Genomic DNA, 127,846 nt, shown 5'->3' with positions numbered 1-127,846 from the left:
TATCACTGTTGTCTTTCCTTTGTGGTGGGAGATTATGCCTGTAAATGTTGGGCTTTATTGTTCTTTAGAGCTGATTCCTTCAATTTATAAAGGGCTTCGGGATTTTGTATGCATATAGTGGTTTGTTTTTTGTTCTTAGACTTTAGGTTAGGTGCTATGCAGGTATAAGGGTTAATATGTCTAGGCTACTTTAGAAGATTGTTCTACTGAAGGGGGTACTAACCGTCGATTGGATCAGGGTGTTGGTAGTAGCTAGGCGTTTAGGAGCACTATAGACGTCCTCGAAACATTCACCTATTTGCATTTAGACAGTTACACGAAATAGAGGACGTAATGCTTGGGATGAAAGTTGGGGGGAAGGGGAAGGAAGGTGCTCTTGAAAAGAATGAAGAGGGAGATAGATAGCATAGAGGAGAATGGCAGGAAGAATAAAACTTGGAAGGGGAGAGAAAGCGGGAAAAAGGGAGAGAAAAAAAAATGAAATAAGAAATAAAATTAGGTCTTAGAGATCCATTTTCTTCTCTCCCCGTAGGCAAAGCTGTGCCCTCCGGGCTGAGATTTGCCCTCCGTGTGTCAACAGCAATCCCTGTAAGGCGGCTCCTGGGAGTCTCTCAATCCTGTTGGTCCAGAGCCGTTTCACTTCTACAGCCCCTCCTCCCCTTCCTCCTGCCAGCCAGCCAGGTCCTGGTCACTGGAGGCAGTTCCCCAGGGATTTGGTTACACTTTCAGCCCCACCGAGTGCTCTATTTCCCTAACGACTGAGCACTCTCTCTGTCATTCATCTAAGCCCCAGTGCTGTGGAGCTGTGGTCTGGGAATCAATAGTTTAATTTTTCCGGACCCCTTTGGTGAGCACTCCTTCGGAATCTGGCGGCTAAGACCATTGGTGTCGCCGCTGGTGGTAATGGGAGTTGGGGGTTGAGGATCCCCTCTGCTTCCCTCAGCCCCTACAATCAAGACCGCTCCGCTGGCGGTAGGAGGAGTTGGGGGTCTGGGGTGTCCTCTGTTTCCCTCCGCTCCTACCGTCAAGCCCTCTCAGTTGGCAGTTGGGGGAGTTGGGGGTGGAGAGTCCTTTGGCCCTTACTGTCACGCCCACAAAAAGATTATGAAGTTTCCCGGTTGTTTGTATCTGATGTGCGTGGGAACCACACACCTGCTAAAGTAGAATCCGCTGGGAAGGAATCTCTTTGGCCGATCTTTGGTGACTTCCCCTCTCTGCTACGGCGGGCCCCTGGCTCCTTGCAGGAGTGACGGAAGGGAGAGGTGGAACTGGCTTGTCTCTGGTCTGACACAATCTCTGGTTTTAGATCCCAGTTCGCTAATTCATAGAGGCTTGGTTAGATTTCCTTCCTGTCCTCTCAAGTGGGGGAGCCCTTTCCCGGGTGGGCAGGGCCGTTAGCAGAGCCGGAAGGGCACGGGCCTTCTGTCGGGCCAGGCAGGGGACCCTTCTGGCTGCGCTGGGCCACCGGGGGCGCCTGCAGAGCCGGGCAGACGGCGCCCGCGTGGCTAAGAGCCGGGCAGGGTGACCCTTCGCAGAGCGGGCGGGCCGCCAGGAGTGCCAGGATGGCGGGAGCTGTCTGCTGGCCGGGCAGGGACCCTTTTCGCCGAGCAGGGCCGCCGGGGGCGCTTGTAAAGCCGGGCGGCTGCAGCCGTGTGGCTAAGAACCAGGCGGGCGGGGTGGCTGTTTGCAGGGCAAGAGCGGGGCCGCCAGGGTAGCCGGGATGGCAGAAGCTGTCTGTCGGCCGGGCAGGGACCCTTCTGCCGCGCTGCTCTGGGCCGCCTGCCGCTTGCAGAAGCGGCCGGTGGCCGCGGGATTGGACTCTGTGCCCACGCTGCCGGTCAAGTTTCACTTGTCTGGGGCAAACTGACACGTCTAATAAACTTACTAATTCTCGGCAGGTCTCCTTTCAACGGAGTTTTGCTAGAAGATCCTCAGTAGGTAGAATGTAGCTGTTTTAATGGGTGTTTCTGATCCCGTTAATGTGGAGATATTGAAAGTGCTGCTTCCTCGCCGGCTGCCATGTTGGATCCCCCGTTTTTTTTTTTTGTTTTTTAATTTGTGTACGCACAAAGAGTTTTGTTAGATTTCATGGAATTTTAATGAGATATGTTTTTCTCTGATTATGATAATTTTGTTATGACCAATTTTGTTTAATTAAAATCCCCTACTTTTTGCCCTGAATTATTTTTTAAATATATATGTATATTTTTAGTTGTAAGTGGACACAATACATTTATTTTATTTATTTATTTTTATTTGGTGCTGAGGATCCAATCCATTGCCTCACATGGACTAGGCAAGTGCTCTACCACTAAGTTACAACTCCAGCTCTGCCTTGAATCATTTTAAAAAATTATTTATTTAAAATAATCCGTTTTATATTTTAGGCAGGTTAGATTTACAGCAAAATTTAGTGGAGGCAGAGAGCGTTCCCATTTGTACCCTTTCCTGTCTACCCACTACCACACTAGAGCAATATATTTTTTACACTTGATAAGCCTATATTGTCTCATCATTATCATCCAAAATCCATAGACTGTATTGAAGTTACCTGGAAAATCCTCAAATACTTCAAATACTTGGTGATTAATCAGTGCAGTTCTAAGTATTACATAGATCAAAAAGGAATTCTCAAGAGAAATTTTAAAATACTTAAAATACTTAATACTAAATGAAAATGAAAATACAACTTATCAAAATTTGAGGAATGCTGCAAAAGTAGTGTTTAGGGGGAAAGTTTATAGCAAAATTCAGATTTTGTTATGTAATTAATTTTAATGCTATGATGGCTGGGCCCCTCCCTCAGAATTGGAAATCTCTTTGTATGTGTTTTTTTATTTTTTATTTATTTATTTTTTGTTTTTTAGATTTGTGTAAACCATGTATGCATGGAATCAAGAATGATTAAGTGCAAAGACTTGTGTACAACAGTGCTCTGGACATGGAGTAAGTAATAAGTAAGCCCATGTTTCCTTGAATCACATCTCTCTTGGAAGCTTTTCAATGTCACTCATTAATTTATGTTCAACAGGTTCTAACTATATGCCAGGCCCTTGTGTATCTAGATTCATTTAGGAGCTAAATTGAGTAAACTTAGCAGCTATAATTAGTGTTAAAAAACACTTTGATTTGAATTAAATTGCTGGTGACCCTACAAAAGTATATTATTATAGTTGTGTACTTTTCAAAAGATGTTAAATATTTCAGTAAATACATAAACTTGTTCTCAAAAGGAAGATAATTCCTGTGTCTTGTGAATATAAGTGGTCATGGGAAATTTGATTTTATCTCCTTTAAAAAATATGCTTGCTTTTGTAGAGCTTTAGTTTCATAGCAAAATTTAGTAGAAAGTGCAGAGATTTTTGCATAGACCCTCTTGACTCCAATTGTATACAACCTATTACAATTTCAACATCACAAACCACTGTGTAACGTTTGTACAATTGATTATGTACACTGATATATAATTATTACCAAGAGTACATAGCTTACATTAGAGTTGTTTCTCAGTGTTATATTATCTCTGAGTTTTTGATTAATATATAATTATGTGTGTCCACTCATATGATCAGAGTATTTTTACTCCCCTAAAAAGCTTCTGAGCTCCATATATTCAATCTTCTCTTTCCTCTAACCCCAGGAAACCACGGATCTTTTTACTCTCTCTGTTATTTTTTTTTTGAGTATCAAGTTATTGGAATCATAAATTATTTAGGCTTTTCAGATCACTTCTTTCACTTAGTAATATGCATTTGGTATGCATTCTGCACGTTTTTTTCTTTTCTGGAGGTCTTTTGTTTTTTTAGTAACTTAAAAAACGAATTACTTTAAGATTAGTTTCAGGTTCACATCAAAATTGGATTAAGATACAGGTAGTTCCCATATAGTTCGTCCCTCAAACATGTGTAGCTCTCTTCATTTTCAGCATGCCTCATCAGAGTTGTACAATTCTTATAATGTATGAACCTACATGGATACACCATCATCACCCAAAGTCCGGAGTGTATATTAGGGTTCACTTTTTATTTTGTATTTCTTATGGATTTTGACAAGTGCATAATGACACTTGTCTCTACCATTATATGATACAGAGTATTTTTACTACCTTAGAAGTCCTCTGAGTTTTCTCTTAATCCTTCCCTCCCACATAGCTCCTGGAACCCAGTGAATTTTTTTCTCCATAGCTTTTCCATAATATCATATTCCTGGAGTCATACATTGTGTAGACTTTTTAGATTGACTTATTTAGTAATATGCATTTAAGATTCCTCTATATATTTTAATGCCTTGATAGCTCATTTCTTTTTAATGTGAAATAATATTATTTAATGTGAAATAATGTTACATTGTCTTGATATACTGCAATTATTTATTCATTTACCTGCTGAAAAACATTCTGGTTGCTTCTAAGTTTTAGCAATTATGAATAAAGCTGTCATAACCATTCTTGTTCAGGTTTTTGCAAGAAGAATATACATTTTCAACTCCTTTGTGTAAAGGATTGCAATCAGAGAATCCTATGGTGGGAAGACGCCTAATATTGGAAGAAACTGTCAAAATGTCTTCCAACACAACTGCATAATTTCATGTTGCCCCACAACCTAGGCAGTATTTGATGTCAATGTTTTATAATTGGTCATTCTAGTGGTGTGCAGTGATACCCTATTACTATTTGAATTTACATTTCACTGAGGGCATGTGGTATAGATCATCTTTTCATATAATTATTTGCCATCTGAATATCTTTTTTGTGAGGTATCTGGTACAGTCTTTTGCCCATTTGAAAATCAAGCTGTTTAGTTTCTTTTTATAGAGTGTTAAATGTCTTTTGTTTATTTTGAATACTAGTCCTGTATCTGAATATGTCCTTGAACATGTTTTATCCCCATTAGTGGCTTATCTTCTTGTTTCACTAACAGCATTTTTCAAAGAGGATAAAAATTAATTTTTATTAATATTAATTCTTAGATATTTCTTTCATATATTCCCTAAGATATGGAACAAGACAAAGATGTTCAGTTTTGTTATTCTTATTCATTACAGTACTGAAAGTCTTATCCAGAGAAAGTAGTCAGGAGAAAAATACATGATACATAAAAAATACTTAAAAGTTAGGAAGGGAGAAAGTCAAATTATCCTGGTTTTCAAATGATATGATTCTCCTTATAGAAAAACTAAATATTTTACCAAAAGACTACCAGCATTGATAAATGAATTTTGTAAAGTTTTAGGATACCGTATTAATATAAAAAATCAGTTGTATTTCTTATATACCAATAATAAACTTGCTGAGAAAGAAATTATGAAAAAATTCCATTTACAATGGCTACAAAAAATAAAATACCTGGGGATAAATTTAATTAAGGAAGTGAAAGACCTCTACACTGAAATTTATAAAATACCCATGATAGAAATTGAGGAAGACACACTCAAATAAACACAAATGAAAAGACCTCCCATGGAGCAATTAATATTGTTAAAATGTCCATATTATTCAAAGCAATTTATACAAAATACCAATAACAAATCATAAAATTCATATGGAAGCCCAAAAGATCCCAAATAGAAAAATCAATCTTGAGCAAAAGGAGCAAAGCTTCAGGGCATTCTGATGTCTGTTTTCCAGATATACTAAAGCACTTTAGTAATGCAAAACAAAAGGGTACTGGGATAAAAATATTCACATAGACCATTGCATCTAAATAGAATTCCATGAGGTAACCCCATGCAGTTATAGTCAACTGATTCTTGACAAAGGTGTGAAGAAATACACTGAAGAAAAGACAACCTCTTCAATCAATGGTGGTGGGAGAACTGGATATACATAAAGCAGAAGTTTGAAACTTGGTCCCTGTCTCTTAGCCCATATGAAAGTAAACTCAAAATGGATCATAGACCTAAATGTAAGACTGCTATTTTTGTTTTGTGTTTGTTGTTGTTTTTGCCTCCATTCTCTTCTCCATAATTGCTGTACTAATTTACATTCTTATTAACAACATACAAGACTTCCTTTTTTTCTACACTGTTACCAATGTGTGTGTGTGTGTGTGTGTGTGTGTGTGTGTGTGTGTGTTTTCAATAATAACCATTCTGCTTGGGATGAGATATTATGGTTCCAATTTGCATTTCTAAGATAACTAATGATATTGTGCATTTTGTTTTATATTAGTTAGTTATTTGCATTCCTTCTCTTGAGAAGTATCTATTAAGATCATGCAACCATTTAAAAGTTGTTTTATATTTTGTAGTTGATTTTTTTAGTTTCCTATATATTCTGAATATTAATCCTTGGTCAGTTGAGTAATTAACAAATATTTTCTCCATTTTTTTCACTCCATTTATTACTACCTTTGTTTTGAAAATGCTACTTAGTTTTACATAATCTCACTGGATGTTTTTTGGCTTTCCTTGCCTGTGCTTTTGGATCTTATGAAAAAATCCTTACCTACATGGATGTTATTAAATGTTTACCCTATGTTTTCTTCTAGTAGTTTCATGATTTTAGGTCTTAAATTTAGGTCTATTTATAACCTATGCAATTTTTGGCATGGTGGGCTCACCATGGCTGAGGCTCACATTCCAGACCACCTGGGGCCACCACTCTGCCTCCCTGGGACAAGAATTTAGCTTTAGAATCAACCTAAATGCCCATGATTAGATGAATAAAGAAAGTGTGGTATATACACAAAATGGAGTATTATTTAGCCATACAAAGAATGAAATTCTGTACTTTGCAGCAAAATGGATGGAACTTTAGGACATGCTGAGAGAAATAAGGTAGGCACTAAAAGACATATAACCCATGTTCTCTCTCATGTAGATCTTTCAAAAAGTTGATCTGAATGTAGAATATGGATTAATAGTGACTGAGTAGAGTAGGGGGAAGGGAGAAGGGAATGGGGGAAGGGAGTGGGGTAGGGAGAATCAGATAATGGGAAGAAAATCAAAATTGCATAGGTTATAAATTTAAGTGTTCCAAAGCACAGTAGGGTGAATATAATCCACAATCACCTATTATATATTTTATGAAGAACTAGAAGAAAGGAACTTGAAGTCTCCAAGCATAAAGAAGTGATAAGGGTATGGAAATTCTAATTTTCTTTATTCAATATGTAAATACTATAAGCATTATTGAAATATCACCTCTATGAATATATATATATATATATATATATATATATATATATATATATATATAATTGTTACATGTTAATAGAAAAAATTATAAAAGGGCTTCCACTGACAAAATATGAGGCAATTTGGGCATTGTTATAAATAATGATATTAATAGATTTTTGCTCATTGAATAAAGTAAAATAAATATGATTTTGTTTTAATAAAAAGTAAAAATTTAATAAGTAAATGTATTACGTGGTATTTACAATAATATCGTTTACTATTATTGATTATTGTTAATGACAATAACTGCATAAATGAATGGGGAGGAAGGAAAAATTTTCCTTACATTGCAAGCAATATATAAAGAATGAGGGGGTTAAAGAATTATCAGTGGATTCTAAAACTAGTGGGTGGAAATTTTATAAGGAGTGATATATTTACATAATCTTAAATTATTTCCTTATGTGTTAGTCAGCTTTTCATTGCTGTGACCCAAGTACCTGACAACAACAACTTAGAGAAGGAAAAGTTGGGCTTCATAACTTCAAAGATTCAGTCCAAGATCAGCCAACTCCATTCTTCTGGACCTGACCTAAGGCAGAACATCTTGATGGAAGGGTGGTGGAGGAGAAAAGCTGCTCAACTTATGACAGCCAGAAAGCAGAGAGGGAGAAAAGGGGCGGGGGACGGGAGGGAATGAATGTGTGTGCATGAGAGAGTCAGAGAAAGAGAAAGTTCATGCATGAAGATATAACCCCAGGGGCAAAATAACCTCATAATTTGAAGAAACTATTGTATGGAAATTGTAGACAGCCATGCCCCATCAGCTATAAGTCCTTCATTATATGTATTATCTGCAAATATGCTCTCCCAATTTAAGGCTGGTCTTTAATTCTTTTAACAAGATGTCAAAGAGTAATAGTTTAAATTTTGATGGTGAAATATAACCTATCATTTTCTTGTTTTAAAGATCATGATTTTGATATGGTAACTAAGAAGTAATTGCCTTCTGAGTAATTCTACAACTCTGTGTATGTATGAATTATAGTTCAGCTCAGTTAGTGGGAAAACAACTCTTCCTGTATCCATTTGAGCACAGAAGATTATTTCCCTTATTTATTTTGGAATAATGTTTTTACTCTGGCTGAGGTAATTTCTTCATTTGCTTGCACTGATTTGTATGACACACAGATCTCAGTGCCCCTCCATCCCCTTTCTACTCTAATATTCTTTCCCTGTGGTCTTCAGCTTTCTTGGCCTTCATATACTCAGCATTCTGTCACTTTAACCTAGTGAGACTGATGGGAACTTGCCTGGGAATGTCCCTTGAACTGCACTATGACATGGATATTGCCCAGCAGTAGAAGGGTCATTAGTAGGGCTCATTTTCTTTTCTTCCCTCAAGGTTCACCATACTGCATTGTATAATATCTAATGTCTGAAAACCCTTCTTTCATATGTTTTGTATGAATTTTCAGTTGTTTCAGGCAGGAAGGTAAATATAGTCTTTTTCTTCATCTTGGCCATAGATGGAAGTGTCTGCCTTTATGGTTTGTAAGTTCACTTTAACAGGTTATTTAAAATCTCTGTCTCATAAAGATTTTCTCAGATCACTTTTATTTTTCCAAATCTTCCATCTCTACACTGTGCTAGACTTAAGGATTCTATTCCTACAAAGATCTCTATGGAGATTACATATGCATTTGTAGCTCCTAGTATATGAATTCATTGTTTTTCTCTGGTGTTATTAACTCCCAAGTGGTATATAAATCATATAGTAGTATGAAATTATATAGTTGTGTTGTAGAAAAATAGATGTAGGTTATTTTATTTTTGCTTTCCTTAAGGCAAAAATATTTAAAATAATTGCTATGCCCAGGGTTTAAGAATTTGTAAGATTTTGATCTGGGGGCCCGGAATTGTACTTTTTGGAGGTTTGAGAGTCCCATTTCTCACTGTGGTATATATACACAGTGTAATATTACTTAGCCATAAAGAAGAATGACTTTGTGATATTTGCCAGCAAGTGGAAGGATCCAGAGACTATCATGCTAAGTGAAGTAAGCTGGTACCAAAATACCAAAGGTAAAATGTTTTTTTTTTCTGATAGATGGAAGCTAACCCACAATAAGGGGATGGAGAGGGGAGGATGAGAAGTACAGTAGATTAGACAATGGAGAATAGAGGGAAGGGAGGCAGGATAAGCAAAGGAAAGATAGTGGAATGAATCTTACATGGTTTTCCCAATCACATATATGAAAGCAACACAGTGAATCCCACCACCATGTACTTCTATAATGGGAGTTCATAACCCACTTGAATCAAAGTGTGAAATATGATATATCAAGAACTATGTAATGTTTTGAACAACCAACAATAAAAGTTAAAAAAAAAAGAATGGGACTCAAACTAGAATAAGATATATTCTGTGCTTGCATAATTATATCAAAATGGATTCTTCTATCATATATAACTAAACAAGAACCAATAAAAAAAAAGCAAATTTGAAAAAAAAAGAAAAGAAAAAGAGATTCCCATTTCTCTTATTGGTGCATTTTTCCATTGTATCGAAAATTTCCATTGTATGCACATTTTCCTGTTACATTCCCAAGGCCACTGGTCAGAATTTTTATTATTTATATTTCATGAATGACTTGGTCTTTCCTGGCTGTCAGGAGAAATTAAAGGGTTTAAATAACAGCTTCTCCACCTTACAAAGGCCTGGGACCTCAACTTCTCAACAGGGCCATCAAATCTCTAGTCCTAAAATTTATAACTGGATTAGATATTTCTGCAATCATTCAACCTTAGCTAGTAGTTACTTGTAAGCTCTGTTTTATCATTTTTATTGACACAGGCGAAGTCTTGCTCTGTTGTTAACCTCAGTTATGTATTAAATTTGTATGTATATATGTGTGCACTTTCTCAACACTTCTGTATATGAGGAATGGAAAGGGGGAATGGCTTTGCCAACCAACTCTACCAGATTGTCCAGAAATCAGTATAGGCTTTAATTTTAAAAATGTCATCAATTCTTTAAAAATGAATAAAAGATTAAAGTTGAGAGATTAAGGTCAGAATCAAACATTCAGGATAGAATGTATAGGATGTATTTAAAGTGATAAGGAAAAGTGCCTGGGGTGTGCTTGGTTAGCATCCTCCAGGCCCTGGGTTAGATTTCCTGCTCTGCTGGAAACAAAACAAAACAAAATATGAGAGAAAGCATACCTTTGGTTTCTTGGTGCTTTCCTCATTGCAAGACTTGAAATTTGCACTCTTTGTGGATGAATATATGCACAAATAAAAATGTTATTTGCATCTTGTTTTCAGTGATCTTTGGACATCATTTTATTTATTGGTAACTAGTCTTGTAAAAGACAAAATACTGATTATAAAATAGTCTAACTTTTATTCACAAAGTTGGTGAGCTTTCTTAGTAGTAAGATATTATTTCCATTTTTTTTTTTAGATTCAAACCAGAGGAAGCACTCATACATATCTCAGTAGGTACGTGAGTTAAAAGATACATGTTGAAAAGCAAGAATGAATTGATAATTCAAAATTCCTAAATATTTTCTAACCACATTGGTAAAGTAAGGCACTGAAAACTAGACTACAAATACATAGTAATTTAGTTTCTAATACATTTGTCCCTTAGTTAATAAATGTTCATTGAAAGTCTACTCTGTACAAACAAGGAATAAAATGGCTGATGAGCTGGGTGCGGTGGAACACACGTGTAATCCCAGCAGCTTGGTGGCTGAGACAGAAGAATCACGAATTCAAAGCCAGACCCAGCAAAAGAGAGGTGCTAAGCAACTCATTGAGACCCTGTCTCTAAATAAAATACAAAATAGGGCTGGGGATGTGGTTCAGTGGTCAAGTGTCCCTGAGTTCAATTCATAGTACAAAAAAAAAGGCTGGTTGAACAGGAGATATGATATGTGCAATGAATAAATTAAAATAATATATAGTGTCCAGAAGTCACCCAATGTGTATGATATTAGTATAATCCTTAGGTAAATAAACCAATGCCTAAAATTCCATAGACCATGAGGGAACTCATGAATCTTGATGTATAAATATCTATGACTAATTATATTGACTTAGCCCTTTTATTCTTTTTTTTTAAAAAAATCATCAAAAAATAGCATTTTAAATGCCTATTAATATTTTTAACCATAAATTAATTTCTAATTGTTCTATGATAGCCCATGAACTGGGCTTAGTATTCTCTAAGACTCATGCATTTCTTCAAATTCAAAAAAGCCTTAGATTTTATCTTTTCAAATGCTAACTCTGCTTTTTTTCAATCTCCTGTGTCAAGTCCTTTTGTTTTTTAAACTGTGTGTGTGTGTGTGTGTGTGTGTGTGTGTGAGCGCGGGCGGGGTGGGGGATGCAGGTACCTCCCTAACTAATTTAATAATCAGGTTTTTTAAAAAAATTTTCATCTCTGTTATTTCTTGTTTAATGGATTTTGGTTTCTTTTAAAATTTATATGGAAATCCCAAATGGGAAGTATTAATTAGTATCTGGTATCTAAACATGACAAAAGCCCTGAATGTTCCTTCTTCATCCAGATGTCCAAAGCAATTTCCCTGATGCATCTCAATGTTTAGTGATGACAGCTTTTACTATCCCCATTTCATGAATGATGTGACCTTCCGTGGTGCCCAGGGTTAGAGAAGGAGGTCAGCCCCAGCTTTCCAGGCAGCCTCAACTTCTGATAAGTTGATGTGGTTCACATAGCTTATAAGTGTTTCACATAAATAGTTTACATATTCTGTATAAGCAAAAGTAACCAACACAGTTTTGGCACCATTATCAATGCACAAATAACTGGGTTGGATGCAGAACCCAAATGGATCAGCAAGCTTTCCTTTATTCTGCAGAAGAGTCAATCAATCAGGCACTGGAGGGGCTCATTTTCTGATAGGAAAATGGACACCGTTATAGAGGGGCTCTGATTTTTATAGTTTACAATGAGGGTGGTTTAATTGTTGATGACTAAAGCAGGACATGTTAGTTTGGACAGTCAGAAAGGAAGTTGTAAAAAGCCCCAAACTCATTGTCACCTGGAAAAGCTCAGAACTCTGTGTTCACTGTTTGTCCTCCTCCTCCAGGATTCATTGTTTCCCAGAGCTTCACTGTTTGCTTTTCTCCTTCTAGGACTCATTGGCAATGGAAAGGGTAAAAGTGCAGGGCGTAGCATTTCAGGGTCCACCTCCTCCCTTCAGACCCATTGTGGATGGGAAGGGATGAATGTTTGCTTTTGGTGGAGATGTTGGGGGTGAACCTGGGAAGGGATGTGTAAGCAAAAATAACCAACAGTTTCAGCACCACTATGATTGCATAAATAACTGCTCTTTTTCCTTGGGGCCTTTTGTTACTGGGAAAGGATTTACTGGCAGAGGATTAATGATTGCAATGATGGCCTTTCTCTTCCCTATTCCTCCAGGTCAGACAGTTTTGGGGGGTTGTCATTTCTCCATCCTGGGGGTTGTCATTTTCCATATCCTTCACTCTGAAGGCATTCAGCTTTAGTGTCTATTTGCTTTACATTTTCAATATTCTCCAACAACTATCATTAGAGATATCCCTTTTTAAATTTTAGTTAGAACTTTGTATGTTTTTTTTTAAAGTCTTTATTTTTTTTTTACTATTTCTCATTTGTAATATAGGAGGGGAATTTGTCTGCCCTGTCTGGTTGATTGTAAATATAGGGTAAAATATCAGGTTGGAACCTGAAGGTTATAACCAGATGTTCAAAATCAAGCATATACCCTATGTTGGAAGTTACAGGATACTGTTTTTCTTGCTCTTCTCCCTAGTTGGGGATTTTAATTTATATTCTTTATAGACATGTTATATGGGTAAACAAGAATTTTACTTATTTGTATATCCTAATTTAATAACCCTTGAAAATTCTTCATTAATGGTGTTTAGTGGTGTCCTGTAGGTTAATGCAGATTACAAAATGGTCTGACATTCATTCATTATGGAGGTGTTTTTTTAAAGCATTAATTTGGAATCATTGTTTTCTCTCTCATTTAGATCCAGAACAGAAAGCAGCAGCCAAATGGATACTAGCAAGTAAATAAATTAAGAGGTATCTCTTACAATAAGTTTGTGTTAAAAATCAAGATTAACAAATTGATGATCAACAGTTAATTTATAGGTAATGACAATTAATTGAAGAGGCATGATTAACCAAGTACCACATCCAAAAGCAACCTTCTGGTATTTGCCAATCTGGTAACTAGAAAGTGTTTGTTTAAATAAATAAATTCCTTCTTTCTTCTGGTTTAATGTGTGTTGGAAATTCATTCTTTGGAACTAGGAGAATAAATGTTTGGTGAAATCTTTAAGGAACTAACATATAATAAACAAAATTTTAAAAAGTTGTTATCTTGGAGTATGCAAAGGGGAAAATTGCTTATTTATTTGGAGACTGTACAGCTAGAAACTCTACACATAGGCTAATGAACAACTGGGGTGAATGCCTGTCCAGGTCATTTGCTATTAATTTGCTGAAGAAAAACATAATAAAGCAACAAGACAACTATTACAAAGTAGTTTTAACTAGACCCCCACCATTCCCTGGAAGGTAGATGTTTTTGTATAATAATGCAATATGTGTTGTGGGTTTTTGGGTCTTTCTTCATGTATAAGATGTTTTGGAATTTTCACTCCTTTCACTTGTTGTCTTTCTTTATACATACAGGATGTTGGTGTTATTCTTTCTAGTTCTTTGAAGCCTAGTACTATTCCAAAACACACCCAAGTCCACAGGGTCAACTTTCTAGGATACATAGAAAGATTATGATTCTGTTTATTCCAGAAGAAGTTTCCCTCTTCAATAAGAAGAAAACTTCTGCTTTTCTTATTCTTAATCTTTTGTTATTATGATCTTTTCCTTTGGAGCTATGAATTAGTCTCATCCAAATGAAAAAGTTGATTTTGTGTATGATGTTTTCTTTTGCTATTGTGACCAAGGGAGTTATCATATAGTACTCAAACAAAGCAAGTCTTAATTACCTTTTACTTACCTGAGGATATATGTCTTTTTATGTTCTGTAATTTCAGACAATAAAGGTCAGATTTATCTTGCTAAGTACTACATAACCAACATGTAGCAGAAAACTTGACATATAGTAAATTATCAATAAAACAAAAACATAGAAATAAGTTTTATAAACCGATCTGTATACACATGTGCACATACACCCATCCATATATATATGTCTGTAGTGTTGTACCTTTCCCAGTTTCTCTCTTTATATTACTTCTTTTCCTGAAATCTTTTTTGGGACCAGGGATTGAACTCAGGGACATGAGACTACCAAGCCACATCTCCATCCCTAATTGTGTGTTTTATTTTGAGACAGGGCCTCACTGAGTTGCTTAGTGCCCCTTTTGCTGAGGCTGGCTTTGAACTCGCTATCCCCCGGCCTCAGCCTCCCAAACCTCTGGGATTACAGGCATAAGTCACCACAGCCCAGCTCCTCCTGAAATCTTGTTAACATAATCTTTCTTAGAATCATCATTCATCTGTATTGAATGAGGGATGATTGCATCACCTACAGGAAAATGCATGTTTCAATTCAAATAGCTTAATTTTGTAATGTTAATCCTCTGGTTTACCCTTCTGGCATAATGTGCATTCGGGTGACACTTTTAGGATGAGTATTCATTGAAATTTTAGGTCACTTATGTTTGGAATAATCTTCTACAGGCAGAAAGTTAGTGGGAAAGGATACTGCAGCCAAAGACAACAGAGAGACAGGATGAATCTCATTATGAGTGCCACTTTAGTATAACTAAGTTTTAAATGCCTACATTCCATCAATATATCCAGTCTTTCCCTAAACAACAGAAGGATCTTAGACTATTTAACAGCAAATTCTAATTATTAACCTTCCCATATTATTGTCATTTAGTTTTTTTTCAGATTTTTAACCTATAGAATTCCACACTCCATTAGTCCCTGTTGTCATTATCATATTTTATGTTAAATGAATGTTTAGAAGAGTTTTAAAACACATTTATCAACTCTTTTGCTCATTATTCATTCTTGAATCTCTTTATTTTTCTTTCTGGCTTCAATGTCCTTTTTCTTGAAGTACTACTCTTTTAGTTTGAGCTAATCGACCCCATCTTTCTCTTCTCTATCTAAAATGTTTATGTTCAGGAGGTCTTCTCAACTTAGCTTCCATGTTTCTTAATTGGACTGTTCATAACTATGCTCTTATACTTCTGTATCTGACAGTGTTTGTTTTCCAAGCAGTTTCCTGATCACCCATTCTTTTAAGAGCTATCATTTTCTTGCCTTATTCCTGCCTTTATCTCTGGAGATATTGAACCCATTTTAAAAAAAGGATTTTATATTATATGTTGATCTTGATGAATGAAACTTTTGTTTTATTGCACTGTGGCTGTGGTAATTTTACAGTAGTTTATAATTTAGGTTTGTAAGTTCATCCTCAGGGCAATGATTATTCTGGTGGGAATTCTGCTTGCCCTGAGTTGTAGAGACCTACATTGGGAGGAGGAGGGTGTTCTAGGGCCGTTTCTCCTATGACATGACATAAATGTTAAAATATTTTCTATGCTTGCAGTTCCAATTTGTGAGTGGTGGCATGGAGCAATCAAGGCCCTGCCCTATGGAGTTCTTGCATCCCTAGCTGATCCTTTCCATCCATATTGCTGAAACAGTTGGCCTGATTCATTTTCAAGTCCAGTGGTCATAGCTTGTTATTTCCATTTAAGACTCAGGCTTGGACAGCTCTCTAACAAATTAAAAAAAACACACATATCCTCAACTCCTTTATTAAAACCATATACCATAAGGTATGTGTACTTCAGCTTTAGCTCCTGTTTTTCCTATGAGTTTCTAGTTTCTTCATTTTTCACTGAGCGATAGGAAAGCCTTTTGTGGCTCTCAATCTCAGATGTAGATTAGATTTTTGTGCTTTTTTTTTTTTTTTTTTTTTTTTTTTAGGTATGGGATAGGAAGGAGAGGTTTTTGTTAGTTCAGTATGCCAGACTGCAAATATAAGTTTTAAATTACAAAATATAGCAATTTATATATCTAACAAATAAAAAAAACTAACTTAGAACCTAAAGACCAGATTTAGGAATTTAGAGTCAAATTTATATTCTGTGCTTAGAATTCACAAGAAAAAAAAGTTCTCTGCTGCCTTGATACTATTCTCTATTGGAGAATTTAAATTTTGTATTATACATTGCTGTTGGTGTTTAGGTAAACAAGAATGGTTTTTATTTGCATGTCCTTTGTTTAAAGAATTAGTATTGGTGTAAAATGGCTTGTTCTTTATTCTAAAAATAGGCAAAATTTTTAGTGTTAATTTTTAGACATTATTTTTTAAAATTTATATTTAGGTCCACATAGGAAGAGAGGACTCAAGCATATACCGGCAGTTAAGCAACTTAGGAAGTATTTCTTATAAATAAATATGTTGAAAACTTAAGAATGAAAAAGTTGATAATTCACAAATAATTATTCCATATTTTTTGATTGATCACAATTGATAAAGTACTTTGCCAAACTCAATATTAATATTTCCCATTCTAGAAACAATTATTTATTATTTAATAAAGATTACTGATCTTTATTTATCTGACTAAATTTTTATTGATTGCCCCTCTTATGATATGTAGGTGAATTACTAATAAAATCTATTAAGAGACAGATATTTATAATTAAGTTTGCAAAACTAACGTATAAGCTGAACATTTTTTGTTTCCTTTTTTCTGGGGTCCACAAAGGAAAATGTCACTTTGTTTGGATTGTATTTATACACACAAACTCAACATAAACAACGCAGTGAATGATTACTCCACTTAGGAGGAGTTAACTTAAGAGACTATAACATGAACACACTGAAACCTACTTTCCTTATATAACCTTAACATCCCATAATTGTGTTAACAAGTTCTTTCTGAATTCTTTCTAAGTTTTAGTTTCCCATGGTCCACAGGCATGATTTGTGATCTTTTGGAAGTTTTCAGATATTTTTATGTCTGTTTATATTCCTTTCTCTCTTGTAGAATTTTCTTTTCTTGTATTGTCTAGTATTTTTCCTTACAGTGATCTCTTTTAGTTACATTTATTTACTGCTCTCCCAGAGCATTCTTTATAACTGCAGGTTAAGTTTTTTAGGTTACACCTCAAACTTTACATAGTTTCTATCCTTCCTGATGGAAATCACCCCATTAGTTAGGAAAACCACAGTATTTCTATATCATTTATTACCTCATTGTCCTCTGCTGTCTCCTAACATAACTACACTTTTATATATGAAAATTAGTTACTTCCTCCAAACTAAGACAAAAAAGATCTTTATTGTCTCCAGTCTCTGTCCCTGTCACCAAGGGAATTATGATAGAGTGCTTACACACTCCAATTCTTTCAGACTTTTGTTTCCTAGAAGCATTACCCTCCCATTAGTCTGAAATTACTTAAAAGTAATGGCCATATTTATTTTGCTCATCACCAATTTATAGGTAGTACCATGCAGAGAATATACTCAATGAATACTTATGAATGAGTAATTACTCTTGACCTTCACATTGCATATGGAGTTAGTATTGTAACAACTACTCTAGTTGTATCCTCACATTTTATCATAATCATCCTCTTCCAGAAATGATATATTCAAGAAAGATTTTTGGTAATTATTAATACAAAACATAAAATAGAATTTGAACAGATAAATTTCTTTTCCCTCACACTTTGAAATGGAAGAGAAAGAAATTACCATAAAAATAAACATAAGTTTGACAGATTCTATTATAGCAATCTAAAAATATTATTTCCTTATATATTTAGATCAAAATCATAGGGAAGCACCCAAATATATAGTATTAATTAAGTAAACTAAAATGCAATTCCCAATCCACAATTAATTCCTATGTATTGATTTGACAGATGAATTCATGAAATCTTATCTTATTATTAATCTGTTTTTTATTCAGTTTAGTAGTATTATCTTAAGTTTATTGAGCAGTTATTCTTGTTGTCAGACTGGAATTAAAGAGATGAAGCTAATAAGATGTAAGATCTATGAATTTATAAAAACACACCCATATTTCATTAAAAGTGAAGAATGTTAACTTTTCTCATTTGCAAGTTCTGCTTTAGTTCCCCAGAAATAAAAAAAGAAATCATAAAGTGAATAAATGATTCATGGCCAAAACATCTAATAAAAATTGTGATTATTCTTTCAAGAATTCTTTCTCCTGACACATGAATTTTTCATGTGGTAGTACTCTTTTTGTGCACTTCACAGTGGAATGGAATTTGAGCATGAGTATTTTTCTTCTCTTCCGCAGTGACCAGTAATCCCTTCAGAAGGCAATGAATGATACCGAGGGTCTCACTGAGAAAAGAAAACTACCAATTCTCCTTTGGTTGCAGCTAAAGCAAAGAATAAACCGAGTGTGGACCAGTTCTCATGCCAGTGTGTCTGATTTTCTTTTCCCCTTCCTCCACTTCAGAATTCGGCCCACTGGGCTATGGGTCTGCCCCTTCAGGGTTCTGAACAGAACACAGCGACACCAACTCAGGCCTCTGGGTTCTCACCTGACTCCTGAGTTCTTCCCACTATCTTCTCTGTAGCTCTCCTACCACCCACTACCTGCCTGGGGCCCTCAGTGTACCCACTGCCCTTGCTTTGACTATCTTTGGATGTTGGACCAGGTTCCTTCTCTTGATCCTTCTCACTGGCTTTGGCTGGATGCTTACGTGTTTAGAAAATCCAGATATTTGCCTTCTCACCTTCCCTACAACCCTAACCCCACCTTCCAAGGAGGGCTGTGATCCTTTAATGGGCTCTTTCCCTTCTGGGGGCTCTCTGTGTGCTCCTCCTCATCTCTAACGTGACCTATGGCTACCTGCATGAGAGGGCAGCTTGTGAAGGGCCCACAGAGCTTGAGCTTGGGTCTCAAGGTGAAAGATTAACTTCATGTCCATGTTTGCTATGAGGATTTATAAAATGAATTAAGGAAAGTTTTTTTTTTAATTTTCCATTTTCTGTAAAAATTTGTGTAAAACTGTTTATGTTTAGTTCTTCTATTAAATATTAGGCAAAATTTGCCTTTGAAGTTCTATGGGACTGGAATTTTTTTGGAGGGGGGGAGATTACTAATTATAGATTTAATCTCTTTAACAGAGGACTATTCAAATTTTCTACTAATTTTGTGATAGTATTTTTTTCAGAGATTGAGTTTTTAAAGGAGTTTATCTGTTTCACTTAGTAGTTTAATTTTTGGCATGAAATTTATAGTTACATCACCTCTTTGTTTCCTAATAACAGTGATCCTTGTTCTCTTTCTGATGAGTCTTGTTAAGAATTTATCTATTTAAGTAATTTACTGTTTTCTGCAGATCTCTGGGTTTTTTCCCTAACTTCTTGAGGTGAAAGTTTAGATCATTGTTTTTAAACCTTGCTTTCCAATGCATTTAAAATTATAAATTTGCTCTATTTTCTTCTTCAGCTGCATTCCTTTTACATTGTATTTTCATTTTTGTTCTGCTCATGTATTTTATCTTTAATTCTACTCTGAATTATGGATCATTTACAAGTCTGTTTTTAATATCCAAATATTTGGGTATTTTCAACTTATTAAATGTAGCATTTTTGAAATATATATTATCACTATATATAGCCCGCCTACTGTGCTGTAGAAGACCAGAACTAATTTCTCCTAACTATTCATTGAACAATGTTTCCCTGTCTGTCCCTCTTCTCTACTATCCCATGCATCTGGTAACCACTATTCATTCTATTATCAACTTGTATGATATTAACTCTTTTTTACATATGAGTGAAATCATGTATTTATCTTAATGTGCCTGGCTCATTTCACATAACATAGTGACATCTTTTTCCATCCATATCATCATAAATGACAGGATATTTTTGGTTTTAGGGCTGAAAAATATTTCATTGTAAATATACACTACATTTTATTCATCTATCCATCTATTGACACAGGTTAATTCCATGATGTTGCCATTGTAAATAGTGTTGAAATAAATAGGGAGCACAGGGATCACTGGATCACATGGTAATGCTATCTTTAGTTTTTGGAGGAAACTGCATAGAGTTTTCCATAATAGCTTTATATGTAGAATATACCTTATCCTAAGTGCTTAGGAACAGAAATTTATCAGATTTATTTATTTATTTATTGGGGGGGGGTGGATTTGGGGATATGTGCATGTACATAACAAATATCTCCCAGATGGGACCCCAAGTCTACAACATGAAATTCAGTTATGCTTCATATACATCTATACACATAGCCTGAAGGCAATTTTATATATTTAAAAAATAATACAGGAAATCTTGTTATTTGAAATCCCAATGAGCTTTAGGAGACATTATTCTAAGTGAAAACAGCAAATGTAGAAGGTCGTGCTCTATGACCTCAATGAAGTGTGGAATCAAAACCAGTTGCTCTGTAAAAGCAGAGAGCAGGATGGTGGTTCCCAGGAGATCGGGGTTTAGGAAAACAGGAGCTGTTACCCAAAGAGTACAAAACTTCAGTGATGCAGCATGAGCCAATTCTGGACATCTGTCCTACAACTGGGTTCCAACAGTGAATAACACTCTGTTGTATGCTTAAATTTGCTGCTCTGTGAGCTGGGGTTATGGCTCAGTTGCAGAGCACTTGCTGGGCACATGTGAGGTCCTGGGTTCAATCCTTAGCACCACACAAAAATAAATAAAAGAAAGGTATTGTGTCCAACTACAACTAAAAAAAATTTTTAATTGTTCTGCTTGAAAGTGTTCTCACTACACACACAAACACAAACACACACAGACACACACACACACATATATGAGTGGGTGGATATGTTAATTAGTTTGATTACAGTAATCATCATTGTACAAGATACATGTATATCACATGGTACTTTTATTTTATTTTATTTTTAAGCAGTTGTTATTATACTAAGGTATTAAGACAAGTACAAAATAACCTTGTAATCAGGGTACTGTTATCAGTCAATAACAAAGGAAAGACCACTACAGTATGAAGTGATATACAAATGACTCAAATATACAGCTTTCATAGTTAACAGACAATTTTAAATGGGAAGTTGGTTTCTTTTACAAATGCTAAATTTTCTTGAAATAGGAAAAATAATATACAGTGCTCTAAGCATGAATAATCATGCAAACAAAGAAAAGCAGTCTTAAAATTTATACTCTTAGGGGCTGTGGTTGTGGCTCAGTGGTAACATGCTTGCCTGGCATGCATGAGGCACTGAGTTCAATTCTCAGCACCACATTACAAATAAATAAAATAAAAGTCCATCAACAACTAAAAAAAAAATTAGGAAAAAAAAAAAAAACTCACCCTCTTCGTATAACAGACTCAATTGCTTCTATTTAACAGCCTTAGGAAAAACATGCCTATTCCCTTTCCTAGCTTTAAGGACAGTTTCCTCTAAGGAATACTAGTGCAGAATAACCTTAAATAATTTAAAGTTACAACCTACAGAGTAATTAACACCTTGCCAATCTAGATATAACAGTGGCCATTATTTTTCACCTGCACTTCTCAGAATAAATCCCGTAGGGTAGCAGGATAAGTTTGTGCTATAGAACCTTCTCCCCAATGCCACAAATCCCCTTCTATGACTTCATCCCCCCTCCCCCACATTGACATTAATCCCCCCAACCCCAAACAGTGCAGTTTATGAAGCTTTCCTTGAAAATGGTTTTGATGAATGTCCTGGCATACATGGTTTTCAAAATTCACCTCTGAACCACAGGTAATGGAAATGAATTGTGTTCTTGCATTTCATTTTAAGGCTTCACTAGGTCAAATAGGTGTGCTCTGAGTGTTTGAGGTTTTGTTGTGTGTGTGGGTTAAAAAAAAAAAAAAAAAGATAGATGCTCTGGAATTTAATGGGAGAGAACATCTGTTTCCCCAAACAAGCTGAGAGTCAGAAGGGAAAGAGTCGCAAGCTCAGGCCCCCAGTTCTGCTCAGCTTGCAGTCCTCTTCCTGGCTGGTTTCTTTCACAGGAACCAATTATTGCTTCCTTGGTGCTGTTATGGGACTGCTCTGCAAAGGCAGTGACCCTGGTCAAAGTCCACCTGCAACAACCCTGCTCTATAAAACCAGCCCCAGAGCTCTTACCCCAGGGAAATTCTTCAGCTGTCAGGGTCACTGAAACTGCCTTAGTGCAGTTGTGAGTACATGCTTAATATTTGGCATATCTTAAATGATTACTGGCACAACATTCCACAGTGTCATGTATAAGTATAGATTTGCACATGGGCCATAACCCCAAATGTGTCTGCCAGTCTGCACCATGTTTAGGCCAGCAATAATCCATCTCTTCCCTTGGAACACTGGGGGGAGAGCTGCTTCATCTGGGTCTCCAAGATGTGGCCTTCGGGGAGGTGTTGCTTTGGTTCTTGGCCCTGCTACTACTGCCACTGTCGTTACTGAGACCTTGATTGTTGGCTTTCTCACCGATTCTATTCTCTGCCGCTTCTGTCCTGTCCCCGCTTTCTCCCTCACATTTGGGGAAAGAGGCCTGGCTGCATTTACTTTGAGGACCCAGCACTGGGAACATCATCCCAAACTCTGACAGAGATGCTGGGGCTGGGCAGATCCAGGCTGCCAGGCCTTGTGACTGCAGGGAACTAGTCTGGTATCTCAGATGGGTGTCTCCTTCCTGAAGAAAAGCTGAACCCAGAGCAGGTTTCTGAGTCACCTTCAGACACTAAGCTGCTACAGTTGTCACCTTCAAAGGCCTTCAAGGCCACAGAAACAGCAACGAATAGCCATATTTCTATTGTTCCTTCTTGAAAGTCACTGATCAGGTGTCATCTCCAAAGTAAAATGAATCAGCTGAAAACTTGTTAACTCATGTTTGCATTCTAGTACCTGTTGTCCCTAAAAACAACACCATTACTAACTTTCCAATAGAGCAGCCCTGGCATTTATTCTCTACTGTCACCGCTCTAAACGCTTCTGTGAAGCAGGTTTTCATGGGTGGGGCTGTGGCTTGGTGGTAGAGCATATGCTTAGCATGTGCAGGGCCTGGGCTGGATTCCCAGCAACCCAGCCCCTCCCAATGTAACAGTGGCCCACTTCATGCTTTGAATATGGCCCTTGCTGCAGTGCCCCTGAGGCTTATCTTAAAGTGAATTTTTTTTTCTTTTTTCCCTCCCCCCAAATGAACAAGTGAATCACAATGCCCTTACAAGGACACCTAGAATAAAGGCTTTGAACTGCTTCTTTAAAAAACCTCTGTTCTCTCTTATGGGAGAATTACAGCATCTGGGACAGGAGTTCCCTGTGCTTCTCCCTAGCTAGCAAAGCAATAAACCTCCTTTTTCCATTTTCTTCAAACTATGTCCTTGTTATTGAATTGGCATCGGGGAGAAAGACCAAGATTTTAATAGTACTGAAGACAGAATTAGGCAGTCAGTGTAGATAGGTAAATCGAGTCAGGTCAGATCAAGGAGGTCAATTTTGAGTGATTTCTGGGAAGTTGGAGACTATCCCCCAAGGGATTGAAATGTTAATTCCTTCAGACCCCTCCTCCACCTTTATCAAGAACCTGCCTCTGCTCCAAACTATTGCTAAGGGAACCTGTCCCAGGAATTGCCCCTCCCTAAAGGGAGCTATGAAGTTGTTAATTAATGGGTTCTGGGCTGCATCATATTCCCTCTTCAGCCCACCTGTTTCTCATCTTTGGCCATCCCACCGAGCATACCTGGGCATTCCTGGGCCTAGTCACATGTTCAGGAAGGAGAAAATAAGGTGGAAAAAGCAGGAGAACAAAGGAAGCCTAGGACAAATCAAAAGGGCAGAACACCTTGCTTTTGGGGATACCAGGATACCAGCCATGGCCCCTTTCTCCCTCCCGGGAGAAGTCTATGTTACTCCATTTTAAATAAACCCCGCTTTATATGCTTGCCTCGATGTGCTTCTCTAATGTTCAGACTTTAACAATTTGAGGGAGCAGAACTCGTCATTGGTAACTGGCAGTATCAACACCACAAAAAAATAACTCCACCAAAATTTCCTGACAGCAAAAGATATTGCAGTGTGCCTCACTGTGCATGTGTGAGAGCAGGTCACACACACAAGCTTCAGCCATGTCATTGTTTGGAGCTTTTGAACCAAATTCCTCTCCTTAGGCATAGATAGCTTTCCCATTTGCTCCCAGGGACTTTATTCTGATACCACCAGTTATCGATGAGGAGTTCTGCTTCCCCACATGTTGAAGCCTGAACATTAGAGAAGCATGCTGAGGCAAGTATAGAAAGCAGGGTTCATTTAAAAAATAGTAATACAGACTTCTCCCCAGGAGGGAGAAGGGGCCATAGCTGGTATCCTGGGATGCCAAGAAGTGAGAGTGTCCTGCTTCTTTTATACACCCTAGACTTTTGTTTGGTTTTGTTTTTCTGCCTTCTTCCCCCTTATCTCTCTCCTTCCTGCTTGGCCCAGGTGGGATGGTCAATAGGTGAGAAGCAGATGGGCTGGAGGGACCAAGGTGGAGTGATCTAGGCAGGAAGCAGCCCAGGAGACAGTAATGAACAACTTTTACAACTCCTGTAGGGAGGGGCAATTCCTGGGACAGGTTACCCTAGCAACAGGTTGGAGCAGGAGCAGGGGCAGGTTCTTGGTAAGGGTGGACAACAGAAAGTCCACAACTTCCTAGGTTCAAAATTGGCCTCCTGATCCAACCTGACTCGATTTACCTATCTATACTGACTGCCTGTGAACTGTTCTTTTTCTCTGGCAGATTTTAGAACTTTTCTTTGCTGTCACTTAAAATTTCATGCCTTTTTAGTTTTCATTTAATGTTTTCAACAATGCCCACTTCACAATCTCTGAGTCTTTTCACTCTTTTTCTATTCTTTTATATTTTAAAGCTACAAAACTTTCCCTATTATCTCTTTAAATAGTTCCTTCTATTTTGATTTTTTCCCTTTTTGAAAATGCTATTATCTAGATATTAATAATTATATTTCAATTCTCCTTATCTCTTAATTTTATTTGTGTGTTTCTATTTTTTTTGTCTTTCCCTGTTTCTTTCTATGTTTTTCAGTGTGCTAATTCATTAAGCAGTTGTGCCCATCCAATTTATTCCATCTATTAGGTCTTTATTTCTTGGTTACTTGGTCCTTTTTAAAATTGATTTGCTACTGCTTTTCTGCTAATAACCTCCCTTAGATTTGCAAAATGACCAAGTAATTTCAAATTCAATTTATAAACATGCTTTCTGCCTTTTTCTTTTCTTTTTTTTTTAACACCAAAATATAGGCAATGCAAGGGTATAGCTGTAGTACTTATTATGATGTGAACTAGGGCTTGCAAAGTAACAAAGTTTAGGGTGTCCAGGAAATCAAAAGGCTTCTGCCTCTAATACAGGCAGAACTTCAAAAGGGCTAATTAAATAAAAACTGGGGTGTGAAGATGGCCTTAGGCCTGAGCCTAAGCAACTCCATTTTAAAAACTCCATTTTGAAACAGGTAGTTTTACCAGGCACACCCACAGAGCACTCCAGTTTGGCCTCAAACAAGTTACTTATTTCCCTTCACCCTGATAACAGAGTGAAGCCCCTGGCAGGGTATCCTGACCTGATAAGAGGGAAAGGTGAGAAGATCAGGGTGGAGACCACCAGACTAGATATATCTGATCCCAGGGTAAATTATGTCATAGAGAAATCCAGTGGTAGCTGGTAAAAATTGAAAGGGGGGTCAAAAGCCACCAAACTTAGTATAAATCATAGAGCTAATGAATAGTGGATTTAGCAAGCCGAAACAAGGCTGCCCTCCAATGCACTGGAGCTGGAGAGCCTGATGAGGACCTGACATCCAGTCACTTGTCATTGTTTCCTGATCCTCTGTGAGATCCTCACCACTCTCAAACTCTACCTCCTCTGCTGGACCTTGATGAGAGCCACAACACTTCTCCCTCCCATCCTCTCCTCAACTAGTCTTCCACTTCACGCCAGGAAAGGCCTGCCTTTATTTCAGACCTGGTCACTGCAGTCTAAGTGAGTGTGCATCTGCTGGACTCAAAGCCTAAGACTTAAGACTTTTGAACTTAGTATGCAGAGGGAATTGTCATTCGCCTGTCATGATTAAGTGTATGTGTGGTTTTTATATCTTTTATTGATTTTATTATTATTATTATTATTAAATACATGACAGCAGTGGAGATTAAGTGTGTTTTGCAGCCCTTAGAATTAATCTAGAATTGTTTGCTGTGGATTCATTATGTCTATTGCAGTGCCTAGCATTAAAGATCATTGTTTTCTTAAGAACTTATAGAGTGAAATTGATTAATTTGAGTGAATAAAGCATTGAAAGGGGCAGAAGCATGTGGACATTCTTTATTTCCCCCCTGGACTGCATACATTGCAATTTTGCCTCCTCCACAACATGGGGGCTGAGGGATCACAGAGAGTAGCAATATTAACTTGGGATATTGCAGAAGATATTTCTGTAAATTTATTATTTGATCAGGGATTATTTTATAAAGTGTCCTGCCTTCAATAGCTACCCTGTCATGGTGTATCTAATTGTGAAATTCAACCAGTCACAGCCTTTGCAACATTGTGTTTGTTTTCAAACATGCATTTTGCCTGGTTCTAGCACAGTGGTTTGGATGTATAGGAACATAATGGGAGGCTACCTAGCTGATATCATAACTTAATCACTTGCATATTTGATTTACCTCACTACAACTGGAAATAAATCGAAAAGTGATGGTTTTACCAAAAGATCTAAACAAAATCCTTACCAGGTACTGTCTTAACCTGAAAAATTTAGTGGCTTCCTGACTTGTCTTGAACATTTAGCTTTAACATTGCTTAAACTCTGATGTTTTAAGGCAGCTCAATGAGACATTCTTAGAACCTAGAGTCAGGAAGACCAAAAACCAAGTTCTAAGAGGTGAAACAAACTCAGGTAGCTACTGTCTCTCCCAGAACAGTGGCTTCTCTTCTGTAAATGTGTCTGCTTTTCTCTCTGTATTGAGGGAAGGAGATGATTCACAAAGAGGGGAATGGCCAGCAGAGTTAAGAGGTTGCAGAGGCATCCTGTTAGAACCCAGCAGGCTTTGAATGGAGCTACTGGGCTCAGTGTCAAGGAGAATCTCAGGCAAGATAGCTTCAGTGGGCTGGGGAGGCAAGGAACTCTCCTGGAAAGGCTTGAGAAATGTCTGATAGGTTGCCAGATGGCTTTTTTAATTTTAATATTTTTAGTTGTAGATGGACACAATACCTTTATTTTGTTTGTTTAGTTTTGTTTTTTTTAAATATGGTGCTGGGGATCAAACCCAGTGCCGCTCCTGTGCTAGGCAAATGCTGTACCACTGAGACACATTCCCAGCCCCAGATGGCTTTTTGATACTTGATTATATTTTATCATTCTTTAGCTAACCAATTTTTTAAAAGGACTTTAGAGAGATATAAGACCTTTCCTGGGGTTATGTATCTAGTATGTGGCAAAGACAGGAGTCAAATGCAGGAATGTCTGCCCTTGAGCTCTTTATCATAGTGGTTTTACCATCACTTTCTTTAGGACCACACATGTGCAGTCACTTAGCCAGTCTTCTTGATATATTTGAGTCCAGAGTGCAGAATACCACAGGTACTCCACAGAGGAACCAGATTCCAGGTTTTCTCAGCCTCACAAAAAAAATCACAGCACAAGGAAGGGGTTTTTATTTTTTTTAAGAGAGAGTGGAGAGAGAAAGAGAGAGTGAGAGAGTAAATCTACTATTTTGGTGGCCTACTGTCCCTTATCAGAGAATGCACAATGATAGAGTATTTTGCTATTTGACTTATACATTCTATCTGTAGCTTCCAGAATAAAAGAATAATAGAGACAATTAGTTCTGCTAAATGCATCTTGGAGCCATGTGTTACTTATCTATGGATTTTCTCCTTAGGTGCAATTTAGGTTTCATCAAACAAAGGAGATCTGATTTAAGATAATTCTCTTGGTAAGAAAGCAATTGCTGCTGCAATCTGCCATTCACCTAGAGCCATTGATCCCAGGAAAAACATTAATTTATCAAAGAATTCAAAATAAAACACAACATATGCTGTTGTTTGAAGCAAATTGATGGGTAGAATTCTATATTCTTCTAAGTTCTCCTATGTAACCCTTGCTTCATTTACTTCAGTGAAAATTACTGTAAAATATTAGTTTCATCTTCTTTTACCATTATTTTTAATTCAAACTACAAGCTGGTTAACATTTTAGAAGGTTAGTCCATTACCTTAACCTCATTGTAGTGTTATGTTATTTGAAATTGTCTTTTCAAAGCACTAATGGACATTGAAAAATAGTCTCTTTTTGTAAACCTCTGGAGCCATTCATTCTGCATTATGTTAGTAAAGTGCTTGTGGGGAATCCAGGCATTTGATGGTAACTTTGGTCTTGTATGGTGACCTTCTTGTAGCAACCATATAATCGTCTTCTGAAAGCGATAGTCCAGGTGTGAAGGGGTTGTGGCCATGAATAAATGCTTTTCATTAGAGTTGTTATTAGATTTCGAAATCTGCACGTCGCAAGCAAAATGACCATGAGATGATAATTAAGTGGTCAGCCTCTGCATTAGAGATTTTAAAAAAAAAATACAATATAAAACACTTGCGTGAGCACAGATTCTGTTCTTTCATTTTTTAAATGTAGATGATATTTTTTCTTGAATAATGAGTGTCTTGTAGGACAAGAGGCTCTTGACTGAAGGTTGGTGTTGAAATACTTGCTACCTAACAGCAGTATAAGCAGATTGTACAAAGGAGACCACTGTTTCATCACTGAAGTTCAAAACCAAGGTTTCTCTCCAGGAGGGGTGTTTGGAGCCTCTAAAAATTGCAACAGATGGGTATCTCAAATTTAAATTCTTTTGATAATGATTAAGGATTTTTTTTTTTTTGCTTAAAAATGATGAAAATAAAAGTTTCACTGACAGTCTTTGAAGATGACAGGAAAAGATCTATCAGAAAATTATAACTTTTTTGAGATTCATTTTAAAGCAAGTGGTTTTTGCTTCTCTGTACTATGTGATGTGAATTTTTTGCATTTTAATATAAGTTTTCACTTGGGTTCACCTAAAAATCAGAAAGAAACTATAATTGTTAGCAAGGGTATGTACAACATTTTTGTAATCAGACTGCACCGAAAGCTTGAAAAAAAAATTTAAATCTCCAGTGCAAAAAATAGAGATGATTTCAACAAAACTATAATTGTTAGGTTATATCTTTTCTCTCTCAGTGATTTCAATGGATATCACCACTAAAAATAAACAAGACCAATGGACAACTCATAGGTCACCATGATGCTGATCATATCTATCTGCCAGTTTTTTTTATTTTCTGGATGTGATTATACAAAATTCCAAAAACAATATTATGAAGAGATTTTTGTTAATTTCTAACAAATTCTTGAGTTGTTTCTCCTATGTCACTGTCACTAAATCATTTTGAAAACTTTGCTTTGGAGCCTTAAAGTGTTTCCAGGGATCTGGCTCCCTGACCCAGGCAAAGGCTCTCTTGAATTTTTGAACACTTCATCTTGAATTGTGCTCAATGTGTTGGACTAATGTGATGTACATTGTCTCTCTTAGAAAAGTCATTTTGGCTTTACACTAATGCTTTACTAATTCAATAGCCATGTATCAAATAAATTAATTAAATATCTTTGTTGAATCTAAAAAAAAAAAAAAAAAAAAAAAAAAAACCACTCTGAAAGCCTTCTCAGGGCACTCAGGCGCCCACTAGCAGCGCTCAGCAGCCACCGGCAGTGCGTCCTTCCGCAGAGGTTTCCTTCTCTCTGTTCTCAGATCGCCTTCCTGCGGGGCATCTCGCGCCGCTGCCTGGCGCGAGCTGCTCAGGCACTTGCTTCAACGTCTCAACTGCAGTTACACAGACGGGCTCCATGACACCGGAGCCATGTTACTTCTTGTGGTGCTTCTCACCGGACTTGGTGGGCTGCACGCAGGCCGCAGTGAGTGCACACACTTGTCCCCCTCTCCCAGCCTGGGCTTCTGAGTGTGGACTGTGTTCATTTAGCGGGGGGCTCTCCCTTCCCATCCCAGATCCAGGCCAGATCTCCCACGCGATTTCTCCTTGCCGCTTGCTTCTACCAAAAAGTGAAACCAGAAAGGCTGCCTCTGGTGGAGAATATTTTCACTTCTCTGGGACAGCGTTCTTATCTGCAAAATGGACAAAACTGTGTCTCCCTCACCCACCATCCCAATCAAAATTCTACTAATCACCATGAAGAAACTCAATGATTTTCTGGTTTGGAAATTGCAGATTATTCCTATATCTGATAATCTACATGCTTTCCTGCAAATGACCTCCCTTTCTTAATCAGTTTGTTTTCTCATTTCTGCTCCTGTCACAACACTAATTTGGTACTAAGGACTTTAGCTGTCAAACTGCTGAATTGTGTGTGTGTGTGTGTGTGTGTGTGAGAGAGAGAGAGAGAATAAAACGAGATATTCACAAGAAAGGATTTAGAAATTTGGAGATAAAAATGACTAGAAAAATGGTAGAAAGGAAGAGATGTGTAGATTATTTAATGTAAAGAAAGAAATGCAGAAATAGACTTAGCATTAAATAATGTAAAATCACAGGTACTAAAATAAAATCACTTATTTTTATTTTTAGAGTCGCACAAAAGCTTTCTTCACACCACTGTTCCTGAAAGGATTTCATCAACAGACGCAAAACACGATCGAGAAAATAGAGTAATTGGGGATTATATAATTATTATATCATATTATTATATATGCAAATTTAATTTATATTTTAGTTACACATTAGGATTCATTTGACATAATTATAAAAGCATGGAATATAATTGACTTGAATTATAAGAGGTCTCAGTAATAGACAAAGTATTTCTACTTTTTCTTCCCTCTCCTCTTTCCCCCTGTTCCCTTCCCTGTACTCTACTGACCTGGGAATAATATTTTTAAACCTTAGATTATGTTAAGTTGCCTTTTTAATGTGACAACGCTACTGCAGCAGGCAGAGATGACAGCTTAGAATAGTTTCACAGCAGAACATTTAAATGTGTGTGAATATGCATGAGACTTTATTTCTTTTAAGATGAAGGACTTTAGGGATAAGAATCCACAAATATGGAAATTAAGTGGGTAACAAAACTGAATTTCCCCCAAGACAGGATTAAGGTAATGTGAGTGAGGTGAATCATGAAATTTGTCTTTGGCATGGGTGAACTGGTGGGCTCTAAGTCAAAAGATAACAGTTGACATCAGGTAAGTGTTCCCCCAGAAATGTAATGATGCAAAATAATGGGTGCTTTATTACTGGTTCAGGATCCTGAATCCTCAGATATACACCTAGGTAAGCAAATAAAATGGTTACATATTATTGTTAATTCTGTCAATCTTTTAAAATATAAGTACTAGAGTAGGGGGGATAGGAAGGGGAACAGAATAGAATAGACATTATGACTGATGTATGTACATTCCATGTATGTATTATATGTCAAAATACATTCTGCTGTTATGTATGACTAAAAAAAAATAAAAATAAATCGTATGGTAAAAAAATATAAGTACTAAAAAGTACATAATTTAACATATATTATTTATAAATCTTACTGAAATTTTTGGATACTCTTGTTATAGATTGCTTATATCATTACAATAGAAGGAAAACCATATTTTGTTCATCTTAAAAAGCAGTAAGTAATTATTTCATCTTTTCAAATTTTAATTCTTTGGTTTCTTGATTGTAAAACTTAGTTATGATTAGAATCATTTCAATTCAAATATATGGATACCTATTGTATATTGGGTATTGAGCAAAGTACTAGGCAGAAAAAAGAATAAAATATGATACATAGTCAAAAGAGATACATTAATAGAGAAAATTTCTATTATAGTATTTTATTATGATAAATGTATAAGTAGTATTGTTTGGAAATCAAAGAAACCTTATTAGAAAAAGGTAAGAGATAACTTGTGCATTGAGAGAAGATATATAGCTAGCTATGTGAAGAACAGCAGTAGGAATGGGGTGCGGGAGTGGTGCTGGCATTCCATATAGAGAGAAAATCATTTACAAAATAAGTACATGTGAGACAGAGTGTTGTTGTTGTTGTTTTTGATATGCAAAAACTCAATGTGAATTACTAAATAATAAATTTTTCTGAAGGATAGAGGTAACAGATTCTGAAAAATAAGGTTGGAGTCTGAGGATACTGGGAGACAAAAATAGCTTTACTCATGTACTTGTATAGTCAAATTGAGTCTTACAGGGGTGAAAAACCGAAGGTAGGATGACTAATAACATAACTAATAGTTTAGGTGAGTGATGATGGTGCATCACCAATTATAGCAGTGCAAAGAAAAATGCAGTGAACCTCAAGACAGATTTGATAGAACGATTGAGAAACAGTGGGGAACCTCAGATATAATTTAGTTGTTGCTCAAGAAAATGGATAGCTTATGATGTAACCAAATGAGGGATATGAACAGGGGATATGAACAAGGGAGATATTTGTATGAGGAAAGAGTGAGTTTTAGTGCATATAACATATCCAAGTGGATTTTTCCTACTGGACAGATAAATATAGGCATAGGGATATAGATTTACCAGTAAGTGATAATTTGGCTATAGTGATATTTTTGATGAGAGTTATGTTTATGAACAGATTAGTGGCTAAAGTCTAAGCCTAGAGAAAGACCAATATTTCTGTGATAGGTAGAAAAAAATGTAGCTAACATGAAAGATGAAACTGGAGCAGCCAGAAGTAGGAAGAGAAGCAGAAGAATGAAATGAATGTAAATTAAATGATTGGACTGAGTGGTCCTGATTTTCAAATAGAAGTCAGAAGTCGAATATGGCAGTGCATTTTAAATTTTTTGGATTTGACCTATTATACATGACTATGGATATTTTACAGAGAAGTTTCAGGGAGACTAATAATTGACAAAGTGGAGTATATGTGTTAGACTACTGATTTAGTTAGCTTTTTCACTGTTGTAACCAAAAGACATGACAAGGAGAATTTTAAGGAGGAGACGTTTATTAGGGGGTTCACATGTCAGTGGTCTCAGTAATACACAACTGGCTGTATTCTGGTGGGGGGAGGGCGTGCTGAGGTGAGGCAGAACATCAAGGCAGAAGACTGTGGGGAAGGAAAACAGGTCAGACATGACAATTAGGAAGGGGGGAGGGGGAGATAGATAGATAGATAGATAGATAGATAGATAGATAGATATGGGGAGAATGCTATACTCACCAGGGACAAATTATATATCCTAAAGCCATGAACCCAAAAACCTACCACCTCCTGGCACACCCTACCTACCTACAGTTAACACTCAGTTAATCCCTATTATGGTATTATTCCACTGATTGAGTGTAAGACTCTCATAACCCAATCATTTCACCTCTAAGCTTTCTTGCATTGTCTCATACATGAGCTTTTTGGGGACACCTCACATCCAAACCATAACAATTATTCTTTTGATAAAATTTGTTAAGAATTGAAAAATATAGGGCAAAGGGTCAAGGGAGAGTTATTTAGAATGGTAATGACTTGAAAATGCCATATTCAACTTCTGACAATAGAAGTTTTTTTAAATATAGAATGAGAGAGGGAGAGAGAGAGAATTTTTCAATATTTATTTTTTAGTTATTGGCGGACACAACATCTTTGTTTTGTATGTGGTGCTGAGGATTAGAACCCGGGGCCGCACGCATGCCAGGCGAGCGTGCTACCGCTTGAGCTACATCCCCAACCCCTAAAGAATTGCTTTAAATAAAAAGAAGTAATCCTCTGGAAGTGAAGGAGTGAGGACTGGCACATGGAGAGTTTCTGGAATGGTGTTAAGGAGTGGTGTTAAGTTTTTGAATGATTACTGAGAGGAATAAAAGAAAATTTTAACCAATATCTAAATGAATTTGGTGCATAACTAAGCTTAGTTTATATGAATTTGTAGTGAAAGAAAACAAATCTTTTAAAATTTAGTCCTAATGCTACATTTCAATTTTGAGATTCAAGAGTAACATATGAAATCAATGAATGATAAAGACAAAGATTCGAAAGTTCTATGCTAGAATTGGGGCCTACATGATTTTACTTTTATATGTTTAGCGATTTGTTTTTTCATTAACTTGCATTTTAGTATTATAACTTGAGTTGGAAATATTTGGAGAATAGTTTATAAACAGTTGATTGGTCGTACTTTGAATTCCTCAACCTATAGAAAATTTGCATATGAAGAGTATTTTTCTACTTTTTCTGTTTCGTTTGAGCATGTTTTTATTTTTGCCTAGATCGTTTTTATCTCCATCATCTCTTATTTATTCTTATGACAAAAATGGCACCGAACATTCTGAGTCTTTGTTAGCTCAGGTAAGTTTTAGGATTTTTTAATATTAATAAATATAAATGTCATACTGGGAAGTAAATTTTAAAAATAAATTTATCCACTTGTTTTACTTTATGTATTTTTGTTTTTCAGATGAATTGCAATTATAATGGATATGTTGCAGGTTTTATAAATTCTCTTGTGACACTCAACACTTGTTCAGGACTCAGGTTGTTGATAATTTAAAGATATTCAATTTGCCACTCTTTCAATTACAAATTAATTCTTCATATATGTTTTCTCACTCTATAATCACCTTTATATTTCAATTCCCTATGGATGAATCATAATAACTAATAAAACCACATTGGGACCCTAGCAGCATTGCTCCCTGATGAGAGGCTCTGTTGATACTGAAAGGATCTGCTGCTTATTGACTTTGATGAGTCTGGAGTATAGGGAGTGTTGTCTCTCCATTTTTTAGTTTGCCCGAATTCTGTTTTTGTCCTTTTTAAATTTTTTAAAAAATTCTAATTTGTTATATATGATAGCAGAATATATTACAATTCATATCACACATATAGAGCACAATTTTTCATATCTCTGGTTGTACACAAAGTATATTCACATCATTCATGTCTTCTTACATGTACTTAGGGTCATGATATCCATCTCATTTCACCATCTTTTCTACCCCCATTCCCCCTCCCTTCCCCTCCCACCCCTTTGCCCTATCTAGAATTTGTCTAATCCTCCCATGCTCCCCCTCCCAACCTCACTATGAATCATTCTCCTTATATCAGAGAAAACATTTGGCATTTGGTTTTTTCGGATTGGCTAAAACTTCACTTAGCATTATATTCTCTAACTCCATCCATTTACCTGCAAATGCTATGATTTTATTCTCTTTTAATGCTGAGTAATATTCCATTGTGCATATATGCTACATTTTCTTTATCCATTCATCTACTGAAGGGCATCTAGGTTGGTTCCACATTTCACCTATTGTGAATTGTGCTGCTATAAACATTGATGTGGCTGTATACTTCTCTAAGATTTCATCTCACTTCAGTCAGAATGGCAGCTATTAAGAATACAAACAACAATAAGTGTTGAGGAGGATGTTCGGGAAAAGGCACACTTATACATTGCTGGTGGAACTGCAAAATGGTGCCACCAATATGGAAAGCAGTATGGAGATTCCTTGGAAAACTGGGAATAGAACCACCTTTTGACCCAGCTATCCCACTCCTCAGTCTATACCTATTTCTTAATTTTATACAATAATTGCCAATTGTACAATGCCTTAGAACAATAGACAGTTTGGTTCTGCATGTAATCATTTTTAGACATGTAGTACCTTCAGTTCAGCACACATGAACATTAGGTATCAGAGGACAGTTAGTGTTTCAGAGAAAAGGGACCCAAGACTAACACACCCTGCAGATTTGCTCTGAAAATCTATACACTAGAAGGGGGTCCCTCACCTGTGTAAGAACACAAATTCATGCCACTATTTGCTTTTGGTAAAATAATTAAATATATTTGTAACAGAAAGCAAAATACATTGTGATGTAGTGGTCTGTTTCTGATATGAAACCTCAAAGACCAAAGGAATAAAGTTGAAAAACAAAGGTGACATTGAAATCTTAAAAAAAAAATTTAAAAAAACAAATCTGGCCAAAATTTCTCATTAGAATTAAAGTTTTGGTAGAATCATTTCAGAATTTCTTTGAATTATTTTAACATTCAGGGGAATAATGCAATTCAAAGATGTTTCATATGGAATTGAACCAATTGATGCTCTATCAGGATTTATACACATGATTTATGAAGAAAAAAGTAATCAAATTAATATTCCTCACTCGGGAAAAAGAGTCATTTATGCTGAGTCTGATGAACCACTGCATGAAGGAAAAAAAGCTATACCCGTAAGTGTTAACTCTTTTATTTCCACTTATTTCATATAATTTTGTTAAGAAGTGCTTTCAGAGCTGAATTTGTGACTTGCAAATGTTATCATTATTTTACTTTTCATGAAGGACTTGCATGACTGTTAAAATTATTAGAGAATGAATTTGTGTTCATTGGTATGCTTGAAAAAAGGGAGATGTGAATATAGGACTAAAAACATTAATTTTCATACATGGGCTTATACATAAGTAATATAAAATATGCTGTTTCCTCCATTATACATAATTTAGATAAAAAACATAAGTCTTTGTTTCAAGAGAATTCAAAATGGAAAATTTTAATGATTTACATAAGGTACATGTAAAACAAAGTGATGAATTTTTCCTCCACAGAGACCTATAAACTTGCCACAAATAACACAATATGTTGTAATGAACTGCCGCTGATGGTAAACTTTAGTAATTTTTTTTTCTAAACTAAAAGTAGTTTCTTAAAAATTGGTAATAGAAAATGTGCCCACATAGATGGTTAGTAGGATAATTATCACAAGGATAAGAAAAATAATTCTCTAGATTATAGACCTACACATTCATTTTAATTATTACAAAAGTAAGATACCTAGATATATAGCTTGGAAAGTCTAACTGAAAACTCTTGCTATCACAACACTTTTTGAACTGTAATCCTCTGAATAGTACATAAATTTTCTATTTGTAAACTGGGCCTGACATTATAGTTAGCAGTTACACATTATTACTTCTGGATATAATTTCAGTGCAATGTAAAGCTTCATAAGTTTCTCAAGACTCATGTTGTGTGTTTTTCAGAAAAATGAATATGCCTCATCATTATTCCCTCGGTATCTTGAATTGCATATTGTTGTGGATAAAAATCTGGTATGTCCTATTTTATACATTATTATTTTCAAATTATTTGACATTTATCTTTAACTTAAGTTCAATGATACTGTGAAAAATTTCATCCATTTATTTTGCATTTTTAATTAATCCATTTAAAAATTATATGTAATCAGTTTTTGTTAATCTATTTTGTATATAGATAGAATCTTTTACTTTTGCAAGATAAGCATCTTATTTCCTGAAGCTTGTTGGCTACTTTTTTTATTGGTTCTTTTTAGTTTTACATGACAATAGGATTCATTTTGATGTAAGTATAAAAGCATGAAATATAATTTGTTCTGATTCAGTTCCTGGTGCTTCCCCTTTTCCTCCCCTCCCCCCTTATTATGTTCCCTTCCTTTTTTTCTACTGATCTTTCTGTTGTTTCTTATTGGTTTTTTTTTTTTTTTTTTTTTTTTTTTTTTTTTTTTTTTTGTACTGCGCATTGAACAGAGGGGGCACTCGACCACAGAGCCATATATCCCCATCACTATTTTGTATTTTATTTGGAGACAGGTTCTCACTGAGTTTCTTAGCGCCTTGCTTTTGCTGAGGCTGGCTTTGAACTTGTGATCTTCCTGCCTCAGCCTCTGTAGTCTTAGGGCTCCCAGCACTATTTTTAAAAATAATTGGCTACTTTTATTTTGTCAGAGGATTATACCCTCCAGGAACGGATATGTTACAACTCCCTCAAAATTCTCAACCCCTATCTAATATTTAACTGCATTAGTCTAATTGGAAGGGAAGTCTACACAACAAATATGCCACTTATTTCAAGCAAAGGGAGAAAACATGTTATCATCTGTTTTCTTCTTAGTTCTAGATATATTAAAGGAAAAGAAAAACAAATGAACAAAATTCTCATATTGAGAATTTATGACTATACTTCAAATCTTACATAAATTTAGATTTTGATTATATATTAATCCATGAGGTTACATTTTTCCAAGATTGGTAAGAACTGAGAGTGTCTGATGGAAGAAAATTTTATTTTTTTTCTTGAAAATTAAAGAACAAATATTTTTTTTTTCAAAAAAAGTTGGTGCATGACCTTGAGAGAAGCTGGCCAAGGAATCCCAGGTGAATTTCTGGCCCATAACTGATGACATTGATGTTTTAAAAAAATGCAGCTTTTAAGAAGGATACCTCATGATTCCTACAGATTAGTATCAGCAATATATGAACTCATAATCCATAAGGAAATAATTTACTTTGAAAAGTGTTTAGCAAAACAAAAAGCAATGGATTTAATTTTTTTAGTACCAGGGATTGAATCCAGAGGCATTTAACCACTGAGCCACATCACAAAGCCCTATTTTTATTTTTTATTTTGAGACAGAATCTTGCTAAGTAAGATTAGAGCCTTGCTAAATTGCTAAAACTTGCCTTGACTTATGATCCACCTACCTTAGCCTCTCATGCTTCTGGGATTACATGCCTGAACCACCATGCCCCAAAAAACAGTGGATTTAGATCCACAAAACAATCAGATATTAAAAATTGAAGATACAGCTTATCAAATCTTTTCTTTCCCTAGCTCTCCTATCTCCCTATCAATCCACTTCCTCTATTTTAGTGATGTCTGTTTTATTTCCATAGGATTCCCTCACTTTCTCTCCCTTAGATTTTTCTAGCTTTCACAAATGAGAGAAAACATTTGAGCTGGGATCCTGCCACAAGCCTATAATCCCAGCAGCTTGGGAGGCTGAGATGGGAGGATTTTGAGTTCAAAGCCAGCCTTAGCTATGGTGAGGCGCTAAGCAACTCAGTGAGACCCTGTCCCTTAATAAAACACAAAATAGAACTGGGGATGTGGCTCAGTGGTCGAGTGCCCCTGAGTTCAATCCCTGGTACCAAAAAAGAAAAAAATAGAAAGAAAAAGAAAACATTTGGCCCTTGAGTTCTGGGTCTGGCTTATTTCATTTAGCATAGTGTTCTTGAGTTTCATCCATTTACTAGAAGATGTCATAAATTTCATTCTTTATGACGGAATAAAGACTCCAATGTGTATATATGCACCACATTTTCTTTCTTTTCTGTTGGTGACAGAAGCCTCTGTGTGGTGTAGCTCATGGGCTTTTTATCTGTCATCATTGATGAAGATGGAATGTCAGCTGTGGTTGTCTGAGCTCCCATGCAGGTTGTGTTGGGTGCTTGGTCAGGGCTAACACTCCCTGGGAGTGATGAGCTCTCAGCTCTGGTGCTTCCTATTCCCAATGTCTGCTGTGATGGGGAGGGGGTTCAGTAACTTTCAGATAGTAGTTATCTCTGCAAGTTTCTTTTAGACTGATCATTGAGACATGCCATCTCAGAGGTATTCCTGCTGGTTTTATTTGTTGCCGTCTGAAGGTGGGGAGAAGCTGTATTGATTTAATTTCTTCTAGGGAGGCTGGCTAGCTGTGGTCACTGCAAAATGGTTGCCGTGCCCAGCATAGCTTTCAGAACCCAATTTGAGTTAAGCTGCTTGATCTTCTTCGCTGTATTTGCTTATCCTATCATGTTTTAACTTTGTCTGCTTTTCTTTTGAACTGTTGTTAAGGGAGTTAGCTTATTGGGATTTTCCTCTTCTTCTTTCTTTCTTTGTTATTGTAATCAAGTGGGGTTGAGGTTCATTAGTAGAATCCCTCTTGTTTCTGTGTACTGGCCTTTCCTGGATGCTTGGTTGGTCTAGCCCAAGGTGGTTTGGCCTCTCCCTGAATACTCAGTCTTCACCAAGAAACCCAGAATTGAAGTAAAATGAAGAGTCAGACAGCACTGTGTATGTGGAGTTGTGGGGAATGAGTCTAAGATTTAAATCCTGGGTGCAGTCAAAGTGCAAGAGCAGGAGCTAAGAGAAATGGAGAGGTTCCACGGAAGGTGAGGGAAAGATAGGCAGCTGCCCAGCTTCTGGAACAGGATTCCTACAGGATCTCCAGCTCTGTGGTCCATGGTCAGTTGTTTTTGCAACTTGTCCAGCCCAAGCCCAGGTTTGTCCCAACTCTGTAGTTGATGTGTTGTTCAAAATGAATTAGGGGAGGGGACCTAGAAAGGGTAGTCTGTGCCTACCAACCTCTCCCTGGAGAAAGGGTAGCCCAAATACCTCACCCACAATCATTGTCTTGTGGTCAGGAACTGAGGAACTCTAGCCCCAAGCTCCTGTGTTATGCTTATGGCCAGGAATGTGGCAATTTTGTGTAACACACTGAAGTCCATGGCCTGCAGAGATCAGCTCAGCATTGGTTTTGTTCAAAGTCCATATTGCTATGGTTCTTACTGCTGAGGTATTATAGTGGCCTAAGACCACTATAATTGGCCACATGTGATGCCAACCATAATAGCCATAGTTAACCATAACCATATGTTAGTATGTTTATAGTATGTGTTCTCTTACTGCAGTGGATTTATGCTAGAAAGTATTATCAATAAGATTATTATTATTATTATTAATATTATCAAAAGATTCATGTATTTTTGGAATTAAGCTCCTTAATAACCTATGATCAGAGAAAAGAGTAGAAACTTGAAAAAATATGTGTCCAGTATTAATATCAATTTCATAAGCTCAGTTAAAGCCTTCATTGGCCATTAAGTGAATACTGGGAAAATAGGAATAATGAGAATAAATAAGACATTTATGTCAAGACAGTAGAAAGAAAAGAACAAGTTAAACCAAAAGAAAGTAGAACACAGGAAATAAGGTTAGGGAGCACAAGTTATGGATATAGAAAAAAGAGAAATCATTTGAAATCTGAAGTTTGGTACAGTAGAAAACTAATAAAATTGATAAACCTATGGTGAGATTAGTCAAGAAATTTATCCTTTTCTATTAAAAAAATAAGAAATAAAAATGGGAAAATGAGTACAAATCCTATAGTCTATATATAAAGAATGTCAAGGGTTATGATAAGCATTTCTTTTTTGGTGGGGAAAACTTGAAGATTTAGATATGATGAGAAGAGTCCTTGAAAATTACAGTTTACAAGGGCTGATATTGAGACAGGATCTCACTGAGTTGTTTAGCACCTTGATTTGGTGAGGTTGGCTTTGAACTTGTGATCCTCATGCCTCAATCTCTGGAGCCGCTGGGATTACAGGTGTGCATCACTGCCCCTTGCTGTTCTCTCACTTTTATTATACTAAAACCAGACACTGTTGTCTCTTACCTGGCTTCCTCATCTTCTTGTGAAGCTAGATTGGTACATGAATAGCTGTTTGAATTCATGTCTGTATGAGAATGTAATAGACCTAGCACCTTGGTTACCATCTTGTTCCCAATGTTAAGAGCATTGAACATTGCTACAATTATGTTATTGAATTTTTTTTTTGTTATTAATGATGTATCATTATTTTCTAGATTACAGTTGGAAGGGATGTGATATATTAATTACATCCACCATTTTTTAAAAAAATTTTATTGGTGCATTATACATAATAGAGGAATTCACTGTGTTGTATTATAAGTGAACATAAACATAAACTCATTTTTAAAAATAATTTATCTTTTTCAGTTTGATTATATGGGCTCTGACGTAAAGACTGTAACACAGAAGGTCATTCATGTCATTGGCCTTGTTAACACTGTAAGTTTTAAAAAATTATTTCATTTATATATTTTTTTAAAATATAGGTAATATGAATTAATATGTATAGTAGCTTGCTATGCCCTTGAAGACTTTCTGTAACCAAAATATCATATTAAATATGCTTTTTATAAAAGTTCAATTGAATGTTCAAATTTACTTAAAATTTCTCATTTTATCTTTGACCCATAGATGCTTGCTCAGTTAAAACTGTCTATCATACTATCTTCTATTGAAATCTGGTCATATAAAAACAAAATTTCTACTGTAGGAGCTCCTGAGAATGTGTTATTTAGATTTTTAAATTGGAAACATGACAACTTTAAATTTCATAATAACATTTCATATTTATTTGCGTAAGTACAGTGTTTTACATTTCATAATACTAAAGGGATAAGCCAAGGTTACCTTATATGTTAATAAGGAAAATAAGCATGTTTCACATATATATGTTGTTCTACTAATTTGATGGATGTCATGGGATATGAAAAAACATAAGCTAAAGTCCTTGTCATCAAGTTAATATGAGATAAACTTAAAATTTTTATTGAAAAATATGAAACTACCAAACGTACAATATTTGTAAAGTACTGTAATGAACACTTGAAATTTTGATGAGAAGGAAGACTGCATGTTATTACTGCCACAATAAAATTAAAAAACTGAGCAATAATGAAAAAAGTAAAATCAAATGAAAGGAAATGAAATAACTAAAAGCGCTTAAGCATGAGCGATACAATTTCTTTGATTTCCTTTGGCTTATAAACTTTTACTACTTGTTATCATATCTCTCTATTCTTGTCACTTATCTAATTAATTCTTATATTTTTATTTTCTAATGAAATGAGTATATTAAATTATCATACTATCTAGACTCTAATGTAAAAAATATCTATTCATCTTTAGTGAATAATTTAAAAATTAGGTCAAAGAAAATTGAATTTTTAGGCTGCAAGTATAAAGTGAACCAGAATGAAAACTATAACATTAGTGCAATGACATTTTGCATAAATTATTAAGTCTCATCCTTTATATTTCTAGATGTTTCAAAATTGATATATTGAAATGTTCTTAATGTTGAAAACTTGGAAAAAAACTTTATTAAGCATAATTGAGGGTAGCATAGTGTTTGACAACAGTAAATATTCAATAATATTTACTATTATCTATAGTAATACTACTTTAAATACACTTCTGAGTAAACTTATTGTTTTTTAGCTTTGTGAAACATTCTGCTTCTGTAGGTATTACATTTCCAGGAAAAGTATGTGAAAATAATTTTGATGCAGGAATTGCTCTGGTATGTAATCATTATCTAATTTTCTTCCACTATTTTTATGTTCAAAATTTCCTAAGTATTTTAAATCATGAATAAATATATTGCTAATATTTTACAAATTCTTGTATAGCTTTTATATTAGTACTTGGGAACACTAAGATTAAACTTTAAACATAGCTTTAAAAAGATAATATTGGAAAGTCCATCTGCTCCTCAATATCAGATTTTTTTTTAAAAGCATATTTGGTCTTTGTAAGTCAAATTTTCAAATTTTAACTTTTTGAACATTGGTATGCTAGTCCTCAATATTAATTATATAACCACTGCAATTTTAGATTCATCCTTTAATTTTGATTTTCTAGTTTAATTGTTGATATACATTATATACTATTTATTTAAAAATTAGTATTTTTAATAGGTAATTAGTATATTATTGCATTATGTTTGGGAGGAGCAGAATGTTGTACTAAAGATCTACTATTGAATATTACTATTTTGTGAGGTTATGTTTTACTATGTTTAAAGAATAATCCGACACTTCCTAGACACTTGTTTTTATTTCTCCATCTTTGCTTTTGGTTATCTCTCAACCAGTATTTGAGAAGTAACCATCAGCACTTGTTTGGATTACTGGTGCCATTGAAAATAATGTTTTTATTTTTTTTTTTGAGGTCTGATTTCTAAAAATTTGTTGTTATTAGTTATGCATGATAGTACAATGTATTTTGACATATCATACATGCATGGAATATAACTTCCCATTCTTGTGATTGTACTTGATGAGAAGTTACACTGGTTGTGTATTCATATATGAACATAGGACAGCTAGGTTAGATTCATTCTACTGTGTTTCTCATTTTGGCCCCCCTTAATTCCCCCTATTTCCCCAATCCAATTCAGTGAACTGATACTCCTACCTCTCACCACCTATTGTGAGTCAGCATTCTCATATCAGAGAGAATATTTGGCTTTTGGCATTTTGGGATTGGTTTACATCACTTAGCATGATAATCTTCATTTCCATCCATTTATCAGCAAATGCCACAATTTAATTCTTCTTTGTGGCTGAGTAATTTTCCGCTGTATATATGTACCACATTTTCCTTATCCATTCATTTGTTCAAGGAACCTAGATTGATTCCATAGCTTGGCTATTGTGAATTGAGCTGCTATAAACATTGATGTGGCTGCACCACTGTAGTATACTGTTTTTAAGTCCTTTGGATATAAACTGAGGAGTGGGATAGCTGGGTCAAATTGTGGTTCCATTCCAGGTTTTGTGAGGAATCTCCAAACTGCTTTCCATATTGGCTGCACAAATTTGCAGTCCCACCACCAATGTATGAGTGCACCTTTTCCTCATATCCTCACCAATATTGATTGTTACTTGTATTTTTTTCTTTGAGTGACAAATTTATTATTTTAATTAGGTATATATGACAACAGAATGCATTTTGATTCATTATACACAAATGCAGCACAACTTTTCATTTTTCTGGTTGTATAAGATGTAGTGTCATACCATATGTGCAGACATACTTGTACCTAGGGTAATAACGTTCATCTCATTCCACCAATGTTCCTGCCCCCATGCAAGCTCCCCAACCCTCCCCTTTGCCTAATCACAGTTCCTCCATTTTCCAATGCCCCCCGCCTGCCATTATGAATCAACATCCACTTATCAGAGAGAACATTTGGCCTCTGGTTGTTTGCATTGACTAACTTCACTTAGCATGATATTCTCCAAATCCATCCACTTACCTGCACATGCCATAATTTTATTCTCTTTTAATGCTGAGTGATATTCCATTGAGTATATACACCACAGTTTCTTTATCCATTCATCAATTGAAGGGCACATAGGTTGCTTCCATAGTTTAGCTATTGTGAATTGAGCTGCTGTAAACATTGGTTTGGTTACTATAGTGTGCTGATTTTAAGTACCTTGGTTGTATAGATGGGAAAGATTCGCTGCTTCAAATGGTGGTTCCATTCCAAGTTTTCTAAGGAATCTCCATACTGCTTTCCAGATTGATTGCACCAAATTGCAATCATATATGCATACAGGGTAATAATGTCCAATTTATAATATTATCATTCTTATCTCTGCTCCCTTTATTCCCCACTGTCTAGTCTAAAATACCTCTATTCTATCCACCCCCATACCATTGTGCATCTGCATATCAGAGAAAACATTCGGTCTTTGGTTCTTTGGCCTGGCTTATTTCACTTAGCATATATTCTCCAGTTCCATCCATTTTCTGGCAAATGCCATAATTTCATTCTTTTTAAAGGTTGAGTACTATTCCATTGTGTATACCTCGGAGTTCTTGATTATTTCTTTTGCTGTGAAGAAGCTTTTTAGTTTTATAAAAGCTTATTTATTAATTCTCAATTTTACTTCTTGTGCCGTAGGAGTCTTGTTGAGGAATTCGGTTCCTAAGCTGACATTATGGAGATTTGGGCCTACTTTTTCTTTTATTATGTGTAGTTTTTCTAGGTCCTTGATCCACTTTGAGAAGAGTTTTGTTCACTGTGAGAGATAGGGTTCTAATTTTATTTTATTACACAAGGATTTCTAGTTTCCCCAGCACAATTTGTTGAAAATCTATCTTTTCTCCAATGCATATTTATGGCACTTTTGTCTAGTATGAGATAACTGTATTTATGTGGTTCTGTCTGTATGTCTTATCTTCTATACCATTGTATAATTTAAAGTCTGGTATTTTGATGCTTCCTGCTTTACTTGCTGAAGATTGCTTTGGCTATTCTGGGTCTCTTATATTCCAAATGAATTTCACGAGTGAAATTCATTTTTTCTGTTTCTCTAAAGAATGTCATCAGAACCTCAATAGTAATTGCATTAAATGTATATAGATAGTACTTTTGGTAGCATGGCCATTTTGACAATATTAATTCTGCCTATTCAAAATCATGGGAGATCTTTCCATCTTCTAAGGTCTTCTTGGATTTTTTTCTTCAGTGTTATGTAGTTTTTATTGTAGAGGTTTTTCACCTCTTTTTTTAGATTGATTCCCAAATATTTTATTTTCTTTGAGGCTATTGCAAATGGGATAATTTTCCATCAGTTGATTCATCAATGATATATTGGAATGGAATGATTTATGAGTGTTAATTTTATATCCTGATACATTGCTGAATTCATTTATGAGTTCTAGAAGTTTTCTGGTGGAGATTTTTGGTCTTCTAAATGTAGGGAATTATATAGTCAGCAAATAAGGATAATTTGAGTTTTTCTTTTCCTCTTTCTTCTAATTGCTCTGGTAGGTTTTTCAGTACTGTGTTGAACAGAAGTGGTGAAAGAGGGTCTCCCTGTCTTGTTCCAGTTTGCAGAGGAAATTCTTCCAATTTTTCTCCTTCTATAGAATGGTGTTTGCCTTGGGTTTATTATATATAACTTTTATCATGTTGAGGTATGGTCCTATCATCCCTAATTTTTCTGGTGTTTTGGTCATGAATGGATGCTGTAGTTTGTCAAATGCTTTTCCTGCATCTATTTATAGAATCATGTAATTCTTGTCATTAAGTCTATTGATGTTTACATTTATTGACTTCTATATGTTGAACCAACCTTGCATGCTTGAGATGAACCCCATTTGAGTATGGTGCACTATCTTCTTAATATATTTTTGTATGCAATTTGGCAGTATTTTATTAAGAATTTTTTTATCTATGTTCATTGGGGATATTGGTCTGAAGTTTTCTTTCCTGATACATCTTTGTCTGGTTTTGGTATCATGGTGATCAAATTAATTTGGAAGTGTTGCTTCCTTTTGTGTTTCATGGAATAATTTGAGTAGGATTGGTGGTAGTTCTCTTTAAAGGTCAGGTAGAACTTAGGTGAGAATCCCTCTCGTCCTAGGCTTTTGTTTGCTGGTAGGCTTTGATGACATGTTCAATTTCATTGCTTAAAACTGATCTGTTTGAATTTTCTATGTCCTCCTGATTCAATTTGTGTAGGTCATATGTCTCTAAAAATTTGTTAATGTCTTACAAGATTTTCTAATTTATTAGAGTATACATTTTCAAAATAGTCTGATTATTTTTGGTATTTCAGTGATGTCTTTTTCATTATACATTTCAATAAGTTTTCTCTCACATTATTAGGTTGCTTAAGGTTTTACCAATTTTATTTATTTTTTCAAAGATATAACATTTTGTTTCATTAACTTTTTGTTTCAGTTTCTTTATTTCTCCTCTGGTTTTCATTATTTGCTGTATTCTGCTGCTTTGGGTGTTGATTAGTTCTACTTTTTCTAGGACTTTGAGATATAATGTTAGGTTATTTATTTGGTGACTTTCTATTCTTTTAGTGAATGAGCTCAATACAATGAACTTTCCTCTTAGACCTGCCTTCATAGTGTCCCAGAGATTTTTATATACTGTATCACTATTTTCATTTATAGTTAAGTAAAATTTCATCCCTGATTTCTTCAGCTATTCATTGGTCATTCAATATGGTATTATTTTGTCTCCAGGTATTGGAGTAGGTTCTATTGTTTATTTTATTGTTGGTTTCAGATTTCAATCCATAGGACCTGATAATAATGAAGGTATTCTCTCTCTCTTTCAGTGTACTTGCTAAGAGTTTCTTTGTGGCCTAAGATATGGTCTATTTTATGGAGATACATTTGTTACTTAGATGGTTTTCAGTCACTGATGGATGAAATTTTCTATATGTATCTGTTATGTTGTGTCTAAATTATTAATTGTATTTTGGGGTTCTATAGCTTCTTTTTTTTAGTTTTTCTTTAGAGAATCTATCCACTGGTGAGGGAGTTTTGTTAAAGTCATCCAGTTTTATTGTGTTGTTGTCTATTTGATTCTTGAAATTGAGAACAGTTTGTTTGATGTATGTAGAATCTCCATTGTTTGGGGCATAAATATTTACAGTTGTTATGTCTGGTTGATGTATAATTCCCTGAAGCAGTATAAAATGTATTTCTTTGTCTCTTCTCTTTAACTTTGGCTTGAAGTCCACTTTATCTGATATGAGGATAATAAACCCTGTTTGTTTACAAAATCCATGTGAATGATATGTTTTTCCCATCATTTTAGCTTCAGTCTGGATGTCATTATCTATGGAGATGAGTCTTTTGGAGACAGCATATTGTTGCATCTCATTTTTTAATCCAATCTTCTAGCCTATGTCTTTTGATTGATGTGTTTGGGTCATTTATATTCAATATTTTTATTGAGAAATGATTTTTATTCTATGTCATTTTGGGTTATTTTTGCTTTTTAGTTTGAATTAGTTTCTTCTTTGATTGACTATTCTTCTAGTGTACTTCCTCCCTTTGGTGGTTTTCACTTTTATGTTTCATTTCTTCATGTAATATTTTATTAGGTATGTTTTGTAATGCAGGCTTTCTTGTTGTCAATTCTTTTAACTTTTGTTTATCACAGAAGGTTTTTATTGCTTCATCAATTATGTAGCTTAATTTTGCTTAGTGTAATATTCTTGGCTGGCATTCATTTTCATTCAGAGATTGGGTATATGTTATTTCAAGACCACCTCTTAGATTTGAGGTCTTGGAATAACATATACTGATTTCATTCCTTATACCATCTGTTACTTAGCAGATCAGTTTAACTATGTACATTCTAAACACCTTTCTTTGACATTTCTTTCAGTGTAGTGTCAGTGGATTCTGTTATCAGAGCATCTTGATTTGTTTGGAATGATTTGTTCTTTTGCTTTTTCATGTTTGTGTGTCTACCCATCTACGAATGTGGACTTGACATAGTAGTGTTTCTGCATTGCAGTGGACTTATAGTGTCCCTGATAGTTTCCAGTACCTCACCATTTAGGGTGGGTACAAATAATATCAACAACCAATGCAAACAATATACAGCATTAAACCAAATAGCTCCTGCTATGACATCTACAATGTTAATTGTCACAATGAACAGAAATAACATGATCAGTTATTGCCTACAATAAAACAGTAAGTTTGCAAAAGAGTTTACAATTTCAAATGGTGGATAGACAGTAGAAGTGATGTAGGTTGTAATGTTTATGAGGAAGAAGGAGAGAAGATAGAAGTAAAGAATTAAAGCTAGAATGAAAGAAAGAATAGTAGAGATTGTTAGCAGAAAAAAAGAAAGAAAGAGAATCAAGGGAAACAGATTAGTGAGAGAAAAAATATACATAAGGTGAAAATTTTAAAAATTAAAAATAAAAATAAAATAATCAATCATCTTTGTCTTCAAAATACTGGTCAATGAAAAATAACTGGCTTCAAATAGGCTAGAAATGAGAAAAAACAAATATGCATATGTACAAAGGTCCATGAATCATTAAGATCATAATTAAACAGAGAAAAGAAAAAAAGGAAAAAAAGGATCTCAATGAAAAATTAAGGAATTTTTGTTTTTGGAGTTCAGAATATTATCAGCTTCCCTTCTCAACAGTGTTACATGGGCTTGTCTGGAATTTGAAGCTTGCCTCCACCCTTGGGGGCAGGGGTTGCTGGAGTGAGAGAGGTAATCTCATAGGTGAAACTCCTGGTTTAGGCTTAAGTAGGCTCCAGGCACTTTGATGAATGCCAGTTGGTCTGGAGATTTTAAATCAGTGCACCTCTAGGGCCCAGAAATTGCTGGTCCACACTGGAAGACTGCATCATAGGGATCTCCCCTAGGTTCCACTCATGTGGTGAAGGAGTTAATTCTTAGGCCACTCTGTCATCTATGGATCTCATGTTTCTTGGTCTCTGGTTCAGTCTTCAAACTCAATTTCTTCTGTCCCTGCTCCTTCAAATTTCCAGCCAGGCATGCCTCTCCCAGCCATTCCTGCAAGCAGCCATATTGGAGTGGAAGGGCAAAAGCAGGTGGGTTTCCACAACCAGTATTCTATGTAAACCCCTTTCCATGTTTGATTTTTCTCCTGGTTACATAAGTACACTGTATGTCTTGCAGTGTGGTTTTGCCAGGCTTGAATTTCAGACCGAACTCAGGTTTGCTAGGAATTGGCTCCCCTAGTTGCCGGCTCCAATTCCTTGACTGCAAAATGATTCTTTCCTGTGTCCTCTGCACACAGTTGGCAGAGATGCAGGTTCTTTCCTGCACAAATATATTGTGCATCATGCCTTTCAGTTCAATTGGGCTGTGTCTTTGATCTCTAAACTCTTCATATCCAGACATGATTCAGGCTTCCTAAAAATGTGGATTCCTTTAATTCTCCCTTATCCCCTCACTTTGCTTGTGGAGGGACTGCTCTGGCTATTGCTTCCCACTGTGACAATGGATGTGGCATTGGAGGTTTCTTCCAGAGTCCCTAATATTCTTTATGCTGAGTATTAAATTACAGTAAAGTTCTCTTCTCCCTTTTTTGTTTACCCACCTTGTTGAGAAGCTGCCTATCTGTTTTTTGGTTTCACACCATGGAGCAACCAACTTGTTCCACCTTGAAAGCCCCATTGGATATGTTTTATTTATTTTTTCTTGTCTGATTGCTCTTGCTTGTATTTTCCAACACTATGTTTAAGAGAACTGGTGAATGTGGATATCCTGGCCTTATATCTGATATCAGAGGAGAAGCTTTCAGTTTTTGTCATTGATTATGATGTTACTTGTGGGTTTTTCAAAAGTTGCCAGTGGAGGTAGATATGGTGTCTCCAGCTACTGCTACTTTTAAAATCTAGGATTGGATGGGTTATGATAGAACTGGAAGGCACTATAATCTGTGAAACTATTGATCCTGAATTTAGCTGAAATTACTGGAATAAACTTCTACTTTAGAGGCAAAATGCTGCTGGTTGGGCAAGGCTTACAAAAGCAACAGTATATGAGAAGAAAAGAATCTCTTCTTCCCTCCAACTGTCAATAATTTGGTGACAAAAACATAGTAAACATAATCTTCAGTATCTTTGTCTCATGATCTATAGAGTATAGAAGGTTGAATTTGAATCTGCTTTGCTCTCTTTTCTAGTGCTTGTACTAATTTTATTTATCTTATATATTATTTTTTTTTCCTTGAGATTCCTAGGGATCTTATCTAATTTGTATTTTTTACCAATCAAAAGTGAACAATATTTTTTTTGGAGAGTAGAAGAAATGGAGTGTGCAAGGTTTGGTAAAAAAAATATTTCCTGTACTCCATTTATTTCTTAATTAATTTTAATCACAAGCTGGGATGGGAAAGTAGGTCTTGCATGGGTTCAACAGCTTTCCAGAATATGAAATAACTAACTCTCCTTTGAGGGTAGACTGAAATGTTCAATGCATTAATGAAATCTTGGAGTAGAATTACACAAGATGTGAATACAATGAGGCAAGGATGATTGAGACCCCTTTTAGAAGTTGCCTACTAGAGAAGGAATGTAAAACTGATTATTAAAATAAAATATTAAAGTAATGTCAATGTGATGTTTGAGGTCATTGGATTTGCTGGGATCACTTGGGTTGTCAGTAATTAATAATATTTTGAAATTAAATTTAATTATTGTTTTGACTCATTCATTATCAATGGGTGGCCAGCACCTCACCAGGGAACTCTTGCCTGCTCAGAGGAATAAAACGTCTGAAGAACTTAAAGTCTAAAATAATTAGTAAAGAACAAAAAACAGAGTCAGAATTAAAGTTTTAAAGGATGGATCACCTGATAGGTTCAGCCCACACAGGAGCTGGAGCTGGACAACTAAAAAATGGCTCCTGTGGCTTATTTAAGACAGTACATCAAAGGCAGGGATACGATTTTAGGGGCGTAGTCTTGCTTAGTGATGTCTGGCAGTCAGAATATTGATTGGCATCTTGGCAGGTCATACCCATCTCTGAGAGGCTGTGGGCTGTAGCAGGTCACCCTATCTCCCATGCTGTGTGGGACCTGGGACAGGGCTGAATAGGACTTACAATGTAGCTGGGAGGTCTTGTCCAGAGGAAATTTCCACTGGACATTCCCAGACACAAGATTCTCCTATTCACTAGGTTGTGGTGCCACTGTAATCCACACATAGCCCATGGTTGGCTCTCAACAATTCAGGTTGAATAAGTCTACCTGAAAAGTTTATATAACCCTACTATAACTTACATCTACACAGGGACCTTGAATATGTTAATAAGTTTAAAAATGAGCTTTAAATATACTAATTTTTAATTATAGTTAATATTGTTTTATTTTATAACATCGGTTAATAAGTTTAAAAATGAGCTTTAAATATACTAATTTTTAATTATAGTTAATATTGCTTTATTTTATAACATCAGAATTCTTAATAAAAGTTTTTTTTTTTCTTCATGATTTTAGTACTCAGAGGGTTTATCCTGGGAGTCATTTGCTGTCACTATTGTTCAGTTGCTCGGAGTTACTATTGGATTGGATTATGATAATAGTGCCCACTGCTATTGCTCAGGAGAAACATGCACAATGACACCAAAAGCAATGTAAGATAATGTTATTTGTTATATGTCTTTTTAGCATTATATTTGTACTAATCAAATTAAAGTGATTTGCACTGATAGAACACTACCCAAAATGACTTTAGAATTAAATTTCTTTTCAAATGTGAATAGAACACTTACCAAAATAGGCCATGTGATGTCAGGATTCTCTATGCCTGGGGAAACTCTTCATCTTTCCTGTTTGCTGGAATCTGGATTGTATTTTTTTCTTGTGACCAGTTCAAGGACACCTTCTATAATCAATGTAAATTTTGAAATTGTAGTTATTGTGAAAGATCTATTTACTGAAAACTATAATACATTGGTGAAAGAATTTGAAGAAGACACAAATAAATGGAAACACAGTCATTGCTCATTAAAATCTCATTAAAATATCTTTAATATCCAAGCAGTCTACAGATTTAATTCAAACCATATTAAAATTCCAATGACATTTTGTTTTTTATTTGTGGCTGAGTAGTATTTTCATATACATATGACATAGTTTCTTAATTCATGTATCCATTGAACACAAGTTGATTCTGTATATTCTTGGCTATTATGAATAATGCTGCAATAATAATGTGAGTGCAGATTATCTCTTCAGCAAACTAATTTAATTTCCTTTGGATATATACCCAGTAGTGGGATTTCTGTGTCATATGGTAGTTCTATTTTTAATTTTTTGGGGAACCTCCAGACTATTTACAATAATGGTTACTCTAGTTTTAGTTTTCACCAACATAGTACAACAGTACATCCAACCCAACATTCTCATTTGTACTGTTTGTCTTTTGTGTTTTCTTCTTGATATTTATTTTATTATTATTTTGATTGACACATAGTGTTTGTACAAATTTATGAGGTACATTATGATGTTTTGCCTATATTGGGCATTGTTCAAATTTGAGTAATTGGCATATTCATCATCTTAGACTTTTATTGTTTATTTATGGTGAATGCATCCAAAATCCTGTCTTCTAAGTATTTTGAGATATATTAATCCATTGTTTCTCATTATATTCACCTTTCCATGCCAGAGAGGATCAGAACTTATTCTATCTAACTATAAAATTGTATCCATTAATGAGCCTTTTACTATCTCCCCTTTCCTCTATTCTTCCAGTCTCTGGTAACCACTGTTCTACTCTGAACTTCTATGACATATTTTTTTTTGTATTCTAGTAATAAATAAGATGATGTGATGTTTGCCTTCCTATGCCTCACTCATTTAACATAATATCTTACATTGTAAATAAATTTCATGCTTTCTATAGCTGAATAATATTCCATTGCAAAAATATGCTATATTTTTTTTACCACTTCATCTATTGATTAATGTTTAGATTGATTCTATATCTTGGGCAGTGGAGAATAGTGATGTAATAAACATGGGAGTACAGGTATTATTATTATTATTGCTATTATTATTATTATTTTTATTGGTACATTATGGTCATACAGAGTAGTGGGATTCATTATGCCCTATTCATATGTACACATGCACATGACATAATTTGATCCATCTCAACCTAGTATCTTTCCTTTCACTTCCCATGATCCACTTACTCTACTGATCTTTGTTTTTTAAATTTGTATTAATACATGATGGTAGAATGCATTTATGCATTATATCATACATAGATAGGATATCATTTCTTATTTTTATGAGTATACATGTTGCAGAATCATATTGCTCATGTAGTCACATATACATAAAGTAATAATGTCTGTTTCATTCTACTCTCTTTAGTATCCCCACATCCCCTCCTCTGCTGCTCCTATCACTTCCCTCTACCTAATCTAAGATAATGCTATTCTTCCCTAGTGCCCCCCACCTTATTATGAATTAGCATCCATATATTGGCCTTTGGTTATGTGGGATTGGCTTATTTTACTTAGCATGAGATTCTCCAACTCCTTCCATTTACTGGCAAATTCCATAGTTTCACTCTTCTTTAGAGCTGAGTAATATTCCGTTGAGTATATATACCACATTTTTTTATACATTCATCTATTGAGGGACACATAGGTTGGTTCCATAGTTTAGTTATTGTGAATTGAGCTGGTATAAACATTGATGTGGCTGTAGAATGCTGATTTTAAGTCCTTTGGGTATAAACCAAGGAGTGGGATAGCTGGGTCAAATGGTGGTTCCATTCCCAGTTTTGTGAGGAATCTTTATACTGCTTTCCATATTGGCTGCACCAACTTGCAGTCCCACCAGCAATGTATGAGTGTACCCTTTTCCTCTCGTCCTTGCCAACATTTAATGTTGCCTGTATTCTTGATGATTGCCATTCTCACAAGAGTGAGATGAAATCTTACAGTAGTTTTGATTTGCATTTCTCTAATTGCTGAAGTTGTTGAACACTTTTTTTTATATATCTGTTGATCAATTGTATTTCTTCTCCTGAGAAGTGTTCTGTTCAGTTCCTTAGTCCATTTATTGATTGGGTTATTTGGTTTTTGGTGTTTTTTGAGTTCTTTATATATCTAGAGATTAATGCTTTATCAGAGTAGCATGTAGTAAAGATTGTCTTGCAGTCTGTAGGCTCTCTCCTCACATTGTTTCCTTTGCTGAGAATTAAATTGAAATCATCCCATTTATTGGTTCTTGATTCTACTTCTTGCGCTTTAGAAATCTTGTTAAGTCAAATCCTAGGCCGACATGGTGAAGATTTGGGCCTATTTTTTCTTCTATTATGTGCATGGTCTCTCTTCTAGTGCCCAAGTCTTTGGTCTACTTTGAGTTGATTTATGTGCAAGGTGAGAGAGAGAGGTTTAATTTCATTTTTGCTACATATGGATTTCCAGTTTTGCCAGCACCATTAGTTGAATAGGCTATCTTTTCTTCAGTGAATGTTTTTGGCACCCTTGTCTATTATGAGATAACTGTATTTATGTGGGTTTGTCTTTGTGTCCTCTATTCTGTACCATTGGTGTCCAAGTCTGTTTTGGTACCAGTACCATGTCATTTTTGTTATTATAGTTTTGTAGTATAGTTTAAGTTCTCGTTGTGATGTCTCCTAATTCACTTTTCTTGCTAAGGATTGCTTTAGCTCTTCAGTGTCTCTTATTTATTTTTCCAAATAAATTTCATGATTGCTTTTTCTATTTGTATATGAAGTATGTCTTTGGGGTTTTAATAGAAATTGCATTAAATCTGTATAATGCTTTTTGTAGTATGGTCATTTTGACAACATTAATTCTGCCTGTTCAGGAGTAGAGGAGATCTTTCCATCTTCTGAGGTATTTTTCAATTTCTTTCTTTAGTGTTCTGTAGTTTTTGTTGTAGAGGTCTATCACCTCTTTCATTGATTCCCTTTTTGAGGTTATTGTAAATGGTATAGTTTTCCTCATACCTTTTCAGAGGGTTTGTCACTGCTATACAGAAATGCCTTTGATTTATGGGTGTTGGTTTTATATTCTGCTACTTTGATGAGTTCATTTATTAGTTCTAGAAGTTTTCTGGTAGAATTTTTTTTACATTCCTGGGATGAACCCCACTTGATAGTGGTGCACTATCTTTTTGATATGTTTTTGTATTTGATTTGCCAGAATTTTATTGAGAATTTTTGCATCTATTTTTATCAGAGATATTGGTCTGAAATTTTCTTTCTTTGATTTGTCTTTATCTGGTTTTGGTATCACAGTGATATCAGCCTCATAAAATGTGTTTGGAAGTGTTCCCTTTTTTATATTTCATATAATAATTTGAGGAGTATTGGTGTTAATTCTTCTTCAAAAGCCTAGTAGAACTTGACTGAGAATCCATCTGTTTCTGGGCTTTTCTTGCTTGGTAGGTTTCTGATGGTGTTTTCTATTTCATTACTTGAAATTGATCTGTTGAAAAGACGAGAGGGGGGAGAGAAAGGGAGAGAGAAGGGAAAGCATATGGAAAAAGTAGGAGACCTTCAATGTTACACAATATTATAAGAGGTTGTGAGGGGAAAGGAGGAGGGAAAAAAGGGATAGAATTGAACAACAGCAGAGGAGGTAGAGAGGGAAGATGGGAGGGGAGGGGAGGGGAGGGGGGATAATAGGGGATAGGAATGGTAGCAGAACACAACAGTCACTAATATGCCATTATGTAAAAATGTGAGTGTGTAACCAATGTGATTCTGCAATTTGTATTTGGGGAAAAAATGGAATTCATAAATCGAGTCAAATGTATGAAAGATGATATATCATGAGCTTTGTAATGTTTTGAACAATCAATAAAAAAAAAGAAATTGATCTGTTGAAATCATGTATTCAGTTTGGGTAGGTCACTGTCTCTAGAAACTTGTCGATGTCTTTGAGATTTTCGATTTTATTAGAGTATAAATTTTCAAAATCGTTTCTAATTATCTTCTATACCTCAAGTGTTTCTATTGTGATATTTCCTTCTTCATCTTATATTTTAGTAATTTGAGTTTTTCTCTCCTTTTCTCTTTGTTATCATGGCCAGGGGTTTACCTATTTTATTTATTTTCTTCAAAGAACCAACTTTTTGTTTTGTCAATTTTTTCAATTGTTTCTTTTGTTTCAATTTCATTGATTTTAGCTCTGATTTTAATTTTTTCCTGTCTTCTATTGCTTTTGGTGTTGATTTGTTTTTCTTTTTCTAGGGCTTTGAGATGAAGTGTTAGGTCAACAAGTGACTTTTTATTCTTTTAACGAATGCACTCAGTGCAAAAACTTTCCTCTTAGTACTGCCTTCATAGTGTCCCAGAGATTTTGATATGCTGATCTTCCTTCTATTATGAACACCATGCTGATGACTTTTGACACAGTAATTGAGTATATACCCAGTAGTGAGATTTCTGAATCTCATGGTCATTCTATTTTGTGTTTTCTAAGGAACCACAGTGTTTTCTGTAGTAGTTGTACTAATTAATGTACAATCTCACCCATAGTGGATAAGCAGTGATTCTAATTGATCTCTCGTTCTCGTGGTGCCAGGATTACCTTGTGCTTTCAGTGGGATTTACATTTGGTCTTGGGATAGAGGGAATGTATATGAGCTACCTTTTGTTGCCAGGTTGTGGTCCTGAAAATATTAAACCTGGATCATCTTTTATTTGGTGTGGAGATATACCCAGGTACTATGCCCTTCCTCTTGTCCTATGAGTCCAAACATGTTTATCTATCAGTTGATTTTTCTGAATTCTTCTTTATTCTTCTTGTATTATTTTCAAAGTTTATACTTACCAAAGAGAAGCAGGGAAAATAAGTCTATGCCATGTTTTCTCAATGATAAATCTATAACCAATTTTTATTTGAAAATTTAAAATTATGAAGGGAAAAATATGCTCTTAATATTAACACTAACACTCTTATATTTACAGAAACAGCAAAAATGTAATTAAATATATAAAATAAATTAAATATTGAGGCCAAAAGTTAAAAATTCAATTGTTTGGCACTAGAAAGAGAAATAAAAATGATGTAGTTCTTGTATTTAAAAACTCCAAGGCCATAGGAGATTTTATTTATATACATATGTTAAAATATATGTATTCATATATATTTAAAGGATTTTTGAATTTGTGGATTTTGATATTTGAGTCTAGAGTACAGGGAGCCCCAGGATAAATCCTTTACAGATATATTGGGGTCACCAACACTGGTTCTTATTTATGACAGAAAAGAAGTTTTAGAATATATATATTTTAAATTTTTTTTCTTGTTGTAATTATAAAAGTTTGTTAAAGCATTAGCAATATAATTGATGTTTTTAGAAGTGTACTTATTTTTTCAACAAAGAATAAATGAATGCTCTTGAAATTTTTCTCCAAAAAAATGAAATATCTAGAGATATACAGCAATGATTTTTGTCATACCCATATTTTTATATTTTAGCTATGCTGCTGGTATAAAGGATTTCAGCACTTGTAGTGTGGATAATTTTAAATATTTAACCTCAAAACATGGCCTTTCATGTCTTGAGAAGAATCCTTTTGATATGCCAGTTCGGGTAGAAGCACAAAGGAAAATATGTGGCAATGGAATAATAGAAGGTACTGAAGAATGTGATTGTGGCACTTCAAAGGTTAGTAAATTTTTTTTTCAATTTTTTCTCAGTTTTTTATATTTGTGTATAATAGTAAGAAAAGACAAAAAAATCCTTTATCTTTTAGTAAAAAAGATTTAAAAGGGGCATTTTTGGAGGGGAAGATGGAAATCTTTATATGTCATAATTTTATTTTTTGAAGAGAACAAATAGGTTTCTTAAATAATGTTTGCCTTCAGACATTATTTAGTGTATCAGCTAAAAATTTAATGACCACAAAGACTATTTAAGCTGTTTAACAACATGCTCTTAACAACAGCAGTAAGGGAAGTCTACAAGACCCCCAAAGAAAATAGACTATATCCAATAGAACAGTAAAATGTATTTCATAATATATACAGAAAAATTGTTCTATTTTCAAATAAAATCAATTAAAATATTCTCAAATTAAATCTATTATTTGTCTAAAATATAAAAATATAAACCAAAAATCATACCGATGGATGAAAGATAATAGAGGAATATCAGCAAGCTGGCAAATCAAAGCTGCCTAATGGTTGTAACCCCCTATAAAAAGGAGGTCAGTGGCAAAAACCCTGTGGAGCACAGCTATTCAGTTTGTCCACATAGAGGCCATAAGGAAATACCTTGTCTCTCCTACAAAATAATACCACTTGGTATCATCTCAGAACCAGGAGTAACTCTTCCTTTCGGGTAAAATGTAAGCCAGAGGTTCCCACTGGCTAACACCACTGCTTCCAACACCTTTCAGATTTCATAAAGGATATTCTGCAGTAGTGCAGTCCATGAACCCACATTGTGGTTTGTTCTCCATAATGCATTGCTAGAGCACTGTGGCATCTTGAAACCAGAGTCACTGAAAAAGTGCATGCTGCTTTGGTACCCAGTAGTTACATCATCTCTATGGTTCTACCATCATGAAACTATACGCCCACAGTAGTATGCAATTTTCCCAGCCAGGTGCTGCATCTCCTGGGTCTCCCAGGACCAAACTACCCAGGCAGCTTGAATAATTGTATATTAGAAATGAAGAAAGATCTAAAATTAATGATCTAAAGCTTCTGACTTAGGAAACTGCAAAAGAATAGAAAGCTAAATCCAACCTAAGCAGAAAAATAGACATAAATATTAGAGCAAAAATCAATGATATTGAAAACTTATATTCCAGCAGCTTTTCTTGGTATAAAGTCTATGTTATTGGCATTTATTTATTCTTGGTGTCTGCATTCAAGTTTTGGCTTTACCTTCACAGCTATAGGCATTATGTTCTCATGGGAAACCCACAGGGATTTCTTGCTATACTTTGCGTGGCCTCCTATGCCTTTCTTTGAAATCTTAGTGGAAACCTCAATGATCCCTAAGTTCAGAATTTTGCATCCCTGAAAAATAAGCCCCATAAGGATGGTTCAAAGTTCTTCTGCCAGGTTGTGCATTTACTCAACCCCTGGGGATCATGACTGAAGCAGCTTCTGAATGCCTGGGCAGCTGAGCACAGTGGAAAAACTTCCTATGCCCCCTGTGCAAGCAGGGTGCACCCATCATATCTTCTCAAAGGCATTTTCCCTTGTACATCCTTGAGCTTACAATAGGTATGGTCTTGTAAATTCCTGAGATGCCCTCAGCCATCTTTTTATATTGTCTCTGAGAAAGTATTTCATATATTTTTAGTGGCCGTAATCTCTTCAAAAACCATCATTTTCTCAGTTCCAGTTTTACATGCATTTTTCAGGTCAAACTGCAAGTTTTTAATATCCTTTATTTATCCCTTCTTTCTGTTCCTATTTCTCACAGTAAATCTGGTTAAAAGGTGCCAGCAAAATCTATACTACTGCGTAGATACTGTGCTGCCTTAAAATTTTCTCAACTGACTAATTAGCCCATAGACAAAATCTTTGCCAGAATATGAGGGACTTCTAGTTCAGTTCCCAGTAGAAATCTCATTTTCCTCTGAAACGTCTTAAGCACAATCCCCATTTCTACCTGTATTCTGGTCTTCTGAGCTCCCACCCAAATCACCTATTAAGCTCTGGTTACAAAATTCTAAGACTTCCCCAGCCTGCTTCTCCAAAGTTTCTCAAACTCTTCCCCAAAAAAACTATCCCCAAATTCTTGTAAATTTTATATTCAGGTTAGTCACATCAGTGACTCTACTTCTTGATAACAATTTCTTTGCAAGTTCACTTTGTGTCATTGTAACCAAAATACCTGACTAGAAAAACTCAGAAGAGGGAATGTTTATTTAGGCTCATGACTTTAGAGATACTTCCATTGCACTGGGCCCAAAGTGAGGCAGAACATCATGGTGGAAGGGCATGGCAGAGGATAGCTACTCAGGACATGATAGCCAAGAAGCAGAGAGAGCATAAAGGGAAGGGGATACATGGAAGATTAATCCTTTAGGGCCTACTTCCAGTGACTCACCTCCTTTGGACACAACACACCTGCCAGTCCATTCAAACTAGGATGGGTTGATTAGGTTACAGCTCTTACAATAGCCTGTTAACATTTCTACACTAACACAGGTGCTTTAAGGGGGACACCTCATATCCAAACCATAACAAAGAAAAAAAAATTCTATTGCAAGCAAGAAATGAAAGGAAGTGCTCATAGAGAGGTTGCATGAATAAACTTTAAGTGGCCCCAAACGGACTTAGCACATGTGTGCACAGGCAGGCACACATGCACACAAAATAGATACAAATGGATTATAACATACTGAATAAAATACAAAGCATATTTCTATAGTGATAGTAAAAAATTGGAGAATTCTTTTTTAACAAGAGAAAAAGCACAGAAACAATGACATGATCAGAAAAATCACCATAATGCACAGCCCAAAATTGTAATGAAGCAAGGTCTATCAATTGATAATAAAACTAACTGGATTAAAAAACTTAGAGAATATTTGACATGTCTTCAGTATATTCCCAGATATTACTTTCTAATTATGGAGAAAAAAAGTATTGTTATAATGGAAAAATTAGTGGCAGTAATCTCCTGAGGAGAATACAATCTTAACCTTTCATTGGAAGACTTGAGTAACTCGTGATGTTTTTAAAAAAAATTTGCATTGTTGCTGATGAAGACTTTATACTAGAAGTGATGTTTCCTCTTCTATCTTCTTCTTCACTTACTTTGTATTATTATCTCTCTCAATTTGCATTTTACTGAATAATTTAAAGTCATTTTCTATCTTGTTATTATCAATTAAGTTTATATTTATAGGTTAATAATTCTTTACATTGATTTATGTCATGTGAAGCTCAACCTACATATTACCTGCCAATAACTATATTTCTTTTTAAGAATTGCATTGTTTATTTTTAAAATCATTTTGATCTTTTTTGATAGCCTCTTCTTACTCATGTATATGATTCTATTAAATTTTTATCAATAGTTCTTTGTTTGATGCATATTAATTATACAGAATGAGACTATACATGTAGCATATCTGTACATACATAAAATAATAATTTGATCAACTTCACTTTACAATCCCTCTCCCATTCTTTCTTCCTTCCTCTCCAGGATTTCTTTTATCTACCCTACCAGTTTCCTAATTTAATGGAGTCTCTTTTTTTTCCCCCTTCTAAATTCCACATATGATGAAAAACATATGATACTTTTTGCTCTGAGTTTGGTTTATTTTGCATAATTATCATTAGGGTGTTCATTTCCTGCAAATGGCATAATGTCATTCTTTTTATGACTGAATAAAACTCCATTATGTATAGATTTCACATTTTCTTTATGCATTCATTAAGTGACACACACATAGCCTGGTGTTCTATAGCTTGGCTATTGTGAATTGTGCTGCTATAAACATGGATCTGTATATGTCTCTAAACTATGCTGCCTCTAATTCTTTTAATAAATACTGAGAAATGTATAAGTGGATCATATTGTGTCTTTATTTTCAGTTTTTGAGGAATGTGTGTATTGATTTCTACAGTGACTGTATAAATTTTACATAGTGTATAAGATTTCCTTTCCCCCAATACATACTTTTCAGCATGTATTTTTGTTTGTATCCTTGGAGCTTGTCATTCAGAATAAGATGCATTTCAGTGTAGTTTTGATCTTCATTTCCATCATGTCTAAAGAAGCTCAATTTTGTTTTATAGAATTATTAGCCATTGTACATTTTTTAAAATTGGAACATCATGCACTGATTTAATGTTGGCAAGAACAAGAAGCTTTATAGCAGGTAAAAGAACCAACATACTGCATTAAATTGAATATTAACCTAAGTAACTGTAATTTTACAAATTCTCCAATTTAATACCTTGCTTCTGAATACATTTTAGCCTCATTTTTTAAATTAAATGCCTATTCATCAAAGCTTATGGACAAACATATCTATGCAAATTTACACCCTAGAATATCAGAGTAAACAGGAGATATTATTCAAAGATAAATAAGTTCTATTCTTTTCATCATCTGTGTGGTCAGGTTGCAAAGGACATACTTTTCTCTTTGCTCTTCCTAATCCACTTCTTCCTGCCTCGTCAAGAATCTGATTCTCTTTCTCAGAATCTTTAGGGGGACAATCTGAAGAATTCTCCAATTCCTTTTTGCCACTTGGGAGTTGGATGTACACAAACTGGATTTCCTCCTGCATACTTACTTTCAGCTTTTCTTGGTAAAAGCCACGTAGACTTAGTAGCAGAGGTGGAGGAACCAAGGACCTTTTGGGGGCTGGAGAAGCCACTACTTTTCTGTAGGTGCCTGGGACAGTGTCTGCTTTAGTTCCTACCATGTTCAAATGGGAAGAGATTAGACAAATGCAGATTCCCAGCCAAAGGGCATTTCAGAGGACAAGGACCTCCACTTGCACTTTTAAGAAATGTTTGTTTAGTTCATTTGTCCATTTATTGAAACATTTTCTATTTATTTAGTTCATTTGAACACTTGTTAAATTTATTTATAATACACACATACATATGCATATATACTTGTATATATATGTATATAAAATTGGTACCACATTTTTGAGTAATTTTGATATTCTTGGTGTCAATACTTTGTCATAAGATTAGCTGCAGATATTTTTTCTCTCTCATTAGGCTATCTTCATACTGTTCTTTCCTTTTTTTGTAGATGCCTTTCAATTTGATGCCATACTATTGATTCTTGGTATTATTATTATTAATTATTATTATTATTATTTAATTGGTCCTAGGGATTGAACCCAGGGGCATTTCACCACTGAGCGACATCCATAGTGCTTTTTATTTATTTTTTTATTTTAAGACAGGGTTTCATTAAGTTGTTTAGGGCCTTGCTAAGTTGCAGAGAATGATCTCAAACTTGTGATCCTCCTGCTTCAGCCTCCTGAGTCACTGGGATTAAAGGTACTTGCTACCATTCTCTCTTGGTATTGTTTCTTGAGCTACAGAAAACCTATTAACTCTAGGACACCTATTCAGGAAGTCATTGCATCTGCATATATATGAGCCAAGGAATCCTGAGCAAAAAGATTAATGTTGGAGGCCCTAAAATACCAATTTCCAATTCTACTACAGAGAATAAAATAATAATAATAATAATAATAATAACAACAACAACAACAACAACATGTTACTGCATAAAAATAGACTAGTAGGCCAATGGAATAAAATAGGAGATACAGAGAGAAAACAACACAGTCATTTGATTCTTGACAAAAGTGCTAAAAAATATATGTTGAAGCCAGCCTTTAGCAAATGCTGCTGGAAAAGTGGATTCATATGTTTCAATTAAAAATGGATCCAAAACCTTAGATTAAGAATAGAAACTTTTCAATTTCTAGAAGTAAATAATGGAGAAGTACCCCTCTGCCTTCTTCAACGATTCACTGTTCATGTAAAAGTGTGCTATTCAGTTTCTACAATTTTGCTTGCCATTGATTTGTAGTTTTATACTATTGTGATTAGAGAAGATTCAGAATCTTATTCAATTGTTAAATATTAAATCTTGCTTTGAGACCTAATATATTTTCTATACTAGAATGTTTCCATGTACTGATGAAAATAATGTACATTCTGCAGCCATTAGATGTCTGTTAAGTTTTAAATATATACTTAATAATTTAGCTTTGAATTTTCTTGTTGATTTCTTTTTTTGTCTATATTCTCTATGTGTTGGTGAGTATGACAATAAAGTTCCCTAATATTGTTATTGTTTGGGAGCTAATCTCTCTGTTAGTCGTGTTTATTTTATAAAATTGGGTGCTACAATGTTCAGTTTATATGTATTTATAATCACTTTATCTTGATGAATTGTTCCTCTGGTAAATATATGCTGACATTCTTTGTCCTCTTACCATTTTTTTGTATGAAAATCTATTTTTTTGGATGTTAACTATTGCTGCCTGCTTTCAGATTTCATTTGCTTGTAATATAATTTTTCATCTTTTCAGTTTGAATCTGTGTAGGTTGTTACAGGAGAGGTGAATTTCCTGTAGACAGAATATTTTGGGGTCTTGTTTTATAATCAACTTGGTCATTCTATGTCTTTTAATTGGGGAATTAATATCATATTTAGAGTTATTATCAAAGTTTATGGACTTGTTTCTGTTCTTTTGTTGATTTTCTTTTGGTTGTTTTCAATATTCCTTTTTAATTTCTTTCTCTTTTCTTTGAGATTTGATGTTTTACTGTACTGATAATTTTTGTCCTTTCTTAATTCTTATTTCCATCTCCACCTTTCCAGTGGAATGTATTTTTTTTTTTACAAGATCTCATGATTATGCTTATCTTTCTTCTTGGCATAGGATTCTGTTCAGCATCCACTATAATACTGTTTTTTTTTAAATATATTTTTAGACATTGATGGACATTTATTTTATTGATTTATTTTTATGCGGTGCTGAGAATCAAACCCAGTGTTTCACACATGCTAAGAAAAGTTTCTACCACTGAGTTACAACCCCAGCCCTGTTTTAATGGTCATGAATTCTCTTATTTTGTGCTTATCTGGGAAGGTATCTATCTTTTAATTCTAAAGATCAGCCTTGCTGACTGTGGTAATTTTGCTTGGTAGCTGTTTTCTTTATGGAGTTAAAATACAGCATTTCATGCCCTTCTGGTCTTTAGGTCCTCTACTGAGAAGTTTTTTGTTAGGTTTTTGGGTTCTCCATTAAATATGATTTGGCACTTCTTTCTTGCAGAGTTTTACATTCTTTCTTTATTTAGTGCCTCTATTTTGCCATCTTGCTCTCAGGACTTGTTTTGATTTTATTTGTTTGTAAATGTTCTTCATCTGTTTTGATTTGATGAGTTTTTCCCCCCAAGAATGTGTGCTTAACTTTGTTATTGTTTCACTTTCTGATATAACAGGATGTTCTTCCTTCTTTGCCACATATGTATTCATATTCTTCACTCAAAGAAACATGTAGAGGACTTGATATTATATCTTCATGATAATCTTTGGACACAAAAATACATTTGCAGAGTCTATGGAGTACCTTTGGGAAAACCTCAAAGTTAGTAATTTCTAAGAAAGGGAAAGTTTAAAAGAAACAAGAAAATACATCATTTTAAAAGGAATAATCATAATATTCATGATTGAATCTTCCAGAATGAATAACCAAATCCAGAAAACAATAAAATATCATTAAAATGTTAAACAAATTACCAGCCATTCTAAAATATCATCCTCATGAAAATATTACCTAAGAAATAAGGTATAAAAGTTATTTTCAGCAGAATTAAAAACTGAGAGAACTCATCACCAGCAGAATGCTACTAAAAGGAAATACTAAAGGTATTTCTAGAATTTCCAGTTGCTGGAAGGAAAATAATCTTAGATGGAAGAATGATAATACAAGTAGAAGTGAAAAAGTAAAAGGGTAAATGTGTGACAAGTTTAATTGAAAGCATAATGTGCAAAATATTAATTGCTTCAAATAATTAAAGTTGTAATTAATTGCACGGAACCAATAGCATATAATTGAAGAGGACCTTATTTTAAGGTAGTATTATACAAGAGGAAACTAAAACCGTTAAATTTCATTATACTTAAGGAAGCTTGTTAGAAACATGAGGAAATGACAAAGCTGTTAACAACATGTTATATATAAATTTTAACTTGATAAAGAAGAAAAATGCAAAAATTCAAGCAAAGAAAGAAAGAAAGTAAAAGCATATATGCACACAAAGTTAGAAGACATAAAATAGAAGGATGTTTGATTGAATCAAAGTTTCTCAGTAATTATATGAAATATAATAGGCAATAAATTTGTCAGATTGAACAGATAAAAACTAATAAATTGGCTTGGTGCAATGGTAGCACATGCCTGAAATATCAGCAGCTTGGGAGGCTGAGGCAGGAGAATCGGGAGTTCAAAGCCAGCCTCAGCAATTTAGCGAGGCACTAAGCAACTCAGTGAGACCCTGTCTCTAATAAAACACAAAATAGGTCTAGGGTTGTGACTCAGTGGTTGAATTCCCCTGAGTTCAATCTCTGGTACCTTTCACTCCCCCCCCCAAAATCCCTACTAAATCCAGTTGTTTTCTACTAATAAGAGACATACTTTTGTTTTCTACTAATAAGAGACATACACTGTTGAAGGTAATGATAAAGGATAAATTAGGCAAACATAAACCAAATGTAGTTATAGCTACACTAGTATCATATAAAAATGTATTCAGTCATCAGATAAATGAAGTAAGATGTATTTTAGAGATGAAGAGAGTTATTTCATAATGTTAAAAGCAATAATAAAACATACAACATTTTCTACTGTAAATCTACAGAGCCAACTGATTCTTCCAGAATGCTTTTGTTGATTTTTCAAAACATTGTATTTGTGTCAAGATAGAATTTAATTTGGGAACACAATGATGATTTCATAAATGAAGACACATTTCAGTTAGCTCTTTCTTGGATAAGTTTATTATTTTTATATTTGGTATATTAATCATTGATGAATTATATTTATTAAGCTAAACCTTTCACCATCAGCCTTAAGACAATTTTAAAAAATCCATAAATTAAGCCCTGATTTATAGCATTTGCAAAATGCTTTTCTATAAACTTTCAACTTGTTGATTTCAGCTGACAAGTGCAATACTGTTGATTTCAGAGTTGGAAAGACGTCAGCAGAAGCAAGAAATCATACAGTATTTGTACCAAAAATAGATAATAGGAATAATTTCAAGAGCACAGTTAAAAGTGAAATGTATGATAAATTTCAATATTTCCCACACTGTTTTTAATAAAATTTATTTAATTTTAAGTTAATAGAATTTATTTTTAAATTATGTGTTTGTTAGAAACCAGCTAAAAATATTCCTGAAAATTGAAGCCCCTACACAGCCACAACAGACTCTGTCCATCACACTGGAACACACACTAATTCCTATTTAAATGCATGTAAATATAGTTTAAAAATATTTTACAGCAAAACTTCACTAATGAGAAAAATAGAAAAGGTACAAGCATAGTAGGATTTATAAACAATAGAAAAAAAATGACACCAGTCTGTGCGGGTCTCAGGTGCACAGCAGGCCCCTCCCCCCAGTGGAACAGACACCCACCAGAGCCTAGCCTCTGGCACAGGACCACCCCTTCTGATCAGTGGACTACCATGGGAGGTCAAGCCCAGAGGCCCAGATCCACCCATCCCAACTTAAGCAGGTCCCAGACCCAGGATGCAGTAGCATTCATTGAGGGACACAAGTAGCGCCTGGAAGCTCTGCATCAAGGTGTGAGGTACAGACAATTTGTATGGGTACTACAAAATATAGGATAAGGATGAACTACAAAATATGGTTAAGAAACTGTAATATCTCAGATCCACACTACAAGAAAGGAAGACAAATATAACATGAAAAAACAAGGGAGGAAAGTGCCCCAAACAATCCAGGACACTACAATAACAGAACCAATGGATAGCGAAGTTGATGAGATGTCAGAGAAGGAGTTCAGAAGGTTCATAATTAAAATGATCTGTGAATTAAAGAATGACCTAAATGAGCAAATACAGGAACAAATTGATCACTCCAACGGTGAAATAAGAGCAAATACAGGTAGCAAAAGATTACTTCAAGAGAGAGATACTCTGGGAAAAAAAAAAGAACCAGTCAGAAATCCTGAACCAGTCAGAAATCCTCGAAATGAAGGACACAATAAATCAAATAAAAAACTCAATATAAAGCATTACCAACAGACTAGATCACTTGGAAGAACATCAGATAATGAAGACAAAGTATACAATCTGTAAAATACAGTTGATTACACAGTGAAGATTGTTAGAAACCATGAACTGAACATCCAAAAGTTATTATGATAGAGGAAGGCACAGAGTTTCAAACCAAAGGAATGCACAATCTCTTCAATGAGATAATATCAGAAAATTTCCCAAGCATGAAGAATGAATTAGAGAACCAAATATAAGAGGCTTATAGGACATCAAATGTACAAAATTACAACAGATCTATCAAGGCACAATGAAAATGCCTAGCATACAGAATAAGGATAGAATCTTAAAAGCCACAAAAGAGAGGAATTAGATCACATATAGGGAGAGACCAATTGGTATCTCAACAGATTTTTCAACCCAGACCCTCAGAGCCAGGAGATAGTGGAACAACATATACCAAGCTCTGAAAGAAAATGGGTGCCAACAACCAAGAATCTTATATCCAGCAAAACTAAGCTTTAAATTTGATGATGAAATAAAAACCTTCTATGATAAACAGAAGTTAAAAGAATTTACAACTAGAAATCCTGCACTACAGAACATCCTCAGCAAAATATTCCAAGAAGAGGAAATGAAAAACAATTATGAAAATCAGCAGAGGGAGGGATTACACTAAAGGAAAATCTAATCAGAGGAGAAACCAAGTCATGTTAAATACCAAAAATAAACAGAAATGGCTGGGAATGTAAATCATGTCTCAATAATAATCCTGAATAATATTAATGGCCTAAACTTACCAATCAAAAGACATAGAACTAACAATATGTTGCAATGAAGAGACTCATAGAAAAAGACATCCATAGACTGAAGTGAAGTGTTGGGAAAAATCATATCACTCACATGGACTGCAGAAGCAAGCAGGGGTTTCCATCCTCATATCAAATAATATAGACTTCAACCTAGAGTCAATAAGAAAGTTTAATGAAGGGCACTACATACTGCTCAAGGGCCATACAGCAACAAGACTTAACAATTTTAAATATATATGCCCCAAACTATGGAGCATCTATGTTCATTAAACAAACTCTTCTCAAGTTTAAGAGTCAAATAGACCACAACACAATAATTTTGGGTGACTTTAACACACCTCTTTCATCACTGGACAGTTATTCCAAACAAAAGAATAAAAAAACTATAGAACTCAATAATACAATCAATAACTTAGACTTAACTGACATATATAGAATATTTCATCCTTCAATGAGAATACACTTTCTTCTCAGCAGCACATGGATCCTTCTCTACAATAGATCATGTACTATGCAATGGGTTACAGAAGACATCAAGGAGTAGATCAAAAAGTTTTTAGAGATAAATGAGAATGCAGATATGGCATATAGAAATCTCTGGGACACTATGAAAGCAATTCTAAGAGGAAAGTTCATTGCATGGAGTTCATTCCTTAAAAGAAGAGTCAACAAATAAATGTCTTAACATTACATCTAAGATCCCTAGAAAAAGAAGAGGAAATCTACATCAAAAGCAGCAGAAGACAGAAAATAAGTAAAATCAGAGCTGAAATCAATGAAATTGAACAGAAGAAACAATTGAAAAAATTGTCAGAAAAAAAGCTGTTTCTTTGAAAATAAATAAATAAAATTGTTAACATGCTAACATGCTAACAAAGAGAAGGAAAGAGAAAACTTAAACATGACCCTTAAACATGCTAACAAAGAGAAGGAAAGAGAAAACTCAAATCACAAACATATGCGATAAAAAGGAAATATCAAAAAAGACACTACAGAAATACAGAAGATAATTAGAAATTATTTTGAAAACTTGTACTCTAATAAAATAGAAAATTTTGAAGGCATCAATGAATTTCTAGAGTCATATAATTTGCCCAAATTGAACCAGGATGATATACAGAATTTAAACAGATCAATTTCAAGTGACGAAATAGCAGATGCCATCAAAAGTCTACCAACCAAGAAAAGCCCTGGACCAGACAGATACACAGCCAAGTTCTACAAGACCTTTAAAGAAGAATTAATACCAATACTTTTCAATTTATTTCAGGAAATAGAAAAAGAGGCAGCACTTCCGAAATCATTCTATGAGGCCAATATCACTCTGATTCCAAAAATCAGGCAAAGACACATGAAGAAAAGAAGACTTCAAATCAATATCTCTAATGAACATAGATGCAAAAATTCTCAATAAATTCCGGCAAATTGAACACAAAAACGTATCAAAAAGATTGTGCACCACTATAATGAGGGATTCACCCCAGGGATGCAAGTTTGTTTCAACATATGGAAATCAATAAATGTAATTCATCACATTAATAAACTTAACAAATCATATGATCATCTCAATAGATGCAGAAAAAGCATTTGACAAAATGTTCAAAACACTAGACAACTAGGGTTAACAGAAATATCTCAACATCATAAAGGCTATTTATATTAAGCCCCAGGCCAACATAATTATAAATGGAGAAAAATTGAAGGCATTTTCTCTAAAACCTGGAAAAAGTCAGGGATGCCCTCTTTCACCACTTCCACTTAACATAGTTCTTGAAACACTGGCCAGAACAATTAGATGAAAGAAATAAAAAGGGATAAACATAAGAAAAGAAGAACTAAAATTAGCACTATTTGCTGATGATATGGTTCTATACCTAAAATCAATAAATGGGATGGACTCAAACTAAAAAGTTTCTTCTCAGCAAAAGAAACAATCTGTGAGGTGAATAGAGAGCCTACATCTTTGGAGCAAATTTTTACCTCTCACACATCAGAGCACTCTTCTCTCGGGTATATAAAGAATTCAAAAAGCTAAACACCAAAACAACAAATAAGCCAATCAGTAAGTGGTTCAAGAACCTGAAGAGACAATTCTCAGAAGAGGATATACAATCAATCAACAAATACGTGAAAAAATGTTCATCATCACTAGCATTTGGAGCAATGCAAATCAAAACCACTCTTAGATTTTGTCTCACTCCAGTCAGAATGGCAGCCATTATGCATACAAACAACAAGTGTTGGCTAGAATGTGGGGAAAAATGTACACTCATACACTTCTGGTGGGACTGCAAATTGGTGCAGCCATAGTGGAAAACAGTATGGAGATATCTTGGAAAATTTGGAATGGAATCACCATTTCACCCTGCTAACCCTATCCTTGGTCTATACCCAAAGGACTTAAAAACAGCATACTACAGGGACACAGCCACATCAATGTTCATAGCAGCACAATTCACAATAGCTAGACTGTGGAGCCAAGATGACCTCCAATAGATAAATGGATAAAAAATGTGGCATATATACACAATGGAATTTTACTCAGCAATAAAAGAGAATAAAATCATGGCATTTGTAGGTAAATGGATGGAGTTAGAAAAGACAATGCTATGTGAAGTTAGACAATCCCCAAAAATCAAATGCCAAATGTTTTCTTTGATATAAGGAGGTTGATTCATAGTGGGTTAGGGAGAGGGAGAATGGGAGGAATAGGTGAACTCTAGATGGGGCAGAGGGGTGAGAGGGGAAAGGAGAAGGACATGGCGTTATAAATGATGGTGGAATGTGATGATCATTATTATCCAAAGTGCATGTATAAAGACATGAATGGATGTGAATATACTTTGTATACAACCAGAGATATGAAAAATTGTGCTTTATATGTGTAATAAGAATTGTAATGTATTCTGCTGTCATATATAAATAAAAAAAAGAAAAAGTCATTAAAGACATATAGTGTTTGAACAACATAATAATGACCTAATTATAATGTTCAGAATAGTTTTTTTTACAGCTGCTCAGTATACATTATTTAAAAATATATTTTGTTTTCTCTCTCTCTCTCTCTCTCTCTCTCTCTCTCTCTCTCTCTCTCGTTTTATTTTTTTCTGTATTGGGAATTGAACACAGAGTTACTTTATGACTAAGCTATACCCAGCCCCTTTCCCTCTTTTTTTCCTTTTTTCTTCTTTTGTAACAGATTCTCACTAAATTGCTTGAAGCCTCATGAAGATGCTGAGGCTGGCCTTAAATATGCAGCCCTCCCCCTCAGCCGCACAAGTCATTGGCATTACAGGCATGTATCACCACATTGGGCTTTCACATTATCTTTAAACATGGAATTTAAAAAATATCCAATTAGTCTTGGAAATTTTCAAAAGATTAAAATTACACAGTAAGAGCCTGAGGGTACACTGGTATTATTTTATTGAAAAGCTTTTGGCAATAAAAATGTATCAAATATTTCAGTATTCAGTTCCAATTACTGCCAGCTGGCCCTCAGTCTTTAGCCAAGTCAAGCCTTTGGAGAATATAAGCAGGCCAAAACTTATAGTATGTATTGTAAATGGAAATTTATATATTTAAATGTTTATATTAGAAAAGGGGGAAAAGGCAGGATACCCAGTAAAGTAAATGTTCATTCAAAGTGTTAGAAAAAAATTTAACTTGATAAAAGTAGAACAACAACAATAAAGACCAAAAATCATCTTATACAACCATTATGAAATAGAGACCCTGGGGAGAAAATCTGCTTCCTTTGAACTGAAAAAGTAAAAAATTCAGAAAAAATTAATGAAGTCAAATAAGAAAAGGCATTAACAACCAATATCATGACTGAAAAAGAGAAAACACACCAAAACTTTCAGCCAGAGAGTATATGATGAGACATTTTATATTAATAAAATCTGAATTGTTTTATAACTATTTAAATAGTTGTATTCATATTTTAAATACTTTAAATACACCAAATGACTTCTCTGTTAAATTCTTTCTAATACTGAAAGAAGTAATAATTCAATTGTTTTCACAAACAATTCTCTATTCATTTTATGAAACCAGTGTAAACTTGATACCAAAAGAACCCCCCAAAACCCAAAAAACAATTTGTGAAGAACATTGTGAGAAAAAAAACTAAACTAGAAGTTAGACTCACTCATGAACCTATATGTAGAAATACAAAATGCATATTAACAAGATAAATATGAGCTTATTTCAAGAATATAAGCATGATTTAATATTTAATAATAAACCAGTCTTATTTACTACAGTAAAAGAAATAAGTTGGTGCAATGACACACATCTGTAATCCCAGAGGCTTGGGAGGCTCAGGTAGGAGGATTGCAAGTTTGCAGTCAGCCTCGGCAATTTATGAAGGCACCAAGCAGGTGGGTGAGACCCTTTCTCAAAATAAAAAAAACAAAAGGGATGGGGATGTGGCTCAATGGTTAAGCATCTTTGGGTTCAATTTCCAGTAACAACAGAAAAAATAAATAAAGAAAAAACTAATATGATAGATCCAGTTAAAAAATTTAAAACCATTATATATAATTAAACAACAATTCATAAGCCTTCTAGGGAGTGTTAATCAATAGAACTTCATGTAGAGATGGAAATGTTCATCTACTCTGTTCAATATCTGATATGAGTTGTCTAATACTATCCACCTATGGTTATTGATCACTTAAAATGGCCTTATGTGACTATGCAATTGAATAATTAATTTCATTTATTTATTATTTTTAGTATTTTTGATGCTTAGAAATTTATTTTAGTAACTAAAGCTATTTTAGACTTACTTAAACATGACCTTCTTTTAATATAATATGTGTGTAAACAAAAAGGAAAGTATAAGCACAATAATTAGATGTAAATTCCTAAAACAATCCTCATCACTAGTCTGATTCTTCTGAATTACTGTTTTAACTTTAGATTTAAAAATAAATTGTAGAGTCACATGGAGTTGTAAGAAATAATACAAAGATTCCTTGCACACTTGATCAGTTTCTCCTCTCTTAATATTATATAATACTAGAGCATTTCACCAGGAAATCAATACTGATATAATGCATTCACTTTATTTAGATTCCTCAATTTTTTACTCTGTGGTAAACCACCCTTGGGTTAAATCTCCAGTACAAAAAATAAAATAAAATAAATGCAGGAATACACAAATATTTAAAGAAAATGATAGTTAATAAAGTACTTCATAATATTCCTCTAAGTTTTGGCTTCATAGTGGTATTGTTCAAGTTATATATATTTTTTCTTTTTTTCAAATTATATTTAATGTACAGAAACAACACATTAACAAAATTCTAAATGAAATGTTGATTTCTGTAAATATCATATAAAAATGAGACTACTAAAACTAAAAATGTGAAAAAAAGTAGTTTGTAAAGTTTTGTGTTGCAGTTTTATTTGATGGTACTCAATTATGTATGATTCATAACCCTAGTATTCCTTTACAGAATTGTACACATAAAGACTGCTGTGATCCTTCATCATGTAAGTTAAAACCCTCAGCAGTATGTGGCTCTGGAGAATGCTGTACAGTGCAGTGCAAGGTAAGTGGTAATTTGTAGTTGATAATAATTCAATGTTCTTTACTTAAGGTATGTGTGTTTTAAGGAGATAGAAAACATTGATACCACATTTGGCCTTTTTCTGTATTATATTAAAATACAATTGGACCCAATTGCATACTTTATTCCATTTAGTAATCTTTCCTTTCCTATACTGTCATATGTCTGATGTTTTTACTCTCCCGACTTTACTTCCTATTTCTATATGCCATTATGAATCTTCCTGTGAACCCTCTAATTTTTTTCTATAATCACCATGCCCGTAGCAATTATCTTATAGTCATGTTTTTTAAAAAATCAAAGTTACATAGGATTATAAAGTTAGTGTTTTATTGGACATATTTACTTCACTGTCTTCAGATAAAATAGTCTTTTCTTTTACAATTCATTCATGTATTATTGCAATAACTGATTTATTAACATTATTTAAAGAAGGTCCAAGTCATTTCCCACATGTACCCAGCATAGTTTCTAAGAAAAAAATTCTGAATGAGGTAAATAACAAAATCCATAGATTAGAGAAAGTATATGATTTTAAAATTAAATTATTATGTAATTCAAAAGCTAGTTCAGGAAAATGATCTTAAAAAATTGCAATCCTCCACTTATTGAGAGAGCATAATAAGAAGGGAATGGAATAAAATAAAATTAAAGGTATATGAAATGAAGATTACAAAGTACATTTGCAAATAAACATAATATCAACATAATGTAGTGAATATTAGAATAGCTGTGGCTTAAATTATTGACATAGAAGAGAAAGAAGACATACCCAAATATAAGGATTAGATCAGAATGAAAAGAGAAAAAATAGGTAGTGATGAAAACATGATTTTTACATTTCTTCTTTATTTATCTGTTTTTAATTGCTTTATTATAAATATTAACTCATATAGTATAATTATTCAAATTAATGTGATTAACTGCAACATTTTCATACATGCATATTTCATGCTTTAATCCTAACCAACCTTTCTACTAGTCTCTCTTGTTTTTCTCTTTTGCTACTTCCCCCTGATCTTCTATACCTTCTTTAGTAGTCTCTCATCTATTTCAGGTTTATTCACTTTTTTCAAAAAAGTATTGTATATGAGGAAATATGCAATACTTGTATTTCTGTGTCTCCTTTATTTTGTTTAATATAATGTTCTCCAACTGTAAACATTTAATTGCAAATAATAATATTTAATTTTTGTCTATACTTGTCATGTTTTCTTATATTTATCTTTCGATGATCTCCTAGCCTGATTCTATACCTTGGCTACTGTGAATCATATTGTAATAAAGATAGGTATGCAGATTTATCTTCTAATGTTGACTTGGATATCATAGTTGAATCATATGGTAATTCTATTTTTATTTTTTGAAAACCTCCACATGGATTTCCATGGTGGCTGGGTTCCCTATTTTACTCCACAGGTATGTGTGTCTGTTGGATCTGTTGTACTTCCAGCGTTGATTTTTTTTCCCTGAGGATTTCTTTGTGTATTTGGGTCTTTCATGCTTCAATATGAATCTTAGAAGGGTTTGGGGTATAATTTCAATTCTTGCAAAAAACAGCTGCTAATCAAAATTGCTTCATTCAGCAAAGCTGTCCTTAAGAATCAAAGAAGAAATAAAAATCTTCTAAGATAAGCAGAAACTAAAGGAATTAATGACTGATAAGCAAGACTTGCAGAAGATATTTAAAGGCATCCTACACACAGAAGAAGATAAAAAGAACAAAGAGAGGTTAGAAAATCAGGAAATAACAAGGAGAGGTCAGTCTCATTAAAAAAGTAGATAGGCAAATGAGAAATATAATTGAATCTAAAATCAGAAATAAAACAATCTGACCACTCTATCATAACACTGAAAGTAAATGGTATAAATTCTTCAATTAAAAGACATACACTAAAAGATGTATGTTCTCTGTTTGCCTCATAGGCAAAGACATTAATAGGTTAAAAGGTTAAAAAATGGAAAATGATATTCCATGTAAATAGAACTGAATGAAAACAGGTGCATCCATATTCAATAAAGTAGGCTTCAAGCCAAAATTTGTTAGAAGAGACAAAGATCAGTACATATTGATGAAAATCCAACAAGAAGGTACAATAAGTTATTATGCCCTAAACATTGGTGAACCTAATTAGATAAAATATACATACTAAACATAAAGCCTCAGATTGGTGCTAATAAAATAATTCTGGGTGATTTCAATACCTCTATCACTAATAGATTATTCAGGCATAACAGATACTACAGAATCATAATATATTATAGATCAAATGGACTTAACAGTCATCTACAGAATACTTCATCCAACAACAGCTGAATAAACTTTCTTTTCATCTTGCATGAAACTTTGTCAAAAATTGTTCATATTAAGCAAGTTTTAGCAAATATTAGAATGTTGAAATGTGTCCTTGAATCTTATTAGATCATGATATAATGAAATTAGAAATCAACAGCAAGGTCACCACAAAACTACACAAATGCATGGAATACATTTTTAAGTGATGAATGTGTCATTAAAGAGATTAGAGGAGATATTAAAAATTCTTAGAATTAAATGAGACTAGAAATTCAACAAAAGTGACAGAAATTATAAAAAATGAACTCAAATTGTCCATTTGCAGATGATGTGAACCTATACCTAGAAGAATTCTAGCAGGTAAACAAATTCAGTAAAGTAGTAGGATATAAAATAAGGATACAGCTTTTCTATATACCAATAATGAATCTGAAAAAGAAGTCAGGAAAATTATCCATGAAAAAATGATAAACATAGGAATAAATGTAATGAAAGATATAAAAGGCTTCTACAAGGAAAATTACACAACAATGAAAAATGAATAAATGAAGATACTAGAAGATGAAAAAAACTTCCATGTTCACATATAGGCAAAGTTAACATTGTTATCATAGCAATTTTACTAAAAGTAATCTACATATTCAATGAAATTTCTATCAATATACCAATGTCATTCTTCACAAAACTAGAAAAAAATAGCTTAAAATTAATATGGAAGAAAAAAACAACCAGAATAGCTACATTGATTCCAAGCATGAAGAGCTATGCTGGAGGAATCACAATACCATTTTTAAAATTACACTACAGAGGTATAGTAAAAAAAAAAAACACGTGGAACTGGCATAAAAGACATGTAGACCAACAGAATAGAAGATTCAGAGACAAGAACACATGGATACAATCATCCTTGACAAATGTGCCAAAAACACATGTTGGAGAAAAGACAACCTTTAAAAAGAACACCTAGCATAACACCTACTATATGTCCTCTCTAACATGCAATAGTTAGAAATGTGTCTTTATATGACATATATCTAGACTAGAGACTGGCATTTAGTAGGCCCTAAAAAATATCAATAGGTGCTATGGTTTAAATATGTCCTCCAAAGATGATAGGTTGGAAACTTAATCCTTAATGCAGCAGTTTTGCAAAGTGGGACCTTGAAGTGGTTATTAGGTTTGGGCAGCTCTGACCTCATAAATATATTGATTCCATTAATAATCACTGGGTTCCACACCCCAGCAGTGAGTTCCTAATGAAAGAATTGAGTTGAGCCTCCTCCTCTCCATCTTCCCTCTCTTTCATTAACACATATGCATACACCTGCCTCTTTCCCTTCCACATTCCACCATGGGATGATGCAGCAAGTAGGTCCCTTAGTCATAAACTTTCTGGCCTCCTCCTAGAAAACAAATATATTTTCCTTATTAATTATCGAGTCAATTATATACTGTAATAACAATACAAAGTAAACTGAGATAATGAATGAATGAATGAGTGAATTCCATCAGCAACAACAATTCTACCAAGGGTAATCTCCTGTCCTAACACTGAGTTAAAAGGAAAATGACTTGGAAATTGAGAGGGAGTAGTGATTTAAAAGGAAATATATTTTAATATATTATTATATATTAATAAAAATAATAATAATTAATAATATATTAATATATTATTTTAATATATTATTCTTTAGGGGAATAATAACTAAAAATGTGTGTGGTGGTTCATGAAATATAATATATATGTTTGTTTGTTTCATTTTGTTTTTTAACTACAAAATGTGACCCAGTTTCAATGTATAAGGAAACCACTGACTTCTTCTAAAATTTGGGAAATTGTGGATTTTATTCATAAGTGCTGAGAGTGTATGTGTTTTGTGTGTGTCCTTTGAAAATTTACGTAAAAAATGATCCTGGGAAAACACATTACCCTATGTAAAAAAAAATGAAAGGAGATCCCTCTCATCCTGCAGAAAAGTGAACTCAAAATGGGTCAGAGACCTGGGAATTTGATGAGAAACTTTGCAAGTCCTAAAAGAAAACATAGGAGAAACTCTCTAACATATAGGTGCAGACAAGGATTTTCTTAACAGAATTCCTAAAGTTCAGAAAATAATATCAAGAGTCAATAGAAGGTATTGGTTTCAAATTAAACACTTCTGAAGAGCAAAACAAGCAATTAAAGGCATGAAAGGAAAGCTACTCTTCTGAAAGAGGATTCGTACGTAGAACATATGAACAAATGAACACAACTCCTCCCCCAAACAAGCAAACAAACTCAAATCACCCAATCAATGAATGGACATAGTAACTAATATAGACATTTTCTAAAGAAGTGCAAATGGCCAAGTGTATGAAAAAAAAATGTTCAACATCATTAGCCATCATGAAAATGCTAATCAAAACAACACTTGAGAATTCATCTCACCCTGCTTAGAGTGTAATCCTCAAGAATTCAAGTCAGAATTAATGCTGGTGAGAAAGTAGGGGAAAGGAGTTTTTTTGTACCCTGCTGGTGGGAATCTAAATTAGTACAGTACTATGGTTGGGATATGTGGTGTCTCTAAAAGCTCATGTGTGAAACACTGTAAGAATGTTTACAGGGGAAATGATCAGGTTATGGAAGCTTTAACCTAATCAGTGCATGATTTTTATGAAAAAAAAAATCAAACTAGAATCCAAACTCATTCATGAACCTATATGTAGAAATCCAAAATGCATATTAACAAGGTAAATATGGGCTTATTTCAAGAATATAAGTTTGATTTAATATTTAATAATAAACCAGTGATATTTATTACAGTAAAAGAAATAAGCTGGGTGCAGTGGCTTGGGAGGCTCAGGCAGGAGGATTGCAATTTCAGAGCCGGCTTGCAATTTATCAAGGCCCCAAGCAACTTAGCTGGTGTTTTAGTCATCTTTTTTTCTGCTTTAATTAAAATATCTGATAAGAAAAAGTTTAAGGCAAAAAAGTTTATTTGGGGGCTCAAGGTTTGTTTCACAGCTCTCAGACCACAGACATCTGGCTGCATTCCCCAGGGGCTTCCAGGTGAAGCTGAATATCATGGTGGAAGAATATGGCCAGAACGAAGCAGCTCATGTGATCAGAAAGCAGAGAGAGAGGGAACTACTCTCCAAATACAAAATATATATCCCAAAGGCAACCCCCAGGGACTCTCCCCCCTCCGCCACATCCTACCCAGGCATTAGTTAATGCCATCAGAGGATTGATTTACTAATTGGGTTAAGGTTCCACAATTTAGCTATTGTGCATTTCTCTAATTGCTAGAGATGTTGAACATTTTTTCATATATTTGTTGATGGATTGTATGTCTTCTTCTGAGAAGTATCTGTTAAGTTTCCTAGCCCATTTATTGATTGGGTTGTTTGGGGTTGTGTGTGTGTGTGTGTGTGTGTTAAGTTTTTTGAGTTCTTATATGTCCTGGAGAATATTGCTTTATCTGATGTGCATGTGGTAAAAACTTGCTCCCCTTCTGGGGGTGTTCTATTCACCTCAATGATTGTTTCTTTTTTTGAGAAGAAGCTTTTCTGTTTGAATCCATCCCACATATTGATTCTTGATTTTATTTCTTTAGAACTCTTTTTTTAATTTTATTTCACTTTAGGACTCTTGTTAAGGAAGTAGGAGCCTAATCTGACATGATCAAGATGTGGGCCTACTCTTTCTTCTACTAGATGCAGAGTCTCTGGTCTAATTCCTAGGTCCTTGATTCACTTTGAGTTGAGTTTTGTGCATAGTGACAGATGGGGGTGTAGTTTCATTTTGCTGCATGTATAGTTTTAGTTTTCCTAGCACCATTTGTTGAAGAGGCTATCTTTTCTCCAATATATGCTTTTGGCAACTTTGTCTATTATAACTGTATTTTTGTGGGTTTGTCTCTGTGTCTTCTATTCTGTATCATTGGTCTACAAGTCTATTTTGGTGCCAATACCATACTTTTTTGTTACTATTGCTCTATAGTATAGTTTAAGTTCTGGTATTGTGATGCCACCTACTTCAGTTTTCTTGCTAAGGATTGCTTTGGCTATTCTGGGTTTGATTATTTTCAAAATGAATTTCATGATTGCTTTTGCTATTTCTGTGAGGAATGTCATTGGGATTTTGATTGGAATTGCATTACATCTGTACAGTACTTTTGTTAGTATGGTCATATTGACAATATTAATTCTGCCTATCCAAGAACAGGGGATATTTTTTCCATCTTCTATGGTCTTGTTTAATTTCCTTCTTTAGCATTCTGTAGTTTTCATTGTAGAGGTCTCTCACCTCTTTTGTTGATTCCCAAGTATTTTATTTTATTTTTGAGGCTATTGTAAATGGAGTAGTTTTTCTAGTTTCTTTTTCAGAGGATTTTCACTGATGTACAGAAATGCCTTTGATTTATGGGTGTTGATTTTATATCCTGCTACTTTGCTGAATCCATTTGTTAGTTCTAGAAGTTTTGTGATGGAATTATTTGGATCCTCTAGATATAGAATCATATCACTGGCAATACTGATAGATTGAGTTCTTCTTTTCCTATCTGTATCCCTTTAATTTCTTTCTTCTGTCTAACTACTCTGGCTAGAGTTTCAAGAACTGTGTTAAATAGGAGTGGTAAAAGAGGGCATCCCTGTCTTGTTCCAGTTTTTAGAGGTGATGCTTTCAATTTTTCTCCATTTAGAATGATATTGGTCATGGGCTTATCATAGATAGCTTTTACTATGTTAAGATGTGTTCCTGTTATCCCTAGTTTTTCTAGTGTTTTGAACATGAAGGGGTGCTGTATTTTGTCGAATGCTTTTTCTGCATTTATTGAGATGATCATATGATTCTTACCTTTAAGTCTATGCGATGTGATGAATTACATTTATTGTTTCTGTATGTTGAACCAACCTTGCATCCTTGGGATGAACCCCACTGGATCATGGTGCACTATCTTTTTGATATGTTTTTGTATTTGATTTGCCAGAATTTTATTGAGAATTTTTACATCTATGTTCATCAGAGATATTGGTATGAAGTTTTCTTTATTTGATGTGTCTTTGTCGGGTTTTGGAATTAGGGTAAGATTGGCCTGAAAGAATGAGTCTGGAAGTGTTCACTCTTTTTCTATTTCATGAAATAATTTGAGGAGTATTGGTATTATTTCTTCTTTGAAGCTTTTGGAGAACTCAGCTGTGAATTTGTCTGGACCTGGGCTTTGCTTGGTTGATAGGCTTTTGATGTTTTCTTCTTTCATTGATTGAAATTGATCTGTTTAACTTGTGTATATCATCCTGATTCAGTTTGGATAAATCATATGACTCTAGAAATTTGTCTATGTCTTTGGTATTTTCTTTTTTGTTGGAGTACAAATTTTCCAAAGAGTTTCTAACTATGTTTTGTATTTCTGTAGTGTCTGTTGTGATATTTCTTTTTTTATTATGCATTTTAGTAATTTAAGTTTTCTCTCTCCTTCACTAACATGGCTAAGGGTTTGTCAATTTTATTTATTTTTTCAAAGAACCAATTTTTAATTTTGTCATTTTTTTCAGTTGTTTCTTTTGTTCTAATTTTATTGATTTCAGCCTTGATTTTAATTATTTTCTGTGTTCTACTATTTTGGTATTGATTTATTCTTTTTCTAGGAATTTTGACTCTTGAACTTGAGAAGAGTTTGTTTGATAAACATAGATGCTCATTTGTTTGGGGCAGATATATTTGTAATTGTTATGTCTTATTGGCATATGGTTCCCTTAAGCAGTATTAAATTGCCTTCTTTATTCCTTTTGATTAACTTTAGCTTGATGTCTCCTTTGTTTGATATGAGGAGGGAAACCCCTGTTTGTTTCCATAGTCCAAGTGATTCATCTTCAGTCTGGGGATGTCTTTTCCTATGAGATGAATCTCTTGTAGTAGCATATTGTTGGGTCTTTTTTTATTAAATCCAATTTGCCAGTTTATGTCTTTTTATTGATGAGTTTAGGCCATTAACATTCAGAGTCATTATTGAGAAATGGTTTGTATTCATGGTCATTTTGTTTATTGGTTTTTAACTTGGCTTGATTTCTCCTTTGATTGGTTTTTCCTTTAGTGTAATACCTCCTTTTGCTGATTTTCATTGTTGTTTTTCATTTCCTTCTCATGGAATATTTTGCCAAGGACATTCTGTAGTGCAGGCTTTCTAGTTGTAAATTCTTTTAATTTTTGTTTATCATGGAAGGTTTTTATTTCATCATGAAATCTGAAGCTTAATTTTGCTGGATATAAGGTTCTTGGTTGGAATCCATTTTCTTTCAGAGCTTGGTATATGTTTTTCCCGGATCATCTAGATTTGAGGGTCTGGGTTGAGCAATCTGAAAAGATCCTAATTAGTTTACCCCTATATGTAATCTGATTCCTATCTCTTGTGGCTTTTAAAATTATCTCCATATTCTGTATGATAGGCATTTTCATCATAATGTGACTTTATGTAGATCTGTTGTGATTTTGTACATTTTGTGTCCTGTAAGACTCTTGTATTTGATTTCCATTTCATTTTTTATGTTTGGAAAATTTCTGATATTATTTCATTGAATAGATTGTTCACTCTTTGTTTTGCAATCTATGTCTTCTTCTATCCCAGTAATTCTTAAAATTGATCGTTTCATGTTATCTTATAATTTTTGGATGTTCTGCTCATGGTTTCTCTTACCATCTTCACTGTGTGGTCAACTTTATTTTCAAGATTATATATTTTGTTTTCATTGTAAAGTTTGCCTTCTACATGATCTAATCTGTTGGTGATGCTTTCTATTGAGTTTTTAATTTGATTTATTATTTCCTTCATTTCAAGAATTTCTGTTTATTTTTTTCAGAATATCTCTTTATCGAAGTAATCTTTTGCTTCCTTTAGTTGTTTATATAGCTCTTTATTAAAATGATATTTTGTTGGTTGTATTTTATCTCTTATATTATCCTTGAATTCACAGAACATTTTAATTTTGTACATCCTGAACTCCTTATCTGACTGGCCATGGATTGTAATAGTGTAGTGTCTTGGTTTGTTTTGGGGCACTTTCTTCCCTTGTTTTTTTATGTTGTTCTTCTGTCTTCCCTTCTAGCAGTGTGGACCCAAGGTATTATAGTTTTTACCCTATAGGATTTTAGTGTCCCTGCAGAGTTCCAATACCTCTCCTTTAAGGTGGACATAAATATTAACAGATTCCACTACAAACAATATACAGCCTTAAACCAAATTGCTCCTATTAAGATGTTTATGGTTTTGTCATAATGGACATAAATGGTGAGTTTAAATATTATCTACAATATTAAACAGCAGGTTTGTAGAAGGATCAATAGTTTCTAAAATGGTGGACAAAGAGAACTGGGGGGGGGCATATAGGATGAGATGTTAAAGAGGAAGGAGTTGAGGATATAAAGTTCTTAGGAAGTGTGAAAGAAGAATCAAAAGAAGTTGGCTAGTAGCAGCAGAAAAGAGAAAATAGAGAAAGAGATTTTTGGGGAGATAAGTATAGGGAACACAATAGAGTACAAAAAACAAACATAAAAATAAAAAAATAAAAAAATGTAAAAATAAAAAAAGAATGTACAACATAACTGTAATATACTATTGAGATATCCCAGTCCTCAGTAGTCTAGTGCATTAAAAGTACTTGGTTTCACAAATATTGGGGATGTGAGGGTGGGGAAAGACAGAGAAAAGAAAAAAAGCCTCAAAGGAAAATTAAAGGACAGTTTCTGTTGGACTTCTTTCCTGCTATCCTTTTTATCTAGTAGGTGGGGTTGTCTGTTGTTTGCTGGTTATCTGCACCCGCAGGATGATGAAGGTATTAGGGTGGGAGGGTTGGTATTGGAGGTGAAACTCCTAAAGGTGGGGTATAGCACTTTCCAATCCCCATTGGAATAGTGCACCCCAAGGATCTTCTTTGGGGCCCACTCATGTGTTGTGGGTGCCTAGCTTTATCTCCTTATATATCTCCTGTAGACCTCACAATTCCTGGTCTCTAATTTAGTCTCTATACTATATCTCACTTACCCCCTCTCTTTCTACTTCCCAATCAGGAAATTCTCTCTCCAGAGGACTTGTTGGCTGCATTATGGGGCCTGCACACCTGTCATGGAGAGCAGTTTTATACCAGACAGGTCAGGACCAGGCTTTGCAAGCTACAGACTGGCCACTAGCCACAAGCACTGTGTTGGGTTAGTGGCTATGGAGGAGAGGGGAGATGGGGGACTATAGGTAATTTAATATTGCTTCTAGGCCCCAGCTGGTGTCCCAAGCTCTGAGTTTCCCCAACTAAAGATGGCGATGGTGGTTGTGAGGATAACCCAAGATGGCAACAGAAGTTTCCCAAGATGGAGGCAGTTGTTTCAGAGATGGGGTGACAAGGTGGGGAAGGTGGTGTCACTGGTGAGCGTGTTTAGAGATGCAGCTCAGTGGTGTGAAGTGCTGTGGTGGGTTGCTGTCTCCAGACCCTGTCCCATGTCCCCAGGCTACCTCATGGAGCAACTATGGCAGCAGTTGTAGTGTCCCAAGATGGAGGTGATTAGAGAGCCCCATGTTGGTAGATGGGGGTCCACATGTGGATGGGAGTCCTACATGGGAGTGGCTTCTGGGTATCCTGTGCACAGCCTGGGGGATCCTATGTGGGCGCTGAAGCTGGATGACCTGTGTGAGCTCAGTGACTGGGATTCCTGCAGGGGTCAGGGCTCCTCTAATAACTTGAAGAGAAACAGTATTCTCATGGCTTGAATACTATGTCACAGAGTGATAAGGAATGCAGCTTCCCTCTAGCTTGCCATCTTGGATCCCTGGTTTCTTAAAATTTTAACTCATTTCATTACCTTTATTCATAAAAATTTTCCTTGATTTAAATAAGATCTCATTATGAGTACATGGAGTTCTACTTTTCTATCACTAAACATCTCATAATGTTAGTTGTTTACATTAGATATGACTTGAAACAAATTTAGTTTCTATTTTATCTATCATAGGCAAGTGTTTTATTGATTACCAATTTCTTTGTCATTGCTACACCAAGTACAATTATTTTTGACTGAATAAAGTACATTTTCCTGTGCCCAAGTAGACATTTAAAAAAATATGTTTCGAGACTTGGTAATAAACACATTTCACATTGGTCCCTAGATCCAGTTGTGAAAAGGTACATAGTTCAACTTATGATTTTTTGACAGATAATGGTAGTTTCATTAATATGTAATCAAGATGGTAGTGGGGGCAATCAGAGGTTATAAATGAATTTTCTCATTCCTGGTCCAGTTATGGAAGGAGACAAAACTTTGACCATGCATTTAGACAAAACGTGTACAATAGACAAAACATGTACAAAGTGAGAGTCTTGGTAAGAATAAAATTTTTACCCCCCTCCCCACCCCCACAATTAGAAGGAAAAGTGTCATAAACAAAAATAGTATTTAAAAATTTCCAGCAACAGCAAATAATCAAGAGAGTCAAGGAAAGAAATGCAACACATATGTTTTTTTTCTCATTAATCATGGAGGTAGTAGGAAATTTAAGCTTGGTTCAGACAGCATTTGAGAAACTGAGTATTCATAGGTATGAAAAATATGTTAGAATAAAAGTAAAATTTTCATTAATACAAATTTGTAAAAGGAAGCAAGTTGTGAGAAAATAGTGTTCATACTTTCTTATTATACTTTTATTCATTTTAAATTTTTTTCATTGGTTTTGAGTTGAATGTTAATTCTGTAAGTTTGGGTGACACAAGTAGATACTATGTTTTCTATTGTTGCCTATCACTTGGAGAATTTCAGTGATATTTGCTACAAATAATTTTCAATGCTCGAGAAAAAGTACTGAGAAACCTATTTTGGGAAGATGAATATTATATCAGCTGGCCTCTGGGACCTTTGAAAACTAGAAAACTTACTTTGAATAAGATAATGATGAGGAATTGGGGCTTATATTGATGAGAAGACAGTTTCCAGATGATTAAATGTTTCTTTGCCCAATCAAGCATGCAGAAGGCAGCCCTGAAATAGATGAGCTAAATCATAAGCACTGAATACTAACTGCAGAAATTATTTTCTTAGTTGTTTACAGCATGATATATGAAATAAACTTTGTGTTGTGTATCCTCAAACTATCTTATTTTAAAATCAATATTTTTCAAAATATTTATGATGTGTATTACCATTTCATAAATATTTTCTGGTTTTTTAAGATTGATAATACAGAGACTTCAGAAGCTGCCCATAGCCATAATGGCTTACAAGGAATTTTTGTATTAATTTTTTAGCTCCATCCTATTTTAGCAGCCTGCTTATCTTTGAGATTCTAACATCTCTTAGAAACATTATCCACTGTTTATGTGCACAAGAAATTCGTTAATATCTATGTGATGCTTTAGTATATAACAAGAGATTTTCTTTTCTTTTTACTTTGCGGTGGGGGGTGGTGTTTATTGAACCCAGGGGAGGTTTAATCACTGTGCAGCATCCCCAGCCCTTGATAGGGCCTTTCTAAGTTGCTGAGGCTGGCTTTGAACTTGCAGTCTTCCTGCCTTAGCCTTCCAAGCCTCTGGGATTGCCAGCATGTACCACCACTCAGGCTTGCAATTTCCATTTTTAAAATTGCTTTTGACAATTTAGGAAAAACACTGAATGGGAATTTAAAACCTAAAGAGAAAGAAAATTAAGTATCATTGATACTATTCTTATGATTCTTTCCTCTCCTAGATAAAACCAGCTAATATACTTTGTAGGAAATCATTTGATTCTTTCTGTGATTTCAAAGAATTTTGTGATGGGAAGAATGCATACTGTGTGGAGGACACTTTTTCTCGCAATGGACAAGAGTGTGATTCGGGTAGAGGCTACTGCTTTGATGGAATATGTCGGTCTTTTGACAAACAGTGTCAAAATTTAATCGGAAGTGGTAATGAACTTAATTTTTTCTTGGTTCCTTAAATATTATTATTCCAAAATCAATTTTATGCTACAAAAAGGTAAAAATAATTTGTTAATGACTTAAAGTCCTGCCTAGTATATATTTGTGTTAACCTCATCAGACGTTAATTCTTTCAAAAATGTTTTTGCTTGCGATATCTATAAGCAAATGTAGAAAAATGACAAGCAATTTATTCCTAAAATACCTTGATTGTTAGATAATGGAAATTCTTTGATCTGGTGTCTATGCTTAGGGTCAGTTGTCATCCATAGTAACCTAAGTTAGTGTTCCTAATTTGTTAACTTTCCAAGTTCCTTTAAACATGTTTACCTACAATATTGGAATCTCCCAGATTTGTGGATTTTTATCCCAATTTACTCTTTCTTATAATTTCCTAGTTTCAGAAATCTTATATTTGGGATTTAAAAAAAGAAGGAGAGGACAGTGCTCCTTTTATTTTAGTTTCCTACCTATCAGCCTTCAAAGATTTTTATAAATCCAAGGAATTAATAGATTAACTGCCTTGGGCAGTAAATAATAAAATGATGATGATGATAATGATAATAATAATAATACAATAAATTCATATATCAAGAGCAAACTTTTTACATCTCTTTGTGTCTTTGGAATATACTTTTGTATGGCTCTCATTTCAGTTCTAGACCATGGCTTAAATTTCTGAAGTTTCCACCTAACATTAACAAAAAGATCTTCTGCAGAAAGGGTCCTTAAGTTTTGTGAAATGGCATCTCAGTCTTAGGATTATTTTCCTCAGCACATACAATTACTATCCCAGAAGCAATTAACCTCAGACTATGGAACATGGAAGGGAGGTTTTAACATGAAGTGTTGAGAGAGAGAGAGAGAGAGAGAGAGAGAGAGAGAGAGAGAGAGAGACTCTTCTGAGTCTTCTGAGGACTTTTTAGGGGAACTCAGTCAAAGTCTGTTGTTCTTGTATGTGAACACCATTCTAATGGACTTCCTCACCCATAGGCAGAAACACAAGTGTCTGCTAACCTTCATCACAGACCTGCTCTGGGAATGAAGTATGGTGAAAAAGTATTGTGAGTTATAAACATAAAGGAATTAACAACTGCCATAAAATAAGTACATTTTGTTCAAGGATCTTTGAACTACCAAAGGAAAGGAAAACCAAAACCAAAAACAATACAAAAGAACTAAACAAGCAAACAACAACAACAAAACAACAGTCATTAATGTTGACTTAGGCCTACTGGGTTACAAATGCATCTTTTCCTCTGAATTCCCACAGTAGGTTACTGGAGTTCCTATTGTCATTGTCCTTTGAAATTTTCTGTCCCTCCACTATGCACCCTGGTAATTTCTGATGCAGCTATGGTCATCAAGGGTCTGTCCTGAAATGTTCCAATCTCCAGTTACTCCTAATTTACCATGTCAGAGTGATGACCACCTATTGTAAATTGAATTTTTCACAATTTAAAAACTAGACATAATTAAATATATCAAAAAGCTGAAGTGGATGAATATTGATGTCCTTTCTAGTTTTAAAATTCAATAACTCTTATATGGTGATTATTAGGATACCAGGGAATAGGGATGGGGGCTGTAGTATGGGTTAAAGAGAGTTAATGATCTTTGAATTGGTTATCAGTATTACACTCTAGATAGTATTCCTCTATTAATACAGTAAAGTGTATCTTTACAATAGGCAGGGAACTAAGACACAAAATAATCATTTTAGGAGAAATAGGAACATCACTGCTTATTTTCCTTAAAACTACAGAACCTTTCTAATAATTTTTCTGTTTACTTTCTGTTTAATATAGAACAAAGTCCACCAAATTTAAAATTAGAAGCTCTCTTTTTAATCTAGTTTTCACATCATCAACCTTTTAATGCTGGGGAACTATTCGTCTCTTTCAGAATCAAATAATGATTTCCAGAGCAGACACATTATTTCTATTATATAATCCAGATTCTGAATTCTAATTTACCCAAGTTGTTATTGTTGTTGTTTTTAGATTCTAGAGGTGGTTCATTTGCTTGTTATGAGGAAATAAATTCCAGATTTGATAGATTTGGAAACTGTGGCTCGGACATTTGTCGTTTTCCGTATGTATTTACAAAATTACAATTATGCTTGGAATGTAGGTTATAGGTTGCTAAAATTATAGAAACTTTTCTGTACAAAACACAATGGCATATTTTGCCTGGGTTTCTTTATCTGAGCTAAACGATATTATTAACTGCCTATAATAACATGTGTTTAGAACCTATAATATAAAAGTAATCATAAAAAACCTCTATTATTGCAAGGGGATAGATATTATTAGGCAGTTTACATATAGATAATATATTTATGACATAAATTATATAGTTATACATCTCAAATGTGTGTATTAAAAATTACTCATCCCATTTTTTTTGTATGAAAAATTGAATGAAATGATCACTTGTTCAAATTTAAGAAGTTAGTATAAGGCAGAAAAGGGCTGTCAGACTGTAACAATCATTTTTCTCTTGCTAAATTGCCTCATAAAACAAAAAGAGCCATATTGTAAGTCATTGGTAATTTTTTAGAATATTATTTAGAAAAAATGCTGAAGACCTAGGATTACATTAATAAAGCATTCTTCTTAACTTAGCTATATGCTAAGTTAATTAAAAGTAAGCTATAATTTCACATTTGGTAGGGAACCAAGACAGAAAATTAACAATTTAGAAGAAATACGGAAGGCCACAGCTACTTATTTTCTAACAACAGAGAACATAAGTTATTAACTTATTTTTCTGAGTTACCTATGTTATTTCAATAATGATATTTTTTCCCTTATTTTTCTAGTCATATGCTATGTGGAAAATTAGTTTGTACATGGCCACATAAGGCGTTAATTTCAAGAGCAAATTTTTCTGTAATTTACTCACATGTACGAGATCAAATATGTGTATCTACATATCCTGCTGGTCGGAAACCAGCTCATGATACGATGACCACTTACAAAACTCCTGAAGACAGAGATGAAACCTTTGTAGAAGATGGCACCATGTGTGGTCCTGACATGGTAATTAGAACTACAAAAATTCAAGTTATTTTAAAATAGTTATTTTTATGGTTACACTCATTTTGATAGTATACTAATCATACATATTTCCCCCATTATTTTTATTGTGGTAGATTACACATAATAAAGACTCCCACTTTAAACATTTTGAAGTATATAATTTAGTGGTATTAAATATCTGCATAATGTTGAACAACCATTACTACCATGTGTTTCCATGACCCCTTTTCTCTTGTAAAACTTTACTAGTTGAACAGAACAATAGCTCTCCCATTCACTCCTTCCCCCAGGTTCATTCTGAGTTCTTTCTTTATGAGTGTGACTCTACAGGTACCTCACATGGAGGGAATCCTTCAGTATTTTTCTTTCTGATTTGTTGCATTTAGCATAAAGTTCTGTGATCTATACTGAACCATAAGTCAGTATTTCCTTTCATTCTTTTTAAGGCTGAATATTATTCTATTGTAAGTATATGTCACTTTTTCTTTATCCATTCATCAACCAATGGATATTTGGAGGCTCACCCAGTTTAGCCATTGTAAATAATGTCACTATGAATACAAGGATAAAAATATCTCTTTTAAGACAAGACCCCAATTTCAATTAGTTTTAGTATATACCCAGAAATGGGATTGTTGAATATAGTAAATATATATATATATATATATATATATATATTTTGAGGAACTACCATAATGTTTTCCATAATGACTATCATTATATGTTCCTGCCAAAATTTCACAAGACTTCCATTTTCTCTATGTTATCATCAATACTTTTTATTTTCTGTTTTTTTCTTCCTTTTATTTTCTTGTTTTGATAGCACACATCTTAATAGATATGAAGTGCTATCTCATTGTAGCTTTTATTTATATTTCTATAATGATTAGTGATATGAAACATCTTTTCATGTACTCAATTGGCCATTTGTATATCTTATTTGACCTATTATAGTCCATTTTTAATATTTCTGTCATTGGGCCTGTACCACATTATTATCATCACTGTAGTTTTGTAGTAAGTTTTGAAATCATAAAGCATGAGATCTTTACAATTGTTCTTTTTGCAAGACTGTTTTGCTCTTGGGTTCCTTGAGTCTCTGTATGAATTTAAGTTCTGATTTATTCTGTTTCTGTAAAGTATATTATTGGAATTTTGATGAGAATTACATTGGATCTGTAGATTTCTTTGAATAGTATACACATTTTAACAATATTTTTTTGAAACCAAGAATGTGAAATGTGGTTCCATATATTTATGTCTTTAGTTTCTTTCACTAATGTTTTGTTGTTTTCATAGTCCCAGTTTTTCACTTCATTGGTTAATTCCTAAGTATTTTTTTCTTTTTGGTGTTGTCATAGATTGAATTATATGAGTAGCTATCTTTTCAGATTGTTCATTGTTAGTATATAAAAATGCAACTAAATTTTTTGTTGGTTTTTTATCTTGATACTTTGCTGAATGCATTTATTCTAATAGCATTTTTTGGTGTTTTCCTTAGAGTGTTTTACATATAACATCATATCATGTGTAAACAATGATGGTTTTACTTCTTGCTTTCCAATTTCTATGCCATTTTTTCATCCCTAATTGTATTAGTTAGAACTTCTAGTATTATGTTGAATAGATGTGATGAAAGCAGGCATCTTTATCTTGTTCCTGATCTTAAGAGACCTTAATTTTTTTATTATCAACTACAATATTTACTGTTGGATTTTCATATACAATTTTTATTCCATTTAAGTAATTTTCTTCTCTCTCAAGTTTGTTTATCAGGAAAGAGTGCTAAATTTTCTTGAGTACCTTCTCTTTACCAATTGAGGTCAGCCTGTATTTTCCTCCTTCAAAGATTAAATGTTTCTTGATAGTACATAACAAATATTTTAATGCCATCAATTTATGCGTCACATTTTATAAACCCAAACACATTACTGTTTTATGGATTTTTAACCAACCAAAGTACTTGAATTTATACTTAGCAAATGATAGTTCCAAATTTTAACTTAATTGTAAATGACTCAGATGTTTTACTTCTATCCCTTAAAACATTTATCACAGTGATATTTATCTACTTTATTTCTAATAGTTATTTCTACATTATCTGTGAAATTTAAGATACCAAACATAGACTTTGTTATTATTTTTTTCCAAGGTAGGGAAAAAAGAGTTGCTGTAACAATCTTGATTGACTAGAAACCCAGACAAAGAAAGTATGTTAACTGTTATGAATATAGCTTTGTTGTACCTTTCTAATAAATTTACATTAACCAATGTGTCAGGAATTTTCTTATGCAAAATTCCAGTCATAAGTCAAAGAAATAGATATATACCAAGTTTACCAGGTTTATGACTAGAGAGTTAAATAAAAATTATATTTATGGCAAGCTGATACAAGTTGAGGCTACTTATTATATGGCTATACATGAAAGTCTTTATATAAATCTTGAATTTCCAGTCTGAAAGTTAATTTTTCAGTGACTTCCAGCAGAATTGTCTAAAATATCAATCATTTAATAAATGTCTATCTCTATTTATTTATTTACTTATTTAAGGTACCAGGGATTGAACTCAGAGGTACTCAACCACTGAGCCACATCCCCAGCCCTATTTTGTAATTTATTTAGAGACAGGGTCTCACGAAGTTGCTTAGCACCTAGCACCTTGCCTTTTCTGAGGTTGGCTTTGAACTCATGGTCCTCCTGCCTCTGCGTCTTGAGCTGCTGGTATTATTGGTGTGCTCCACCATGCCCGACAAGAATAAGATGGAGAGCTAAAAGCCTCCAATCAAACAAACAAACAAACAAACAACAACAACAACAAAAAAAATATATATATACAATGTAGGCATGCAGAACCCAAAAGTGATTTCACCAGGAAAAAACCCCATGAACTCAAAATAACAGAAAAATAAAGTGACCATGGATAGCCTCAAGTTCTTTCTAGGAATTTTGGGGACAGTTTACATAGGCAAATATTAATTAAACATTGCCAAATTTTTGTCAAAGTATTGTCTGATGACTGGAACAAGGGTTGGTAGTTTGGGAAGTGTTTTGGACCAATAAATATACTTCCAGGAATTCCTTCCCAGTGGGTCATCAGTGGGCTGTAAACATCAAGATGCATGGGTAGCTCAAGATATTGGGTGACCATGCCCCTTATGTTCATCTCCTAGACCAGGTGTTTCTTTCAACTCACAAATGGGATAAGATTTTTTTTAATGGAATCTTAAGAGGCTGCAAAACATAATAGGCTATTAATCTTGACAATTTGTTGAGACCCTAGTCTCTTAGGGTCATTCAGAGTGAACCAGAGAGAGCATTTGTCTCTTACTTTATTTTTTTTGTACCAGGGATTGAACCTGGGGGCACTGAACCACTAAGTCACATCCCAAGCCCCCTTTTTCTAAAATTTTGAGACAGGGTCTTGCTAAGTTGCTCAGGGCCTTGATAAGTTATTGAGTCTGGCTTTGTATTTGTGATCCTCCTGCTTCAGCCTCCTGAGCTTCTGGTGGCTCTTTTAAAAACGCATAAAACACTCACATTAAATTAGAGTGTACTTTCAGTTATATAGTCTATGCTATACCACAAATTTATACAAAAATTTTCTAGGGTGCACTGAGAAAGAACCAATGCTTCCCTTTTACATTCAAAGCACAACAGAGATCTCCAAACCCACCATAGTTGAACCAGACCCCTCCTTTCACCTCCCTGGAAGCTGGTACCATAATCACAAACAAAATCCAATGGTCTGTGTCTGACAGCTGGCTCCAGAAGAACTGAAAATGGGCTCAAAAGAAGGGACATAAAAGCCTCAAACAATAAAAAATAGAAAGGAAGGAGGGTCAACATCTAGTGCTGGCAAGAATTTACTAGGGGGTCAAATATGGGGCCCATATATTCCTAAAATTCATTTTTCTGCTTTATCAAAAGTGACAAGTTCAGTTGACTCTGGCTCAAACGGAAAGAAAGAAGCTTTCCAAATCTGTGTTGCAGCTACATGTACCATCCTTGCTTGTTACCTTCATCCAGGGCTGAATAACTAAGGGTTAAGTCCCTGGGAGTGTAGTATACAAATGACCCTATTGGAGGGCATTAGGTCTGCCAGGATCACCAAGCTTTGTTACTAGTAAGAGACCAGAATCTGGGGTCCCAAGTAACTTTCACCTGCCTGCAAAAGGAATAAGAGAAGAACAACATAAACAGAAAAAATAAATTTCACGCTCAGGTTAGCCACACTGGAATGACAGGTAATCTTATTTAACAGAAAGTTTGTATCCTTTGAAGGACATCTCCCCAACTACCCTCCCACCTCCCACTAGAACCTCAATTTCTAGAAACCATTATACTCGGTGCTTCTTATGAGTACAACTTTTTTAGATTTCACATAACAGTGAGATGGAAAGGTATTTGTCTTTTTGTACCTGTCTTATTTTATGTAAAATAATTCCTCCAAATTCATTCATGTTGCCACACATGATGTATTTTCTTCATTTTTAAGGTGAGTAGTATTCCATTATGTATAAATCTCACATTTTCTTTATCCACTGATCCATTGAGGATACATACATTATTTCCATATCATGGCTATGGTGAATGATGCTGTAGTAAATATCAACATGGGGCTATCTCTTTGACATATGATTCCATTTCCTTTGGATATACATGTACCCTCAAGTGGAATTGCTAATTCATATGGCATGTCTATTTTTGTATAAGTGTGGTGTGAAGAATCTCCATAATGTTTTCCTTAATTGTTCTGTTAATTTACAATCTTACAAATGTGTATGAAGGGTTCCCTTTTCTTCCTGTCTGTGCCAATATTTATCCTTTGTCTTTTTGATAATAACTCATTTAAAAGTTATAGGGTGATATCTCATTGCCATTTTAATTTTTTATATGTGTTATAGACTTCTGCTTTGTTACAAGCTTTGTTCAGGTTTCTCTGAGGCTTCCATAAAATATTCTCTCTGTATCTATACAGGGCTATTTTAAACTTATAACAACTTTGCATATACAAATTCTCACTTTTACTTTGCCATCTTCCACTTTTTTGTATGTGTTTTTGATGCCATAATTTGTATATTTAAAAATTTTTATCCTTAACCTATGATTGCAACTTTGGTTATTTATAATAGATTTGCCTTTTAACCTTCATACTAATTTATACTACAGATATAATTGATTTATATATTGAATGCCCAGTTGAATTTTTTAGTTCAATGACAGTAATCTTCAGATCTATCATCATTGTCGTATCAAAGTGTTGTCAATTTGTCCTTGTTCTCTTTGTACTCATTGCACCAGTGAATTTTGTACGAATTAGCTTCCTCTTCCTCCAGAGGAACTCCCTTTAGGATTTTTTTCTAAGTCAGTTCTCATGGTGATAACATCTCAAACGAAGCATTTTGTTGGGAAAATTCCTTAGAGCCCCTTAATTTTTTGAGAAGCAGGATTATTGGGTGAACAATTTTTGTTTGGCATTTTCTTTTTTCTTTCAGTATTTTGAACATATCATCCCAGTACATTTTGACTTATGAAAATCCTGCTAAAAATTGGCTAATACTCTGATAGAGGTTCCCTTTTATATAACTTAATTTACTTTCCCCTTGCTTCTCTCAATATTGTCCCTTTGTTTTTAACTTTATACATTGTGATTTTGGTGTGCCTTGATGTAGATTACTTTGGATCTATATTATTTAGTGTCTTGTAATCTTCCTTGATCTAGGTCTGCCAGGACTAGAACATTCTCTGCCATTATTTATTTGAATATATATATATATATATATATATATATATATATATATATATATATATATATATTTTTTTTTTTTTTTTTCTCTCTGTTTTGTTATTTGGGTAAAGCAATAATGCTTGTATTATTATGAATGGCAGTGTTTCATAAGTCCCTTAAATTGTGTTTGCTCTTTTGATTTTTGATCCTTAGATTGGATGACTTCCAGGGACCTATCTTCATGTCACATAGTTTTCATTCTACATGATCTAATCTGCTATTGAATGCCCAATTGATTTTTTTAGTTCAACGACAGTATTCTTCAGATGTGTAATTTTTATTTTTCACTTTTTAATTCTATTTTTAAATTGACACTCTCAGTTTATTCTTGCTTTTCTCTCCTGCCTTTGATGAGCATTTTAAAAACCATTATTTTGAATTCTTGTCAGATACATCATATATCACTAACTCGAATTGATTTCCAGAAATTTTATCTTATTCTATTAACTGAAGTATATTTTCTCATTAACCTTCATTCTCTGTGTTGATTCATACATATTTGATAAACAACTACCCCTCCCATCTTGAAGACTCACCTCAGGTAGGAGGAGGATCTCAGTGATCTACTTGGTGACGTTTTTCTCAAATATTTTTTGTTTTTTTCTGACCTCTAGCTCTGTTTTTTTATGGTCTCGTGGAGCTTAGGACGTGCCCTGTCCTAATAGTATTCCAACACTGGTAAAGTAGTAACCAAAATTCATAGGTAGCTGGAAGGTTGGGGGTGTAACTGTGTTTTCCATTTTTTTTCCCATATTAATGATAATGCTGATTCTAGGTACTTATGTCCCTTTTTGTCCGCACTAAACCGAGAATAGGATCTATGGCAAATGCTGTATTCACATTTCAAATGCACATTCTGGGGAGATAGCTGCTAAAAGTGAGCCTTTTGTACATGCACTTCTCTATTTTCTGTGTTCTAAAGTCACCCAGGAATGCAAACCCATGAAATCGTAGGAGTAGGTCATTAAGGAGATAGCACTAACACTGGGGGCTATAGACATCCTACTCAGTTCATGACCATACTCTTTTCAGGAAGAATGAGTAGTCCAGAATATATCACTGGGGTAAGCAAGAGGGAAATATTGTGCAATGCTGAGTGCTGGCTCTAGTTGTTACAGAGCCATTGTTTGTACTATTAGCTCTTGCATTCAAGTTTTTCAGAAACCAACCTATTAAGAATAAACTAGAAGAGAGATGAAACCCTTTGATCAGAGAAAATGAAATATAAATGTCCCTACTTCTTTATCTCATACTTTCAGCGATGCTCTATAATTAGTGTATAGGACTTCAACCTCCTTTGTTAAATTTACACCTAAGAATCTTAATTTTTAGCTGTTGTAAATTGTTTTGAACTCTGAATTGGTTTTTCAGGTAGTTTATTGTTAGCATATGACTCACACTACTGATTTTTACACGTTGATTTTGTATTCTAAGACTTTACCAAATTTGTTCATGATTTAAACAGTTTTTGGTGGAGTCTTTAGAATTTTTTCCATATAACATAATGTTATCTGAAAACAGGGATAGTTTAATTTCTTTTCTGCAAATATGCATGCCTTTTGTTTCTTTTCTAACCTAATTGCTCTCAATAGGACTTCTAGAACTATGCTGAATTGAAGTGGTGAGTAGACTATGTATTCTGATTCCTGATTTTTTTTTGGTATGTGTCAGGTTTTCTCTTTATTTCTCACACTAATGCTAGGAGGAATGAAATAATATAACAAGATGAACAGCAAAATTAAGTTCTAGGATACATCCTCCCAACCACTCACAAAGAGAGGCTTGATAGCAGAGTACCAAAGAGGCAAACCCCAAACAAGATGGCATGGGTCTAGATCCTATGTGACTTGGGAAGGCTTTTTCTTTTTCTTTCACCTAATTTGTTCTTCTTAGATATAAATGACATTAAAGTGTTTTTGGACAGGTTATACAGATATGGAGTATAACTTATTCTAATTAGGATCCCATTCTTGTGGTTGTACATGATGTAGAGTTTCACTGTAGAGGTTCACAACACTGGTTGTGTATTTATATACAAACATAGCAAAGTTATGACTGATTCATTCCACTCTTTCCAATTCCTGTCTCTCCTTCCTTCCCTTTATTACCCTCTGGCTAATCTAATGAACTTCTATTCTCTTGCCACCTTGGCTTCCTGATCATATAGAAGAGTTTTCAATTTTCCCCCCAAAAGTATGATATTAGATGTAACTATTAACATATATGGCCTTAATGTGGCATTTATACACCATGGAGTATTACGCAGCACTAAAAAATGACAAAATCATGGAATTTGCAGGGAAATGGATGGCATTAGATTATGCTTAGTGAAGCTAGCCAATCCCTAAAAAACAAATACCAAATGTCTTCTTTGATATAATGAGAGCAACTAAGAACAGAGCAGGGAGGAAGAGCAGGAAGAAAAGATTAACATTAATCAGAGACATGAGGTGGGAGGGAAAGGGAGAGAAAAGGAAATTGCATGGAAATGGAGGGAGACCCTCAATGTTATACAAAGTTACATATAAGAGGTTGTGAGGGGAAGGGGAAAATAAACAAGGAGGGAAATGAATTACAGTAGATGGGGTAGAGGGAGAAGATGGAGGGGAGGGGAGGGGGATAGTAGAGGATAGGAAAGGTAGCAGAGTACAACAGTTACTGATAGGGCATTATGTAAAAATGTGGATGTGTAACCGATGTGATTCTGCAATCTGTATTGGGGGTAAAAATGGGAGTTCATAATCCACTTGAATCTAATATATGTAATATGAGATGTCAAGAGCTTTGTAATATTTTGAACAACCAATAAAAAAATATATATATGGCCTTTGTGTGTATGTGTGTGTGTGTGTGTGTGTTGAGGCACAGTCCTTCTATGTGTAACTTTTTTTTCTCCTTTCTTAATCATGATAGGATGTTAAAATTTGTCCAGGGCTTTTCCCACATCTATTGAGACAATGTATCATTTCTCTCCTTATTCTTGCTGATGTGGTATATCACAACTTATGTATTTATATTTGTAAAATTATCCCTGAATTCCTGGTATACATCCTATTTGATAATTGTGACAATCCATTATGGTGCTAGAAATTCTATTGGCTATTATTTTCTTCAGGATTTCATGAAGTGTATTGACCTTTAATTTTTTCTTATAATTTTGTCGCCTGACTATAATATCAAAGAAATCCTGACCTCATACAATGAATTAAAAATATTTCACACCTTAAAAATTTTTTAAAAAGTTTGAGAAAGATTGGTATTAGTAATAAAATGTAATCTGTCAGAGGAAAGGCCAGATTTGGATGACACAGATAAATTAATTAAGTCTTTATCTTTTTTTAAAAAAAATAGCTTACATGTTATTACTGATTCAGTCTCTTTAGTAATTAACTGGGATATTCAGATTTTCTATTACTTCTTGATTCTGTTAGTAAGATTTATGTATCTAGGATTTATCCATTTCTTCTAAATTGTCCAAATGGATCATTTTTCATTGTAGTCACTATTTACACTTATATGATCCCAGTGGTTGTATCTTCTCTTTCATTTATAATTTTATTTGATTCTCCTATTTTTTCTTTTTTTCATAGTAATGATTTAATTTTTTTTTACTTTTAGAAAGTAAAAAAGAATACTTTATAGTTATACATAACAGTAGGATGTATTTTGACATATCAATACTCATATGGATTATAAATTCACATTCTTGTGGTTGTACTTGATGACAAGTTACTGCGTGTGTATTCATATACGAACATAGGAAAGTTATATCGAATTCATTCTCTTTCCCATTCCAATCCTTTCTTCATTCCCTCTATTCTGCCCTGTCCAATCTGGTGAACCTACCTGCCCCCTGCCTGTTGTGAGTCAGCATCCTCATTTTAGAGAGAACATTTGGTCTTTGGTTATTTGGGATTAGCCTATTTCACTTAGCATGATCGTCTCCATTTCCATCCATTTACCATCAAATTCCATAGTTTCATTCTTCTTTATAGCTGAGTAATATTCCATTCTGTATATGTACCACATTTTCTTTATCAATTAATCTGTTTAAAGGCAACTAGGTTGGGTCCATAGCTTTGCTATTGTCAATTGAGCTGCTATCAATATTGATGTGGCTGCATCACTGTAGTGAGCTGATTTTAAGTCCTTTGGGTATATGCCAAGCAGTGGGATAACTAGATCAAATGATGGTTCCATTTCCAGTTTTCTGAGGAAACTTCATCCTGCTTTCCATAGTGGTTGCACTAATTTACAGTCCCACCAGAAATGTATGAGAGTATATTTTTCCCCTACAACCTCACCAACATTTATCATTACTTGTATTCTTGGTAATTGCCATTCTAACTGGAATAAGATGAAATCTGTGTAGATTTGATTTCATTTCTCTAATTGCTAGAGATGTTAAACATTTTTTTTCATATATTTGTTGACCATTCTTATTTCTTCTTCTGTGAAGTGTGTGTTCAGTTCCTTGGTCTATTTATTGATTGGGTTATTTGGGTATTTTTTGGTTGGTTTTTCTTTTGATGTTAAGTTTTTTGAGTTCTTTCTATATCCTGGAGATTAATGTTCTATCTGAGGTGCAGGTGGCAAAGACTTTCTCCCATTCTGTAGGCTCTCTCTTCATGTTCTTGATTGCTTCTTTTGCTGTGAAGAAGCATTTTAGTATGATAATATCCCATTGATTGATTTTTAATTTCACTTATTGCTCTTTAGGAGTCTTGCTGAGGAATTTTGTTCCTAAGCTGACACAGGGTCTTTAGTCTAATGCCCAAGTCCTTGATCCACGTAGAGTTGAATTTTGTGCAGGGTGAAAGATAGGGGTCTAACTTCATTTTATTACATAAGGAATTCCAGGTTTCCCAGGACCATTTGTTGAAGAAGCTATTTTTTTCTCCACTGTATGGTTTATGGCACTTTTGTCTAGTATGAGATAACTGTATTTATGTGGGTTTGTCTCTGTGGCTTCTCTTCTGTACCATTGGTCTTCATGTCTGTTTTTGTGCCCATATCATGCAAAAATTATTATTGCTTTGAAGTATATATAATTTAACATCTGGTATTGTGATGCCTCCTCCTTAACTTTTCTTGCCGAGGATTGCTTTGGCTATTCTGGGCCTGTTAATTTTCCAAATGAATTTCATGACTGCTTTTTCTATTTCTATGAAGAACATCATCAGGACCTTAATAGGAATTTCATTAAATCTGTATAGAGCTTTTGGCAATCTGCCTACTCAAGAGCTTGGGAGATCTTTCGATTCCTTTCTTTAGTGTATGTAATTTTCCTTGTAGAGGTTTATTTGCCTCTTTTGTTAGATTGATATCCAAGTATTTTATCTTTTTAGGCTATTGTAAATAGGGTAGTTTTCTTAATTTCTTAGTTTCTTAGTTTTCTTAATTTCTCTTTCTGGAGATTCATCACTGATGTATAGGAGCACATTTGATTTATGGGTGCTAATTTTACATCTTGGTGAATTCATTAAGAGTTCAAGAAGTTTCTGGTGGACTTTCTTAGGTCTTCTAAATAAAGAATCATGCCTTCAGCAAATAGGAATAGTTTGAGTTCTTCTTTTCATATTTTTGTCCCTTTAATTTCTTTCTTTCTTCTAATTGTTCTGGCTAGAGTTTCCAGGACTATGCTGAATAGGAGTGGTGAAAGAGGGAATGCTTTCAATTTTTCTCCATTTAGAATGATGTTGGCTTTGGGTTTAGCATATATACTTCTTACAATGTTGAGGTATGTTCCTATTATCCTTAGTTTTTCTTGTGTTTTGAACATGAATGGATGGTGTATTTTGTCAAATGCCTTTTCTGCAGCTATTGAGATAATCATGTGATTATTTATTGTGATGAATTATTATTGATTTCCATATGTTGGACCAACCTTGCATACCTGGGATGAACCCACTTGACCATGGTGCACAATCTTATTAATATAGTTTATATGCAATTTGCTAGAATTTTTGCATCTATGTTCATCAGGAATATTGCTCTAAAATTTTCTTTCCTTGATGTGTCTTTAGTTTTGGTATCAGGGTGATACTAGCTTTATTGAATGACTTTGAAAGGGTTCCCTCCTTTTCTATTTCATGGAATAATTTGAAGAGTATTTATGTTAAATCTTCTTTGAGGGTCTGGTAGAATTCATCTGTGAATCCTGTGAATCCATCTGGTCCTAGGCTTTTATTTCTTTGTAGGTTTTTGATGGCATTTTCAATTTCACTGGTTGAAATTTATCTGCTTAAATTTTTATGTCCTCCTTATTCAATTTGGGTAGGTCATATGTCTCTAGAAGTTTGTTGATGTCATCAAGATTTTATATTTTAATAAAAGTATAACTTTTCAAAATAGGTTCTGCTTACCATCTGTATTTCACCATTGTCCCTTGTGATATTTCCTTTTTCATCATGAATTTTTGTAATTGGAGTCCTCTCTCTCTCTATTTTTTAGCTTCAATAAGTGTTTATCAATTTTATTTATTTTATCAAAGAACCAACTTTTTGTTTTGTCAAATTTTTGAATTGTTTCTTTTGTTTCAATTTTATTGATTTCAGTTCTGCTTTTAATTATTTTCTGTCTTCTACTGATTTTGGTCTTGATCTGTTGTTCTTTTTCTAGAGCTTTGAGATGTAATGTTAGGTTATGTATTTCTTGACTTTCTGTCTTTTAATGAATAAGCTCAATGAACTGCTTTCATAGTGTCACAGATATTTTGATATGTCATACCACTATTCTCAATTGCCTCTAAGTATTTTTTTATTCCATACTTGATCTATTCTGCTATCTATTGGAAATTCAAAAAAATATTTTTTAGTCTCCAAGTATTATAGTAAGTTATATTTTTTATTTTATCATTGATGACTAATTTTATTCCATTTTGATCTGCTACAATGCAAGTTATTATCATCATTATTTACATTTTCTGAGAGTTTCTTTGTGGCCTAAAATATGCTCTATTTTAGAGAAGGATCCATATGCTGCTGAGAAGAGATATATTCAGTCATTTATGGAGAACTATTATAAATTTGTATGTCTAAATTATTAATTGTATTTGTAGTTCTATAGCTTCTTTATATAGTTTTATTTTAGAGGAATTATCCAGTGGTGAGAGAGGTGTGTTAAAGTCACCCAGCATTATTGTGGTGTTGTCTATTTGCTTCTTGAAATTTAGAAAGGTTTGGTTGATGTACATAGATGCTTCTATCTCCCTGCTGAGGTGATCTTTTGCTTCCTATATTTGTTTATATAGCTTCTTGTCAAAGTGGATCTTTCACTGTCCGTATTTGCTCTCTCATATCTTCCTTGAGTTAACAGAGCATTTTAACCATGTACATCCTGGACACCTTCTCTGTCTTTCTTCTGTTGTGGTTTCCAATGATGTGGTGTCTTGATTTGTCTGGGGCACTTTCTTCCCTTATCTTTTCATGTTGCTCGTATGTCTTCCTTTCCAGCTCTGTGGGTCTGGGGCGTTATTGTTTTTACCCTATAGGTTTGTAGTGTTCTTGTAGGGTTCCAAGACCTCTCATTTGTGGGGAAGGACAATGTTAACAGATCCCATTATTGACAATATACCACATAAAACAATTTGTAGTTATTAAGACATTTACAGTTTAGTCTCAACGTACAGAAATGTTGGATTCAATTATTATCTAAAATATAATCAGTAGTTTTGTAAAACAACTTACAAGTTTCTGATGGTGGACAATGAACTGGGGGTGGGATGTAAGACGATATGCTGAGGAGGTAGGTTGTGAGGATACAGAGATATATCTTAGGAAGTGTGAAAGAGAAATCTAAGGAAGAGGGTTAGTAGCAAGAGAATAGATGGGAAGTAATTTAGGGCAGGCAAGTTTGTGGGAAGATAGTAGAGTACATAAAACAAACACACATATGTATTTAGAAAAATACAGAATGTTGAAATAGTAAAATTTGGAGGGGAAAACAAAAATGAAAGAAGGAAAAGGAAAAGAAAAGAGGGGGAAAGGGCATATACAACACCTCTATGTTCTATTACATTATTCAGATGACTCAGTCCTCAAAATCCTCCTTCATGGAAAGTTCTTGGTTTCACATATGTTGGGGATGTGAAGGCCGGAGGATAGAGGGATAGAAGAGAAAGGTAGGAAAAAAATCTCAAAGGAAGAAAACCAGGATTGTTGCTAGTTTTAGAGATCCATATCATTCCTGCTTCTCTTCTCATCCAGTAGGTGGGGTTGTCTATTGTAAGCTGTTGTCTCTGCCATCAAGATGGTGGAGGTAACCAGGGTGGGAAGAGTGGTCCTGGTGCAGGGCTCCTGGAAGTGGGGAGTGGCACCTGCCAGTCCCTGCAGGGAGACTGCACCTCACTGGTCTCTTTTTGGGACCACTCATATGAGTTGAGCGCCCAGTACTATCTCCCTATCTTGCCTGGAGATTTCCCAGTTCCTGGTCTCTCTGGTAGGCTTCAAACTTTAGCCCCGTGTCCCTCTCCCTTAGCAATTCTCAACTGAGGAAACTCTCACACTGGACCCCCCATGGGCGGTGCTCTGGTTGCACTGCACATCTGTGTCGGACAGCTACTGTGTTGGGTTACTGTGGCTGGGAGAGAGATAGGTACCTGGCTGCTGGAGATCTGATCTGGGAGCTGCCCCCACCTAATATGGCAAGAACATTGAGCCAAGATGAAGGCAGTCTGCTTTTAGTGCCTGGGTATCTGGTGTGTGTGGGGGGGAGAGCCAGATGATGGTGTTGTGGGTAAGTAGCAGCTGAGTGACCTGCGTGGGAGTGGAGCAAAGTCTTGGAGATCTGCAGATGTGTTGATAGGTGATTCTGCTAAGACACTCGCAAGCCCTGTGTGGCTTTGGGTGCTGGGAGCCTGGAGTCCTCCTCAAATGCTCAGCATCCTGCTTGAATGCTATGGCCCAGAGCCCTGCATGGGTTCACAGCTCTGATGATATCTGTGGAGAGCAGCTGTATAGGGGTCTTCCAACACACTCAGAGATGCAGTGTTTTGACTAGGTGAGATCTGAATCATGGAGTGACACAGAATGCTGCCTCCCTCTAGCCCACCATTTTAACCTCCCCTTCTTTATTTATGAAGACTTAACTTTGCTTGGTATATTCTGGGCTGACTTTATTTTTTTTTCTATCCCTTTGAATATAATATTCCATTCTCTTCAGGCCTGCAAAATTTTTGGTGAGCAATCTGCTTTTATTTGGCTTGATATATTTTTCTCTTGATGTTTTAAAATTTTACTCTTTTTTTTCTTTTTTCTTTTCTTTCTTTTTTTTTTTTAACATTTGACAGTTTGATTATAATGTGTCTCAGAGAGAACTTCTTTGTTCTGAATATTTTAAAGCACCATTGAGTTTACTTGATGTTGATTTTCATATTTCTCCAGAGTTAGGTATTTTCTGGATATTATTTTGTTAAATGTGCTTTTCTCTCTTCTTCTTCTGGGATTACCATAAAGCAATTATTTGTCTACCTAATGATGTCCCATGAGTCCTGCAGATTGTCTTAATTTTTTAAATTCTTTTTTTTCTCCACTCCTCTGCCACAGGATTTTTACAAAAGACTTATCTTCACTTTAAGAAATTCTGTTTTCTGCCTGATCACTCTGCCGGTGAAGCTGTCAATTGTATTTTTATTTCATTCATTTAATTCTTCAATTCCAATAATTTGATTAGTACTTGTTATATATTTATTTTTTTTCCTAACATCATTGAATTTTCTCTGCATATTCACTGTACCTTACTTTGTATCTTAAAGATAATATTTTTTGGGGTCAATTATTAGACTCCAAGAAACTATTATTTTTAATTATTATTGTGTAACACAACATAAAACAGTTCTTGGATTCCTTTGGTGCAGTCTTGTTTTCCATCCTTCTTGTGTCCTTATATTGATATCTGTGTCTATGTTGAAACATTTGTCTCTCCCAACTTTACACTCTTTCATAGGATTTTAAAAGATTTTTTCTTATAGATGAGCGTTGATTTGGTACAGTGCCTTTGCTTTTGTTCTGCATGAATTAAGTACTGTAGTGTTAGTGCTGTTTCTTCAGAAATAGTCCATGTCAGCAATACCTGAGAGTACCTCTGTGGCAAAAGTTGCAGCAGTTTTTTTTTTTTTTTTGAGTCTTCCCTGAGGAAGGATGATTCTTAAGCTCAGTGTATGCTTGGTATTGCAGGTATGCTAGCTTGGGGGTTGGTCTCATTGGGATGGGGTTCCAGAATTGTTCTCACATTAAGTTAGCCTGGCTGGGTATGAAGTGCTAGGCTGATTCCTAAGCCTACACCATGTGTGGTGGGATTACTGACTTGAACTCAGCTTCACCATTGTGTAGGATTGTTTCTTTTCTGGCAGGTCAGATGCTATCCACATAGAATAGCATTGTGCTATTGCTCTAAGTCTGAGTTCTAATATCTGGAGTTGTAGCCTTACAGTCACCTGAGTGTGACAGAATGATGTCAGAACCCCTGGTATGTATAGTAGAGCTCAATAACACATTTGTAGAACATTTTTCTTTGACTGTTTTTATAATAGTACTTTTAGAGTTGTATTCATTGTTTCAGTTGAAAAAGTCAAATTTTGCTGATTTTACTTTTTATAATGGATTAAAACGTTTTTCTTATTGGTAAATGAATAATTCAATTGAAGATTACTATTGCTAAAAGAAGACCTTTAGTTTTCAACCCTGGCTGCTTGTAAAAATTGTCTGAAACTGTTCCCAGAGCTTTTGATATAATGGTCTCAGGTGGAGACCAAGCATGGGTATTGTTAAATGCTTCTGAGATAATTATGATTTTCTCATAATTATTTTCTCATAATGATTTTCTCATATTTTCTCATCTTTAGAAGAGTACTTCTAGTGTTAGATGTTGAGACAAAAACTCCAACTTCTTGCATATAATTTTTATCTTTATAATTCAAAGGTACATAACTATTTCAGTGATGTCACAATTATCTTTTACTTTATGGAGTACTCAGGAATTTTTATGCCAATTCTGGGTAATATGAACTCTGGGATTTTCTTAAAATTTTCTTATGTGTTATTATGCACAAAATCTGTTTGCTTATATTTTTTACTTTATTTTGCTTTGCCTTAGTATTGTGAAAGAATGCAGTGTAAAGAAGTTCGGTTCATTATAGACGACAGTATCTGCAATGCTACTAGAAATTGTGCTAACCATGGGGTAAGTAACTTTAGTGTTCATTTTAAGCAGCATGCTATTAACAATTCAATAAACAATTGGGGATTTAAAAAATGATTTGATTTTTTTGGTAATTTTGTGCTACAAGGTGTTCTTTAATAGTCTATAATTTATAGTTTAAAACTTGTAGTGTTAAGAAACTTGCAAAACCATTATGGAAGTAAAAGTTGATTCTGGATGTATAAGATGTTTACTAAGTGTTTGTAGTGGATGTGTTTGTGTCATTTTGTAAAAAAAAATGATCTTATTTTTTATAAAAAGAAGGCAGAAAGTGTTTAAAAATGTCATTAGAATCTTATTGCTAGGCTAGCTAGTTTAATTTAGTATGGGCTGTCCTGTGAAACTAGCAAGTAAATTATAATTAGTGGTATATTGTTAGTAATTACAAGGTATTTGTGTCTGGCTGTGAATAAAGTTAAAAGAATTTTAAAAAATTAATTTGGCAACCGAAGTTATATGTTATATGGCATGCATCAGAGAAAATTTAATGAATTTGTTTATTTAAGATAAATTCTTTGTAATGAGATGCTCTGTGGATTAAGCATAGGCTATCAGTCTTTATAGAAAGGTATCTTTATTATTCCAGGTTTGCAACAATTTTAACCATTGCCATTGTGAGGAAGGATATAGCCCTCCTGATTGTGCACAGAAGCCTGGGGGATTTGGAAGTGTTGATGATGGACATGAAATTAAAATGGGTTGGTGTCCTTAATATTTTGTTTGAAGTTAGATTACACAGATAACCATATGTCAACAGATATGGCTTTACTTTATTTGTTAGACTTTTTAAAATCTGTAATTGTAGGTTTATAATGTTCTTTCTGTCTTAGCACTGACTTTGTTTATGAATAAAAAAGTGTACCTAATATTAGGCAATTTTAAAAGTAGAAATTCCATTGCATATACTTTGACCAGTTAATTCAAATTTTTCACTTTTAATTGTCTCAGATATTTCTAGTTTCAAATGTTTCACTAGTCATGATTATATTAATATTCCTGGGATTCAGGCTCTTTTTTTTCCTATTGACGTGATACTTGGTTTTCTCACGTCTGTGACCCTCCTGCCTCAGTTTACAGAGATTAATTTCGCTGAATATTCTTGATAAGACAGCAATTAGCCATTCTGAACTCACACCCTGGGGACATGGCGGCATGGGTCACGAGGCTGCTCACTCCCTTCCCGATGCCATGTCTAGGATATTTGACCTTTTAAAACACATGCACACACATTTAATTGTGGCAGACCATACATAACAAATTTTATGATCTGAATGCGTTTCAGTGTGTAAACTTCATTGTACATTCTTGTTGTACATCATCATGCAACCATCATCTCTCTTTAGAGCTTTTGTCAAAATCTTGTAAAGATGATACATTATGTCAATTATGTATTATTCCCCAGACCCTGGAAATGGGCATTCTACTTTCTCTATGAATTTGGCTGCTCACATAATTGGAAATATACAGCATTTGTGTTTTCGTGATTGATTTATTTCACTTGGCATAATGTCCTCAAGGTAGCTTATGTCAGAACTTCATTACTTTTGAAGGCTGAATAACTTTATATTGTAAATATATACCATATTTAATTTATTTATCATCTATTGATGGGTTGTTTTCACCTTTTGCCTATTCATCCATAATATTATATTCAATGATCTTCAAATTTATAAGGATATATTCTTCTTACATGAAAAATATAGTCAGTCTATCCCAGAAGACTCCCAAATCTTAACCTATTCCAGCATTAATTGCAAGTCCAAAATCTCATCTGAATGTAGTTTAAGTCAGGTATGAGTGAGAGTTATGATTCATCCTGAGTCAAAATTCCTCTAGAGTTATGAATTTGTGAAGTCAAACAAGTTAAATGCTTCCAAAGTACAAGGGTGAGATAGGAACAGGAGAGGCATTCCAAAGGGGAGAAATTGGAAAGAAGGAAGTGGTACTAGGTCACAAGAAAGTCCAAAATCTAGCAAGGCAAGTTGCGCTGGATCTTATGGCTTCTCAAATAATTCCATTTTGGTTGATATTCTTCTCTGCAGGTTCACTAGCATGGCAATGTCACCTTCACCATCCAACGCGGTAGCCCTAACCCCTTCTTTTGGTGCTTATTAAATTACTTAATCCTTTACCCATTTCCAGTTCCAAAGTCATTTCCACATTTTTAGGCATTTGTTAGAATAGCAGCCTACTTCCCAGTACCAAAATCTGTACTACTATCAAGGTTTCTTCAGAGAAACAGAACAAATATGAAAATGGCTCAATACCATTATGGAAGCTGACAAATGGCAAGACTTTCAAGGTGAATTGACAAACTGGAAAATAATTTAGTAAATGTTTGCAAATATTATATAATCTAAGAAAACATTAGGTAGTGTAAAAATTGAGCAATCAAAAACATCAGTAAAATATTCCCAACAGCACATTTATATACTTAGTTCATTTTTTGTTTTTTATTTTATTCACAGTCAATATGAATGAGGTGTTTGAGGTTTGGGAATAATGTTGATAATAATGCCTTCTACATTGTCTCATTTGGTTATTGAAATCTCTGACCTAATTTCAAATTGATATTTTCTGTTCTAGCTGGAAAATCTGCAGATCGAGGTCCTGGTAGTTCACAAAAACAATACTTGCAAGTCAGTCTGTACGTTTCCGTACCTCTGCTTATCATTACTATTGCCCTTTTAATTAATCAGGATAAAATAAGAAAGCAATGCTTCAGAGAGGAAAGTGAAGCTGACAGGTATGTACTTGTATATATTTACTCTTATAACAGTAAACAAATTGAGAAAATAGTATTTGTGTTTTATCAGAATGACTATGACTATAGGTAAGGAAACATAAGGAGAGACCTGGAGACACATTCAAATTGGTTTGATGCACATTGTGTGTTTTCCAGTATTGTTCAACCCTAGAATCATTTAGTTTACTACTAGTATCCCTGTAGGAGGAAACATGGCTGCCGAGAATATCTTAGAAGTATATGTAGCCTTTTGATCCTGTTAAAACAGCCATATTGCCCATAGGCTTTAAAGAACAGGTGACACTGCATTTCAAAGGAACTTGCTAACAATAGTTTTATTAAACGTGGCTTCTCCGGTCAGTCATCAACACAATATCTGTATTACAACACAATCTCTTTCTGAATTAGAGATAAGATCTTTGAACCTGCTTCCATGATATTTATTACCGTGTCACTTTTAACTAGAAATCACATGTATGGCTGTTAATATTAGGTTCAGAGTCAGAAAGCAGTATTGTATGTCATCTGAAATATGACTCTTAGCTTTGGAAAACTTGTTCACAAATTCTAAATCTTGAATGTAAAACTGATATCTTGAGCAAGTGATTTAATTTTTATGTACTTCAAAGTATTCTGTATAACTAACTCCCTAGAGTATAAGATGATAATGGCTTTCTAATGTATCAAAAACTTTTGGATTCATCAACTGAATAAGTGAAATCACCATATTAACTATAAAGAATCACACACATTTTAGTATATTTAATATTGAGTTTTCTTACATAATTTGCAGGATTTTGCCATATGGAGTACCATATAATGTTTTGATTAATTGATTTTTTTGAGTGCTACTTAACAGTTTTGGCTTAATTTGATCTGAAGAATTAGAAATACCATAGAGTACAGGGGCCTTCCTATACAGATGGACTTATGGCATAAATGCTTGAATAAGTACACATTGAGGTAAAAAGAGCCAATCAGCAAAGCAAGGTGCTTGATAGCATTCACTTCAATACTTAGAATTGTGCCTGTTTTGTTTTATGTTGGAAAAAGACATTTTACATATTTGATATTGTTTGCTTGAAGAACAGTCTTTAAAAGAACTTAAAATTTTCTCCACTTTTAAATAAATTTATTGATTTCACAGATCTATGGCAGAAGAAAACACTACCACTAGCAGCATCAAGTCATCCCCCACTGAAAAGTGAGTATGGAACAATGTAATAAATCACCTTGCAACCTATGTTTTGATCATTGTCTAGGACCACTTAAAATGGTTCCTTTAAAAACAATTATATTTATTCATAATATTCTTTGTTATTCTCACTAGAGTTTATTTTATAATTATAAGCAATGAAACTTGGTTTCTTCATTTCTCAATCTCCTCTCCCTGTCCTATCCTGAAGGAAGGGTGTTTTGCACTCACCCTAACATTTATGGGAATATATATTAATTCAATGATATCATTAAAGATCTGGATGCTATAATTTTAGATTTTCTTACAAAGTTGATATTTGGGCATGCATCAGGACACAAAAGCCAAGTCAAATTAAGCCAACCCTTGCATAATCATTTTAACTTATATTTTGATTAATTAAATAAATCACAATAGCAAACTCATCATTCATGGAAAAGTGTATGTAATATGCTCCACTCACTTCAATGGGATGTACTACAAAGTCACATGGCAAATAAGACACATAAATAATGACATATTAGGATATTAGTAAAGAAGTGGAAAAGTAATTTAAATGATTACATCCTCCAAATATTTAAGGAACAAACTATGTCATTCTTATACATTCTGATGTAGAGAATATGGGGGGGTATTAAAAAAGCAAGCCTAATCATTTTTATAGATGAATAAGAATTATATGAAAATCCATATGTAGTAGAATGAAATTTAACCCCTATCTCCTACCCTGAACAAAACTCAAAAATGGATCAAAGACCTAGGAATTAGACCAGAGATCCAAAGGAATAAAGCCAAAGGAAAAAAAGGACAAAAGAGCTGCAACACAGAGAAAAACATTAACAAAAGGCACCATTATGTCCTTATGTAAAATAATTCACTTAAATCAACATATATTAAATTACCTAATCAAAAGGGATGAATGTACTAACAAAAGAAAGAAAGAAAAACAAGATCCAAATAAACTCCAAAATACTCACTTTACAGTTAAAGGCTCTTGTAGACTCAAAATGAAGGGATGGACAAAACTATTCTATGTGAGTGGCACCAAAAGGAGCATAGAGACAGCAGTTTCCAGTTTCTGGGTATGCATCTGAGTAGAGCAGCACTCCATATGCTCACACTCATATTGCTGACCTACATGCTGCAGATGATAACTGTATTTGTACTCTATCCTCCTGCATTATCCCTTGATGCCCTCTACTGAGATGATGCTTAAAGAGATTCCATTAAAAATTGCAGAAAACATATATAAAGGTGAATTTCAATCTGGGAGGCACTAGGTAAGCTAATGGGTAAACCTATGATTCAGAAATTCTTCTGTCTCCAATAGCAATGAGTGATTTTTAATTGAAAGTATAAGAATGCTTATGGTAGATTTATTCATAATGTGCAGAAGTTTTCAACAGAAGAATGAATATATAAATCCTGCCACATTTATCTAATGGAATACTGTACTGTAATTAAAACATACAAACATTATTTAGGTATAGCAACCAAGATAAATTTCAATGACATAGTATGGAAAGAAGCCAGAATCAAGAAGGGATTATTCATGTTATATAAAAAATGATTCAAGACAAAACTAATCTCTAGATAGAATAAGGGGCACTTTTAGGTATAAATGGTACCTAATGGTATAGTAAAATATATTTCTGAAGTACTAATAACAAATTATGTATAATCCAACTTGTTTCATTTATGTATACAATTGTGAAATTGAACTGAACATTTAGGATTTTGTATACTTTAGTAGTTTCAAGTATTTCATTTTGAATAATATAAGTTATACCAAATACCTGGAAACATCAAATATCTAGAAATCTATGGAAGTATGTTCGGCACATATACACATCGAAATACATGCAATGTGAAGTAGCATTAAAGAAAAATAATTAGTGGAATATGCTATTTTTATAAATTAAAAGACTAACATTTTAAGCTTAATTAATTATGCAAAAGAGAGATTTCAGTTTGAAAAGTATGATTTTAGTATGTGGTTGGTTGAAAAATTTCATTGAAAAAAATTCTTGACTATTATCTGAAAATCTTTATACACACACACACACACACACACACACACAGACAATGCAACACAACTTCAAATATGTTCCCCCCAAAACATTATAATTTTATTTTAGATATAAATGTGAAAAATAAAATAAGAAAATATCTAAAATAAATATTTGGAAATATCAGATATCATTTTTACCTTTAATTAAACATAAATAATATTAACTATAAAGAAAACCCATGGATTTGTTGAAATTAGGAGTTTCTAGTCATTAAAACATATTGCTATGAAAATGAAAACGTTATCCACAGGATTGGAAGACATACTTGTATTCAACAAATGTATATTTGTTCACATTCTGTATAAATGGTATGCAAAAAAGAACTCCTACAAAAGAATGGGTAAAAGAAAGGTATACTGATTTTAAAAATACAGGTAAAATACTTCAATATGTACTACAAAAGAGACAGAATTTGATTGAGCAATGCACATACTAAAATGTTCTGAACCTCAATATTCAGGTGGAAGACACAAATTAAAAATACAATATGTTACTACCATGATATCTAATATTATAACAATTATCTAATATTTTAACAAAATATTTGAAGGTTTTACAGTTCAGCCAATGCATAATCCACCAGATTCCATTAACTAGTGTGTACCATTAATGTGTGTGTGTGTGTGTATATACACACACACACTGAGGGAGAGTATTCATAGCAGAACTAATTGTGATACCAAACTACTAGAAACAATCCATCTTTAAGTTTTTACTCTATTCTTTCCCCAAATCAATAATGTTCATATGGTTAAATATTTAATGTAAACCCAAATGTTTTTTTTTTGAGACATAGACAAGAAGAATTGGGAAAAGATTCTGAAATTCATGTGCAAGAAGAATGTATGGTAGCCAGGCAAATACTTTCTTATTTTCAAAAAGTATTTTTTTTATTTGAATGTACTATGGAATACATACTAAAATATCTAAGAAACCTTGAGAGATGTGAGAATTAAAGTTAAATTCTCATAATCATATTCCCCAAAGAGGGTGTATGATTACAACTTATATGTGCATCTTCTTAAATGTTTTTCTAAGTAAAATATTAGAAGACCTTACATATACTTTTGTTCAAGAATATTATGGACAACTTTATTTTTCTTAAAACATGGATCTCTATCACCACTTTGTAACATAAAAATAATTTATTTTAAAAGTCCACTGTTATGAATATTTAGGCTATTAACAGTTTTTAGTTATTACAAACATCCCATAAAAAATACCTTTGCATGGAGGTAAACATCTTGGAACAACTGTGCAGTTAGGTCCTGGAATAAATTCTCAGAAAAGAGATTGATCAAAGAATGTTTACTTTTGTGTCTTAATTTAACCTATTGTTAAATTACCAGCTAATTTGTGTCAAGTTATAACTTTCCTGAATTATTAGTTTTTAGTCAACTTGACATGTGAGTGGTAGATTTCCTGAGCCTTAGCATATCTTAAAATTTATTTTCTTTTACTATTCTATAGAATTTTCTTTGTAATTTTCCACTGTGATATTAAGGAATGAGGTATAAAAAGTATGGAAATAGAAGTAGGAACAATATAATATGATCATATAGAATTAAAGAGCTTTGAAGACTACATTTATCATGAGGGATGCTTCACATATTTTAACATTCTCCAATCTCCATTGATTTTTATGCTATTTAAATTAAGATTTTAGATCTAGGTTACTGTTAATAAACCCCTGCTTTTTGTATATTGTTTTGGTTTTAAAAATATTTTGTAATTTTCACCATTATACTTAAGTTTATAATTAAGTAGAGTTAAGTAATTGAATTCATGTTATGTTTAATTTGTTTCATTATTCATAATTTTAAAGGATGCTTTTAGCTTTGATGGTATTAAGATTCTGGTCTACCCAGAAACCTCGAATTGCCTGAATCTTGTCTACCTTCACTCTCCTAACTCATTCAATAAATTGTGAGATCTAAATCATTCTGCTTCTTATGACACTTAAACAAATTAAAAACATTTTTTAAAAATATAGGTATGCAAAAAAATGAACCATGGTCAATCCTGGCCCATCCAGGGATGATCATTGTTCAAAATTTTCAGTGTATGGGTATATACCCTTGTGTGTGTGTGTGTGTGTGTGTGTGTGTGTGTGTGTATGCATGTATGCACTTATGTGCATATTGATGTTTTTATTTAATATAAAATGTAATAGTTAGAATTAGCCTTCTTTTTCCTTTTAATTCTAAATTAAAATTATTTCACATATTTAGAATTGAAATTTCCATGGCCCTTCATTTATTGACTTGAATAGGTACCAAACGTGGACAAATAAACACTTAGGGTATTTTAGGAAGCAATGTGTATTATAAAACTAAGAGTATCTGGGCTGGGGTTATAGCTCAGTGATAGAGTGCTTGCCTCACATGTGTGAGGTACTGGGTTTGATTCTCAGCACCACATAAAAATAAATAAATAAAATAATGGTATTGTGTCCATCTAAAACTAAAAATATTAGAATGGAAAAAAGAAAAACTAAAAGTATTTGTAGTTGAAGTGACAGGTAATTGTTTTCTTTTTTTCTTGGATTAGTTTTCATTTTCTTAATTATCTTGAATCACTTGTATCTTTTAAATTTTGTGTTTTGGTTTCTTCTACAGCAACAGTTCCTAACTACCTTGAATGCTAATATCTGAGAGAGAAGAAAGTACCAAATCTATCATCATAAACTGGCTTGAATCAAGAAGGAAAAAAAAAAAATCTCTCAGCTCTGTTGTCACTACTAAAGGGTTGAAACTATGAAAAAAAATAAATCACCTTGCCCAAAATCTCCTGAGTTATGTACTATATTGTCTCTGTGTTTTCAGGACCAGTTTTTACTTTATCTTTCCTAACTTGCCTGCAGAAGTGGCTCTAACTCAGGTGAGAAACAGCCTAAGACTCTCATCCTCTGATACTAACAAGACCTATCCAGTCTCACAGCCCAAGGGCAGAGTGTAGGCTCTTTTCTTCTACTTATAGGTCTGACTCTACTTTCCATAGTCTGACCACCTCACTTTCCTTCAGAGTGCCTACAAACTCTGACTTGGCATTTACTCAGACATGATCTGAATCCAATCCCTTTAAGGCTACCACTTTTCTTTGCACACCTGTTTTAGTGTGTTGATAACATCAGTTCACCAAAAGTAGATTTACCATGAAGCTAAAGAAGCAACAACTTCAGGGCCATTTACCCACATAACCCCTTTTTGGCCATGGACCTAATTTGTATTCTTATGTTCATCAAATTTTTATGGTTCAGGCCATACTGAACTTGGCTCTATTTCTGCTGTGTACCAATTTCCTTGGTAGTGGTGAGCTGGAGCTAGTTCACACCTGCTCACAAGAGCAGAATCATTTAAAATGTCAGAATTTATGCTCCTTAGCTGTCATGCATGATTTAAATTTAAATAATAAGTTAAAAATACTTAAACTGATCATTATTGTTTTATAATTTAGTTTCATTTTTGCTCTTGAGATTATAGTTACCATATCTTTATAGTGGGATTACTATAAAGTATTATACTGTGTGCCCTGCTGCCTCTCTTTTCAAGTCTTCTAAAAAGAGTGGTTTGAAATTGGCCTTCACTGAAACGGATATACCTATAAATTTGGGATCCTTTGTCTTCCAGAGAGTTAGATGTATAACATATATCAGCAAACCACTGCCTTTGAGGGCATTTCGATTTCCTTTGAGTTTTCTTTTCCAATATTTTGATAGAGGTGCATTTGAGAAGATAATCGTAGCTTTAATCTATCCTCAACTCTTCCTGGAATCAGAATACCCAGTTGATTGGTTCCCTATTAAGTTTTGGCATGGTTTTTGGTGAGGCTGAAAGCCACCTCTGGCAGAGGCAAATAAGGTGTGTTTCAGATCTGCTGGGTTCTGGAGTGTGGAGGAGCAGCTGAGTTGTTCTGTGTTTACACTCCCACAAGTCTAAGTATCTTGCCCTTAGAGCTGTTCAAATACTGATGAGCCGGGATGTCTGAAGAAAGGAACAGGAAGTAAGGCCAAATTTCCCAGGTGCTGTGAATAACTACCAAATACTTCAGTACCTCTGGACCAACAAGGTAAGTCTGGAGTTCCATATAAAAGAGCATTTGTATTTTCACTGTCACCCACCCTAAAATGCTCAGAAGAGTTAAGAAAGATTTTCAAAGATGGAGTAGAAAATGTCTTGCGAAGAGTCACTGCGCTTTAGGATATGAAAAGAGAGAGGAATGCTGCAGGTGTGAAGGTGCTGCCAGATCAGAATGTTTTGTTTTCTGAAAGAAAAAATTTCCTATTCCTCATAATTTCGCCTGAATTGGTCAAAGGCCAGTGAAGATGTAAACATTATGTAGTTGTGAAATACTTTAAGGGTATTTAGGAAGAATGGGGTTTAGTAATTCTGTAGTTAGCATTAAAGGTCTATCCTGTTAGGCAGATATAGTTAGGGACATTTATTCACTTTATACGTATAAGTTCTCAAACTCAAAATGTAAAATCATTTTCTCATTGTCCACTGAAGAGAGGGTTTAGTCTTTCTCTGAAATTACTAGAAAAATCATCACTTATGTATATGCGGTTGTGGATTACTTCCACTTCTCTCCTTTCTCTGGCTTTCTTAGTTGATATTTGAGTGTTCTATTATCTAAAAGAGGAATGTCATTGAGTAAACACAGTAGTAAATATTTATTAAATGAAAGCATACTCTGTGATCACAGGTTCTATTCCAGTGTTAGTAAAGTATGACCTCACTTAGACATGGGTACTATGCATCTCAACCCATTATGTAACCCATTATGTAACGAAGGTATAATAATACTACTCTCACTAAATCATGCTATCCTGTAAATCCTATACATTTCACATTTATTTTTATCACTTTAATGTTTACATAAGATATTAAATGCATATATTAAGTTTTTTTTTTTTTTGCTTTGATCATTCTTATTCCAGAGCTTTTGGGTTATGCATATAATGAAACTGGCCATTTGCATTTGGATTTTTCACGTTAAAGCAATAAAGGTCCTTGACATGTTTCTTTCTTGAAGTAGACATATCACTAATATTGAGAAAATTTTCCACATTGATCACAAATATTTCAATTTGTTTTATGTAGAAGTTGCATGGGAATAGACATGAAACTCTGGTAGAAGAGAGTACTTGTGAATCCATAGGTGGTACAGAGTAAGAAGATTTAAAAACCATTTTTTTATGTACACATGTGTTAATAATTCTGTTTGACAGTCTTATGACAACTTATGTTCTAAAACTTCAGCAATATTGACAGTGTACTTAGTATTCACAAATAATTAATTTACTTTCTATATGATTTTCTAAATGTATTTTTTAGTATGCAAGGATATTTTGTGGAGTGAACAAATTCAGTTTTAACATTTTGCACCCATTCTGAAATCATATCATAGCCTTTTAGAGGATATACATACATAAAGAATTTAGAATATACTTGAAAATGTGGCTCACATGAAGAGGAATCCTTTTCTTTTTTGAGGCGGCATGTGGTTATATAGATCTGTAAAACCTTAAGAGGGACAGATGTAATTTTTAATAAATGGTCCCATGATGGTTGGCCCTTGAATGTGACAGCACTAAGTGTGTTTAGGAGGATATGGAAAGGACCCTCTCATCAGGGGGTAACCTATCAGTATGTGTTTCTTTTCCAAGTCTTTAATAGAATAGGGTTCCTGGGCTGAATTTGTGGAAAGATAGGGTTGGATTGAGGTGCTGGGACCACTTGATTTCTGAATTCCAGAGAGGCTTTTGTACCTGTCTCCAATCTTTTGTATTATAGAATCAGTGGCAAGGTCTGAGGTCAGAAGTGATCTTCTGTGGTGCTTTTCTTAAGGGTTCAATTGAAGAGAGGTTCTGGGACAATTCTGACTCTTCATATGGCCAGAGTCATTAACCAGCCTTCTAAGGTTTCTTGGGTTAATTTTGCCAAGGCACTTTTGATACAAAGCACTTTTCCTGATGACTGTGTGTGTCCTGAGGTATGACAATGATAAGTAATGTTCAATGCCCCTGAGACTTATTGTGTCACTTTGGAGATAAAGAAAGGTCCATTGCCACTCTGGCCCAGAGAGTTCAAACTAAGGAATAATAAACCTTTAGTGACCTCTTGGTCCTTTTTTGGTTTGGATGGAATATGCTTTTATCCACCCAGAAGAAGTATGAAAGGCATACCTGGAGATTGTATCTTGGTATTGCACGGGGTTAAGTAAAGGACAGAGCTTGATCCCTACCCCCATTGTTACAGAGGCATAGAGGGCAAGTCCTTGTGATCTCTCAAATGGAGGATTCAAGATCATTTCCCCTAAAGGCTCAGGTGACTGAGCAGTAAATGCTTCTCTTCTTAAATGACACAAAACATGAATCCTTTTAACAATTTTTCCTTGGTCAGTCTCAGGTAGTGAAATTTTATGATTTCCGAACTCTTTAATCCACAAGTCGTCTTCTGCTGGCTTATTTTGCAAATATCTTGCCTATGTTTCCTCAAATTTTGAAAAAGAGGAGTTTGTGTCCAAGCTTGGGGTAAGGTATATTAGAGCCATTTCTGAAACATTTTGAAGTTGATCTTCCAATATAGTTTTCTGGATTAAAGAAAAAAATTGCCTTTTTGGTTTATCATGCTGTACATGACTGCTTCCTAGAAGTGTAGATGTATTATTTCCAGGAAAGTGGGAATTTCAGGCTCATGCTTGGGGAGTTTTTTGGTTAGGAGGTCCCCTTTATTTATTCATATGGCAACATAAACATGAAAGAATAGTAAAGCATATCTAAGAGTTAGTATAGAAGCTGACTTGTATTTATCTTTCTCTGGTTGTAGTGATTGGGTAAGCAACATTATTTCAGCCCCTTAAATTTCTGAGTTGCTTGGGGGAAGGGATTTTGCTTCAATTACCTCTTGTGTGTTACTCAGCTTTATGTCTCTGTGACAAACACCTGAGAAAAAACAACTTCAAGGAAGAAACAATCACCTTAACTCACAGTTTCAGACCATGGTTGACTGCTCCATGGCAGAAACATCATGGCAGAAGGGTGTGGCAGAGACAACTGCCAAGCTTACGGCAGCTGGGATGCAGAGATAAAAGGATGGAGCTGGGGACCCCAAAGGCACGGTCACAAAGGCCAACTCTTTCAATTAGGTTCGACCTCCTGAGGCAGGAGGACAGGGAACAGGGTAGAAAATGGAGGTTGGGGAGATGGAGACATGCAGGATGAATGAAGAACTGACACCAACCCAGTTCCTCATGGAGTACTGAAACTTAAGCTACTGCCATAACTTGGATCTTACAGTGACTGAAACTTGAAACTTAGCATAATTGGACTTGAAAAGTATGAGGATTTGACAAAATGTTTCACCTCATTTGTATATGGACCCAGCCATTTGTATATGAGATCCGTGTCCATATTCAGAATATAAGAACACAAAACTCAGACCCTTGGGGCATCCCATTCCCGCTAGGTGAGTCTGGTGAGGCAGTGTACTTTTGCTTCAATAAATCTTTCTCTGTCTCGTGTGTGTCTCATCCAATTCTTTGTTCATGACATGGCAAATCTGGAACTATGAACTTTGTGGCTGTACAAATCCAGGATCACTACTACAGTTCTTAATAATGCCTTCAAACTGTTAATCCATCAGTGAGATCAGATCCAATCAATCCCCTCATGATTTAGTCATTACCCACACCCTCTGAACCTTGCTGCATTGGAGAACAAACTTTCAATACATGAGCTTTTGGGGGACATTCCAGACCCAAAGCATAACATCTGGAGACTAAGAAGTTATAGAACCTGCTCTTTAAGCTGCAAAACCCATTTAACTGCTTCCATTTGTGAACCCCAAAGTCACACCCTCTGAACCTTGCTGCATTGGAGAACAAACTTTCAATACATCTATTTCTCCCATGCTCCCCTCCCCAACACCACTACATTTGGCCTTTGTTTTTTTGGGGGGATTGGCTAACATTACTTAGCATCATATTCTCCAGCTCCATGCCATGATTTTTAATTCTCTTTTATTGCTGAAAAATATTCCATTTTGTATATATACCACATTTTCTTTATCCATCGACTGAAGGGCATCTAGGTTGGTTCCACAGTTTAGCTACTGTGAATTGTGCAGAAGCCACTTGATCACAGTGTGTTTATTTCTTCAAGTGTTTTTGAATGCAGTTTACCAATATTAAGAATTTTTGACTCTATGTTCATCAGGGATATTGTTCTGTAGTTTCCTTACCTTTATGTGTCTTCCTCTGATTTTGGTATCCAGGTGATATTTGGCTTACAGAATGAATTTTTTGAGTGTTCTCTCCCTTTCTATTTCATGAAATATTTTGAAGATTGAATTTGGTTCTTCTTACAGATCTGGTAAAACACCTATGTTGGAAACATTTTAGTTGCTGCTTTAGTCGCATTGCTTCATACTACTCTGTTTAAATTTTCTAGGTCTTCATGGTACAATGTGAGTACATCATATATATCTAGAAATTTGGAGATAAATTCTAGATTTTCCAGGTTCTTGGAGTATAAATTGTGATTCTCTGTATTTCAGAAGTGTCTGGTGACATCTACTTTTTCATGTCTAATTTTGTTGATATGGTTCTTCTCTCTTCTACTAGTTGGTTTGGATCAGACTTTCAATCTTGTCAAAAAACAACTCAGTGTCACATTGATACTTTGTATTATTTATTCTAAATTTTATGTATTTCAACTCTGATCTTAATTATTTCCTGTCTTCCACTTATTTTGAAACCAACTTGTTCTTTTTCCAGGGTCCTCAGGTGTAACTTTAGGTTACTTCTCCTAATCTTTCCACTTTTTAAATGTAGGCACTCAATGCATTAGAAATACAATGAAAGGAAATTGTAGTTACCTCTGAATAACAACGACAGATGAAAATGGTCTAAACTATTTGATCACAAGACATAGATTGGCAGAGAGGATTAAAAACAAGTCTTAACCACATATTGTTTATAAGGGATTACTTTATGGGCAAAGACATTAATAAACTGAAAATAAAAGGATGGAAAACAATATACCATGCAAACTCTCTTCTAATTGTTTCTTAGTGCCCCAAACATTTTGATATGTCATATCTCTGTTCATATTTATTTCTAAGATATTCTTATTTTTCCTCTGACTTCTCCTATAATTCATTCCTCATTCAAAAGTATATTTTTTATTCTCTAGGTGTTAAAATGTTTTCTGTTTTTATCTTGTTTTTGATTTCTAACTTAAATCCATTATGATCTGTTAATGGTCATTCTAGGTACTGAGAAGCTGTATGGACGGGACGGGCATCAGGCCAGGAGAGATGGGGAAGTGACACCACCATGGAAGAAGAAGATTGCAACTGCCTCCCTGAACTACCCAACAAATGTCTGAAACTGCAGGTGTTCAAAACCCAGCTCACACCTATCCCCCACCTCTCAAAACTTTTTCAAACAGGACATCCTTCTCTACTAAGTGAAAAATTAACCTCTGGGAAGGACTAAACTTTGGATGTACTAGGTGCTGTGATGCCTAGACATTTGGTTCCTGAACAGTTATTGCTAATATCAGGCTGGGGGTGAACCACATGGCCCCAAATAAGGTAGTGGCAATTAGGAGAAGGGTATAAGTAGCACCATTCCAATTGGTGTTTCAAATGCCTTTATCAATATATAAAGGTATTTGAAATTCATACATTTAAAGTGCACATTCATACATTTAAAGTGAATGTTTTTTAGTGTATTCACATTCTTTAACACAATTAAAATTAGACAAAAATAAACATTGCTCATTAGAGCCATCAAAAAGAAACCCTGTTCACTAGAACACTTGGAATGGAACCACCATATGACTGAGTTATCCCACTCGTTGGTTTATACCCCAAGGACTTAAAACCAGCATATTGCAGTGGTGCAGCCATATCAGTGTTTATGGCAGCTCAATTCACAATAAACTATAGAACCAACCTAGTGTGCCCTTCAACAGATGCATGGATAAGAAAAATGTGATATATATACACAATAGAATATTACTCAGCCTTAAAGAAGAATGAGATGATGGCATTTGCAGTAAATGGATGGAGATGAAAAATATCATGCTAAGCAAAATAAACCAATCCCAAAAAACCAAAGTTCAAATGTTTTCTCTGATACAATAACAGCAGTGTGGGGTGAGGACGAGGGAAGAATAGAATTACTCTGCATTAGGAAGAGAAAAGTGAAGGGAGGGGTGTGAAAATAGGGTAGGCAGGATAGTAGAATGAATTTAACATTTTTACCCTATTTGCATATATGTTACATAACCGAGTAATTCTACATCTTGTACAACCAAAAGAATGAGAAGTTATACTCCATTTATGTATGATATTCTTCTGTCATGTATAACTAATTTGAACAAATTAAAAATATAAAAAAAGGATCGGTACAATATTCAGAATCTCAGTGTAATCCATAATGTTAACAACCCAAGAAGCAACATCATAAGACCATATCAAATGACACTGAAAGGCATTTGTAATTATCAATAGTACCATCATCTACAACACAACATTCAAAACCTAGCTATTGAGGGGACATTTCCTCAAATGTAAGATGCTGAGAGCCACAGCTGAGTCGGAATGGCCCCTGGCATTTTGCCAATAGTATTGGTTGACAGGCGAGGCATTACTATTGGCCTCAGCTGCTACTTTGGAGTTCTCATGGGTTCTCATGAGTTCTCATGGGGATTCCCGGAGAGTTCCCATTGGTTGGGGAAGTGCAGGAGGAGGGATTTCCGGAGGAGATATTTCTGGTGGCTGGTTCCTGGACGAGCCGTGTGGGTTTCGGGAGAGTTCCTGGGGAGCGTGTGTGGAGTGAGCTGGTGGAGTTTGTTCCTGCTTCAGTGGCTCGTGATTTGTGCCTAGCCAGACTGCGGCAGTAAGATTATTTAAAAATATTCCTACAGATAGCATAAAAATTAATGGTGATATATAGAAATATTTTCTCATAAAGCCAATTTTTTCTCATTAAAAATCACAAGAAACATATAAAATTTCAGAACTAAAAATCAAATTAACTATGCTGTAGAATATAGAATTAACACACACACACACACACACACACACACATACACACCTCAGTTTTATATCTATATATTACCAATGAAGTGGAAGTCAAAACAAATAAACCAACACCATTTACAATTATTATAATGAAAATTGAACAATAAATAATGAAATAACCACACATGTGAGATATATGGTGAAAGTTCCAATAATCTTATAAAAGATATCAAAGAATTAAATAGGGACATGCCACATTGAAACACTGGAAGATTCAATACTAAGGTGATTGGCACCAATACCATTTATATCAAAGTCACAGTAAGGTTTCTTGTAAGCATAGGGAAATTGATTCTATGAAGTATAGAGATAGTAGAAATGCTAGAATAGCCACAATAATGTTGAAAACAAAGAACAGAGTTAGAAGAATTGGTTTTCAAAGTGAAAGTGAGGAGTTAAAAAAAACCAAATGACACACAGATAAATGGGAGAGAAGAGACAACTGAAAAAGTACACCAACAAATACATCTAATTAGTTTTTGACAGAGGTAGAAAACCAACTCAACAGATGAGGGGTCACTTTTTCAAAAGGTTTTACTAGAGTAAATGGACACTTCCAAAACAGTTTTGATTTCTCACTCTTCAGAAAATTTTAAGTCAAGATGTAGCATGTGATTAAATGTAAACCAAAAAGCTAGACCTTTTTGCAATGCCATAGCACAAAAACTGAGGGCCTTTTTCATAAAAGAAAAAAAGGCAATGTCTTCTAAATAAAAATTTAAAAACTCTTGGAGAAAAAAATAGAGACTTAGAGAAAATATAGGCAAATCACACATCCAACAAAACACGTGTGTAAAGCATAGTTTTTTAAAGCTCAACATTTAAAAAGCACAACCCAATTAGAAACAGTAAAATACATACAAAAAAATGTTCCCTAGATGGGATGAAAAAGATGACAAATGAACAGTTAAAGATGGTTCACATCATTATATATATGGAAGTGTGAATTAAAACCATGAGAAACATGAGTACATTGCAAGTAGAATGGCTAAAACAAATACTAGTATTTTCAACAAGTGTTGGTGAGAATGCAAAGAAGTGGGTCATTCGTGTGTCATTGTTGGAAACATCATCTCTGCAAAATAGTGTCTTTTGAGCAGTAAAAAGCTTAAAATATAATCCAGCAATTTTACTCTGAGACATATATCCCAGAGAATTAAAATTCTAATTTTAAGTAAAATCTTCTTTGTAAATATTCATAACAAACTGACTTATAATAGCTAAAAATTGATAACATACAAATGTCCTTCAAGTGAATGGCTGAAATATTTCTGATATATCTACACAAGGGAGTTCTAGTTATCAGTAAAGATAAGTAAATTCAAACATGGAAAAACTTGGATGTGCATCATGGATATTACACAAGAGTAAAAAGGAAGCCGATCTCACAGGGATACAGAATTTGTGATTCCATTTAAATCACAGTCAAGCAATCACATAATTAAAGAGATAGAGAACTTTTCAGTGGTTTCCAGGAGTTAGGAATGTGGAAAAAGGATCTTAATATATCCATGAGGGGTAATGTAGGGAGCAATGTAATGATTATATGATCATGCATCTTGATTGTGGAAGTCATTACATGAATGTAAGCTTGGCAAGATTGCATAGCACTAAACACACAAACATGCATATACACACAGAGATGACTGCACATACATTGATGCAATTGGTTATAGTCTTGCCTGTTTTTCCAATGCCATTCACAGTTTGGATAGTGTGGAAAAGGAACATTTTAACATTGGGAGAGGCTGAGTAAGGGTTATATGGGACGTCTCTCATATGTTCTTTGTAGATCTTTAAATCTACTATTATTTCAGCATAAAAAGTTAAAATATACACCAAAATGGGATAGAACTACACACCTAACATATGACAGAGAAAAATGAAACAACATAACAAAACCGAACATATCATATGGTGGTGAAAATATGAACTGACTGGGCAGAGTCCAGAACTCACATAATGGGTTGAAATGTGAAAGCAAGCACATCTGGTAAAGCCAGTTTGCAAAATAGTTTGCTTCTTATAACATTAGATATACACATACTATATGATACATCAAACTCATTTCTAGGTATTTACCCACAAAAACAAACTTCTGCATACACAAACTTTCTGTGAATATGTTTATAACACATTTTTTCCCACAACTGTCAAATCTATAAACTACCTGAAAGTCCTTTAGTGAATGAATGAATGAACAAATTATTGTACATCTTTTTGATGGGAATCTCCTTAGAAATAATAAAGAGAACAATTGAACCACTTGATAACATAAATGAGTCTCAAATATATATGTATTATGTATGACTCTGGAAAAAGCAAACCTGTATGGACAGAGAGAAGATTTGTTGCTGGGGATTGACAGTGGTGTATGACTACAAAGTGGTAGCCAGAGGGAAAATAAA

The 127,846-nt window shown here is 34.4% G+C and overlaps 1 protein-coding gene and 1 pseudogene across 1 annotated transcript; one reads left to right on the top strand and one right to left on the bottom strand.

The window, feature by feature from the left end:
• Positions 1–30,092: 30,092 nt before the first annotated feature.
• Positions 30,093–123,733, top strand: LOC143398243 (disintegrin and metalloproteinase domain-containing protein 5-like). Its single transcript, XM_076855275.1, has 22 exons — positions 30,093–30,147; positions 30,816–30,895; positions 31,805–31,860; positions 34,464–34,542; positions 34,652–34,728; positions 36,252–36,429; positions 37,240–37,308; positions 41,799–41,870; positions 42,063–42,226; positions 43,089–43,170; positions 52,415–52,551; positions 58,396–58,585; positions 74,971–75,066; positions 88,086–88,284; positions 90,300–90,390; positions 91,121–91,340; positions 108,225–108,311; positions 108,916–109,027; positions 110,916–111,075; positions 112,223–112,279; positions 115,133–115,185; positions 123,618–123,733. The coding sequence occupies exons 1-22, from the start codon at positions 30,093–30,095 to the stop codon at positions 123,731–123,733; spliced, it is 2,430 nt and encodes an 809-aa protein (XP_076711390.1).
• On the bottom strand, positions 62,952–63,326 carry LOC143397292 (PCNA-associated factor pseudogene; annotated as a pseudogene).
• Positions 123,734–127,846: the final 4,113 nt, after the last annotated feature.

This window comes from Callospermophilus lateralis, chromosome 4 (assembly GCF_048772815.1).
Source record: "Callospermophilus lateralis isolate mCalLat2 chromosome 4, mCalLat2.hap1, whole genome shotgun sequence".
Taxonomy (NCBI): Eukaryota; Metazoa; Chordata; class Mammalia; order Rodentia; family Sciuridae; genus Callospermophilus; species Callospermophilus lateralis.
Note: the sequence above shows the minus strand (reverse complement) of the source record. Positions and strands in the feature narration are given on the sequence as shown.

Coding starts and splice junctions, on each gene's coding strand:
- LOC143398243 (XM_076855275.1), top strand. CDS start 30,093: ATGTTACTTCTTGTGGTGCTTCTCACCGGACTTGGTGGGCTGCACGCA. Junction 31,861..34,463: donor TTTGTTCATCTTAAAAAGCA/GTAAGTAATTAT, acceptor ATTTTTGCCTAG/ATCGTTTTTATCTCCATCAT. Junction 109,028..110,915: donor TGGACATGAAATTAAAATGG/GTTGGTGTCCTT, acceptor TTTCTGTTCTAG/CTGGAAAATCTGCAGATCGA.